Raw genomic sequence first — 144,179 nt, forward strand, 5'->3', positions numbered from 1 at the left:
GACTCAATCCACTCAAGTGACGCACCCCTCCTAGGGACGGCATGGAAGAGCACCAGTAAGCCAGTGACTCAGCCCCTGTAATAGGGTTAGAGGCAGAGAATCCCAGTGGAGAGATGGGAACCAGCCAGGCAGAGACAGCAAGGGCAGTTCGTTGCTCCAGTGCCTTTCCGTTCACCTTCACACTCCTGGGCCAGACTACACTCAATCATATGACCCACTGAAGAGATGAGTCTTCAATAAAGACTTAAAGGTTGAGACCGAGTTTGCGTCTCTCACATGGGTAGGCAGACCATTCTATAAAAATGGAGTTCATTCAGAGAAAGTCCTGCCTCCAGCTGTTTGCTTAGAAATTCTAGGGACAATTAGGAGGCCTGCGTCTTGTGACCGTAGCGTACATATGTACGGCAGGACCAAATCGGAAAGATTGGTAGGAGCAAGCCCATGTAATGCTTTATAGGTTAGCAGTAAAACCTTTAAATCAGCCCTTGCCTTAACAGGAAGCCAGTGTAGGGAGGCTAGCACTGGAGTAATATGATCAAATTATTTGGTTCTAGTCAGGATTCTAGCAGCCGTATTTAGCACTAACTGAAGTTTATTTAGTGCTTCATCTGGGTAGCCGGGAAAGTAGAGCATTGCAGTAGTCTAACCTAGAAGTAACAAAAGCATGGATACATTTTTCTGCATAATTTCTGGACAGAAAATCGCAGATTTTTGCAATGTTACGTAAATGGAAAAAAGCTGTCCTTGAAACATTCTTGATATGTTCGTCAAAAGAGAGATCAGGGTCCAGAGTAACGCCGAGGTCCTTCACAATTTTATTTGAGACGACTGTACAACCATTAAGATTAATTGTCGGATTCAATAGAAGATCTCTTTGTTTCTTGGGATCTAGAACAAGCATCTCTGTTTTGTCTGAATTTAAAAATAGAAAGTTTGCAGCCATCCACTTCCTTATGTCTGAAACACAGGCTTCCAGCGAGGGCAATTTTGGGGCTTCACCATGTTTCATTGAAATGTACAGCTGTGTGTCATCCGCATAGCAGTGAAAGTTAACATTATGTTTTCGAATGACATACCCAAGAGGTAAAATATATAGTGAAAACAATAGTGGTCATAAAACGGAACCTTGAGGAACACCGAAATTTAGAGTTGATTTGTCAGAGGACAAACCATTCACAGAGACAAACTGATATCTTTCCGACAGATAAGATCTAAACCATGCCAGAACTTGTCCGTGTAGACCAATTTGGGTTTCCAATTTCAAACAAAGCCTCCTTTACTCATGCTGCTAAACATAGACTCGTAAAATTGACTATCCTACTGATTCTTGACTTCGGCGATTTACAAAATAGCCTCCAACACTCTACTCAGCAAATTGGATGTAGTCTATCACAGTGCCATCCGTTTTGTCACTAAAGCCCCATATACTACCCACTACTGCGACCTGTATGCTCTCGTTGGCTGGCCCTCGCTACATATCCGTCGCCAAACCCACTGGCTACCAGGTCATCTATAAGTCTCTGCTAGGTAAAGCACCGCCTTATCTCAGCTCTCTGGTCACCATAGCAACACCCACCTGTAGCACTTGCTCCAGCAGGTATATTTCACTGGGCATCCCCAAAGACAACAGCTGCTTTGGCCACCTTTCCTTCCAGTTCTCTGCTTCCAGTGACTGGAACGAATTGCAAAAGTCACTGAAGCTGGGGACTCATATGTCCCTCTCTAACTTTTAGCATCAGCTGTCAAAGAGCTTACAGATCACTGTGCCTATACACAGCCCTGTAAATAGCCCACCCAACTACCTCATCCCCATATTGTTATTTTTTCAATCTTTTGCACCCCAGTATCTCTACTTGCACATCTATCACTCCAGTGTTAATGCTAAATTGTAATAATTTCACAACTATGGCCTATTTATTGCCTTACCTCCCTAATCTTTGTCTATCCCATGTGTAACTCTGTGTTGTTGTTTTTGTCGCACCAGGTCACAGTTGTAAATGACACTTGTTCCCAACTGGCCTATCTAGTTAAATAAAGGTGAACATTTTTTTTTTTAAGAAGCAGCTTGTTCAGACCGTGAATTTTAGCCAAGGACTGATCTATCCATTTGGCTAGCTGTGACAAAGAGTACATTTATTTATATTTGACATGTGAAGCCATTGAGCAGGTAAGTCTTTGACAATAGTGGAATGCATTTGGCTGATTCAGGTATTATGACAAATCTCCTTCAAAATGAGAGCAGGTTCGGCAATATATCAGAATGCCGGATAGGAGGAGTACCATGTCCCTGAGTGATTCCAGCCACCAGCAATGCAACTCTTCACTCTTTTTCTCATTTCTGTGGTAAAGATGTGGTAAAGATCTGTGGTAAAGACAAAAATCCCATTTCACCTAAACAGAGTGACTCCCACATAAATGATCTATTCACGAGAGAGAAAATAAACATGATATAAAAATAATTTCCCCATGTTTATGCGACAGTATATTCAGAAACCTACTGTAAATGATACAAGAGCATAATGAATTTAGCATCATATTCAATAAATATTCAAATAAAAAATACAATTTTAGGGTGTGTAGACTTGACCGTAAAATGCTTGTTACGAACCATTTCCCAACAATGCATAGTTAAAAAGTATTAATACAAAAAAAAAATTAACACAAGAGGAATAAAATGCACAATAATTAAGTTTGATACAGGGAGTACAAGAACCAGATCAATGTGCAGGGGTGCAAGGTATTTGAGGTAGATACAGTGCCTTCATAAAGTTTTCACACCCCTTGACTTTTTCCACATTTTGTTGAGTTACAAAGTGGGATTAAAATGGATTTAATTGTCATATTTTGTCAACCATCTACAAAAATACTCAAAGTGTCAAAGTGAACAAAAAAAATAAAAAATGTGTAAAAGTTAATGAAAAATATCTTGACTAGATAAGTATTCAACCCACTGAGTCAATACATGTTAGAATCAGCTTTGGCAGCAATTACAGCTGTGAGTGTTTCTGGGAACGTCTCTAAGAGCTTTGCACACCTAGATTGTACAATATTTGCAGATTATTATTTTTTTATTCTTCAAGCTCTGTCAAGTTGGATGTTGATCATTTTCGTTCCAATTCAAGTCAAAACTGTAACTAGGCCCACACAGGAACATTCATTGTTGTCTTGGTAAACAACTCCAGTGTATATTTGACCTTGTATTTGAAGGTTATTGTCCTGCTGAGAGGTGAATTTGTCTCCCAGTGTCTATTGGAAAGCAGACTGAACCTTTTCCTCTAGGATTTTGCCTGTGCTTAGCTCTTTTCTGTTTCTTTTCATTCTAAAAGAACGATCTAGTCCTTGCCGATGACAAGCATACCCATAACATGATGCAGCCACCACCATGCTTGAAAATATGAAGAATGGTACTCAGTGATGGGTTCTGTTGGATTGGCCCCAAACATAATTGTATTCAGGACATAATGCTCTGTTCTAATTTAGTGCCATATTGCAAACAGGATGTATGTTTTGGAATATTTGTATTCTATACAGGCTTCCTTCTATCCATTCTGTCATTTAGGTTAGTATTGTGGAGTAACTACAATGTTGTTGTTCCATCCTCAGTTTTCTCCTATCACAGCCATTAAACTCTGTTTTAATGTCACCACTGGCCTCATGGTGAATCCCTAAGCTGTTTTCTTCCTCTCTGGCAACTATCTTTGTAGTGACTGGGTGTATTGATACACCATTCAAAGTATAATTAATAACTTTACCATGCTCAAATAAATATTCAATGTCTGATTTTTATTTTTTGACAATCTACTGAACCAATATGTGCCCTTCTTTATGAGGTATTGGTAAACCTCCTTAGTCTTTGTGGTTGAATCTGTGTTTGAAATTCACTGCTCGACTGAGGGACCTTACAGGTATGTGTGGGGTGCAGAGATTATATAGTCATTCAGAAATCATGTTAAATAGTATTATTGCACATAGAGTGAGTCCATGTCACTTATGTGACTTTTTAAAGACATTTTTACTCCTCAACTTATTTAGGCTTGCCATAACAAATGGATTGAATACTTATTGACGCAAGACATTTCAGCTTTTATTTAATTATTGATTCGTAAGAATGTCTAAAAACATGATTCCACTTTGACATTATGGGGTATTGTGTGTAGCAGAGTGATATAACGGCTCTTGTGGGTTGAAGAAGGAGACCAAGGTGCAGTGTTGTAGGCGTTCATTATTTATAATAAACTGAACACCGCAACAAAACAACAAAGTAGAAAAAACGAAAGCACACAGTTCTGTCAGGCAACAAAACAGCTAAACAGAAAATAACTCCCGAACAAAACCCAAATGGAAAATCACAACTTATATATGATCCCCAATCAGAGACAATGATAGACAGCTGCCTCTGATTGGGAACCACACGAGGCAAAAACAACAAAGAAATAGAAAACAAAGATTCTCCAACCTGAGTCACACCCTGACCTAACCTAACATAGAGAATAAATAAGGATATCTAAGGTCAGGGCGTGACAAGTGAACAGTCTTTGGCCCTGTTCCTGGAGTGCCGCAGGTACCGCAAGATTTTGTTCCAACTAGGCATCACACCTGACCAACTGACTTAATTGATCAGTTCAGTGATTGCCTAAATTCAACAAACCTACGGCACTCCAGGACCAGGGTTGCCTTCCCCTGGTCTATGGCTTGTGGGACTCGAGTCTTTTGCACTTTTACGGGCTTTCCTCTGACACTGCCTGATATAGAGGTCCTGGATGGCAGGGAACTCTGCCCTCGTGATGTACTGGGCTGTCCGCACCAATCTCTGTTGCGATTTGTGTACGAGGGCGGTACATTTTTGATACCAATCCGTGATGCATCCCATCAAGATGCTCTCAATGGTGCAGCTGTAGAAATGTTTGAGGATCCGAGGGCAAGTGCCCTCTTCATGACTGTGCGGATGTGTGTGGACCATGTTAAGTCCTTAGTGATGTGGACGCCAAGGAACTTGAAACTCTCTACCCACTCTGCTACAACCCAGTCGATGTGGATGGGGGCGTGCTCTCACCTCTTTCTCCTGTTATCCACGATCAGCTCCATGGTTTTACTGATGTGAGGGAGAGGGTGTTGTCCTGGGGCCACACTAAGTCTCTGACCTTCATGTTCTGTATGCTGCCTAATTGCCATTGGTGATCAGGCCTACCACTGTCGTGTTGCCAGCAAACTTTATGATGGTGTTGGAGTTGTATGTGGCCTCACAGTTGTGGGTGAACAGGGAGTACAGGAGGGGACTAAGCACACACCCTGAGGGGCCTCCGTGTTGAGGGTAAGTGTGGCAGCGGTGTTGTTGCCTACCCTCACCACCCGAGGCAGGCCCGTCAGAAGTCCAGGTTCAAGGTAGGTGTTCAGTCCCAGGTTCCCTAGCTTGGTGATGAACTTAGATGGGACTATGGTGTTGAACACTGAGCTGTAGTTTATGAACAGCATTCTCACATAATTATTTCCCCTCTTGTCCAAGTGGGAGAGGGCAATTTGAAGAGCAATTGAGATTGTGTCATATGTAGATCTGTTGGGGTGGTATGTGAATTGGAGTGGGTCCAGGGTGCCTGGGATGATGGTGTTGATGTGTGTCATGACCAGCCTTTCAAAGCACTTCATAATTACAGATGTGAGTACTACAGGGCGATGGTCATTTAGGCAGGTTACCTTGGAGTTCTTGGGAACATGGACAATGGTGGTCAGTTTGAAACACGTTCGAATTACAGACTGGGACAAGGAGAGATTGAAAATGTCTGTGGAGTCACTTGCCAGCTGGTCTGCACATGCTTTGAGAACACGCCCTGGTATTCCGTCTGGCCTTGCGAGTGTTAACCTCTTTAAAAGTTTTACTCACATCGGCCACTGAGAGTGAGACCACACAGTCATCCGGAACAACAGGGCTTTCACACAAGACTGTGTTGTAGTCTTCGAAGCGGGCATAAAATGTATTTTGTGGTTTGGGAGTTCTGCATCACTGAGCATCTCACAGCTAGGTTTTCCTTTGTAACCTGCTGTCGTCTGCAAGCCCTTCCACATACAATGAGCATTGGAGTCGGTGTAATGGGATTCCACCTTCCACCTTCCTCCTACAGTATATTGCACATTTGATGTCTCATCAGAAGTAGGCTTTCTTGTATGCATCTGTGTCCGTGTCCCATTTCTTGTAAGCGGTAGCTCTAGCCTTCAGCCCAGTTTGAATATTGCCTGTAATCCATGGTTTTTGTATCATCTATGCACTTGTTGATGAAGCCCTTGACTGATGTGGTAAACTCTTCAAAGCTATCGGATGAATTCCAGAACATATCCCAGGCTGCACTAGCAAGACAGTCTTGTAGCCTCGAGTCTGCTTCATCGGACCACTTCCGCGTTGTTTGCGTCACTGGTACTTCCTGTTTGAGCTTTTGTTTCTAAACAGGAAGCAGGAGAATAGAGTCATGGTCAGCTTTGCCAAAAGAAGGACAAAGTGTTACGGTTTTCTTGTGTCGAAGGAGAGGAGGACCAAAATGCAGCGTGGTTTTCTTCATACATCTTTAATAAAGATAATGACAATACAATACAAAACAATAAACGTACCGTGAAAAACCGAAACAGCCTTATCTGGTGCAAACAAACACAGAGACAGGAACAATCACCCACTAAACACTCAAAGAATATGGCTGCCTAATTATGGTTCCCAATCAGAGACAACGATAAACACCTGCCTCTGATTGAGAACCACTCCAGGCAACCATAGGCTTTTCTAGACAACCCCACTAACCACAATCCCAATACCTACAAAAACCCCAAGACAAAACACACCACATAAATAACCCATGTCACACCCTGGCCTGACCAAAATAATAAAGAAAACACAAAATACTAAGACCAGGGCGTGACACAAAGGAGGACCTTGTATGTGTTTCTGTGGGTAGAATAAAAGTGGTCTAGAGTTGTAACACCCATAGTAGTGCATGAGACTTGTTGGTAGAAGTGTCATAGAATGGTTTTAAGTCTCTGTGGGTTAAAGTCTCCGCCCACCAGAAACGCTGCATCTTGTTTGTTTATGGCTCCATACAGTTCATTGAGTGCCAAAGTGGTGTTGGCTTGCGGAGGGATGTAGACAGCCGTGGAGGGGAGTGCCAGTGGATTTTCTCTTCGTGTCAGTCTCACCAAGATACCTGCTCGTCTGCCATGTATACGACTGCAGTGTTTTGGTAGCCCATGAAACAAAGGAATGGGGTCCTGTATGAACAAGGGAACAGCTGAACTGTCGATCTGATGTCCAAAAGTGCTTGGCAGTCATATATAATAATAGTATGAACTTTCTGTATGGAAAAAGAAAGAGAAACATGCAATCTTCCCAAATATTAAGATCTACAATAATGTATTTAAAACATATTTTACTAGGCAAGCCAGTTTAGAAAAAATTATTATTTACAATGTCGGCCTAGGAACAGTGGGTTAACTGCCTTGTTCAGGAGCAGAACGATAGATTTTTACCTTGTCAGCTTGTGGATTCGATCTAGCCACGTTTTGGTTACTGGCCCAACGCTCGAACCAGTAGGCTACCTGCCGCCCCACCATTTATAAATAAGAGTTCACAAAAAAAGAATCAGTTCCAGCAATTCAGCCCCGGAACAATCTCCTGTTTAAAAATGATAAATTGCTCTTGACAGGATAATTTACTAATTTATATTTTTAATCAAATCTTAAGTCCCCCTTGAGTTCATTTCAGGAAGTTTTTTACTCCATTATTCTGCCTCTAACCATTTTCAATAACAAGCCAATCAGCCTCTGGTTATCTGTTCTGGATTCCCTTCATTCCTAACACGCTCCAGCTCAGACTTAGCTGTTCTGCCTGAAATGAACACAGTTTGAGTGAGTGTGTGTCTGTGTGTACATGTGTGTGTGCGTGTGTGTGTGTGTGTGTATGTGTGTGTATGTGTGTGGTTTAAACTGATAAACTGCAAATATATCACATCTGAGACATATTCATAATGTCTAATTGTCCGTTTTATCACTCTAAATGCTGCCAGCTATTTAGATTTTTTAATTCACTTTTCAGCAAACACTTGCAAATTGCAAATGAGCTGTCAGGTTGTGTTAATTCCATTTTCATAGAGATAGGCCTGTGGTCCAGCCATCTATACAGGGGTAGTCTCTCAGACAAAAGGACTTTACTTCCTATTGATTTTAAACCTTCTCATATAGCCTTATGTTTGGGACTATATACAGTGTATCTATGTAAATAATGGCCAATAGTCAGACTAGTAGTGTGTGGACTACTTACCTCAAGGGATATGCATATAAGAGCATACACATTTTGAATTTCTTATGCCTTTAACTTTGGAAACACTTTGATTTGACTTTGGTTGGATGAACTTATACTTACATTTTTTACATATGAGGTTTAAAATTCTTAATGTCAAAATGCTGCCATTTCCCCATCAAATACATTTAGACTGAAAGACTCGGTCAAATGCAATATTAAAATGCCACAATCCCCATCTGTTCAAAGGCACTTTGAGGTAGACATTTGCCTTTCAGAAAATCACCATCTCCACGTCATTCATCTTCTTTCATTGGAGGCGCTGAGGTTTTCTCCTGTTTGCTGGATCATTGGGCTGGTTTTCCGGGCGATTTAACTAAGGCGACACATCAGCAGCGTGATGCACATAAAGCAGGCATTCATTCCTTGGTGATCACATTTAATTCAGTTTTTAAATAGCAAATATTACTGATCTTATCACAGACAGATGAGGGAGTCGCTCTCTGCTACCTCTCAGCTGTGTTACATTATATGGTGGTACAACATCAATATGTAAATTCTCCCTGGTAACCTGTTTGAAGAAGGGGGACTGAATAACTGGGATAGGGAGATCATTTTTATTAGACTGTGCTGGATAGAGGACACATTCAAATGTCAGGAACTAACATTGATACCATACATTTCAGTTGGAACAGTTTGTGGGGGCTACAATATCCTCAGTCCTGCCAATCATTTGATCATTGATTACATTAGAATTGGCTGTCAATGCAAGCTTGGTAAACTTTTCAAACTTTAAAATCAAACATTGGCTTGTTTTCTTGAAGGGATGGTAGTTATGAAATCATAGTATCATGGTAGACATTATAATCTATTTTCATAAAAATAGTTCACCACTCTAAATTGTATTCAGCAAGCTTTCATAATCTGAGAACATTGTGTAGAGATTGTCTGAGAAAGCTTCCTGGTATATCTACAACCTACTCTGAGTACCCAGACTGAAAGTAAAATCATATTTTTGGACGAATAATTCAATTCTACAAAGATATAATTGGTAAATGGCCACAATTATAAATGGTCTTCACCCAGGCTTCCCTAAACCAAGAACATTGTGTAGATATTGTTTTGGAGTCTGTGAAAGCTTGTGTGGTATATACAGTGCCTTTAGAAAGAATTCACACACCTTGACTTTTTAAACATTTTGTTAATGTTACAGCCTGAATTTGAAATGGACGAGATTGAGATTTTGTGCCAATGACCTACACGCAAATACCACACAATCTCAATGTTACACTTGTTTTTATATTTTTACATTTTTACTAATCAATTAAAAAAATTGAAGCTGATATGTCTTGAGTCAATAAGTATTCAATCCCTTTTTTAATGCAAGCCTAAATACATTCAGGAATAAAAAAAATCTTAAAATGTCACATAGTAAGTTGAATGGACTCACTCTGTGTGCAGTAATAGTGGTTAACATTATTAGCCCATCTCTGTACCCCACATGTACAATTATCTGTAAGGTCCCTCAGTCGAGTAGTGAATTTCAAGCACAGATTCAACCACAAAGACCAACTAGGTTTTCAATGCCTCCAAAACAAGGGCACCTAAAAAAAGAAGACATTGAATATCCCTTTGAGCATGGTGAAGTTCAGTGCTTGACTTGGATTGAAATAGGTGCCGTTAATCATTTTGTGTGCCACTACTGTTCATATTTAGGTGCAGGAGCTACACAATACTTTTGCGCTAACATTCTATAAGAGAAACAGGAGCTCAAGCAGTTGAACATTTGAGGTGATGTGCTAAGCTCCGGTGAGCTCCTACCCAAGTCAAGCACTGGTGAAGTTATTAATTGTGCTTTGCATTGTGTATCAATACACTCAGTCACTACAAAGATACAGTTGCCAGAGAGAAAGGAAACCGCTCAGGAATTTCACCATGAGGCCAATGGTGATTTTAAAACAGTTACAGAGTTGAATGGCTTTGATAGGAGAAAACAGAGGATGGATCCACAACATTGTAGTCACTCCACAATACTATCCCAAATGACAGAGTGAAAAGAAGGAAGTCTGTATATTACAAAAAAATATTCCCTGTTTGCAATAAGGCACTAAAGTAATACTGCAAAAAGTGGCTAAGAAATTTGCTATTTGTCCTGAATACAAATAATTATGCTTAGTGCAAATGCAGTACAACACATCACTGAATACCACTCTTCATAATGTCAAGCATTGTGGTGGCTGCATCATGTTATGGATATGCTTGTCATTGGCTAGGACTTGAGAGGTTTTTTTTTTGGGGGGGGGGGGGTTAAAAGAAACGGAATAGAGCTAAGTTACAGTTTTTATTTAAATTGGCTTGGAAATCTATGGCAAAACCTGAACATGGCTGTGCAGAAATGACTGGAAGTCTATGGGTATCTACTAGCATGCTAAGATACCCTTAGACTTCCATTGGCTAGCGAAACTACCTCTAACTTCATACTGGACACAGAGCCATAAGAATTTTATGCACAAGTTCATCTAACTCTAGGGAAGTAGAAGAGGGCGCAACAAAACCTATTCCCCCTCAGGAGACTGAAAAGATTTGGCATAGGTCCTCAGATCCTCAGAAGGTTCTACAGCTGCACCATCCAGAGCATCTTGACTGGTTGAATCACTGCCTGGTATGGGAAATGCTCGGCCTCCGACTGCAAGGCACCACAGAGGGTAGTGCGTATGGCCCATTACATCACTGGGACCAAGCTTCCTGCCATCCAGGACCTCTTTACCAGGCAGTGTAAGAGGAAGGCCCTAAAAAATGTCAAAGACTCCAGCCATCCAGTGCCAAGTCTAGGTCCAAGAGGCTTCTAAACAGCTTCTACCCCCAAGTCATAACACTCCAGAACATCTAATCAAATGGCTATCCAGACTATTTGCATTGGCCCCCCCAACCCTCTTTTACACCGTTGCTACTCTCTGTTGTTATCATCTATGCATAGTCACTTTAATAACTCTATCTACATGTACATATTACCATATTACTAACCGGTGCCGCACACTGACTCTGTACCGGTACCCCCTGTGTTTAGTCTTGCTATTTTTGTTTTACTGCTGCTCTTCAATTACTTGTTACTTTTATTTCTTATTCTTACTCATATTTTTATTTAAATGTAACTGCGTTGTTGGTTAGGGGCTCGTAAGATAGCATTTTGCTGGTGCATTCGGCACATGTGACTAATACAATTTTATTTTGATTACATAAAGAACTCAATTTCAAACATCTCAAAGTATCCATTTAAGGGAGTATTTAATGTTTTAAGATGGTGTAAAGAAAGATCAGGAAATTATTATCTATATTTTTTTTACCTTTCTGTGTCTCACCTTTCCATAGAGGGTCACATTAGTGTGTATCCCAAACTGTTCACATGCTACAGACAGAATTTGGCAGATCGGAAGGAACCAACTTCTGAGCAAAATGTAGAGGACCAGGGTGTTCATGAGAGTCTCATCTTTCCATCGAGTGGTCATATTAGTTTGTAGGTCAAACCGTTCAGACGTTACAGACGTTTTTGTGAGAATACCGATTTTAGGGATGTCTCTGAGTCTGACAAACACCGCTGTAGCTCGGCCACCTTCCACTGCACTCAAGTCTCTTTTTTGCCTTCTAGGGCACCTGAGAAGAGCTGACTCCTCCCAGGCAGATGGTTAAGCAACTCCGCCCATTCATCCCCATCAGCCAATCAAATAAAAAAAAGCAAGCGTGCCATCGTGCGTTTGAGCAAGATTAACTATTTTCCACAGTAGTGACCTTCACAACTAGCTAACGTTAGCACATTGCAAAAAAAATACAAATAAATAAATGACAAGAGCATTTTCATATTATACTGGCTAACCCTCTACAACACTGAAACGGCAAGACTGTTTACAAACTTTACAGGCAGACATGTAGACTAGCTTAACTGCTTTGCAGGTTAGTTGTCTTTTCAAAGGAGCTAACTAGCTAGCTACATATTGGCTAGCTATATAGCTAGCTAATATTTTTCATCTAGCTAACTACATAATACTGCAAGTAGAGCTACTACTTTTACTAACTGCTTAGCTAGCTATTTTATCTGGAGCTATGGCCTAATATAGCAAGCTACATCTTAGATGGCTGATAGATCCCGTACCAGTCAAAAGTTTGGACACACCTACTCATTCAAGGGTTTTTCCTTGTTTTACTATTTTCTACATTGTAGAATAATAGTGAAGATGTGAAGACATATGGAATCATGTAGTAATCAAAAAACTGTTAAACAAATCAAAATACATTTTCTATTTGAGATTCTTCAAAGTACCCCTTTGCCTCAATGACTTTGCACACTCTTGGCATTCTTTCAACCAGTTTCACCTGGAATGCTTTTTCAACAGTCTTGAAGGAGTTCCCACATATGCTGAGCACTTGTTTCCACTAGTCTAATGTCCATTGCTCATGTTTCTTGGCCCAAGCAAGTCTCTTCATATTATTAGTATCCTTTAATAATGGTTTCTTTGCAGCAATTCGACCACGAAGGCCTGATTCAGGGTGGCAGGGTAGCCTAGTGGTTAGAGTGTTGGACTAGTAACTAAAAGGTTGAAAGTTCAAGTCCCTGAGCTGACAAGGTACAGATCTGTTGTTCTGCTTCTGAACAGGCAGTTAACACACTGTTCCTAGGCTGTCATTGAAAATAAGAATTTGTTCTTAACTCACTTGCCTAGTTAAATAAAGGTAAACATTTTTTATTAATGCAGTCTCCTCTGAACAGTTGATGTTGAAATGTGTCTGTTACTTGAACTCTGTGAAGCATTTATTTGGGCTGCAATATCTGAGGCTGGTAACTAATGAACTTATCCTCTGCAGCAGAGATGCTGTTACTCTGGGTCTTCCTTCCCTGTGGCGGTCCTCATGAGAGCCAATTTCATCATAGCACTTGATGGTTATTGCGACAGCACTTGAAGAAATGTTCAAAGTTCTTGACATTTTCCGGATTGACTGACCTTCATGTCTTAATCCTTTGACGCATATGATCACGTATTTGTGATCATTGTTGAGTGGTCCCTGCAGCGTACCGTCTCAAATATGTGATTGGAACAGTAGCAACAGAACGTATGACGCAACAAACACGTCTAAACAGCATTGTTGTCTGAACAGCATCCAAATATTTTTTTTGTACTGACAGAAAATAAAGGTCTTAAACTTTATTCCTCAATTTGACCTTTTATTGTAAAAGATAAATGCAATCTTCATCATCCAAGCATTACACGGAACACATTCAAAGCCAAACTCATTCCATAAACCAGTCTAAATAACAGGTTGGCTGACAAAAAAACAAAACATAAATTAATGTCTAACAGCTAGACTAGTTTACAATGTACCACATCTCTGGTGGGCACAAGAGACTAATATAATTTTGTGTATAAAATAAATGTGTGTCAGCTAAGCTAACAGCAGCTAAATTCTTTATGATGGCAGCCATGTTTGTTTATGTTTGACTTTGCGAAAACTCCCTAATCCCAGAATGCCATTCACTTTAAGATGCAAATAAACAAAGTAAAAATTGTCTGTGCTCATTGCCTGAAAAATATTAACTTAGTTTAGCCACTTTCAGCATATTACAATTCATCCATGTACTTGTTACATTGTATACAAGAACCGGAGCACATGACTTGACAAGTCGTTTGCCATTTTTTTACAAATCACAAAGCAAATAACACACCCAATACAAGTCTACTGTCTAGCCTTTTTATTATTTTTTTTCACCTTTATTTAACCAGGTAGGCAAGTTGAGAACAAGTTCTCATTTACAATTGCGACCTGGCCAAGATAAAACAAAGCAGTTCGACACGTACAACAACACAGAGTTACACATGGAGTAAAACAAACATACAGTAGAAAAATAAGTCTATGTACAATGTGAGCAAATGAGGTGAGATAAGGCGGGTAAAGGCAAAAAAAGTCCATGGTGGTGGAGTAAATACAATATATCAAGTAAAATACTGGAATGGTAGATTTGCAGTGGAAGAATGTGCAAAGTAGAAATATAAATAATGGGGTGCAAAGGAGCAAAATAAATAAATACAGTAGGAGAAGAGGTAGTTGTTTGGGCTAAATTATAGATGGGCTATGTTCAGATGCAGTAATCTGGGAACTTTGCTATGACAGCTGGTGCTTAAAGCTAGTGAGGGAGATAAGTGTTTCCAGTTTCAGAGATTTTTGTAGTGCGTTCCAGTCGTTGGCAACAGAGAACTGGAAGGAGAGGCGGCCGAAGGAGGAATTGTTTTTGGGGGTGACCAGAGAGATATACCTGCTGGAGCACGTGCTGCAGGTGGGTGCTGCTATGGTGACCAGCAAGCTGAAATAAGGGGGGACTTTACCTAGCAGGGTCTTGTAAATTACCCGGAGCCAGTTAGTTTGGCGACGAGTATGAAGCGAGGGCCAGCCAACGAGAGCATACAGGTCGCAGTGGTGGGTAGTATATGGGGCTTTGGTGACAAAACGGATGGTACTGTAACAGACTGCATCCAATTTATTGAGTAGGGTATTGGAGGCTATTTTGTAGATGACATCACCGAAGTCGAAGATCGGTAGGATGGTCAGTTTTACAAGGATATGTTCGGCAGCATGAGTGAAGGATGCTTTGTTGCGAAATAGGAAGCCAATTCTAGATTTAACTTTGGATTGGAGATGTTTGATGTGAGTCTGGAAGGAGAGTTTACAGTCTAACCAGACACCTAGGTATTTGTAGTCAGTCATTCTAAGTCAGAACCGTCCAGAGTAGTGATGCTGGACGAGCGGGCAGATGCAGGCAGCGATCGGTTGAAAAGCATGCATTTCATTTTACTTGTATTTAAGAGCAGTTGGAGGCCACGGAATGAGAGCTGTATGGCATTGAAGCTCTTTTGGAGGGTTGTTTAACACAGTGTCCAAAGAAGGGCCAGAAGTATACAGAATGGTGTCATCCGCGTAGAGGTGGATCAGAGACTCATAATTTTACCTATAATTCTTTTCAGAGTTCACAGTTGTCTTGAAAGCACCAGCTTTGGTGTGAAAGCAACATCTTTGGTGTGACAGACACTTACGTGACAACCAGAATGCATTGTATGATGTCAACAAACATGGTGCCACACAAAGCCACAAATAGCTTAACATTAGCTCATCATAATCAGTACAACATTCCAAAAAGTATTTTACACATATCACATCAAATCAAATCAAATCAAATCATATTTATTTATATAGCCCTTCGTACATCAGCTGATATCTCAAAGTGCTGAACAGAAACCCAGCCTAAAACCCCAAACAGCAAGCAATGCAGGTGTAGAAGCACGGTGGCTAGGAAAAACTCCCTAGAAAGGCTTAAACCTAGGAAGAAACCTAGAGAGGAACCAGGCTATGTGGGGTGGCCAGTCCTCTTCTGGATGTGCCGGGTGGAGATTATAACAGAACATGGCCAAGATGTTCAAATGTTCATAAATGACCAGCATGGTCGTATAATAATAAGGCAGAACAGTTGAAACTGGAGCAGCAGCACGGTCAGATGGACTGGGGACAGCAAGGAGTCATCATGTCAGGTAGTCCTGGGAAATGGTCCTAGGGCTCAGGTCAGTTGAAACTGGAGCAGCAGCACGGCCAGGTGGACTGGGGACAGCAAGGAGTCATCATGTCAGGTAATCCTGGGGCATGGTCCTAGGGCTCAGGTCCTCCGAGAGAGAGAAAGAAAGAGAGAAGGAGAGAATTAGAGAACGCACACTTAGATTCACACAGGACACCGAATAGGACAGGAGAAGTACTCCAGATATAACAAACTGACCCTAGCCCCCGACACATAAACTACTGCAGCATAAATACTGGAGGCTGAGACAGGAGGGGTCAGGAGACACCGAGATCACATGTGCTATTACAATCTATGCAAGAATTGGAATGCATGATTTGTCACCAGAACTTGAAAACATGTGAATAAAACGGTAGATACATTATGATCCATACAAACATATGGTGTGCTACAGCAGAAATGACACCAAGATATACAGAAAATAAGCATCTTACTTTGATAGGAACGCACACATGTCCAAAGTCCAATTTGTAAGGAAAACAACCATGAAGGCATGAAGGGAGCCAACCCGAAAATGTGCTGGGGGAAAATGTTTGAGCAAGGCCTGTTCTGACTAGAGATGCACAATGTCTTCATACTTGATCTGGGGAAACACTGGGGAAGTGCTTGGGCTCTAGTTGAAGAGAGAGGTTGTCCGCTCATAAAAGCCTCAAACATAAGTTGTCTGCAACAGTGAAATGGGCTACTTATTATGTGAATTAACGAGGAGGCGGAACACGCCTCAATTCAAACTGTTGTTTATAAAACCTGTTAGAAAATTATTTGAAATTGACAAGTTGAAACATAACCGTGTCTTGATTTGAGGGCAGTGCAGGTAACTGTCCTGTTGCGTAACAATTGGGCTCCTGAGTGGCGCAGCGGTCAAAGGCACTGCATCTCAGTGCTAGAGGTGTTACTACAGACCCTGGTTCAATCCCGGGCTGTATCACAGCTGGCCGTGGTCCCATAGGGTGGCACACAATTGGCCCAACATCGTCTGGGTTACGGAAGGGTTTGGCCGGGTAGGCCGTCATTGTAAAATAAGAACTGACTTGCCTAGTTAAATAAAGGTTACATTTGAAAAAATACAATCACATTGTGGAACAGTGAAAGCATGAAAAAACTCATGCAGGGGTGACGGTTAGAGATATTTGGAACTCACACGTGAAAAGGGTAAAGTAATGATGGACTGTATTTTCTCTTTGCTTATTTGAGCTGTTCTTGTCATAGAATCAAAACTTTTGACTGATACTGTATACAAATATATTTTCTTCTTACTAACACTCACAGGCTGGTAAGGATAACTAGCTAGTTGCCTCGCAGGCTGGTAAGGATAACTAGCTAGTTGCCTCACAGGCTGGTAAGGATAACTAGCTAGTTGCCTCGCAGGCTGGTAAGGATAACTAGCTAGTTGCCTCGCAGGCTGGTAAGGATAACTAGCTAGTTGCCTCACAGGCTGGTAAGGATAACTAGCTAGTTGCCTCGCAGGCTGGTAAGGATAACTAGCTAGTTGCCTCACAGGCTGGTAAGGATAACTAGCTAGTTGCCTCACAGGCTGGTAAGGCTAACTAGCTAGTTGCCTCACAGGCTGGTAAGGATAACTAGCTAGTTGCCTCACAGGCTGGTAAGGATAACTAGCTAGTTGCCTCACAGGCTGGTAAGGATAACTAGCTAGTTGCCTCACAGGCTGGTAAGGATAACTAGCTAGTTGCCTCACAGGCTGGTAAGGATAACTAGCTAGTTGCCTCACAGCCTGGTAAGGATAACTAGCTAGTTGCCTCACAGGCTGGTAAGGATAACTAGCTAGTTGCCTCGTAGGCTGGTGTATAATAATAGGTTCCTCACATTCTGTTTTATAAAGGCTCCTCGCAAGCTAGTAAGGATAAATAGCTTCCCCGCAGGCTGGTGTATAATAAAAGTTTCCTTGCAGGCTGGTGTATAATAAAAGGCTCCTCGCAGGCTGGTGTATAATAAAAGGCTCCTCGCAGGCTGGTGTATAATAAAAGGCTCCTTGCAGGCTGGTAAGGAGAAATAGCAGTCTCGCAGGCTGGTGTATAATAAAAGGCTCCTCGCAAGCTGGTAAGGATAAATAGCTGCCTCATAGATGGGGAAGACCGACATTGGCGAATCCGGTGAATTGAGACACAGCCCTTACAAAAAAAAGATAGATTTTTTATTTTTATTATGCTAATACATTTTCTGCAGGGGTGCGGACATCGACTCTATGGGGGTTAACAAGGTCCCAAGGACCAGCGGAAGCAAAATAGGCATGAAGGTGGGGTCTAATTGTAGATTTGGAGACTTGTTGACCTGAAGATGCAACCAAGTTCTATAACTTGGGCACTTGGATTTTTCTTTGCCTCTCAAACCATCTTCCTCACTGTGTGTATGGATACACTTGCGTCCAATACCAGGAAAGTTTATCACTGTTGCAGTGGTTTTAAACTTCTTAATTGTTGCCATGATGTTGGTAAGTGGTATATTAAATTTAGTTGACTTTTTCTAATTACACCCATTGACTGATTTAAGGTACAGGTTTAACTGAATGAACAACAAAGACGGAATGCAATTTGACATTTTATTAAATACACTGCTCAAAAAAATAAAGGGAACACTAAAATAACACATCCTAGATCTGAATGAATGAAATATTCTTATTAAATACTTTTTTCTTTACATAGTTGAATGTGCTGACAACCAAATCACACAGAAATGATCAATGGAAATCAAATGTATCAACCCATGGAGGTCTGGATTTGGAGTCACACTCAAAATTAAAGTGGAAAACCACACTACAGGCTGATCCAACTTTGATGTAATGTCCTTAAAACAAGTCAAAATGAGGCTCAGTAGTGTGTGTGGCCTCCACATGCCTGTATGACCTCCCTACAACGCCTGTGCATGCTCCTGATGAGGTGGCGGATGGTCTCCTGAGGGATCTCCTCCCAGACCTGGACTAAAGCATCCACCAACTCCTGGACAGTCTGTGGTGCATGGAGTGAGACATGATGTCCCAGATGTGCTCAATTGGATTCAGGTCTGGGGAACGGGCGGGCCATTCCATAGCATCAATGTCTTCCTCTTGCAGGAACTGCTGACACACTCCAGCCACATGAGGTCTAGCATTGTCTTGCATTAGGAGGAACCCAGGGCCAACTGCACCAGCATATGGTCTCACAAGTGGTCTGAGGATCTCATCTCGGTACCTAATGGCAGTCAGGCTACCTTTGGCGAGCACATGGAGGGCTGTGCGGCCCCCCAAAGAAATGCCAATCCACACCATGACTGACCCAGCGCCAAACCGGTCATGCTGGAGGATGTTGCAGGCAGCAGAACGTTATCCACAGCGTCTCCAGACTGTCACGTCTGTCCCATGTGCTCAGTGTGTACCTGCTTTCATCTGTGAAGAGCACAGGGCGCCAGTGGTGAATTTGCCAATCTTGGTGTTCTCTGACAAATACCAAACGTCCTGCACGGTGTTGGGCTGTAAGCACAACCCCCACCTGTGGACGTTGGGCCCTCATACCACCCTCATGGAGTCTGTTTCTGACCGTTTGAGCAGACACATGCACGTTTGTGGCCTGCTGGAGGTCATTTTGCAGGGCTCTGGCAATTCTCCTCCTGCTCCTCCTTGCACAAAGGAGGAGGTAGCGGTCCTGCTGCTGGGTTGTTGCCCTCCTACGGCCTCCTCCACGTCTCCTGGTGTACTGGCCTGTCTCCTGGTAGCGCCTCCATGCTCTGGACACTACGCTGACAGACACAGCAAACCTTCTTGCCACAGCTCCCCATCCTGGATGAGCTGCACTACCTAAGCCACTTGTGTGGGTTATAGACTCCGCCTCATGCTACCACTAGAGTGAAAGCACCGCCAGCATTCAAAGGTGACCAAAACATCAGCCAGGAAGCATAGGAACTGAGAAGTGGTCTGTGGTCACCACCTGCAGAACCACTCCTTTATTTGGGGTGTCTTGCTAATTGCCTATAATTTCCACCTGTTGTCTATTCCATTTGCACAACAGCATGTGAAATTTATTGTCAATCAGTGTTGCTTCCTAAGTGGACAGTTTGATTTCACAGAAGTGTGATTGACTTGGAGTTACATTGTGTTGTTTAAGTGTTCACTTGATTTTTTTGAGCAGTGTAGTTTGGGGAATGGGCTCATCTCAGAGGGAAGATCCTCAGAGCCAGATGATGTCATGGCAGGTAGCCCTATGCGGGACTGCTGGCATCAAAGCCACCCGCTGGGTGAAAGGAGTTCCAATGACAGGCCTTAAGGTTATTATAGTTGCTGGTGGTGTGGAGGTGGATGGTTGTCGGAAACTGTTGCTGAAAAACAGCAAGTAAGAGAACGAAGGTAAATGGACATAAATACTTCCCAAGATTTACGTCCATTGGTTGAGAGAGAGGAACATGATCATTGCGAAAGTGAGCCCAAAGGTTAAACAGCAAGTTTGAGGAATGTGCAATAGTGTTCCGTGCTTATAGGCTATAAGGTGAATATGTGAATGACATTCTACACATGGCTAATAGGAAAGAGGAGAAGAAACAAGATGCTATGCTGATGATGATACGTTTGTCATTCCAACTATGCCAGTAGATTAGGAAACAAAAGTGAATTATGTTACGCTTAATGAATGAAGTTAAATGAGCATTCAGACCAGCCTTCCTGATTGAACCTTTGTAAACTACATTTTTCTCTTTTTTGTCTTTGCCTTTTCCCATGGTGACAGATGACAAAGTGATTTTACATGTGTGTTACGTCATTTTCATACCCCAGTGAAAGAGGATGCCATGGAAGGACACAATACAGTTCCTTAAAATGAGAGGTTTCAGGTTTCATTTTGTTTGATTTTGTTTGTAAGAATAGTTAGGGGTGGCAAACATTTTGAACCTTATCTTTTTGAGAAAAAAAGTATATCTAGTTAAACAAAATCTCTTTCTCTGAGCAATTTTAGTAGTACAGAATAATATAATTTCCCAATTTTTGGGAGCAAACAATATAGCTCAATATTTGGATTATTTCTTTTATGCAGTCTTTTTTGCTCATCTTTCTCAAGGGTGCCAATAATATTGGACTTGACTGTATGTACGGGCCGCCCCCAGGTGGTGAAGGTAGGAAACAACATCTCCACTTCACTGACCCACAACACTGGGGCCCCACAAGGGTGTGTGCTCAGCCCTCTCCTGTACTCCCTGTTCACCCACGACTATGTGGCCATGCATTCCTCCAACTCAATCATCAAGTTTGCAGACAACACAACCGTAGTGGGCTTGTTCACCAACAATGACGAGACAGCCTACAGGGAGGGGGTGAGGGCACTCGGAGTGTGGTGTCGTGGACTTCAGGAAACAGCAGAGGGAGCATCCCCCTATCCACATCGTAGGGACAGCAGTGGAGAATGTGGAAAGTTTTAAGTTCCTCTGCGTACACATCACTGACAAACTGAAATGGTCCACCCACACAGACAGTGTGGCGAAGAAGGCACAACAGCAGCTCTTCAACATCAGGAGGCTGAAGAAATTTGGCTTGTCACCCAAAACCCTGACAACTTTTACAGATGCACAATCGAGAGCATCCTGTTGGGCTGTATCACAGCCTGGTACGGCAATTTCACTACCCTCAACTGCAAGGCTACACAACGCATCACCGGGTGCAAACTACCTGCCCCCCATGACACCTACACCACCCAATGTCACAGGAAGGCCAAAAAGATCATCAAGGACAACAACCACCCGAGCCACTGCCTGTTCACACCGCTAACATCCACAAGGCGTGGTCAGTACAGGTGCATCAAAGCTGGGACCGGGAGATTGAGAAACAGCTTCTATCTCAAGGCCATCAGACTGCTAAACAGCAATCCCTAACTCAGAGAGGCTGCTGCCTACATTGAGACCCAATCACTGGACACTTGAATAAATCGATCACTAGTCACTTTCAACAATGCCACTTTAAATAATGCCACTTTAATAATGTTTACATATCTTACATTACTCATATCACATGTATATACTGTATTTTATTGTATTTTATACCGTCTACTGCACCTTACCTATGCCGCTCGGCCATCGCTCATCCATAAACTTATATGCACATATTCTTATTCACCCCTTTAGATTTGTGTGTATTAGGTAGTTATTGTAGAATTGTTAGATTACTTGTTACAGTAGATTTGTGTGTATTAGTTAGTTGTTGGAAATTGTTAGATTACCTGTTAGATGTTACTGCACTGTTGGAACTAGAAGCACAAGCATTTCACTGCACTCGCATTAACATCTGCTAACCATGTGTATGTGACCAATAAAATGTGTGTCTTTCAGAGGGGTTGGAATAAAACACAAGTAAAATTACAGTTAGACATTTTGTCAAATTGACAAATAAAGTGATCTTAATCGTAATCTTAATTCCACCCTCAATATCATTTTAAATGACATGTTGATTTTAAATTATATGTCCATGTTGATTCAAAGTCTGGTAAGACCTCAACACACAGCCACACAAGGATGTTTGGAGCTTATAAACATGTCATGCTGTCTTTTCAATGAAGAATTTTATGCAGTGTCTCTTGGAATTACACCCCTACAGGAAAGGCCTATCGTCTGTGTAACCTGTAATTAGAATTTTCTCCTCGATCACCAAGAGTGAGCTTGAGATTTTACATAAAACATACTGTAGAAATATATTTGACCTCCTCTCAATTATGCTGTATGGCTAACTCTAATTATAAAGCAAGCAGATATACAAACCTGAAGATAACAATCCAGTCATTGATATCCTTAATGCTCAATATATACCTGCCTTATTAAAGGCCCAGTGCAGCCAAAAACTAGATTTTTCTTGTGTTTTATATATATATTTCCAAACTATGATGTTGGAATAATACTGTGAAATTGTGAAAATTATGGTAATGCCCTTTTAATGTAAGAGCTGTTTGAAAAGACCACCTAAAATTAAGCCTGTTTTGGAAGGATGGAGTTTGACCTGCCTGGTGACATCACCAGTTGGTAAATTACTCACTGGGCAAACACTGGTTCAATCAATGTTGTTTCCACGTCATTTTAACTCAAAACTTATTTGTGATCACAATGACTCAACATGGAAAACTGATTGGGTTTGAAAAAAGTTAGCAATATGAGGGAATTTAGTATTTTTGTTCACCCAACTTTGATCACAACTCAGGATATGACCCAGATGCAGACACAGGAGGCGGATAGTACAGTTCTCAGATAATTTATTATAAACACGGTGCAGGCAAAGGGTAGGTTGAGGACAGGCAGAGGTTTGTGATCAGGTCAGAGTCAGGCAGGTACAGGACGGCAGGCAGGCTTGGGGTCAGGGCAGGCAGAATGGTCAGAACCGGGAAAAACAAGGAAACAGAACTTGAGAAACAGGAAGGCTGGAAAGCACGCTGGTAAGACCTGACAAGACAAGAAGAACTGGAAACAGAGAAACAGAGAACACAGGTATAAATAGACAGGGTCATAATGGGGCAGGTGGGCGACACCTGGAGGTGGGTGGAGACAAGCACAAAGACGGGTGAAACAGATCAGGGTGTGACAACTTTTAACATAAATCCAATGGCATGGTGAAATATTTAGTTGATTTCCCATTGAATTCATGTTAGTTGACAATTTAACCAAATGTAAATCTAAACTAGATGGTGAACTGACGTCTGTGTCCAGTAGGTAGTTAATATACCAATTAAAAAGAGAGTTCACAACCTCTCTGAAAATAACAGCTCATTCTTAGATTTTCCTTCCCCAATCAGACCACTCTGAGACAAAATTCTTGCTTGAGAAATCACACTAACCAGTTTTCCATCCAACCTTTTCATGTGAGTAAAGTATAAAAGGATTTTTAAAATGTCCCTACCGGCCTGATGGAAACAGCTAATTTCTCTGTAAACTTGAAAATTTCGACAAAATAAAATATGCTAGACAAGCTGGGATCTTTTTGTGTTGGTAAAATTAATTATGCGAGATATGCTGATGGAAATGCCTTTTACCCACAAATATTTATATAATAACCATTATATTGAAGTAAACTTGGAGTCACGCGATGATATGTTGTGTGGTCCTCCCACTACGACTTGGGAAAGAATGTGGTTTATTAGACTGTAATGATGAATTTCACAAGTTGATGAAAGTGCGGTGATTGATGCTCCTTTCCAATAAATATCGAGAGTCTTATTCTGGAGACATGATGATCGATGCTTGGCTGCCATTTGACAAATGAAAATAATCTTGCTCATTTGTCCATAATAATCTCATCATGTAGGTCAGCGGTCCCCAACCACCAGGCCTTGGACCGGTACCGACACATTCGCTACCGGGCCACACGGAAAGGATAAAAAATATATATATATATTTTTTTTTTATCTGTCAAATAAAATAATAATTATATCATTTTCTCACCACTCTAATTTCTCTGTCACACCCAGAACAGATTCAGATTTTGAACTTCAGTCAAGCTCGTGCCGCGAGTTCATCACGGTCTGCGTGAGCTGTGTTGCCTGGCAACTTTGTACTAGCTAGCTACGTTGGCTGACATGAATAAAAAACAAAAAACGTCACTGGAGAGCTTCTTCGGAAGGGGTAAGGGAGATAAAAGGCCCAACGACGATGTCGATAATGCAAAGACAGCAGAGCCCGAGACTGCAAAAAACATCCTCATTCAATGGAAAATACGATGTTCTTCCTAAAATATGGCTTTATTGAGACAGGTTACTCTCATGTTCCAAGCCCCTGGTGCATTGTATGTGGAGATAGGCTATCTAACAAGGCTGTCCAGGGGGAGATCACTTGCCAGAGTGTTTGAGTGACGAGAGCCGCTACAGAGATTTCTTTCAGAAAAAAAGTCACCACTGGCAGCACATTTCAATGATGGGAATGGTTCGCATAACCCGCTTACCTGTGCGACACATTCAACCTACTCAACAAACTCAATCTGTCACTTCAGGGGAGAATGACAACTGTCTTTAATTAAGTTGGCAGATAAAGTGGCTGCATTCAAAGCCAAACAGGAACTGTGGAGACGGCAAGTGGACAGGAGCGTATTTGACATGTTCCAAACATTAGCGGGGATGTTGGGAGAGACTGAGACTGGGCCGTATTTCTCCCAGCTGCAGCGCAATCACCTAGCTTCGCTGTCAATGGAGTTCTAGCTTTACTTTCCATCCGCCAAAGACCCACGAAGTGCGAAGGAATGGACCCATTTGGGAATGTCCCAGGTGAAGCGTCCATGTCCGTGCAGGAAGAAGATCAACTCCTTGAGGATACAAATGACGGTGGCCTTAAAAGTATGTTTGAGATAACTTCATCTCTGCTGACCTTCTGGATTAAAATCAAGGCTGAATATCCTGACATAGCCACAAATGCACTGAAAACATTGCTTCCATTTCCAACATCCTATCTCTGCGAAGTAGGGTTTTCCGCAATGACGGCCACAAAAACGAAATTACGGAGTAGACTGGACATAAGGAACATGGCACTGTCTTCCATCACCCCTAGATGGGACCGTCTTGTTGCTGGGAAACAAGCTCAGGGCTCCTCTGATTCAGCGACATGATGAGTTGCAATGTACATCAGCCCCCCCCCCCCCCAATCAAGGCTAAATATCCTGCACTGATGCACCCCCCCCCCCCCCCCCCCCCCCCCCCCCCCCCTGTTGTCTAGACCGCATGTGCCAAGACCAGCTTGGGCATGTTAAAAATATTTAAAAAATACAAAACTGTCAGTAGAGTTGAAAATGCGATGGAAACCCATTTAACTTGTGTTCTTTATTCAGTACATGGGAATTGAACCGCTAAATATATTTTGGTGCACTCCATTATCATGCACAGCCTTTTATCCGCAACAGGTCAATTGGATGGAAACACATCTCTGGTGGTAAAATGCGTAAATTGTTTATATGCATATTTTTTTATATTCACATGACAATCTGTCGCCAATTGGATGGAAACCTAGCTAGTAGAGTACTTAATTGTTACCCAGAAATAAAAATGACTGTATTGGACCTTTAATGAAAATACACTTGTCATTGACTTCTCCCAGTTTTCTCATAACATATTCTACTCAGTGATGATAAGCACTTCCGGATTTCCCATTTGGGCATTTGCCTGGGATTAAATGATTCAGATGAAAGTGAGGATGAAATGAATAGGCTTTTCACTGGGAAGAAAAGCTGTGAGAGAGCAATAAAGCAGGGTGGGACTTATAAAGTCAATGAAACAAGAAACATTATCTTTAGAAACGAGCTCCATAATCCGTGCAATTAAAATGAAATGGCTGACAATGACAGTTAGCTTTTTCCGTTGTGCTACTGCAGCACTTCTCTTGGAAGAATCCTCCAGCAACTGTTTCCTTTGATATCGGAGTGGCTGCTGTGTTGCATGGTCCAGAAAAACACTGCAATGTAATCTAGTATGGTAAGTGGGACAGAGTGTAGACAATTACAATCACATTGGAGATCGTGCTCTGCTTGCACTGTGGCACAAAAACCTAGTGCTAGATGGAAAATATGCATGAAATCATGCCCAACATATGAATCTTGGGATTGTGTGAGGTTTGTGTGAGGTTGTCACGTGTGAAATATTTTCGCTACCTGAGGAGAACAGTAGGCAAGATGGCCTCTGGGTTCAGGTCTCACAGATCACCTAGATCTCAGACACCTCACTGATTGCTGCATTCTCAGGTTCTCCTCTCCATCACATTACTCTTCTGTGAACATCCTCATATGCAGCTACTGTGGAGAATTTAATTTGGGAAACAGAAAGGATGCCCATAGTTTCACTCATATGGATGATAGATGAGGCTGAGATCTCAGATGCAAAAAACTCTCATATTTAAGTTATTCTGATGACGACTCCCTTGAAAGATTGTTCTCTCACACAATCAAAAGACCCAAGCAAGCAGAAAACATAATTTGATGTCTCTGGATGAGGGTACCATTTTAGAAGTTTACATAGTCGAAATAAGTATTTCTATGATTTTCTGGCATATGTGCTATATTTTTTAGGATTATAATTTGTTAGTGTGAAAGGGTAATTATACAAACAGCTCACATTATTGTATTCTTTCTTGATTACACACATTTTTTATGTAATTAACCTAAACCTCAGCTTAATCCATCAAGCAGATACACTGCTGTCTGTCTTTTACATCCTGCTAAACTGATTAGACTCTCTTTGTTTTTTTTCAGTGAGCTAATAAATGTATTTTGATCATAAAGTTATATGGTTTACTAGGTAGCAATTGAAAATAAAGCATTGTTTTCTTTTTGTCTGATGTATTGCGGGGATCTTGAAGCAATATTGGCATTTCCATATAAAAAGCCAAATAAGTGCTAACATGTGAAGTTCATAAGAGCACCTTTGGTGTCAGAAGAGTCTACATGTTTTGAATTAAGGCATTCAGTATATACACTTTTTCAAGCATTTTCACTCCTGAAAAGTAGGAATTAGCGAAGGCTTTGATATCTGGTCAAACAGATGGAAAAGGGGTGTTAGAAAACATCTAGCAAAGTCTTAAAAGGTATTAGAAATAAATCAAACTGATGTTTAAGTTAAGACCCCTGCTGACTAATATCAACATTTATATTTAGTTTTGCAGAAACAATTTGCCTTCTGTAAGTTTAAGAAATATTTCCTAGTGTCTTGTCATTCTGTTACCAAAAACCTGAATATCTTTAAGATATTTTATCATTTCCCTCCCTCATGAGGAGGGGAGATAATGAAAGTTTACAGAAGTAACAAGTAAAGGTAGACTTACTGATAACAATTTCATATATGATTCATTAAGTGATTAAAATGTGTCATTCTGTTACCAAATCGGTAACAGAATTATCCAAAAATCTCTAACAGAATGAATGCAATGGAATTGTCTAGTATGTGAATTCATGGGTGTCACAAACCACAGTTGGGTCACCTGCTACTCTTTCTCCCTTCCACTGGCATACTGTGATGTTCAGCTATAACTGTTTTCTTTCTCCTTCTGTCATGTGGTAGTCATAGCAAGATTGTGAAAACAGTCAACCAAGGACAACCCCTCCCTCTCTTTCTCCCTGTCTCTCGTCTCACTCTCTCCAGTTAATGTCACCTATCCCAGCTCTTACTGACCCATGAGGCCCCTCTCTTTCCATCTTCTGTAACCAACCCTCTCAACCACTGAGCACCGACTGACACTAGACATCCATGGACATTGAAACGTACTTGACATTTGATCAGTCCAAATCTGATCTGTTTTAAAAGTTTTGACATCACAGTACAGTAGAGTACAGTACAACAAAGAAAAGTAGAGTAGAGTAAGTACAATACAGTACAGTTGCACACAGTAGAGTACCGTATAATTTACTATACTGTACTCCCCTCAACTGTACTGTACTATACTCTACTATGCTGTACTGTACCGTGCTGTGCTGTAGTGTACTGAACCCTACTATACTGTACTCTGCTGTGCTGTGCTGACTGTGCTGTGCTCAGTGCTTAGTTTGTCAATAGGGAGGTGCCAGAACAAAAAGTGAGCATGAGAGGGGGTGACCTACCGTAGGGAGCTCTGAGGTACCTGAAAAAAAAATCACCTTCATAATAAAGCATTGCATGCTTATCATCGCATTTACGTATTAGCATCGAGCAGTAGAGTAAAGGGCACTTACAAAAATTGCTTACATAGGGAAACATTCTTAGTAGCCTAGTGTTCGGAAAAAATTGGGTCTTCAATAAACGCATTTCATGCATTTCTGTGTAATTTTACATGACTGGAGACTTCGCAGAATCGTTTTAATACAGCACAAATGATCAAAATGACAGGCTACTTTGACACTGAGAATCTGAGATCAATAAAGAATACTTGAAACCATCAATAGCCTAGGCCTACGTGTGTGGAGAGACACATACTGTAGGCTACAATATAAGGTGGAAATTATAGTTCTAAAAATGCTTTCCAGTTTCACTGACTCACTTAATGATGCGCAGCTCAATCGCCGGTGACGGCTGATGTGTTCCTGCCAAAAAGCCTATCTCTCTCTTGTTGTACTTTGTAAAACAATATTTGGAAGTTGATCAAATATTTTGGTAGCCTTCAGCAGACAGATTAGAGTCTTCTCTTTTCAGCAGGAGCCATTTACTTTCCAACTAGTGTTTTCCCGGGATTGTATTTGAAATATTGTGAAATGCCTGTTTTTTCTGCATGCTGTTCACTGACAGATTTGCAGAGTGTTCTCGACTATAGGCTTTGCTACATACGACCTGGCTACATACAATCCACAGCTAGGCAATAAAAAAAATAAAAAAGCTATTCATCCTCTGTGGCAAAATTATCGGCCTTCTCATGGTGTAGTAGGCTATTCTGAATGATTTCATTTCTTTCTGAACAGACAGAAGAAATTCTATAGCTTTGGCAAATTGATTTAAATTCATCAGGGGTATTGCAGCTCCTCCAGAACCCTTCGCGTGTCTATGATTCTATAAGGAAATAAAAGATTAAGTGCAACTCTGGAGAGCTCAGAGTTACAGGATCATGTCTATCAGAGCAGAGAGAGGGAGCGATCAGTATGGGTCACAATGCACATAAAACCTAGAGGCCAAACAGGGAAATAGTTCCAACTGTTTGTCCACCATTGATTTTCCCCATAGGGGACTTTAGAAACCCTTAAAATAAGGTCTGTGTTTCAAGTAGGCTTACCCTGGCATGTCCTTTTGGTAACTGTGTACATCAACATATTTGCCTGTATTTACCCCCCCCCCCCCAAAATGTGGCTAATGTGGCTATCATAAAGAACTACAAATGTCATGATGATCTGGATGAGACTGCCAAACCGACTGCCAAAGGTAAGAATCTCTGGATTGACTATCTAATGTTAGCTAAATGTAATTATGAATAAATTGGCTACATTTATTTAAATGGACAATTTTGTGAACTGTTTTGTGCAAGTTTTAAATTGACAAAATACTGTACCTGTTAGCAAAGGTGTCAGCTAGAGTTGACATGCACGAGCTTGCAGTGATTTGTCATTTTGCATGATTTCTACTTTGATGCTTAGCATTTTTGAACCTGAGAGTAAATGGAGCTGAATATATTGAAAAAAGTAACCTTGTCTGAGAGAGATTTACATGGTTATCAAAACGTCATGCCAGGGTAAACCTAAACGAAACACAGCCCTTGTTTTAAGTGTTTCTAAAATCCCCTATTGAAAAAATGTATGATGGATAAACGATTGGAACTAGGTTTTATGGGTATTATGATACCTCCACAGTGGGGCTGTATTCTAGTTCTGTGAGAGATACAGGCGTGCTTCTCACACAGCCAAGGCTACATGTTGGTCTCAAGTCAGTGATTAAATTAAGCACTGACTGACTCTACTGTGCTGTATTTTGATATCCAAAGTTGTGAAAAATAGACGTCTATAATTGGTACAGATTTGGTCCAGTCCGGATCAACAAAATTCAGTCTTGTTTGGGGGCAGAACTCATTATACTTTTAGAAAAAAGGGTTCCAAATGGGTTCTTTGGCTGTTCCCATAGGAGAACCCTTTTTGGTTCCAGGTAAAATCCTTTTTGGTTCGAAAGTATAATCCTTTTGGGTTCCATGTAGAACCCTCTTTGGAAAGTGTTGTATGTGGAACCCAAAATAGTTTTACCTGGAACCAAAAAAAGGTCTATACAGAAGATTCTCCTGTGGAGACACCCGAAGAACCCTTTAAGGTTGTAGATAGCACCTTTTTTGCAAAACCACCTCTCATTCAGCATCAACAAAACAAAGGAGATGATCGTGGACTTCAGGAAACAGCAGAGGGAGCACGCCCCGATCCACATCGGGACAGCAGTGGAGAAGGTGGAAAGTTTGAAGTTCCTCGGTGTACACATCACGGACAAACTGAAATGGTCCACGCACACAGACTGTGTGGTGAAGAAGGCACAACAGCACCTCTTCAACTTCAGGAGGCTGAAAAAATGTGGCTTGTCACCTAAAACCCTCACAAACCTTTACAGATGCACAATTGAGAGCATCCTGTTGGGGTGTATCACCGCCTGGGATGGCAACTGCACTGCCCACAACCCCAAGGCTCTCCAGGGGTGTGGTGTGGTCTACACAATGCATCACCGACAGCACTCAATGTCACAGGAAGGTCAAAAAGATCATTAAGGACAACAACCACCCGAGCCAGTGCTGTTCACCCCGTTACCATCCATACATGTGGATCAAACCTGGGAACCGAGAGACTGAAAAACAACTTTTATCTCAAGGCCATCAGACTGTTAAACAGCCAACACTAACACAGAAAGGCTGCTGCCTACATACAGACTTGAAATCATTGGCCACTTTAATAAGTGGATCACAAGTCACTTTAATAATGCCACTTTAATAATGTTTACATGTCTTGCATTACTCATCTCACATGGTATTTTACACAATCTATTGCATCTTGCCTATGCCACTCTTTCATTGCTCATACATATATTTATACATATTCTTATTCCATTCCTTTACTTAGATTTGTGTGTATCAGGTAGTTCTTGTGGAATTGTTAGATTACATGTTAGATATTGCTGCATTGTCGGAACTACAAGAACAAGCATTTCGCTACACTCGCAATAACATCTGCTAACCATGTGTATGTGACCAATACAATTTTATTTCATTTGATTTAAATTGAACAACAGCCAGTGTGTAAAATAATACCCATTACCAAACATGCAAAAGAGGATATTACATGTTCTACCTTTACGTACCTATTCAGAATGATATATTTCTGTATAGTACATAATGATACAAACAAATATACAGTATGGCACATGGAAATCAAGAGAGGGTGGTCTACGGAGATAAAGTATGTGGGATGGGCTGAGAGTAGCTAAGGGGTGGGATTAAAAGCTCATGATCTGTCGTGGCTGGGGCCAAGAGAACATTGTATCATGTATGCCGCATATGTCTGAAGGCCATTTTGTGTGGTGTGTATATAGAATTGTGCTATGTACAGTATGTGAAATGTACGTAGCAAAATATCTGTAAAAACAAGAGGTTGTAGGAACATAAATAATACATGTTTTATTGTTTTATATACGTGTTGAAATTATACATATATACTCTGTATACTATATATATATATATATATATATATAGCATACAGTATATATATAATTTACATCTGCACTGGGTTTGTGTAACATTTTCTGTGGAAATTGTTTAAAGAATTTTTACTTTGCAATCAATTGTTTTTGTTTGGCATACTTTTAAAGAGTCTCACTGTCATTCTTTTACAGTGGAATTGCCTATATCCGTGCTCCTCTTTTGTATTACCTAGAGAAGGATGGCAGATTTGTCATCCAATCATGGCTACATTAGCCTTTTCAAATTAGCTCTAGTCTTCTTCCTCTGTTGAAGTACAGCACGAATGTTACAATGGGAGGGAGCTTCAATAACATTTACATTAGCCAAACATTTGTAAAGCACGTTCAATCTCAAGAACGAATGGAGTAGAATATATATATCACAAAAGATAGGGTACAACCATTTTACACACTAAGACGCAACACAGTGAAACACAATCACAGATGCAATTGTCAGAGCCATGTTTGCCTACTTATATGTGGTTGTTGCATTGAGTAGTGTATAGTTTGTCTGTCTAAGTATATTCATTCCATTTGGGTCATGGGTCACTGGTCACATGTACACTATATAGGCCCACTACCATTCAGAAGCATCTTCAACCTTTATTACATTGTACTCTGTTGGAGGAAAACGATTCCATCTGATGTCCATGAACTAATCCAATCTCCTCGAGAGGTAAATTCTTACTTTAGGAGTGGCTAACCTGGTCATTAGTTACTGAGAGCCAGCACAGGGGGATTGCAAACGTTCATAAATGCATGCCAAACATACGTTTCTGCTTTTCAGACATTGATCATTGTTTGGGTGTTTTGCCCATTTATTAGAAGAATAAATGGGAAACTGACGATCTCGTACAACACTGTGTACAACTCCCTTTACAGAACAGCGCAAACTGGCCCTAACCAGAATAGAAAGAGAAGTGGGAGGCCCCGATGCACAAATGAGCAAGAGAAAAAGTACATTAGTCTAGTTTGAGAAATAGACACCTCACATGTCCTCAACTGACAGCTTCATTAAATAGTACCCGCAAAACACCAGTCTCAGCGTCAACAGTGAAGAGGCGACTCCGGGATGCTGGCCTTCTAGGCAGAATTCCTCTATCCAGTGTCTGTGTTCTTTTGCCCATCTTAATCTATTATTTTTATTGACCAGTCTGAGATATGGATTTTTCTTTGCAACTCTGCCTACAAGGCCAGCATCCCGGAGTCCTGATGAAGATCATCAAAGGTTAATGATTAATTGAATCGCTATTTCCGACTTTTGTGAGCTCTCTCCTTGGCTGGAAAATGACTGTATGTTTTTTTGTGGCTAGGCGCTGTCCTAACATAATCGCATGTCGTGCTGTCGCCGTAAAGCCTTTTTGAAATCGGACACTGTGGTTGGATTGACAAGAAGGTTTTCTTTAAAATTGTGTGTAATACTTGTATGTTTGAGGAATTTAAATTATGAGATTTCTGTTGTTTGAATTTGGCGCCCTGCAATTTCACTGGCTGTTGTCGAGAAAGGAGACATACGTCGCACTGATGACAGTCCCCTCCCTGACAGAGCTAAGCTCTTGCTTCTGGACTGGGTCGAGGTCCTCATTGCTCAGGACCACCACTGGTACCATTGGCGTCCTGGGTCCCTTCCATTACATGGCCAAGGCTGTCCTCTCGTGCCACTTCTTCAACAGGTGCACGTGGTAAATCTGTTGGGGTTTCCGTCTCCCTGGCTGCCATACTCGGTAATTGACAAGTCCCAGCTTCTTGATCACCTCGTATGGTCGTGCATTGTTGCCAGGAACTTACTTTCGGCCATGGGGATTAAGACCAACTCCCTGTCCCCCACCTGGAATTCTCTGGGCTGCGCTCCTCGATTGTAGACCTGGGCTTGGGCACGTCAGGCATTCTCCATATGTTCCCTCATGACTGGCCATATGGCTGTCATCCGCTCCCTCATCGTCTCCACGTGCTCTACCACGTTGCGTAAGGGGGTCAGTTGGGCTTCCCACACCTCCTTGACGAGGTCCAGTAGGCCTTGTGACCTCCTCTCGCAGAGGAGGTTGAAAGGGGACAACCCAGTGGAGGACTGAGGTACTTCTCGAATTGAAAACATTAGGTGGGGAAATAGCTGGTCCCAGTTATTCCCGTCCTGCTCGATGACGTTTCGCAGCATTTGTTTGAGTGTTTTATTGAACCGCTCGATGAGCCCATCCGTCTGTGGGTGGAAGACAGAGTTCCAGATCTGCTTGATCTGCAGGAGAGCACACAAATCTTTCATTAGGCGGGACATAAACTCAGTATCTTGGTCTGTCAGGATCTCGTTCGGGATGCCCACCCGGCTAAAGAGGTATCGCCAGTCACTAACCCCCGGAAGTAGCTGTCCATCCACCGCTATCACTTGGGCGCGGGGGCTTTCAAGTTAGGATCCCCCCACTGGGCCGTCCCAAATTGTCCCTTCAGTTGGCCCCCAGGGTCTGTCTCGACTGGCCACTCGAAATCGAGGAGGGGGAGGCTGGGCTCTTCCTCTCGTGGTTCCCCAGGGTGGTCGGGTTCCGGCACCCCCTCTGACTCCGACTCCGGACCCGTAGATACAGGTTGTTCAACCGTTTGCTTCCGGGCTGCACAGGCGATGGGTCATCCTTGCTCTTGTCTTCTGCCGGCTCTTACCTTCTTCCTCAGCTCGTGCCCCCACAAGGCCGTGAACAGCGGACAATCTTGTCCCATTAGGAGAGGTACCGGCAACTCTGGTACTGCACCCACCATCATCTGGCAGTTCCCTTGTGGTGTCACAATGTTGACCCATACTGTTGGATACCGATTTGTGTCCCTGTGAACACAGGAAATGGACACATCTCCCTACCATGTTCGGTATCCTGGTTCAGCAGGCTCATGGTTAAGAGGGTAACCATACTTCCAGAGTCTAATAGAGCTTCCGTGTCATGTCCATCAACCTTCACCGGAACCATTGGTGCAGTTGATTCGTGGTGTGCCCAACAGGAGGAGACGTTGTTCACTGCATGACCCACCTCGCATCCCGGCTTGCTGATAGCATCTACTCCTCTCGAGCCGGGCAATTCCAGGCAATGTGCCCCCAGGCGCCACACTCAAAACACCTTCTTTGGTCTCCATCTACCTGGGATCGTCGGTAACGGGTCGGGCCTACCCCAGCCATCTCTCACGGTTTTGCGGTCCGTTGGCCCTGCCGACTGTCGGTTCGGGGTACACAGCAGTGGGGCTATCCTTCCGACTCCTCGAACGGGTTGCCGACTCGGCCCGGCTCCTACTCAGCAGGGCCTGAGTGTTCTGATTTGTCTCCACTGCTTCCAGGAGGCCCTCCAAGGTCTGGGGCATGCCATGACTCGCTGCCCTGTTCATGTTGTGGAGTAGTGCCCGTAGGAAGCGATCCAGGACCACTTTGTCTAAGATGGATAGGGTTGATACATCGGTTAGGAGCCATCCCCTGGTGATGTGCAATAGGTCGCTCATCTGGGCTCGGGGGGATGCGTCAGCTATGAACCTCCAGTTGCGGAATAGTTGAGCCCGATGGGGCAGGCTGTACCTGTAGCGGCTGAGTATCTCCCATTTGAGTCCGTTGTAGTTAGCTGCCTGTTCATCATTCAAGTCCCAATATGCCTTTTGGGCATTCCCAGAGAGGAACGGGGCCAGCAGACTGGCCCACTTCTGCCTTGGCCATCATTCCCATAGTGCTGTCCAGGCAAACGTACAGAGGTAGGTTTCGGTGTCGTCATCTTCTGTTAGCTTGATTAAAAACTTGTTTGGATGTGCTTCAGTAGTCGCTCCTCCTTGTAGCTTCCTGATTTCCTCAATGAGGAGGACATTTTGTAGCCGCTGTTGCTCCAGCGTTCGTTCCTGAACCACCTGTTGGGCTTGTTGGCCCGGATGAACTGAGCTATCAACTCGTCCATGTTGATGCTACGTAAACGTCAACCCTGATCTGACCACGTTATCAGAACGCCCGCATTCTCCACCGCTTGTGGCAGACCAGGAGGTTAGGTCAAAACGTTTACACAGATCAGACACGGACAGAGTAGGATTAGCTCAGTTTCAAAGGTGTTTATTAAAATAATAGTCCAAAAGAAAATAATCTCTGGGATACCGTCTTCTGGGCTCTGGGTCTTGCTGTATCCTGTGGGGATCAAAAACTGAACTCCCTCCTGTTACCTCTGGTACCGTCCCCAACTATACAGGAGTCCTTTCCTCCCCCAGTCTCTCTCCTGTGTGCTGCCTTTCTGGCAGCTTTATGGGACTTGTACAGCTGGTGAGCAATCAGCCCTTGATTACTCACCAATCCCCAATCAGCCCCAATTAGTCCTGGCCAGAGAGCCCGTTGAGACCTTGCAAGTCCAGCAGATGGAGCCATCGCCTCGTGCTGTATACTCAGTCTGTCACCAGGCCTCGACGAGTCTCCCCCTGGTGGCTGACCTGCTGTACGCCACTATATATATATATATATATATATATATTAATATATATATATTAATATATATATATATTAATATATATATATTTGATTTTATGCATGTTTTTTTCTTCACATTTTCAAACAGTCCATTTTCCGACAGGGCTATACATTTGATTTTTTTTCTCGCCTGAGTAGCCTCGTTTCACTGCCAAAAATAAAATTAAACATCTAGTGTACAGCGAAATAACAACACAATGTCAAATACATGTAGTCTCGTCAAATAATTAACATCCAATCACATTAACCGTTACTCTCTTGCGGGAATTCCACTAACGGTCCGTATGTAGCCAAATGTAGCTGCTGCTCATATTGGTATCTGTGCTGATGCCGCAAAAACCATGACAGGGAGACATAGTGGATTGTTAAAGCGCGTGCAAGCACTCCTGATGCTATTTGGGTACACTGCAGCATCCACCGAGAGGCTCTTGCTGCCAAGGAAATGCCTGACAGCTTGAAAGATGTTTTGGACACTGCCGTGAAAGTGGTTCACTTTCATAATCAAGGTCCCCGAACTCTTGTGTATTTTCTGCACTATGCAATGATATGGGCAGCGACCATGTAATGCTTTTACAACAAATGTGTGCTGGTTATCAAGGGGCAAAGTATTGACACGTTTTTTTAAAATTGAGAGACAAGTTTTCTTTACTGACCATAATTTGCACTTGTCTCAGCACTTGCATGATGACGAGTTTCTCTCATGACTGGCCTATCTGGGGGATGTTTTTTCTCACCTGAATGATCTGAATCTAGGATTACAGGGACTCTCCGCAACTATATTCAATGTGGGGGACAGAATTGAGGCTATAATTAAGAAGTTGGAGCTCTTCTCTGTCTGCATTAATAACAAGGACAACACACAAGTCTTTAAATCATTGTATGATTTTTTTTGTGTGCAAATGAACTCAAGCTTACGGACAATGTCAGAGGTGATATAGCGAAGCACCTGAGTGAGTTGGGTGCGCAATTCAGCAGGTACTTTCCCCAAAAGGATGACACAATCAACTGTATTCGTTATCCCATTCATGCCCCGCCTCCAGTCCACTTACGGATATTTGAACAAGAGAGCCTCATTGAAATCGCAACAAGCGTTTCTGTGAAAATTTTATTTAATCAGAAGCCACTGCCAGATTTCTGGATTGTGGTGCATTCAGAGTATCCTGCCTTGGCAAATTGTGATGTTAAGACACTGACGCCCTTTGCAACCACGTACCTATGTGAGAGTGGATTCTCTGCCCTTACTAGCATGAAAACTAAATACAGGCACAGAAAAGGATTTAAGACTGAGACTCTCTCCAATACAACCCAACATTGCAGAGTTATGTGCATCCTTTCAAGCACACCCTTTCAAGCACACCCTTCTCATTAACCTGTGGTGAGTTATTCACAATTTTCAATTAACTAATAAGGTTTTATATTTAAGTTAAATAAAGAGCAACATTATTGATTATTATTATATTGTTATTTGTGCCCTGGTTCTATAAGAGCTATGTCACTTCTATGTCACTTCCACGAGCTAGGTTGGGACAAAAACTCACACTCATTCTTATGTTAAATAAATGTATTGTGTGGCAGGCTTTCAATGATGACAAAAAAACAACATTAACATACAGCCTATCTGCTGCCGGGAGGAGAGAGAATTATCCATATAACTTAACTTCCTCCTAAATTCCTTAATGTAATTTCCTCATCTTATTTTACCATACACAGATATATTTTAAACGGATTGCATCAAAAACAATATTTTTCTCACCTCATAGCCTCTTACATACATGTTAATGTTGGCATACTCTTATCGAAATGAACATTCACTCATTTTGACTCGAGCCTCCTCCTGCTTGTAGCTGTCCAGCTACTTTGTTGCTGAAACGGTCTAGAGCGCAGCAAGAGGAGCAGCAAAACTAGTTACACTACTTTACAAAATCACACACACACACGCGCACATACTTCAAGAAAAATACTAGAACTGCCATGGCTTGAAACCAACTCATGAAATACTAGAGATATACGTTAAGAGAGGAGAGAAAGAGGAGGAGAGAGCACGAGAGAGAGATTCTACGGGCTGAGCATCTGTGAAGGACTGCTGATGGGGGAGTGGTTTACTTTTCCACTGGGCTTCAAACACACTGCATGATTCCGTCCGCGCTAGGGACATTTGAAGGCATCGCTTTCATGAGATTTACTCTCTTCCTACAACATAAGGATATATCACAGTAGGGAGAATGGAATTGCGAAAGCTGTCTCGGTTATACATCTTCATTGTCTGTCTTTTGAGTGCCTCCAGCTCTGCGTCCGCCGCCAGTCACTGTGAGTATCAGAAGTTGCTTACCAGTACCACTGGTTTTGGAAATGAAACCGCGCGCGTTTTGTGACATGCTTTTTGCTGTAGTCTTATGACTCATATGGGTGAAAACATAGATGTATGCTGAAAAGCCCGAAGAAGCAAAAGCCTAGATAATAACGTTATAGCTATGTTTCTTTTTACAAGTAAATGTATACGTGTAGGGCCGTGTGTTGCAACTATAACGTGAAACATTGGATTCCTTGTCTTTCTAGTGTAGTTTAAGATTACACCGTTTTGATTTGGCTATTGAAATATCAGTAAATTGTATTCTATAACCTATAATTGCAGCATAATTAGCAGTAACATAATTTGGTGGAAATTATATTCACCCCAGCATCGTTGGCATTTGTTGCTATCTCTGATATGTCGTATTAAATTATCATTCAATTGTCTTTGATTTGTTGTGCCAGCATCTGTTTAGTCCAGTTGTTTGGATGTTGTTGTCGCTAGTGGTCGTCCTTCCTCACCTGAGTTTTTAGGTGGAGGATAAGTGGTGTATTGTGCAAAATCGGTAACGATTTGTTATAACTCCATATCAAACATGTTAAACAACTATATCATTGATTCGTGCATGATTCATTAAGTTATTGAAGGAAATTAACTTAAAATACTAATTGTTATCCAAAACATAGAGTTGATGGGTGGCTTTGAGACCTGGTACCTGTGAGATAGGCTTAAAAGCAGTTTATTCTAGTGATGTAACCCAGTGAACTGAGCTAAACTGACAGCTAGATTATTCATTTATGACCTTCTTGTGGTCACTCAAATGTATCCAGTGATCAGAATTGACATGCTGCTCAGAGATGAAATGGCTAGATTCTCCTAGAGGACAAGCAAATGGCCGTTCTCATATTTACCTTTGAGAAACAAAAGGAGAAGCCCAATATCCATCATGGGTGGTTTGTGTAGCCCCTGTGTCAGGTGACAGAGATAATGGCAGCCACATCCTCCCAGAGGAGCATGTCCTCATGCTCCTAGGTCTGGTGTCCTATGAAGGCTACCGGATCCGTTGCTTGCAAATATTCATAATTGATACTGAACATCTACTAAATAACCTATTTCATCCAATGATTTCCAGCATATGCTGCTGGGCCCGTGGGCCTGTAATCTTACTGCTATTCAAATGGTTCACAGTGAAGTTCAGCAGGTGGTTGGACTTGCTTTATCATTTGCCTTATCTTATTTTTATAAAGGCCAAAGTGTGGTGCTTGAAAGGGAAAGTTTCCAGCTGGGAGTGAAATTATGATTTTGAAAGTTGCCTTTGGATGAAAACAGCAGGGGCTTTCATTGCCAGAGCTGTCTCTTGACATCACTCACTTCACCATGCCTCTGTGGGTGGAATATTGCTCCAGGTTTACAGTAATACTATCACAGCTACTATAGCCCACAATATTATGCACATACTTATATTGCTAACAGTATAAACAGTCACACGGACAACACCATACTATCTTTTATTTGCTTGGATTTTCCGTTCGGTTTCTGATTGTATTATCTTTTTGAGCAGACCTTTCAGAGTAAATTACATATATCCCATAGCAGAGGCACTTACTGAAGTACATTTGGTAAAGTACTGTACCATCCCACATTGCAGCAAAGATGACAGCATCATATTGATGCATGCATGTGTAAAAGCAGTCCTGAGTCCTCACCATATTCTACTAGCTGATTAATGCAAAGCAGGCACTCACTCAGTCTCTAGAATGGAAGGAACTCCTACTGTTGTAGAGATTCATAAAAGGGTGATGTATTTATCGAGAGATAAATGAGGCAGAACACCGCAGTAGGGAGCTCCCACTTCCTCCAATGTGTAGACTGAAGTCTCCAGTATTTGCATAAAAAAATCTAATAAATTATAAACCTTTATTTAACTAGGCAAGTCAGTATGGAGAAAGAGCTCAGCTAGCTAGAGCCTGGGAGATCCAAACCGGCAGAGGCAATGAGTGTTCAAAAGTACATCACATGAATGGGTCAATGTACAGTGCATACTGTACATAATAACATGGCAAGGCCATGGCACACAGTAGAAGTAAAATGAGATGTTAGTCACTACACATAATTATCCAATTAAATGTTTTCCCTTCTCGATAATGGTTCTGGATTTCCTTAACATATCTGACTTTGCGTAATGGTCCAATTATGGTAATTTATTAGACAGTATAGTGCTGTCATTACTGTTGCTGGTAGTGGATCAGAGATGGACAGCACACGTGCAGTTACATATGGAAATATAGACCAATATTATCTACCCAGTGGTATGGTGGATGGCATACCGCAAAACAGATTGACATTCAACAAAATATCCAAATGAAAGGGCACCCACTGATAAAGACAGCAGCATCTTATGAGCTACTCTGTTGATAGGGTTATTGAATGTGTGACTTGGGGCTAGTACAGTCCTAAAGGCAAAGGTGCTCTCATCCATGTTCTGCTTTGTTCATTGTGTGGATCTACACACACAGCCAAGAATCACATAGACAATATGACGTCTATGAATCAGGTTGATTATAATACATTTTATTTTCAGGACGCCTTATTCATAGAGATTCCTACATGTTTCCCAGAAGTTAGAGTTCAATTACTACATGGTTAATTAAGTGAAACATGTTTCTCTGTCTTTTGTTCTATTTAGTGTGGATGGCTGGATGTGGATGGATGGGGCTGTTTTGCAATTCCTTTCATGTGTGACTTTGAGGAGCATGTTGTTAATTTGAAATGCCAAGAAAAAAGACTGTGGTTCTTTCAAGGTGTTGACAATCATCACATTAGAATGCAGTTCTTGGCAACCTCCGGCTTGTGCTATAGACGGGGGTTACGTTTGGTACAGGAGTCAACAGTTAACTCACCCTTGAATGTAGCCTAATATATTTAGAGATAGTATGGTCGAGGAGTATGCCTTGTTAAGCTAATGAATGAAGAAAGGGGTATGGCAGTATTAAACCAATGATATACTTACTGTATGTTGGAATATCTCCCTAGTTGTTGCTATGGTACACCCCATTATGTAAAAGTATCTTTGTACGGTGTTGTTTTTTGCTCCCCTACCATACACTTGTGCTTGTTCATGTTATCGCCCCACGGCCACACATAATATACTGTATGTGCTGAATACCGTAGGGAGAATGAAGTCTATTTTATCACTGTATTTAACCTTTATTTTGACAAGGAGTCAGTGCTGAGACCGAGGTCTCTTTTCCAGATGAGCCCTGTATAGCACCACAATACACTTCAAAATGCACATTCATATACACAATAAAATACATATGTTACTATACACAACAATATACCAAGAAACAGAAGCATTTCTCAATAAAAAGGTCCCCTAACAACTGTCGTAATTACGCTAGAGGCACCAATTCCTCCAAATTGAAAGTGTATTGTAGATCATTCCACACGTAAGGTCCAAGGCAATTATAGGCTATTTTACCTAACTCACCAAGGAGTCTCCAGAGTTAACCAACCTTGTGAACGGGTTTGATAACGTGTCATTTTAAGTCTTAACAGTGATGTTAAGTAAGTTGGAAGTTTGAGGAGCAGGGCTTTGTAAACAAAAAAGACCGTAATGATATGATCTACGTGACTTCAAAGAAATTCAGTCAACCTTTTGGTAAAGAATACAGAAATGACTAATAAAACTGTCTCCTGTGATAAAACGAAGGGCACTATAAAAAACGTCATCCAAGGTTTTAAGAGTAGAGGCAGCTGCACTTTGATAAATAGTATCACCATAATAAAGAACAGGTGGGTTGACTGCCCAACCTGCTTCCTGTTGACTGGAGAGAGACAATATCTATTTAAATAAAAAATTCAATTCTTAATTAACAAGCTCAGTCATGTTTTTTTTTTAAACAATAAATCATTGTCAGTCAAAATACCAAGGTATTTGCATCTTGAATCCATCTCCAAAGTTTTTCTGCAGCCTGTGTGTTCACCTAAAATCATGTGACCAGGATGTGCAACAATTGTATTATCTTTGGGTTGTTTATGATACATATATTTGGTCTGGACAGAGGAGAGCTAACTGGTATTGTGCAATGCTAAAATCAAACCCCCCAAAAAACGAACAATATATGATATAAGGCTATTTAGAGCAATAATATATTGCCCCCCCCCCCCCCCCCCCTGGGAGAGGAAAAATCTATTTGATGAATGTGGCGCCGGTGGAGGCCTTTGCATTTCCAATCGTATCGCTCTCACACTGATGGTACACCATTCCCGATCTATAGAGTGCAATGAATATGCTACAAATAGCTGTATAGTCCGTAAGTTCCATCTTCTATTTATTTCTGGTGTTACTGGCAAAGGATTGCTAAGGATTACAAGTGACCACTTACTATTGACCGTGCCGATAAGAGAATACTGGTGCTATGCAGGGCTTTGACTGCGTGATAAGAATAACCAGGTAATGTTTCCGTACTTTCCATCTCCAAAGTAGACTGAGCAGACAGGAAGCACGGTTTAAACTTGGGAATACCGCCAGACATTTTCTGTCAGTAGCTACTACTCTGTAACTCCTCATTTCTGTGAGAAGGAATCTCATACACACAGTTTTCAATTGATGATCCAGGGCTTGATGATACAGGTGGATCCTGCAAACGTTTTGAGCAGGACTCATGATTGAGCCAGACAGGTAGCTATTGCAGCATAGCTTCTGTAACAATATGACCAAATTAGTACATCTGGGTTTGGGAATTGATGTTCTGAAAGTGAACAGACAAAAATGTATCTAATCTGAAACCTGCTGTCTTTATTTTGACCATCTTTGGACAGCTTTTAAATTTATTTCTCCAGAAAGTATTGTATGAGTTATTTCCCAGTTCTAGTGAAGGTGAGCCTTCAACACTTAATCTGCATGTATTTAAATGTAAGCGGGCTTGGTGACATTTCCACAGGCAGGCGAGAGGATGGCCGTATCAGGACCACCATCTGGGGCTGCTTGGATATGGAAGCCAAGCTGTCATTTTTGTCCAATGGGAGTCTCTCTTTTCCAATCTAGTATTCACCAGGGGCTAATCAGCCAGTAACCTATGGTTTCTTTGCATAGTGACACATAGTGTTGGCTAATGGTGAGTTCAGTGTGGGGTAGTGTATCACACAGAGGTGACACAACCAGAAAGACTAATCAGAAAGGGATATGTATCAAAAGAGCAGCTGCACCGCCATCTATGCCAACTTGATAATGAAATGAAAAATGAACAGAGTTGTTGACAATGTTTCACAGTGTGTTACTTCTCCTTTGTGCCTTGATTGAGAATTCTCACCAGCAGTGTAAAATCTCTTGAATTTATGAAGTGAGTGATAGTCACGTGATCGCTCGGTCTGTAAGTAAACCTAAACATATCAGCCTTCAGATCAGTTATCAACACTTTCTCTCTAAACTATGTTTTGCTGCTCACTCTATCAGACACATTATTGGAAATTAAGTGCTACAGTACAGTGCTGTGTTTCTCAATCACACGTATCGACCGGCACTTCCTCAAATTCAGCCTGCGTCTGTAGCTAATTGTCAAACGATACCTCAGCCATACTCAATGTTTCTGCCTGAACAGAGATGAGATGGGACCAGTCTATAAATACATGTGAGGTATCGTATTCTGCTTTATCGATACTACCCGGAGGTATACATCCATTCTTTACTGGATCATGTCATTGTTCCTCTGGATCCTTTTGGAGTGATGCATCGTGGGTAGACAGGGCGGTAGACGCTGCCTGCTGTGCCTAGCACACAGGAAGCTCATTTGAGCATCTTTGTCTTCTTCAAGTCTCTCCATATAGTTCCATAGAGATAATAATGGATTTAGGATTTAAGGATCTTATTTGGATAGCCATTAGCTGTTGCAAAAGCAGTTTTTTCTCCCGTTTAGTCTCAGAATTGAAACAGCTCCACAACTTCTGCTCTGACCATGCTGCTAGTCATCGGCAGGTGCGCTGGGGCCTGAAACGGAGCTAAAAATATTCCAGCCGCATACGCTACAAAAGGCAGTTTGTTGGCGTAATTGAGCTTGATTTCTTTGTGGAGCGCTGTTTGTTTAGCACAAAGACTAGGAGGGGATGCTGGCTAATGAGCAGTGTGAGGGATGGAAGTAAACTCAGGGGCCTTTGTGTTGTAAAAAGTTGTTGCACATTTTGAAGAGAGCAAGTTAGGTGAAGTAGATTGGGTTTGAAAGTCACGTTTGAGATCTAGCAAAAAGCTTGAATAAATATAGTGTGAAAAGCAGAATCAAGGGCAGTATTTTGTGGATTTGAATGAGCTAAATCTGGCCATCAAATTTGACTGGATAATGTGGTTGTTTTTCCAAAACTGACAATAAAACTCACAAATTACATTTGGTTTTGTACTCTAATGTGCAGTCATATTGATGTTTTCAACCTGAAAATAGCCTAACTTCCTTCCACTTGAATAGTCTTCCCACTAAATTAAGTATGGGTCATTGTGTTACATGACAAAAATATGTTCTTTATGGGCCTTGAGGAAGTGTATAGGCCAAGGAGAGGAAAGAGAGCTCACAGTGTGCATCTAAATGTGTTCACAGCCATCTATCTTCCCATGCATCACTGGATGATGACACACCTTGGGGAACAGAGGGAAGTGGAAGGGAGTGCAGCCTCTTTTCTTTTTTTAAATCCCAAACACAATCACTGATAACCCCAGCTATGTTCTACTAGCCTGGAGGTGTCAAGATGTCTCTCACTGGTGTGGATACTAAAATCACAGTGTCGTTATACCCTATCAGGATCTACTGTACAAGCTATGAGTTTATAGAAAGGGCTGGCTCCTGGTTCAGCTTTCTTTTCCAACTTTGTTTGTGTTTGTTTCTGTTCATCTCGGTGTGTGTATGTGAGTGTGTGTGTGTGTGCGTGTGTGTGTGTCTGCTTATGGGAGTGAGTGTTTAAGATTTAAGCCCAAGCACTTTGCATAGCGAGTGTGCCGTGGCACGATCACATTCATAGCTAGGATAGATTTTCAATTATCCCAAGGCAAGGAGGCACTGAGCAGAGCAGTACAGCTTTGCAGGCAAATCATCCTCTACCCATAATTCTTCCTGATTGACAGCCCAGCTATTGGCTCGGTGCCAAATAACTAGAGGCTATAAACAAAAACACTGTTCATAAAACACAAATTTTATAAGTGAGCTACCGTAATTGTCTTTGTATTCAGGGGCCTCTTAGAGTTATGTCCTTGCCGATTGCTTTACGTTATATGCTGCTGTGACACAAACATATTATTGGTGTACCCTTTCCACTGTACAAAGGTCTCATAGGTGTGTTAAGATTTGGTGTAACCATCAGATGAAATGGAGCAGGTACTTTTACAGAAGTGAAAGACTAACCTGACATTGATGAAGATGTTTGTGAGAAGGCCGTCAGGATCAAAGGTGCTTGCTTTGTTTCAAAGTGGTTGCATGATCCCCAGAGTCTGATGGGTTGTGTGAGAGATGGAGAGATGGATAGATAGAAATAGAAAGAGATAGACAGAGTCATGCTTAGAGTGCTTAAGTAGTGGGCAGGGATGATTAAAACATTTTACTACACTGGGCTAAATCCGAGATGTAATGTATTACATGTTGAGGTTGCATCCCAATATTACACTTTATATACATCACAAAATAATGAAATTCTAACATAACCATCTGACCAAGTTTTTTTGAAATTATGTTTATTATTTATGAAAATTAGGAAAAATAGGAATTACATCCCACCCATGAGGCCATTACAGGCAATTTGGTCATTTGACTGCAGGAAATGGCTACAATGTAATGTAAGGATTTTCACTAGAAACAGAAAACATATTTGCCACACAATGTTTAATAACATTAGGATAAAAACGTATGATTCCTTGTGAAATGATGGGATTTTTCTCAAAAGTTGGGCATCTGTGGCTATATTGCTGCATGTATATATAAGCTGTTTTTTAAAATTATATCTATATCCTTTAAAACAAAAACAGCTTGATCCACTTGAGTCAATCTGTAAATCAACATTTAGAGACATCTGCTGGCAAGTGATATAAGTGCAGTCAATTCAGGTCAGCTGAAATGTGGTGGGCTGTCTGTCCTCAAAGATACTTCCAAAGTGTCGCAAACAGGCTCCTGCTGTCATTTTCAACATGAAGTTGTTGTCTACCAGATGAATGTTCATTAGTTACTGCAGATGTTTCCCGGATAAATTCAACATGGAGTGGATGGAATCCAAAACAAAATGATGTAAAGAGAGAAATCGATGAATGAGTCACTGATGGAGAGAGTACAGTGATCATTGTAATCAAGCTGTTGCCAGTTATTTTTATGTCCTGGGATCCTCTTTAGCAGCCACACAGTGATGCACCAGAAGCCACACTGCTCAGTGGAAACAACAAAGGAGAGTTGTAGTGCAGTAGCTAGCTAAGTGAATGAGCTCCACCCCATTCACTGCTCTTATTGGGGCCTGGCAGGCAGGGCTGGATCAGTGGAAGATGAGGCCGACAAGTTCAGATCACTGACCTCTTAATCTCCTTCTGCCTGGTGGAAGTGATCTAATCTGATGGATTAGGAGGAACACTACTGACACTCGCACGTGCACACACATGCACACACACACACACACACACACACACACACACACACACACACACACGCACGCACACACACAAACACATAGGGCTGCCTAGCGTACTGTGGATTCTACTGTCCTCTTTTTAGGGGTCACTGCTTGAGTTAATGGACTGCTGGGGAGAGATGGGGAGAGATTTGTGGAGTGGTTAAGTGAGGCAGCCCCGCTATTTTAGCAGTACTTGCATTTAGACCCCATACCGTGCTGCGCTTGCAGGCACAAACATAATTTTCCATAAAATTGCGAACAATAAGTGATCATATATTTCACCTGGTTTCACCTGGTCAGTCTGTCATCCTAATGTTTTGTACACTCAGTGTATACTGTGTATATATATATATATATATATATATATATATATACATATATATACACATATATACATATACATATATATATATATATACAGTGGGGGAAACAAGTATTTGATACACTGCCGATTTTGCAGGTTTTCCGACTTACAAAGCATGTAGAGGTCTGTAATTTTTATCATAGGTACATTTCAACTGTGAAAGACGGAATCTAAACAAAAATCCAGAAAATCACATGTATGATTTTTAAGTAATTCATTAGCATTTTATTGCATGACATAAGTATTTGATCACCTACCAACCAGTAAGAATTCTGGCTCTCACAGACCTGTTAGTTTTTCTTTAAGAAGCCCTCCTGTTCTCCACTCATTACCTGTATTAACTGCACCTGTTTGAACTCGTTACCTGTATAAAAGACACCTGTCCACACACTCAATCAAACAGACTCCAACCTCTCCACAATGGCCAAGACCAGAGAGCTGTGTAAGGACATCAGGGATAAAATTGTAGACCTGCACAAGGCTGGGATTGGCTACAGGACAATAGGCAAGCAGCTTGGTGAGAAGGCAACTTCTGTTGGCGCAATTATTAGAAAATGGGAGAAGTTTAAGATGACGGTCAATCAACCCCGGTCAGGTGCTCCATGCAAGGTCTCACCTTGTGGGGCATCAATGATCATGAGGAAGGTGAGGGATCAGCCCAAAACTACACGGCAGGACCTGGTCAATGACCTGAAGAGTGCTGGGACCACAGTCTCAAAGAAAACCATTAGTAACACACTACGCCATCATGGATTAAAATCGTGCAGTGCACGCAAGGTCCCCCTGCTCAAGCCAGCGCATGTCCAGGCCCATCTGAAGTTTGCCAATGACCATCTGGAGGATCCAGAGGAGGAATGGGAGAAGGTCATGTGGTCTGATGAGACAAAAATAGAGCTTTTTGATCTAAACTCCACTCGCCGTGTTAGGAGGAAGAAGAAGGATGAGTACAACCCCAAGAATACCATCCCAACCGTGAAGCATGGAGGTGGATACATCATTCTTTGGGGATGCTTTTCTGCAAAGGGGACAGGATGACTGCACCGTATTGACGGGAGGATGGATGGGACCATGTATTGGCCAACAACCTCCTTCCCTCAGTAAGAGCATTGAAGATGGGTAGTGGCTGGGTTTCCAGCATGACAACGACCCGAAACACACAGCCAGGGCAACTAAGGAGTGGCTCCGTAAGAAGCATCTCAAGGTCCTGGAGTGGCCTAGCCAGTCTCCAGACCTGAACCCAATAGAAAATCTTTGGAGGGAGCTGTAAGTCCGTATTGCCCAGCGACACCCCCGAAACCTGAAGGATCTGGAGAAGGTCTGTATGGAGGATTGGGACAAAATCCCTGCTGCAGTGTGTGCAAACCTGGTCAAGAACTACAGGAAACGTATGATCTCTGTAATTGCAAACAAAAGTTTCTGTACCAAATATTAAGTTCTGCTTTTCTGATGTATCAAATACTTATGTCATGCAATAAAATGCAAATTAATTACTTAAAATTCATACAATTAGATTTTCTGGATTTTTGTTTTAGATTCCGTCTCTCACAGTTGAAGTGGACCTATGATAAAAATTACAGACCTCTACATGTTTTGTAAGTAGGAAAACCTGCAAAATCGGCAGTGTATCAAATACTTGTTCTCCCCACAGTGTATATATATATATATATACACAATGCATAAAAAAATAAGGGAACACTTAAACAACACAATGTAACTCCAAGTCAATCACACTTCTGTGAAATCAAACTGTCCACTTAGGAAGCAACACTGATTGACAATACATTTCACATGCTGTTGTGCAAATGGAATAGACAACAGGTGGAAATTATAGGCAATTAGCAAGACATCCCCAATAAAGGAGTGGTTCTGCAGGTGGTGACCACAGACCACTTCTCAGTTCCTATGCTTCCTGGCTGATGTTTTGGTCACTTTTGAATGCTGGTGGTGCTTCCACTCTAGTGGTAGCATGATACGGAGTCTACAACCCACACAAGTGGCTCAAGTAGTGCAGCCCATCCAGGATGGCACATCAATGCGAGCTGTGGCAAGAAGGTTTGCTGTGTCTGTCAGCGTAGTGTCCAGAGCATGGAGACAGGCCAGTACATCAGGAGACGTGGAGGAGGCCGTAGGAGGGCAACAACCCAGCAGCAGGACCGCTAGCTCCGACTTTGTGCAAGGAGGAGCAGGAGGAGCACTGCCACAGCCCTGCAAAATGACCTCCAGCAGGCCACAAATGTGTATGTGTCTGCTCAAACGGTCAGAAACAGACTCCATGAGGGTGGTATGAGGGCCCTACGTCCCCTAGGTGGGGACGTCCCCTAGGTGGGGGTTGTGCTTACAGCCCAACACCGTGCAGGACGTTTGGCATTTGCCAGAGAACACCAAGATTGGCAAATTCGCCACTGGTGCCCTGTGCTCCTCACAGATGAAAGCAGGTTCACACTGAGCACATGTGACAGACGTGACAGAGTCTGGAGATGCCGTGGAGAACGATCTGCTGCCTGCAACATCCTCCATCATGACCGGTTTTGGCGGTGGGTCAGTCATGGTGTGGGGTGGCATTTCTTTGGGGGGCCGCACAGCCCTCCATGTGCTCGCCAGAGGTAGCCTGACTGCTATTAGGTACCGAGATGAGATCCTCAGACCCCTTGTGAGACCATATGCTGGTGTGGTTGGCCCTGGGTTCCTCCTAATGAAAGACAATGCTAGACCTCATGTGGCTGGAGTGTGTCAGCAGTTCCTGCAAGAGGAAGGCATTGATGCTATGGACTGGCCTGCCCGTTCCCCAGACCTGAATCCAATTGAGCACATCTGGGACATCATGTCTTGCTCCATCCACCAACGCCACATTGCACCACAGACTGTCCAGGAGTTGGCGGATGCTTTAGTCCAGGTCTGGGAGGAGATCCCTCAGGAGACCATCCGCCACCTCATCAGGAGCATGCCCAGGCGTTGTAGGGAGGTCATACGGGCACGTGGAGGCCACACACACTACTGAGCCTAATTTTGAGGACATTACATCAAAGTTGGATCAGCCTGTAGTGTGGTTTTCCACTTTAATTTTGAGTGTGACTCCAAATCCAGACCTCCATGGGTTGATACATTTGATTTCCATTGATCATTTTTGTGTGATTTTGTTGTCGGCACATTCAACTATGTAAAGAAAAAAGTATTTAATAAGAATAATTCATTCATTCAGATCTAGGATGTGTTATTTTAGTGTTCCCTTTATTTTTTTGAGTAGTTTATGTTTTTATTATTAATATTATTTTATTATGTATGTTTGACACCCCTGCTCTAGTAGATAATGATGGTGCTAAAGCTCTATATATTGTACCCAACCATGAACTTCATACAGCATACTCTCTTTTTTACTCTTACAGATATTTGTAATGGCCCGTTGGTATCCATGCTGCCCCCAGCTTCTTTAGAGAGCTCCTCACAGTCCTCTGTCAGTAACGCTCCACACTTTGCCAAGATCAACAGAAGAGATGGTGAGTTACAATGGAAAGTTATATTTTTTTATTTAAAGTTTCTGAACAATACCTAGAGACAATCAATAATACTTTATCTAAGGTAAAAGGAAGGTGTTTTAGTTTGCTAAACAGGTCTTATGGACCGTAATATTAGGATATCATGAAAAATAAATAAAAATCTTATCCAGTATTAGTTTGAAATAGCATTATGCTTATTATTGCATTAAGATTCACCTCATGAGCCTCTTAAATATATATCCCTGATACAGTACTCATTGTACACGTCAGCACCATTTAGCCAATTTAAAATGTTGCTCTTAGACATAACAACAAGGGTCACAGATCAATAAATTGATATATAAATGAGTCTACTGTCTGAAACTAGATAATGATTCTCAATGACTTGGGATTTTAGGGTGAACAGCTAGCCTAACCCAACTGACCCCATGTCATGTTTTACCTCTGTAACAGTATGTGAGTCTGTAACAACCAAAATTATCCCGGGGGGGGGGGGCTCTGTAAATGATGCTTCCTCTGTGACTGAGACTCTGGTTTAATATTCAGAGCTCATCTGCTCCCATGGTGTTGTGTCCCAGCCCACAGCAGCTGAGTAATGAACATGAACTGACCTGTTTCTTCTGCCTGATATCTGGGCGGCTTGTGGGGTCTGAATCTACTAATTGTACACTGCACCGCCATATCACACTTTCACATGAATGTTTGGATGTAGATACTGAGGTTATTATTCACCAGTGTATTTATCAAATTAGTCCAAGGATCATCCACCAAAAATGTTTTGTTCCGTGACCCAGGAAACAAAACGGCAAAATTTCAACAACATTATATAGATAATGTTATGAATATGAGCACATTGTGGTTCAAAACTTGTAAAAGTTGCATATCCATTTGTTATTGTTAGCAAAAGTTATGATTTTTTGGGGGTAATCTTGGGTAATTTGCTGCTATGTTTCACCTTCTTTCCTTTTGTTGCACACTGGTGCACAGAACACAGATCTATTTGTGCGTTCGGTGTTTGCCCTTGCATAAGCTCAAACAACAGGTTATCGTCTTTGTCTTTGACTTATCCAGATGAACCCCGAAATTAGGAAATAGGTTTTAAACATGTACCTGTACGGTGGTTTTCGTAGTTAATATAAGACATTTTAACAGTAGAATTTAGCCGACAAGGGACCTCATTTCTTTTGCCTGCTAGCCAAACTAAAGACAGCACAATGTTTGTTAGATAACACAGCTCTCAAAACATTCAAGGTACTGACAGCTACATCGGCGATGTTCTGGCATCTGAGACAAATTTATTTAGCACCTTTCAACAGCTTCTTATCTCGTATTATTTCCTCTGGTCCGGTACATACAGTATGTTGCTATCTGCAAGTATGGACAACAGAACGTGTGTAACAATTGTAACCAAGGTGTGACACCGCAACCTCATAGTGTTGCTAGGGAAAATTACCCCAAATGTGCTATGATTTCAAAATCGTACCTTTGATTTATAATATTTCATTAATGTGCAACTTTTCAAACTGTTTAACCACACAGTGTTCATATACTTAAAATTATCTACGTAAGGATGTTGAAACTTTGCAGTGTTGTTTCCCGGGTCACAGAATGCCTTTTCTGAAGCCTTTTTTGGTGGGTGGCCCTTCGACTATTTCAAGTACACTGATGCATTTCAAATAAAATCAAATGTTATTTGTCACATGCTTCATAAACAACAGGTGTACACTAACAGTGAAACCACCACCTAGGACAATGGATCTAATTCCAGAAGGCTACCAGAAACAACAGTGCCACAGAAGGGGCAGATGGAGCAGCCTCCTGGTCAGGCTCCGTAGACGTCTCTCACCACTTCCGAGTATACTACTAGCCAATATCCAGTCTCTTGACAAAATTCGAGCAAGGGTTGCCTTCCAGAGAGACATCAGAGATTGTAACATTCTCTGTTTCACGGAAACATGGCTCTCTCGGGATATGTTGTCGGAATCGGTTCAGCATCCGGGCTTCTCCATGAATCGCGCCGACAGAGATAAACACCGCTCTGGGAAGAGGAAGTGCAGAGGTGTGTGCTTTATGATTAATGACTCATGGTGTAATCATAACAACATACAGGAACTCAAGTCCTTCTGCTCACCCGACCTAGAATACCTTACAATCAAACGCCTGCCATTTTACCTACCAAGATAATTCTTGTCAGTTATATTCACAGCTGTGTACATTCCCCCTCAAGAGAACACCAAGACGGCCCTCAAGGAACTTCACTGGACGTAAACTGGAAACTATATATCCAGAGGCTACATTTGTTTGCAGCTGGGGATTTTAACCTCTCTGGGATATGTGGGACGGTAGCGTCCCACCTGGCCAACATCCAGTGAAAATGCAGCGCCAAATTCAAATAAATTACTATAACATTTTTACTTTGATGAAATCACAAATTCATTATACCAAATTAAAGCTACACTTGTTGTGAATCCAGCCAACGTGTCAGATTTCAAAAATGCTTTACGGTGAAAGCAAACAATGCTATTATTTGAGGAAAGCACCCCAGTAAACAAAGAGAGAAGAGCATATTTCAACCATGCAGGCGTGACACAAAACACAGAAATATAAATATAATTCATGCCTTACCTTTGACGAGCTTCTTCTGTTGGCAATCCAGTATGTCCCATAAACATCACAAATGGTCCTTTTGTTTGATTAATTCTGTCGATATATATCCAAAATGTCCATTTATTTGGTGCGCTTGATCCAGAAAAACACCGGTTCCAACTTGCGCAACGTGACTACAAAAGATCTCAAAAGTTACCTGTAAGCATTGTCCAAACATTTCCAACTACGTTTGTAATACAACTTTAGGTATTTTTTTACGTAAATAATCAATCAAATTGAAGACGGAATGATCTGTGTTCAATACCGGAGGAAAACAAAGTGGAGCGTGCTTTCAGGTCACGCGCCTCTAACAAAGAGTACACTTCCCATGAGCCTCATTCTGAACAGTGTTATTCTTCATTTCTCAAAGGAAAAACCTCAACCAATTTCTAATGACAGTTGACATCCAGTGGAAGTGGTAGGAACTGAAAGAAGGTCCCTTATAAATCTGAATTCCCAATGAGTGACCTCCCAAACAAATCTGAATGGTTTGTCCTCTGGGTTTCGCCTGCCAAACAAGTTCTGTTATACTCACAGACATGATTCAAAGAGTTTTAGAAACTTCAGAGTGTTTTCTATCCAAATCTACTAACGATATGCATATTGGTCAGCAAATCCGACCATGACGCCATCTTGTTCGAACCGTCTTATAGGCAGGAACTCAAACAGGATGTACCAGTGACGAGAACCAGTCAATGCTGGTCTGACCAATCGGAAGCCACACAACAAGATTGTTTTGATCACGTGGACAGGAATATACGCTGAATCGGTAGGTGCATTTATAAAGAAGTGCATTGGAGATGTTGTACCCACTGTGACTATTAAAACCTACCCTATCCAGAAACCGTGGATGGATGGCGGCATTTGCGCAAAAGTGAACGCACAATCCCCTGCATTTAACAATGGAAAGAGGTCTCGAAATATGGCTGAATATAAACAGTGTGGTTATTCCCTCCACAAGGCAATCAAACAAGCGAATTGTCGGCACAGGCACAAGGTGGAGTCGCAAATCAATCGTGGACTTCAGGAAACAGAAGAGGGAGCACCCCCTATCCACATCGAAGGGACAGCATTGGAGAGGGTGGGAAATTTTAAGTTCCTGGGCGTACACATCACAGACAAACTGAAATGGTCAAACCACACAGACAGTGTGGAGAAGAAGGCGCAACATCACCTCTTCAACCTCAGGAGGCTGAAGAAATTTGGCATATCCCCCAAAACCCTGGCAAACATTTACAGATCCACAACTGTAAGGCTAACTGCAAGGGTGGTGCGGTCTGCACAACACATCACCGGGGGCAAACTACCTGCCCTTCAAGACATCTACAGCACTCGATGTCACAGGAAGGCCAAAAGATCATCAAGGACCAAAACCACCTGAGCCACTGCTTGTTAACACCGCTATCATCCACAAGGCGAGGTCAGTATAGGTGCATCAAAGCTGGGACCGAGAGATTGAAAAACAGCTTCTATCTCAAGGCCATCAGACTGCTAAACAGCAATCACTAACTCAGAGAGGCTGCAGCCTACATTGAGACCCAATCACTGGACACTTTAATAAATCGATCACTAGTCACTTTAAACAATTGCACTTTAAATAATGCCACTTTAATAATGTTTACATGTCTTACATTACTCATATCACATGTATATACTGTATTTTATACCATCTACTGCACCTTGCCTATGCCGCTCGGCCATCGCTCATCCATATACTTATATGTACATATTCTCATTCACCCCTTTAGATGTGTGTATTAGGTAGTTGTTGGGGAATTGTTAGATTACTTGTTAGATATTACTGCACTGTCGGAACTAGAAGCACAAACATTTCGCTACACTCGGATTAACATCTGCTAACCATGTGTATGTGACCAACACAATTTGATTTGATAATAAACCGTAGCAGCAGCGTGTCAAAAGAGCTAAAAACAAAAAAGGGTAAATGCCTATAGTCCGGGTAGCTATTAGTTAACTATTTAACTAACTATTTAGCAGCCTTATGGCTTGGGGGTAAAAGCTGTTCAGGGTCTTGTTGGTTCCATTCTTGGTGCGTCGGTACCACTTGCCGTGCGGTGTCAATGAGCACAGTCTATGACTAGGGTGGCTGGAGTGTTATTTAAACAAAATAGTGTTTTCACACTCCATTTCATACAGCATGATAGAAGGGGATTATTAGACAGCATGATAGAGGGGGTTAGTTAATATTACAGAGGAATCTAGCTTTTACAGGATACTCCCCATGCAGACAGAAATGCAAGAATTCAGCATCAGTTCCATGCAGGCAAGGCCCACAGGTTAAGGGTTACTGGACAAAACACCGACCACAATTCTATCCAAACTGTGCAGCGACAGAATGCTAAAAAAGGATATTTTCTCTCTCTGGTCTCCCAAGGAGCTGGAGGCTGGTCTCCCCAGGTGACAGACAGCCAGCCATGGCTGCAGCTGGACCTCAGGGACAGGATGGAGGTGACGGCTGTCGCCACACAGGGGCGCTACGGCAGCTCAGACTGGGTCAGCGGGTACCTGCTGCTGTTCAGTGACACAGGCCAAGCCTGGAAGCAGTACCGACAGGAGGACGGGGTGGGGGTGAGTTGTATCATACTGCAGATTTACTGTGCTATTCACTGAGGTATTGCCTTGGCTTTAGCTCAATGGGCTAATACGGGTTTCAACCCAGTCAGTCACATTGATTTGAAAATAATAATCTAAGTTTTGACTTTTCTTTTCACTTGGCTCACTAGGATGAGTGAGTAGCTGTGTATTGAGCTGTAACTCAGAGTAGGTCAGAGCTCCAAGGGTACACCTCATAAAATAAGACATTACGTCCCTCTCTTGTACTTGAGTTAGTGTCCTCCACCTCTGGTGTGTGAGAGAGAGTAGATAGCTAAACATCTCTGTCTTTGTTTTGCTCTCCCCAGAGGTACCATGCTTTGTGGGAAAACGATTAGGAGAATTCAGACTCTGTAACTCAATTTTTATCTCATTGTTTCACATCCTTGTGAAGGAAACATTTAGTTAAGTCTGACAATAGTCTGGGATGAACTGTGTGGATGTAGACTAGACACGTCTGGCTCACTCCACATATATCCTACTCCTCCTCTACTATGATTTTATAGCTAGTACTTGGCTAGCATGTGTGCATAATTGAGTTAACATCTAAAAAAAAATGCCTGTTTGTACCTCATGATGTTGGTGTGCACATACATTCTTTATAAGCCATTGTGCTCGCCCCAGTTATGTCAAATTGCGTGACGGAAATCTTAAATTGGAAGCACTGAAAAAGAATGAGGAGAGAAAATGGAGACAACTCAACATTCCTAACATATTTTTCTGAACAAGTTTCTCTCTCATGGTGGATAATGAATAGTAGTTGGGGTTACAAGTACAAACAGCATGTCCAGTACGCTACAGCAGCCTGTCTTCTATTATTTATTATCTTCTTCGACTTAAAAAAAATCATTGTTTTACACTCCAGTATGGGAATGTGGCATGGTATAGAGATGCTGGTGTAGTGGATAAACCCTGGGAGATGTGCTTTGAAATTGTTTTCAATGATTGCTAGGGACTTAACAATAATTGGGATCTACAGTGCATTCAGAAAGTATTTAGGCCCCTTGACTTTTTCCACATTTTGTTACGTTACAGCCTTATTCTAAAATGGATTAAATAAAACGAATTCCTCATCAGTCTACACACCATACCCCATAATGACATAGCGATAACAGGTTTTTACACATTTCTACAATTGTATTAAACATTTCTAACAGAAATACTTTATTTACATATGTTTTCCGACCCTTTGCTATTAAACTCGAAATTGAGCTCAGGTGCATCCTGTTTCCATTAACCATCCCTGAGATGTTTCTACTACTTGATTGGGGTTCACCTGTGGTAAATTCAACTGATTGGACATGATTTGGAAAGGCTCACACCTGTATACTGTATATAAGGTCCCACAGTTAACAATGTATGTCAGAGCAAAAACTAAGCCATGAGGTTGAAGGAATTGTCCATAGAGCTCCGGAACAGGATTGCGTTGAGGCACAGATCTGGGGAAGGGTACCAAAAAAGGTTTGCAGAATTGAAGTGGCCTCCATCAATCTTAAATGGAAGAAGTTTGGAACCACAAAGACTTCCTAGAGCTGGCCGTCCGGCCAAACTGAGCAATCAGGGGAGAAGGGCCTCTGTGGAGATTGGATTGCCCAGACGGAAGCCACTCCTCATTAAAAGGCACATGACAGCCTGCTTGGAGTTTGCCAAAAGGCACCTAAAGGACTCTCAGACCATGAGAAACAAGATTATCTGGTCTGCTGAAACCAAGATTGAACTATTTGGCCAGAATGTCAAGCGTCATATCTGGATGAAACCTGTCCCTATCCCTACGGTGGAGTATAGTGGTGGCAGCATCATGCTGTGGGGATGATTTTCAGCTACAGGGACTGGGAGACTAGTTAGGATCGAGGGAAATATGAACAGAGAAAGTACAGAGAGATCCTTGATGAAAACCTGCTCTACAGAGTTTAGAACCTCAGACTGGGGCAGAAGTTCTCCTTCCAACAGGACAATGACCCTACGCACACAACCAAGACAAAGACATCTTTAACTGGCCCAGCCAGAGCCCGGACTTGAACCCGATCTGATATCTCTGGATAGACCTGAAAATAGCTGTGCAGCTATGCTCCCCATCCAACCTGACAGAGCTTGAGAGGATCTGCGGAGAAGAATGGGAGAAACTCGCCAAATACAGGTGTGTCATACCCAAGAAGACCCTAGGTTGTAATCGCTGCCAAATGTACTTGAACAAAGTATAGAGTAAAGGGTCTGAATACTTATGTAAATGTTATGTGTCCGTTTTATTTATTTTAGAATAGTCCAATGGCTTTGCTGTAGTCAGACCAAGAGTATTTGTTTTCCAGAATATAATTATATTTATTTGGACAGCATTTTACACCAGGGATTTCTTTGAGTTACCAAGTCAGATTGAGGAAACATTGTTATGTAAATATTGAAATTGCTGGTATAGTTGAATGTGAGGTCATCCTTATGAACTGTCTATATATCCAATAATTATTTCATGAGCTTATATGATACACAGGAAAGTGACCCCGTTACTTTATATATCCTGTCGTAGATACCTGACACGTCTTCACTATTAACTCAAAGAAAATGTAATGTATGCTTTTTGATTGGAAATGTACTTAATAAATAAGCTGTACCAGACAGTTGTAAATGCATCTCACTCCATCTTTGATTTCCAAGCAAATAAACCCTCTCTGTGGCTCTGGTTCAACCTCTGTCAATACCTTTCACTAACCACAAGCTTCTAACTGTAAATCACATAGTGTTCTCAGCAGCTTGTTTTCTCAGCAGTCTCCTATTACGAAGACACTATGGCAGCCCACAGTTTAGTGGCTGGCTACACTCTAGTCTATGTAATTAATATGGGTTTTTATTAAGAATTAAAGCAAGGAATGAGCGTGTGGTGTTAATTTGATTCGTTCTTCAGTGAGTTAAAGTAAGCGGATGTAGAGCCCATAGAATTAGAATGAGAGATGAGAATAAGCAGCCTATGGCTTTAAGCTATCACCCCCCCCCCCCCCTCCCTCTACGCTTGGTATAAATGCCATGCAGTGCTTTGAAATCAGTCAAGTAGTTTAGATGATACAGTTGTGGCCAAATGTATTGGTACCCCTACACTTTTCTAAAATAATTCCCTATTTCTTAAAAAAATAAGTTCAAATTGAAGAAAAAAAGTGTTTGGTCCCCACACCTAGTTATTATATTTTTAACATTGCAGAACCAATTGCACAACCAACTTAAGTTTACCATTTTAATTGAAAAAATAAAGACAAATTCAATGGACAAAAATATTGTTCTGGAGTGGCCAGAGAAGAGTGTAGATATGAATCACATCCATAACCAATGTCGAGAGCTGAAAGCAGCAGTTGGTGGAGGGTACCCCTCAAACATTGAAGAATTAGAGCTGTTTGCTACTGAAAAGTGGCAGTAGAAATGTGCAGCAAGCTCATTGGTGGCTCCAAGAAGCATTTGTTGGAAGTTATCTTGGCCAAAGGCTGTGCTAATTCCTAAGTGCCAATAATTGTGTCCATGCCATTTGTCTTTATTTTCTCAATAAAAAAAGTTTACAAAAATAAAATGGGTTCTCCAATGTTGACAATCCAATAACAACATGTGGAGAATAAACAAATGTTTTATTTATTTAAAGAAAAATTGGGAATGAATTAAGGAAGGTGCAAGAGTGCCAAGCGTGTGACTCTTGGATGCATTTGCTCAACTTGTTTTGGTTTTGTTTCTGATTATTTTGTGCCCTATAGAAATTAATGGTACAGAATGTATTGTGTCATTTTGGAGTCAACGTTATTGTAAATAACAATCGAATATGTTTTTAAACACTTCTAAGTTAATGTGGATGCTACCATGGTTATGGATAATCCGGAATTAATCTTGAATAATGATGAGTGACAAAATTACAGAGCCATAAATATCATACCCACCCATTAAATGCTAAACTCCTCTGTTATTGTAGGTTAGGATGTCTTCGGGGTGTGATATTTGTGCGTCTGGAACTTTCTCACTCATCATTATTTACGATTCATTCAGGACTATCTGTAATCATGGTAGCATAGACATTAATGTAGAAGTGTTTAGAAACATATTCTTGTTTACAATAAAAGGGACAAAATGACATAAGACATTATTGACCATTCATTTCCATTGGGCACAAAATAATCTGAAACACAACCAAAACAAACAGCGAATGCATCCAACAAGTTTGTGGAGTCAAAAGCTTGATGTAATCATTGTGCGCTAGGAATATGGGACAAAATACTAAACATTGGACTACTTTAATAAACATACATATAAGTGAATTTGTCCCAATACTTTTGGTTCCCTAAAATGGGGGGACTATCTACAAAAGGTACTGTAATTTCTAAATGGTTCACATGATATTGATTAAAACACCCTCAAATTAAAGCTGACAGTGCACTTTAACCGCATAGTCATTGTATCATTTCAACGTGCTGGAGTACAGAGCCAAAACAACAACAAAAGAATCTCTGTCCCAATAAAATCACTATCACAAAGCTTCCTGCCATCCAGAACCTCTATACCAGGCGGTGACAGAGGAAGGCCCTAAAAATGGTCAAAGACTCCAGCCACCCTACTCATAGTGTTTTCTCTGCTACCGCACGGCAAGCGGTACCAGAGCGCCAAGTCTAGGTCCAATGGGCTTCTAAACAACTTCCACCCTCAAGCTATAAGACTCCTGAACACCTAATCAAATGGCTACCCAGACTATTTGCATTGCCCCCCACCCCTCTTTTACACGGCTGCTACTCTCTGTTGATATCATCTATGCATAGTCACTTTAATAACTCTACCTACATGTACATACTACCTCAACTAACCGGTGCCCCCGCACATTGACTCTGTACCTGCACCCCCCTGTATATATTGTTATTTTTTCCTGCTGCTCTTAAATAACTTGTTACTTTTATCTCTCACTCTTGTCCGTATTTTTTTAAACTGCATTGTTGGTTGGGGGCTTCTAAGTAAGCACTTCACTGTAATGTATACACCTGTTGTATTCGGCGCATGTGACTAATACAATTTGATTTGATTTTACTTTTGGAGCTCACTGTATTAGGCCGCAACTGTATTTCAAGTCACATTACCGAAGTTGAGACTCATCAATCCTCAGTTAATTAATTTAAAAAACAAAGAACATCCCAGTTGTTTTTTTGTCAATCAATCAATGACACACAGAATACTACATCTAACTAACCTGTTAAATAGTCATAACATTTCTTCTGTCAATGTGAGAAGATAGCAGGTGTCATTTGGTTTTGATCCATGCCTGAAGAAACAGAAACAGTGGGATCAATTGGATGAGTGGCAGCTAGTTAGTGAGACTCCCCTAATGAAGGCACTCCAAAGGTGGGCGACCAATTTGAACCTGCACGCCACACGGAGATATGAATTGACGTCAGTCTGGCATTTTAACAAGGGAAGTTCAAAGGTAATGGCCTGCTGACGGCGGTGCAGGCTGAGAAGGCTAATGAGAGAACACCAGCTGCCTGCGTCTGCCAGGTTGCAGCAACTCTGCACCTGTAAGGTTAGCCATTATTATGTGCTGTGTATGAAAAGAGTGGTTTTATAGCACTTAAGATACACACATGGGCAAAGGCACGTTCTCTAACACACCCACTCTCCCTCTCCTGCTTTCTCTCACTTTCAATGACACACTTACACTTACACACACACACACACACAGAGAGACACACACACCGAGACCCGCAGCCACAAGACACAGCCAGAGCTGCAGTCCTTTTATCTCTGCTCTGTGCCAGACCAGGTCACAATGGCAACATGATTATCTATTCTTGGAATTCTCCTCAGTCTTTGTCTCCTAGGAGTCACATAGCAAGGCCAGCACTGCAACGACACAACAGGGAGTATAAAGCCATGTTGGGAACAACAGGGAGTATAGGCCATGTTGGGAACAACAGGATGGCACTCATGAAACAGTTGTTAATCATCCAATTAGACAAAGCCAGAGAGAAAGAAAGGAATGACTCATGTTTGTGGGTGACCAGCTAGCTATTAAGTTATGAAATGTTGTATTATTTTGTGCATATAGTCTAACAATGTTGTTCTTTTTTTGTACCATTTTTGTTGGAACTTTGTTTACTTTGGTATTTGTGTTTCCGTCAGTTCGTTTGAGAAGATTGATGCTCTCTGGTCCAAATACACATCATAAAGAAATTTCAAATTTCAGTTCCAATGTTTAGGTATTTTCATGTAAAACCCTCTGTGCTTATTAAGGAAGTTGTATTTTCCGTCAATTAGCAAAATCCTCTACCCCCGGAGAAAAAACTGTAGACTACAGTAATGACAGAATATAAACATATTCAGATAGCTCCTCTTCAATCCGTCAGGAAGAGGGTGTTAAGGGTGTTTAATCAAGGATTGATATGCCTGTTAGCTGTGTATGCAGAAGTGTTTGTGGTGTTTAGGTTTGTGTCGAACATTAGGTTGGTGTTGATGAACAAAAGCGAAGTAAACTTTTGGGAAACTCTTTAAGATTAAGTTGCTCTTGTGCTATATCTCCTTTATAACTACTTTGGTAAACGGAATGCAAATAATATAGATCTGATTAGGCTCGTTTTGTACTTGGTGAAAGTTGATCGCATTCCAGTTTTAGAACCGGTGCTGCCTCCCGTGCGTGAGCCAGGTGCCCCGTTCAAAGCCCAAGGCGAAGTCAATATTTACATTTGAGTCATTTAGCAGGCACTCTTATATAGAACGACTTACATGAGCAATTAGGGTTAAGTGCCTTGCTCATGGGCACTGACAGATTTTTCACCTAGTTGGCTCAGGGATTCAAACCAGTGACCTTTCGGTTACTGGCCCAATGCTCTTAGCCTAGATGTTGCCTAGTAAGTTCACGTTAACAAGCAAGATAACTTAGCTGGTTAATTTTTGCTCATGTGAGGAAGTTAGGCTATCAAGCATTTTAGTTAGGTAGCCTAAGACAACAAAAAAACTAAAAGTGTGTACAGAGTCGTAGACCATTTTGCCAAAATGAAAGAGAGGAGGATGGCATTGGTGTCCAACCAGTCTACAAGTAGGGTGAGTCAACATGTTCTTTCTACTTGCACACACACACACACACACACACACACACACACACACACACACACACACACACACACACACACACACACAGAAATCAGTGCCATGGACAGCCACATGTTATTTAGCAACATTGATTGGGCTAAATCGTTTTGGTGTCTTTACATTTGTTTTCACTGTATTAGACAGAGTGTATATAGCCTAGTTGATTTAATGATGTTGAAATGTTTAAGTTGAAATGGTGCTGGAATAGCGGAGGCAGTGCTCCTGTTTTCTTTGTGCTGACTTGCGTTAACTCTCCATTGGTCCAAATCAGTAGTTGTTTAGTAAACTGTCAGAAACATTAACGTGCTTGAACAGGCTTTACACCATGGATTGGCAAATCCAGTCCTTGGGGGCCTGATTGGTGTCACACTTTTACCCCAGCCCCAGCTGTCTCCAATAATCAACTAATCATGATCTTCAGTTTAGAATGCAATTAGTTGAATCAGCTGTGTTTGCTAGGGATGGGGAGAAAAGTGTGACACCACTGGAGTTGCCCATCCCTGCTCTACACTATTTAACTGTTTGTTACATGAAATATTTGCTTTGTGGATTTCACATGGACAGATGTTGCTCTCCGGCTTTGGGATGTAACAAATGTATATGTGATTGAATTTATTCCACCACTGTGTGACGGTTGTCGTTTTGTTGTGTCTGCCTTAGTGTATATCATGATGGTGTATGAACAAATAGGTTATAGAACAAACAATGCAATTATCACAACATAGGTTGCAATATGGATATTTTCCTGACTTGGCTTGGCTTTCCCAGGGATTTTACCCACACACTGCTACTGGTGGTATGGATATTGACAAATAGCTTTTTCTCAGTAATGAATATGTATGCCACATTTTGGTGAAGCAAACGCTTATCAAATTGTATTTGGTAAATAAGTTACTTTACCTTGTGGAGGTTATGCATTGCAATAGCCTGCATGGTCTGAGTGGATGAGTAAACCCCAGTGAGTTTGCAAATGCTTATCTTGCACAGACATGAGTTACATTTGTAATTGCTTAGCTTGCACCTCTTCTAAAATACAGTCACCAGGCTCCACTTAAATGGACTCACAATAAAAACGCATGGGTATAAATCAAAATAATAAAATAGTTACCTTGTAAGACTGGCTCTTCTTCATTATCTACAGAGACCAATCTCTGTAGAGTCTATCCCTCAGAGAGGTAACACCATACTCCATGTGTGTGTAATTTGTGCTTCTTCTACTACCTCCCCCATCTGCTATTGTGTTTTCAGCTGCAGGGAGAAGTGAATTAATGGCATTTCTTGACTCTGTTGAGCCTGGAGCTCCGGTGTCAACAATCCATCTTTCCTTTACTCTGTGATACACATCATTATCGATTTAGCTCGTCACCTGCCTCGAATTCGTTATGACGGCTGCTTGTGATCAGTCATCTGAGTTTCCTCGCTCTCTCTCTCTCTGTTCACCCCCCTAAGCCTCCATGGTGCAGATTATTAATGCAGTGGAGGGTAGGGGGACAGGGGGATGGAAATTACGAAGAATAATGACATCTCGCAGTTTCAGTGAGAGATATTCATTGTTATCTGCCTGGGAGCAGACAATATGATACCAATTGTTTTTTCCCATCTACTTCCCATCCACAGAAGTGTGTGTTACTGCAGTGGTGAACATCCTCCCAGGATCCTCCCAGGATCCCCAACCCAGGCAACACATTTGATATGTTTTATCTAAAAGTAGGGTCAGGTGAAGAGAAACATATGGCACAAGTTTTGTTTTGTTGCAGAATACTAATACAGTATCTTTAACAGTTCTTGGAAACTAACCCTCTTTAATGTTATGATCCAAAACATTAAGTCCTAGATGACACAAAACCCTTTTTAATTATTTAATTCCTCTGGAAGATACAAGGTCAGTTCAGAGAGCCATGCTTGGTTAACAGTGACTCCCTTAATAACGGAGCTGTAATTTCTGGTTTTGTTTGATGAATACAGTTCCCTCAAGGATACCCCGCCCCTGTATATTAACACTTGGCATTGCATCTAACTCTTCTGCCTTTTCTCCCTTCCTCTCTCTCTGCTGTGTGTCTCCAGAGGTTTGTGGGGAACGTGAATGCTGACAGTGTCATTCACCACAAGTTGTCCCACCCTATCAGAAGCCGCTTCCTGCGCTTCGTCCCGCTGGACTGGAACCCCAGTGGCTGGGTGGGACTCAGAGTGGAGGTGTACGGCTGTGCCTACAGTGAGTGACCAGACCACCCCTACCTCTAACATACAGACCATACACATTAGGGTGTGCCTGCAACAAAGGGACCACCAGCCCTTACACACAGACCATACACATTCAGCTAATATCATAATGCCACAGTGAGTGACCAGAACACCCCTTACATCCAGAACACCCTACTTTTGTGTATACCCTTTGATGAAAGCAGGACATTTGAGGACAACTGCAGAAATAGAGATAGCGAGTATTTTGATATTGATGCTCTTCTCTCATTTATCACAAATGTTCCCACCAGCTAACAGAGACAAACAGTGACTGCCAGGCACATGTAAAGTGTCGGCCCCATGTTTCATGAGCTGAAATAAAAGATCCCAGGCATTTTTCATACGCACAAAAAGTGTATTTCTCTAAAATGTTGTGCACAATTTGTTTATATCCCTGTTGGTGAGCATTTCTCCTTTGCCAATATAATCCATCCACCTGACAGGTATGGCATATCAAGAAGCTGATTGAACAGAATGATCATTACACAGGTGCACCTTGTGCTCGGGACAATAAAAGGACACACTAAAATGTGCAGTTTTGTAACACAACACAATGCCTTCGATGTCTCAAGTTTTGAGGGAACGTGCAATTGGCATGCTGACTGTAGGAATGTCCACCAGAATTGTTTCCAGAGAATTTAATGTTAATTTCTCTAACAACATCGTCCAACCGGCCTCACAACTGCAGACCACACATAACCATGCTAACCCAGGACCTCCACATCCTGCTTCTTCAACTGTGGGATGGTCTGAGTGGTGTGGGGGTGCTGAGTAGTATTTCTGTCTGTAATAATGCCCTTTTGTGGGGAAAAAGTCTGATTGGCTGGGCCTGGCTCCCCAGTGGGTGGGCCTAGCTGCCAAGTGGGTGAGAAAATGCCTCTCCATGGCCCCACCCATGGCTGCACACCTGCCCAGTCATGTGAAATCCATAGCTATCCAAGCTATTTCAATTGACTGATTTCCTTATGTGAGCTGTAACTCAGTAAAATCTTTGAAATTGTTGCATGTTGCATTTATATTTTTGTTCTGTATAAATAAAAGGGACACTGGGACGCCTCTCACACACATTCTGAAGCAGCATTAACTGGATCAGCCAGTGAATTACTGCTCTGTGAAAGACAGTTGTATTTAACCCTGAGTGAGCACTTTCATAATGCCGAACTGTTCCACAGCATGATCCCTGTATTAATGTTGGATGAATGTGTGCTCTGCTGTGTGACATGCACCTCAATGTATCTCAATGAGGAGAGACCATACACATCTCAATTCAAACTATGAAACAGGTTGATCAATTCACGATACAGTGAGCAGAGATAGAAAGAGAATAGAAGAGAGAGAGATGAGAAGAGAGAGACTTGCTATGCAATGTCATTACAATACTGGCGTTACAGATTCATGTATCTATGCATGAGTCCTCTAGGTCTTCCAATGACTAAATTACATTGGAAAATCTGAAAATGCCCCCATGACAAATTCATAACTTGCATTCTTGAGGACTTACAGGAATCAATTTTGTAGTATGACCGAAAGGGGTGAGCACTAGAGCATGTGCAGTAATTATTAAAATAACAGGTGTATGTCAGAGATTGTTCCTATCCAGTTACACATGGAAATGGCTTCCAGCATAATACATTTCAATGCCATCACTGATATAGCCACATTACCATAACAGGTATGAAGCTCACAGTGACAGGGGACAAGTATCCCAAATGACAACCCATTTCACTGTCTGTTGATTGCCTTCAGAGTCAGACGTGGCAGACTTTGATGGCAGAAGCTCCCTGCTCTACCGGTTTAACCAGAAGTCCATGAGCACGGTGAAGGATGTGATCTCGCTGCGCTTCAAGAGCCACCAGGCTGAGGGGGTGCTGCTCCACGGAGAGGGTCAGAGGGGCGATTACATCACTCTGGAGCTGCACCGGGGCAGGCTGGCCCTCTATCTCAACCTGGGTGAGTTTGTCACACCGGGGCAGGCTGGCCCTCTTCCTTAACATGAGTGAGTTTGTCACATCGGGGCAGGCTGCAAGGCACGTGCACAGATAAGGCTCTAGTGGTGCTGGACCACCTGCCTGTTTGCTCTCCTAGGACGAATGTGCCCTTTTTGATTGGTGGCATTTAAAAATATATATTTATGCATATTTTAAGTCTATTTTCTCTTTTGTATTGTACATCTAAATGTTATGAATTGTGCATCAAACAAGCAAATTTCTCATAAACTTTGACTGGAAAATAATGTGCACAGACCTGGCAGGCTGGCTCTCTACCTCAACCTGGGAGAGGTCATCAGAAAGGTCAAGGGGCAGAGGTAATGGGTAACAGGACACAAGGGACTCTGGGTACAGATGAAGGGGTCTTTTGAACCATTTAAAATGAGCCTGGGGAGCAGTCTGGGAGGGTAACTGAATGTTTGTGTTCTGCTGCCCTTCCAATTACCACTGCACCTGAGCTCCATTTACTAGCTGGACTCAGACTGTTAAGGATCCACATTGTGTAGAGCTGAGTCTGGGGAAGACCATTCTCAAGTAGTTTGTTTTCAGAATGTCTATAAGAGCTCCCTCTTCCTCGATAAACCGTCCTGTTTTATGATCAATATCTATATCAATATTATAGTAACCATATGATCTGTTCTCTGTTTCTTTGTCTTAAGATGACACCCGGCTGCGGTTCAGCAGTGGTCGTGTTGCGGTCACTCTGGGCAGTCTTCTGGATGACCAGCACTGGCACTCTGTCCTCATCGAGCGCTTCAACAAGCAGGTCAACCTCACCATGGACACCCACACACAGCACTTCAGGACCAAGGGGGAAGGAGACTCGCTGGAGGTGGACTATGAGGTGTGTTTATGCTAACATATACTGTAGAATAGTCAGATACTTATTCAGACCAAGTAAATAGTTCAACCAAGTTATCTTACTCTAAGAGGATGTTGTCATTTCACCCTTTTTCCTCATCAAAGCTCAGCTTCGGAGGCATCCCACTGCCAGGTAAACCTGGTACCTTCCTGAGGAAGAACTTCCATGGCTGCATCGAGAACCTCTACTACAACGGGATCAACATCATCGACCTAGCCAAGCGACGCAAACCTCAGATCTACAGTGTGGTAAGACAACTATTCTCATCTACCGTACCATAGATTATTAGTACATCCTTAAAATAGTATGGGGACAAAGTAGTTAGTCAACCAATGCCTATTACAGGTCACAGACAGTCTGTTTTAATTGCACTGTTGCTGTGAGATTTCACATTTTGCTACAATGTGATTATGTTTAATCACATTTGTATTTGAGTTAGTCACATGGCCTTCTCCATGGTCCCTCAAACTGTATGAGATCCAGGGCAGAGACACTGTCCGTAGAGAAAAAAAATGTAGTTCTATCTGATCCTCACTACTGTGTCATTAAGTCAAAATTCATGAATAGATTCAGCCGTAGGCACACCCTATAATTTGGACACCCTCCCCCCAATCAAATCAGACAGAAGCCAAAGCATTACATTGCATCACAGACACCCTATTCCCCTCGGAAATCTGATTGCTATGTTAAAAGGCCTTTACTTACAAGTGAGAGAGTGACTGCGATGATGGAATCCGTAATGGAATTTCAATGTGGAATACTATCTGGTAAGGGATCACAATGAGAGTCAAAGTGCTGCCGATTGCTCTTCTCTGCCTCTGAGGCACTGGGATTGATGGGCCGCTGACCTCAATTGACATGGCTGCTCTTTTGGTCCATGTACCTCACAAGGCCTCTGGATCACTTGGAATTAAGGTGTGTTCTTTCTCTGCCCACCTGACGGCTAACCTAGATTGGAGGGGAGAAACTCCGAATTTTATAGTTTGATATTATAAGACACTTCTGCCTGTAGTCCTTTTGTACTGTACCTTTTGAATTCCAGATAGTCATTCAGCTTTATATGGCGTTATCAAGGAAATGTGTGATTCTTGCAGGCGAGTTAGTTTTCTAAATATCATTTTCAGTAAATCTCTTTATCAGCTCACTGTATTTCATTCTGCTCAGATGAATGGTACAGTAAAAGTACAGTAAATCCAACATGTTGATGGTATGAGTGAATAATTCCATTATCTGTGTTTTCCATGTGTGTCACCAGGGCAACGTGACCTTCTCGTGCTCGGAGCCCCAGCTGGTATCCACCACTTTCCTGAGCTCCAGCAGCAGCTTCCTGTCGCTCCCGGCTACGCAGTCTGCTTCAGAGGGCTTCGCGGTGCGTTTCCAGTTCAGAACATGGAACCCAGATGGGCTACTGCTCTCCACCCAGCTGGCCTTGGAGCCCCAGCGACTGGAGCTGCAGATAAGCAACAGCCGGCTGCGCTTGACCCATCACACGTCAGCCCAGCAGAAAGAAGAGGTCTCCACCGGTGAGGGCCAGACCAACAGCCTCTAGCCTAGCTGTCCCACACTATGGGCTGGAATCAGTGTACACCCAGGGAGACAGAAAATATAAAACAGTCTTTATTCCAGTGAAGTAGACCGACAGTGAAAAGCTAATCCATCATCCAGGGGGAGACTGTCTGTGTTTGGTTTTGCACATCATTACATCAACATCATTCATATGACCTTTTGCCCCCAAGAAACTCAAAGCACATTTAATCTTCTTGGAATGGCTTGAGGAAAAATGTCATCCTTGTATTTTGGACGTGAGCGCTATAGGATTGCAGTCAGAGAGAAATAACATGTATAATTACGTTGGATTGCAGAGCCCAGACTTTCAGCAGATGGCAGGCACAGAGGGAATTATAGACACACAGAAAGACCATTACAGCTTGGAAGCCCTTCACTATAAAGGACAATCAAAATGGATATACCACAATCTGCTATGTCTGTTTGAAGCTTGAACCTACGGTCAAATGAATGTTTCATCCAATAATAACCATTACGTTCTGTCCTCTGGCAACGATTTAGCTTCAATCTGACCAGCCACACTTGTCGTTCATTTTCATTTCCATGTGATCTTCCATTCTTGTTTAGAAATGTAGGACAGTTATTAAGACACACCATGTGACCATACTGTAGCTTACACAGCGATTGATAGGCTATGATTTATAATGTAATATGTAGCCTAGTACCTACAGTATGTTGGAGATCCCAATCCCAGTAATCCCTGAATGAACATGTAGTTGATGTTTGATGAGCCTGTAAAAGTCTCACACAGAAAACACACCCTGCTGTCTCCACAGGTCACAGAGTGAACGATGGACTGTGGCACTCTGTGAGTCTCAGCTCTCAAGGTCTTCAAGTCACCACGACCCTGGACAATGAGCCGTCCTCAACCATCGAGCTGGGGGACCACATGGAGGCAGGAAACAGCCTCTACTTCGGAGGTAAGAACACACACAATGAGTCTTGTTGTCTGCATCACTATCTCATTGTCACGACTTCCACCGAAGGTAGTTCCTCTCCCTGTTCGGGCTGCGGTCGGCGTCGCCTGCCTACTAGCCATCACCGATCCCTTTTTCCTTTTCTGTTTGTTTTGTCTTTGGTTCTTTCACACCTGGTTTCAGTTGCCTTAATTTCTGTGTGTATAATTTACCCTGTTGCCTGCCTAGGTTTCTGCAGGATTATTTTATTGTGAGATTGCTCGGTTAGGTTGTGCCCATTTTTGTTTCACGCATTCATACTGAGTGTGTATAAATTGAGGAGCTTTGTTTGTTCCTCCTTTCGTGATGAACGGGTTTCTCTGTTGTCGAGGGCGGCTGATTATTGTATTGTGCCTTACCTGTATTTGGTGGACTTGCCCATTATAATTACGCATCTCGGACATCTCTGCTCTCCTGCACCTGACTCCTTCACCTACCTCCAAACGCAAAATTGTCACAGAATCCTGCATCAGCTTCGATGGAGCCAGCAGGACCTGACGCGCTCCCAACATCTATGGAGGAGCACGTTCAACACCACACGGCAGTGTTACACCGGCTGGGGACCACGATGGATCAGGTGATGGCGACGATGGAAATATGAGAGAGAGGTGGCCTTCCTACACCTCCACCAGCCACACTCCAACCAGTACCACAACCCTCTCCTTCGTTGATTGGTCCCAGTGTTATTCGACTCCCGAGGAAGTATGATGGGACGGCGGTTCATCCCGCTCCTTCGGGAGGTGAGAGCGTGAAGGCCCTCGTCTCCTGCCTCTCAGGCAAAGCCCTGGAGTGGGCCAACGCCGTATTGAACGATCCAGACTCGGCGAGGGAGCACTACCCAGACGGGTGAACGTCTGTTCCATCTAAGGCAGGACAGGACTTCGCCATAGAGTTCCGGACCTTGGCTGCTAGCGCGGGATGGAACGACAGGGCCCTGATCGATCACTATATGTGCAGTTTGCGCGAGGACGTCCGTAGGGAGCAAGCCTGTAGAGACACCACCCTCTCCTTGGACCAGCTGATAGACATGTCCATTCGGTTGGACAACTTGCTGGAGACGAGCGGACATCCGGATCGGGCCCTGTCAGTTTTATCCCCCAGCCCCTCCACTCCAACACCCATGGAGCTAGGAGGTGCTGCAGCGAGGGCAACCGGAGGAGGAGCCCTTTCCTGTACAAGCTGTGGTCGTAGAGGGCACACTGCTGACCGGTGCTAGAGGGGTCCTTCTGGGAGTCGAGACGCCAGGCCGAGCACTGCTCGGACACCTCAGGTGAGTCGGCACCAGGCTCACCCAGAGCCTCCTGTTGGTCACATGTATGTGTTCATTTATTTTCCTGAATTTTCCCCTCATTCCCGGCATAAGGCGCTAGTAGATTCAGGCGCAGCAGGCAATTTTATTGACCACGGTTTTGTGCATCGTTTAGGGATCCCCCTTGTTCAGATTGATAAACCCTTCCCAGTGCACACCTTAGATAGCCGACCATTAGGGTCAGGGATAGTCAGGGAGGCCACGGCTCCACTGGGCATGGTTACGCAGGAGGGTCATGAGGAGAGAATTAGTCTCTTCCTCATTGATTCTCCTGCATTTCCGGTGGTGCTGGGGATCCCCTGGTTGGCCCGTCACAACCCCAAGATTTTGTGGCAACAGACGGCTCTAAAGGGGTGGTCAGAGGAGTGCTCAGGCAGGTGTGTAGGGGTTTCCATCGGTGCAACGACCAAATCTCCACCGTGCGCAATCCCTCAGATTATGCCGATTTGGCTATCACCTTCTGTAAAAAGAAGGCTACCCAATTACCACCTCATCAACGAGAGGTTTGTGAGATAAATCTCCTGGTAGACGCTGTACTTCCCAGGAGTCACATGTATCCCCTGTCACACGAGGAAACGGTGACTATGGAGACAAATGTCTCTGAATCTCTGGGGCAGGGGTACATTCGGCCCTCCACATCACCTGCCTCCTCAAGTTTATTTTTTGTGAAGAAGGAGGGAGGTCTGTGTCCATGCATTGACTATAGAGGTCTAAATTCCATCACGGTGGGGTACAGTTACCCGCTACCTCTCATTGCCACGCCGATTTAGTCATTTCACGGGGCATGCTTTTTCACAAAACTGGATCTCAGGAGCGTGTATAACTTGGTGCGTATCCGGGAAGGAGATGAGTGGAAGATAGCGTTTAGTACCACATCCGGCCATTATGAGTACCTCGTCATGCCGTACGGGTTGAAGAATGCTCCAGCAGTCTTCCAATCTTTTGTAGACGAGATTCTCAGGGACCTGCACGGGCAGGATGTGGTGGTTTATATCGATGACATTCTGGTCTATTCCGCTACACGCGCCGCGCATGTGTCTCTGGTGCGCAAGGTACTTGGGCGACTGATGGCGCATGACCTGTACGTCAAGGCTGAGAAATGCTTGTTCTTCAAACAGGCCATCTCCTTCCTAGGGTATCGCATTTCCACATCATGGTTGATGATGGAGTGTGACCGCATTGCAGCCGTGCGTAATTGGCCCCTCCAACCAGGGTAAAGGAGGTGCATTGGTTTTTAGGGTTTGCCAACTACTACCGGAGGTTTATCCGGGGTTTTGGGCAGGTGGCTGCTCCCATTACGTCACTGCTGAAGGGGGGGCCGGTGCATCTGGGGTGGTCGGCTGAGGCGGACAGAGCTTTTGGTCGCATGAAGGCTCTGTTTACTTCGGCTCCCGTGCTGGCGCATCCGGATCCCTCTTTGGCATTCATTGTGGAGGTGGACGTATCCGAGGCTGGGATTGGAGCCGTGCTCTCACAGCGTTCGGGTACGCCATCGAAGCTCTGCCCTTGTGCTTTCTTTTCGAGGAAGCTCAGCCCGGCAGAGCAAAACTATGACGTGGGGGATTGGGAGTTGTTGGCTGTCGTCAGAGCTCTGAAGGTGTGGAGACATTGGCTTGAGGGGGCTCAACACCCTTTTCTCATCTGGACTGACCACTGTAATCTGGAGTACTTCCGGGCGGCGAGGAGACTGAACCCTCATCAGGCAAAGTGGACTATGTTTTTCTCCCAATTTCGGTTTACTATCTCATATAGACCAGATTCCCAGAACACTAAGGCAGACGCACTGTCCCGACTATATCATATGGAGGAGCGGTCCATCGATCCTACTCCCCGATGGGAGGTGGACGCAACAATCGAGTGAGCATCACGTGTAGAGCCTACACCACCACAATGTCCAGCTGAATGGGTGTACGTTCCGCTGGAGGTTCATGACGGGCTGATCTGGTGGGCTCACACATCCTCCTCTGGTCATCCGGGCATCGGTAGGACGGGACGATGTCTTAGTGGGAAGTACTGGTGGTCCACTATGGCCAAGGACGTGAGGGTTTATGTGTCCTCCTGCTCGGTGTGCGCTCAGTGCAAGGCTCCTAGGCACCTGCCCAGAGGGAAGTTATAACCCCTTCCCGTTACACAGCGGCCTTGGTCACACCTGTCGGTTGACTTCCAGACCGATCTGCCTCCGTCACAGGGCAACACCACGATCCTGGTCATTGTGGATAGGTTTTCTAAGTCCTGTCGTCTCCTCCCTTTGCCCGGTCTCCCTACGAATCTACAGACTGCGGAGGCCCTGTTTACTCACATCTTCCGGCACTACGGGGTACCTGAGGACATTGTTTCTGATCGGAGTACCCAGTTCACGTCTAGGGTGTGGAAGGCGTTCATGGAACGTTTGGGGGTCTCGGTCAGCCTTACCTCGGGTTTTCACCCCGAGAGTAATGGGCATGTGGAGAGAGTGAACCAGGATGTGCATAGGTTTCTGCAGTTGTATTGCCGCCGGAGACCGCAGCGAGGACCGGGTCTGGATCTCGACCCGAAAACTGACCCTCCGCATGCCCTGCCGGAAGCTGCGTCCGCGGTTTGTGGGGCCGTTTAAAGTCCTGAGGAGAATAAACGAGGTGTGTTATAGGTTACAGCTTCCCCCTTACTACCATATTAACCCCTCGTTTTATGTGTCTCTCCTCAGGCCGGTGGTGGCTGGTCCGCTTCAAGAAGCTGAGGTGCGGGAGGTCCCTTCGCCCCCCCCCTGGACTTCGAGGGGGCGCCTGCGTATGCAGTTCGGGCGTCGGGTGAGGGGCCTTCAGTACCTCGTGGATTGGGAGGGGTACGGTCTGGAGGAGAGATACCGGGTGCCGGTGGAGGACGTATTAGACCCATCTATGCTGAGGGAGTTTCACCGCCTCCACCCAGATCGCCCTGCGCCTCGTCCTCCGGGTCGTCCTCGAGGCCGGCATCGGTGCGCTGCGGGAGCCACGTGTCAGGGGAGGGGGTACTGTCATGACTTCCACCGAAGGTAGTTCCTCTCCCTGTTCGGGCGGCGGTCGGCGTCGCTGGCCTACTAGTCATCACCGATCCCTTTTTCCTTTTCTGTTTGTTTTGTCTTTGGTTCTTTCACACCTGGCTTCAGTTGCCTTAATTTCTGTGTGTATAATTTACCCTGTTGCCTGCCTAGGTTTGTGCGGGGTTATTTTATTGTGAGGTTGCTCGGTTAGGTTGTGCCCATTTTTGTTTCACGCATTCATACTGTGTGTATAAATTGAGGAGCTTTGTTTGTTCCTCCTTTCGTGATGGGTTTCTCTGTTGTCAGTGGCGTCTGATATTTGTATTGTGCCTTACCTGTATTTGGAAGACTTGCCCATTTAAAATGACTTATCTCGGACATCTCTGCTCTCCTGCGCCGGACTCCTTCACCTACCTCCAAACGCAATATTGTCACACTCATGAAACCAGGACTTGATGGTCAGGTCTTGTTGCAGCATCTGAAGACATTATCTGAAGATGTATACAGGACATGTTGAATGATGAAAATGCAACTATTTAGCAACATTTCTTCAATCTGTGTCACAGGTTGTCCATCTCTGAACATCTTAGGCTGTAAGAACCCCACGTTGGCGTTCCAGGGGTGCATGCGTCTCATCTCCATCAACAGCCAGCCCATGGACCTGAACCGGGTGCAACAAGGACGGCTGGGAAACTACAGGGAGCTGCAGTTTGACACATGTGGCATCCATGACAGGTAAGCCTTTAGGTGGGGCTCCAATCCCAAAATGTGTTTGGATGACGAACTAAACAGATTTAAACGGTTCTGTCTTTATTTGTTGATGAGGTTATTCTGTCCAACACAGCCCATGCTTTAGTATCGCTGACAAGTCAGCTAATAGAGATAGGCTTACAGACTGGATCTGCCAATTAGATCATGCAATGGATTCTGGTACTGTTGCACTATCATATTGGCTCAGGGCCCCACTAACAAGTTGCTACCTGTGTGGCGTGTGGCGTCCTCTCTGTCCCTCATTACCCCGCTCTGATTGTGGGACCGATGGGTGGGATTAGTACACGCTAAATATATCTCATGGCAAAGTTGAGGAAACCTGAAACACATACAGGGAGGAGACAAACAAAAGACTTGGTGAGTTGGTGCTTCTTCTTGTATTCACCCTGAGGGGAATCCTACTACTCTGATGTCAGATCGCAGCTACACCTGATTCTTCGGTTTAGAATGCTAACCGGCAGATGTAAAGGCTGTTGGAGTGTGTGGAACACAACAGATGAATAAGTCCTACAGGGCTGTTACTAAAAGACATGAAATATGGGAAATGTGTAAAAAGACGGAATGTGATGGTTCGCATGAAAACAAAACAGGTGACAGCTGTCTGTGTGCCCTATATTGGCTGCCTCTCGATGAGCCTTCCACAAAGAGATGTACGCCGAGAGAATGTTTTGTATATTTCACTACCATACAATATTACCCCTTATCCCTCATTTTATAGGCGAGGTTTATGCTCAGTATTGTTCACCGTTCTATAAATCTCTTCATTGGACTGTAATTCATTGTCCATCGCAGAGCCATGTCTTTGTGTAACGACCAGAACTATGCTTCATTAAAGGATTGGAAGATTAACCTTTACGAGTGTTAATCTACTTTTCTTTGTGTCCAATCAAACTCCATGACTACATTTTTTGCAAGTGTGCACTTCTGTGCCACGGATTCTGTAATTTCATGACCTGTGAGGGCAGCCGTGAACACATCAATAGAAATAGCTCTACGGTAATTAAACCATGGCCTGCAACCTTATCCACGCCACAGTCACTCTGCTCCATGGCAATTAATGGGAGAGAGATGAAAATGTATGAAATTATAGATGCACGCTTGAAACCCGGGCAATTATGTGAAACTGAAGGAGGCTTGAGGAAGGTACTATTAATCAGGAAAGCGTGGTTAGGAGAGGGATTTCCATGAAGCGCTGGGTGTTCAAAACCTGTAAATACGTGCTCTGGGTTTGACTTGATGCTGCTGCTTCTTCTTTTTTTAAACACACAACAACACAGTACTGGCAAGTGTTTGTTTACCATTTGCCTCAACAATTTGAGTTGGAATGGTACTCAATTCATTTGGGATTTACTGAGCGGCCTTGTAAATCGTAAATAAACAACGGCAAAGGAAATGCACAAACTGTGTTTGCCTCGCCTCTTGAGTACTCGGGTGCCAGACCGTGCCTTGATAATGGCAACGAAATGAAAAGGGGAGTCTGCTTAACAGATAATGAAAGGCTGAGGATAGTAGGCTTTGACACGAAGACAAACCTTGTTTTTTCCCTTTTTACCCTACAAAAAGGCTTGGCAAATCTGACAATCTGACAGAACGAATTATTTTACCAACAAATCTCATTTTATCCTTCTTTGATATTTCCACAATCATGTTGTGAGATTGTTTCTGTTTATCACTGCACAAAAGTCTTTAATTTAAAAAACAAAGAACTAGTATATATCATCAATGTTTCTTCTACCTTATCAATGTTCATCTTTTCAAATGTATTTATGTTTGCTTTTGTCACTATGAATACCCTGACATTTGCTAATGCATAGTAAAGATATGTATATACATAGTAATGTAATGTACAGGGCCTTCAGAAAGTATTAATACCCCTTGACTTATTCCACATTTTGTTGTGTTACAGTCTGAATTCAAAATGGATTAAATCATATGTTTTTCTCTCTCACCCATCTACACACAATACCCCTTAATGACAAAGTGAAAACATGTTTTTAGATTTTTTTGCAAATGTATTAAAAATGAAATCCAGAAATGTATAATTGACATAAGTATTCACACCCCTGAGTCAATATCTTTGACGCCGATTACAGCTTTGAGTCATCTTAGGTATGTCCGTATTAGCTTTGCACATCTGGATTTTGAGATTTTCTCCCATTCTTCCTTGCGGATTCTGTCAAACTCTGTTAACCTTTTACTGCTGTGGGCTAAATCAGGGTCTCACAGAGTGTTTATAGTACACAGTACACCTGGTGGAACAAGTGCCCAATTGTCATACTTAATATAAAAAAAGACTCCCAGTAAAATACTACTTGACTAAAAGTCTAAAATTATTTGGTTTTAAATGTACTCAAGTATGTATCAAAAGTAAATGTAATTGCCAAACTATATTAAGCTATATCAAAAGTAAAAGTATAAATCATTTAAAATTTCTTATATTAAATAAGGATTTTTAAGCCTTGAGACAATTGAGACGGATTGTGTATGTGTGCCATTCAGAGAGTGAATGGGGAAGTAAAAAGATTTAAATGCATTGGAACGGGGTATAGAAGTAGGTGCCAAGAACTGCAACGCTGCTGGATTTTTCGCACTCAACCGTTTCCCGTGTGTATCAATGATGGTCCATCACCCAAAGGACATCCAGCCAACTTGACACAACTGTGGGAAGCATTGGAGTCAACACGGGCCAGCATCTCTGTGGAACGCTTCCGACACCTTGTAGAGTCCATGCCCTGACGAATTGAGGCTGTTCAGAGGGCAAAAAGGGTTAGGGTTAGTGCAACTCAATATTAGAAAGTTGTTCTTAATGTTTTTTACACTCAGTGTACATCACAGAAGACTGAAATATAACAAAACCGTTTGACATAAACACCGGATTTTGAGCTGTTTCATATTCTTGTTCTGAAGCCGTTCCAGCATTGCTTTGGCTGTATGCGTGTGGTCATTGTCATTTGCACTCTGAAGCATGTTCTCATCAATGATTTGCCTGTATTCATTGTTCCCTCTATCCTTGCCAGTTTCCCAGTCCCTGCTGCTGAAAACATCCCCATAGACAAATACCATGCTTCACAGTAGAGATGGTGTTAGACAGGTGATGAGCTGTGCCTGGTTTTCTCAAGACATATCACTTTGTATTCAGACCAAAGAGTAAAACATTTTATTTTTTAACTGTTTATTAAGTTTTACACACACACACACACACACACACACACACACACACACACACACACACACACACACACACACACACACAACACAAAGCAATATAAATAATATACTCAACTAGAAAAAAATACAAAGAAAAATACAAATAAAAAAATGGCTTTAAAGATCCCAGACTTTAGACAAGTTAAACATACCAGGCAGAAGGCTACAAAGGTTAAAGGGCAATCTATAGTACAGGGACAGAGCAAACACCTCACCATTGTTCCTGTAAACAGTCAACGGATAAGGGTGGAGAAATGCAACCACTCACAGACAGTCATGGCCACAGACCGACCATCCACTGGACCAAAAATAAAGTTTACAATGCTTTAAAATAAAAAAAATAGAATGATTATTCATGTAGGCGTGAACAAAATGTAAAAAATAACTGGGAAAAACAAGCTCACACTTCAGTCTCTGCCCGGGCAAGATGAACAAGGCATCCGTGGGTAAGAGTAAAATGTTTGTCTCATCAGACCACATAATCTTTTGACTTACGATCTCTGAATGTTTGTGTTTTTCTTTTGCGTTTTTTGTTATTTTTCATATTATGTTTATCTCTGAGAAGCTACAGGAAATGGCTGAACATGGCCATGTTAATATATTTAGCCACAGAAATAAGGTTAATGAAATCAATACCTCTCTAACATCAAATAACATAATAAATTAGCCAATATTAGCCATTTCTGAGACTCACTTAGATCATTCCTACGATGATACAGCAGTAGCAATACATCTATAGAAGAGACAATAATGCTTATGGGGGAGGTGTTGCTATACATATACAGTTGAAGTCGGAAGTTTACACACACTTAGGTTGGAGTCACTCATTTTTCAACCACTCCACAAATTTCTTGTTAACAATCTATAGTATTGGCAAGTTGGTTAGGACATCTACTTCGAGCATGACACAAGAAATGTTCCCAACAATTATTTACAGACAGATTATTTCACTTATAATTCACTGCATCACAATTCCAGTGGGTTAGACGTTTACATACACAAAGTTGACTGTGCCTTAAACAGCTTGGACAATTCCAGAAAATTATGTCATGGCTTTAGAAGCTTCTGTTAGGATAATTGACATAATTTGAGTCAATTGGAGGTGTACATGTGGATGTATTTGAAGGCCTACCTTCAAACTCAGTGCCTCTTTGCTTGACATCATGGGAAAATCAAAAGAAATCAGCTAAGTTCTCAGAAACAATTGTAGATCTCCACAAGTCTGGTTCATCCTTGGGAGCAATTTCCAAACGCCTGAAGGTACCACGTTCATCTGTACAAACAATTAGTACGCAAGTATAAACACCATGGGACCACGCAGTCTCCTAAAGATTAACGTACTTTGGTGTGAAAAGTGCAAATCAATCCCAGAACAACAGCAAAGGACCTTGTGAAGATGCTGGAGGAAGCATGTACAAAAGTATCTATATCCACAGTAAAAACAAGTCCTATATCGACATAACCTAAAAGGCCGCTCAGCAAGGAAGAAGATTGTGGGAGCTGTACTGTTAGATTTCAGTTAAGTCGATATTATTGACCATAACCTGCTGTTGAGAACTTATTTTTTTATGGCTTTTTAACCTCTGCCATTGTGGATTCAGAACTTCAGTATCTATCTAATAGAACTCAGAGGGTTGTAGGGTGTGATGTACCACAGGGCAGCTATCTAGGCCCTCTACTCTTTTATATTTTTACCAATAACCTGCCACTGGCATTTAACAAAGCCTGTGTGACCATGTATGCTGATGATTCAACCATATACATGTCAGCAACCGCAGCTAATGAAGTCACTGAAATCCTTAACGAGGAGGTACAGTCAGTTTTGGAATTGTTGGCCAATAAACTGGTCCAGAACATCTCTAAAACTAAGAGCATTGTATTTGGTACAATACATTCCCTAAGCTCTAGACCTCAGATGAATCTGGTAATGAATGGTGTGGCTGTTGAACAAGTTGAGGAGGCTAAATTATATTACCTTAGATTCTAAACTGTCATGGTCAAAACATATTGATTAAATTGTTGTAAAGATGGGGAGAGGTCTGACAATAATGAAGAGATTCTCTGCTTTTTTGACACCACACTCCAAAAGAAAGTCCTGCAGGCTCTAGTTTTGTCTTATTTTGATTATTGTCCAGTCATGTGGTCAGGTGCTGCAAAGAAAAACCTAATTAAGCTGCTGCTGGCCCAGAACAGGATGGCACGTCTTTCTCTTCATTGTAACCAGAGGGCTAATAAAACATTACATTACAAATTGTTTGCATAGTCAACTTACGCACAGCTCTGACACAGTAACTTGCCCCATCAGACATGCCACCAGGTGTGTTTTCACAGTCCCCAAATCCAGAACAAATTCAAGAAAGCGTGCAGAATTATATAGAGCCATTATTGCATGGAACTCCCTTCCATATCATATTGCTAAAATGAACAGCAAACCGGTTTCAAAAAACAGATAAAGCAACACCTCACGGCACAACGCCTCTCACCTATTTGACCTAGATAGTTTGAGTGTATGTAATAATATATAGGCTGTGTGCCATTTTTATTTATTTATGTAGTTCTTTCATTGCGTTGTTCTTGTCTGTTAATGTTCTGTAATACAGTATGTCATGTTTAATGTTTTGTGTGGATCCCAGGAAGAGTAGCTGCTGCTTTTGCAACAGCTAATGGGACTCCTAATAAAATACATAAAAAATCTTTCACGTGCCTTTTTGCAATCTCCAGGCATGCTGTCATGTGCTTTTTTCTCAGGAGTGGCTTCCGCCTGGCCACTTTCCTATAATGCCCAGATTGGTGAAATGCTGTAGAGACAGCTGTTCTTCTATCAGGTTCTCCCATCTCAGCCAAGAAACTCTGTAGTTCTGTCAGAGTGGTCATTGGGTTCTTGGGCATCTCCCTGACCAATGTCCTACTTACCCGGTTGCTCAGTTTGGTCAGATGGCCAGCTTTAGGCAGAGTCTGGGTAGTTCCATATTTTTTTTAATTTCCCAATGATGAAGACAACTGTGCTCTTGAAAAGTTTTAACACTCTAGAAATACTTTTATACCCGTACCCAGATATATACCTCATCACAATTATATCTTGGAGATCTGCGGGCAGTTCCTTGAACTTTATGGTATAGTTTCTACTCTGACATGCACTGTCAACTGTGGAACCATATATAGACAGGTGTGTTTCTTTTTAAATCATATCCAAACAATTGAATTGGGCCACAGGTAGACTCCAATCAAGTTGTAGCGACGTTTTAAGGATGATCAAAGGAAATTAGATGCACCTGCGCTCAATTTGGAGTGTAAGGGCAAAGGGGTGTGAATATTTATGTAAATGAGATATTTCTGTATTTTACTTTGAAATGGGGTATCGTGAGTAATATAGTCAAGCAAAAAATATATTTGATACATTTTGAATTCAGGCTGTAACACAACAAATTGTTAAATAAGTCAAGGGGTATGAATACTTTCTGAATGCACTGTACATACCTGATCAAATGTATGTGCACACCTGCTCGTCGGACATCTCATTTCAAAGTCATGGGCATTAATATGGAGCTATTCCCCCCTTTGCTACTATAACCTCCTCCACTGATATGGGAAGGCTTTCCACTAGATGTTGGAACATTGCTGCAGGGACTTGCTTCCATTCAGCCACAAGAGCATTAGTGAAGTCGGCACTGATGGTGGGTGATTAGGCCTGGTTCGCAGACAGCGTTCCAATTCATCCCAAAGGTGTTCGATGGAGTTGAGGTCAGGGCTCTATGCAGGCCAGTCAAGTTCTTCCACACCGATCTTGACAAACCCTTTCTGTATAAACCTCGCTTAGTGCATTGTGCCATTGTAATGCTAAAGCAGGAAAAGGCCTTCCCCATACTGTTTCAACAAAGTTTGAAGCACAGAATGTCGTTGTATGTGGAAGTATTAAGATGTGCCTTCACTGGAACTAAGGGGCCTAGCCTTTACCATGAAAAACAGCCCCACATCATTATTCCTCCTCCACCATACTTTACAGTTGGCGCTATGCATTGGGGCAGGTAGCGCTTTCCTGGCATCCGCCAAACCCAGATTCATCCATCAGACTGCCGGATGGACACGTTTCCACTGTCCAATGGCAGCGAGCTTTACACAACTCCAGACGACGCTTGGCATTGCGCATGGTGATTTTAGGCTTGTGTGCAGTTGCTAGGCCATGGAAACCCATTTCAAGAAGCTCCTGACAAGCAGTTATTGTGCTGAAGTTGCTTCCATAGGTAGTTTGGAACTCGATAGTGAGTGTTGCAACCGAGGACAGACAATTTTTCCCATTTTGTGAGCTTGTGTGGCCTACCACTTCACAACTGAGCCGTTGTTTTTCCTAGACGTTTCCACTTCAAAATAACAGCACTTACAGTTGACCGGGGCAACTCTAGCAGTGCCGAAATTTGATGAACTGACTTGTTGGGATGGTGGCATCCTATGACTGTTCCACGTTGAAAGTCACTGAGCTCTTCAATAAGGCCATTCTACTGCCAATGTTTGTCTATTGAGATTGATTGTCTGTGTGCTCAATTTTATACACCTGTCAGCAACGGGTGTGGCTGAAATAGCCGAATCCACTCATTTGAATGGGTGTCAACATACTTTTGTAGAATATAGTGTATGTTGCTGCTGTCTCTCCAGATGTCTGCCCAACTTCTGTGAACATGGAGGGCAGTGTTCCCAGTCCTGGAACACCTTCTACTGTGACTGCTCTGGAACAGGATACACTGGAGCCACATGCCACAACTGTGAGTTATCTAGACTTCCAACTTATATATACCTACAGTATACTATACACTTCCCACACTTTTCTCAAACTTGTTCTCAATGATACTGCACAATCCAACCCAAGCCAGAATATATAATGTATTTAAATGCAGCACACAATCTCACAATCACATAGAACAGTTATCCCTGTGGTTCCATCAATGTAAAGTGCAATCCAACAGGGTTGGTAACAACATCAATGGTTCAATACCAGAGTGACCTTATAGTAATCAATCCCCTGGTATTCTGCCTGGCATAGCTACCTGGGAATCTGGTAAACCCTGTTCGCTATATGTCAAGAGCCTCAGTTTAAAATATGGAAGTTTCACCTCTCATCTGTCGTCTCCAGACATGCACAGACACCCCTTTGATATTCACCACTGAGCGCGCTCAGAATCCTTGTGCGAGAACCCTCTGCTCCTGAATACTGATTTCTTGTTTACTTGCCAGTGGATGCAGTTGTCCTTGCATGTTGGAGTGTACCTTGACATGAATATGCACCACATGAATGAAAATGTGGCCACTTACTTTGAACATCGTCTTTATATGCATAATGGTGTCTAGCTTGCTACCTTTTCTACAGTAAGTTATGCATATGTGTCCAATTTAAAATATGTAATATGGGGAAAAGTAGGGGAGGCTACAACATTAGTATTAAAAGGTCAAATTGTATGAAGTATGTCACTTATTTATATTAATATACCATATATTATATTAATATTTTGTGAAGGTGCGTGTCTTTGTGTTTTAGAGCTTGATCACTCAGTGCTATTGCTAAATGTTTACCAGCCACTGTGCAATAATGTACATGCTACCCATTAAATTAGTTAACTTCCTCACTGAGATTTCTGTCAGCCATTTTAGAGCATTATGTACAGTATATCTGTGTTTGTCTGTAGCCATCTATGAGGCATCATGTGAGGCCTACAGGCTGACTGGCGGCTCCTCAGGCTTCTTCTCTGTTGATCCAGACGGCAGTGGACCTCTGGGGCCGACACAGGTCTACTGCAACATGACAGGTAAACTGCCACTGGGGGCACACCGCCCAGTCATCACCTCTCTGCACTCCCCTGAAACGTGCAAGACCTCTGAGGTCATGGCAGAGGAGAGGCAGAGTAAACAAGATCTGATTCAGTCACTTACAGACACATTGCATTGGCCCACAGCACAACTGATGACTGACAGCCAAGCTATCAAGTGGAAAATCATTAGGGTTACTTGATATGGAATCAGCCCCTGGTTACAGTGATAGCTCCAAATAGAGATTTGTCAAAATGTCTGCTGTAAATAATACATTATTTGTGCAATAGTGTGCAAAATGACACAATCTCAAAAGTGAACACACATTAAAAAAATACCAGAGCTCTGATTCAAGTCTGTGTCATGTCTTCACCTTCAGGGCTCAGACTTTTCACAGACAAGAGTAAAGGCATGAGAGCTCGATGCCTGGATGCTGGCACACAAGACAATATCCATCACCTTGCTGTCATGAGCTTACAGCTCTGACCTTTCCGGAGGTTAATGCAACATTTAAGTCATTACGGAGGTGGCTGGCTGCTGCTGACTGTTGATAGTCTGGCTCAGGATCACAATATATTTTCCTTTTTTTATGCCACAAATCCTAATCATTTTACATGGAGCTGCCTCAGGTTGACCTCAATTAAAGAATCCATTAGAGATGTAAATAACTCTCAGCTTGACAAACTGGGATGTGAATAATCACAAAGTGGAATAGGATTTCCTCTCAGGCAAGGTAAACACCGAATTCCCCATAATACATCAAATGGGGGGATGGAAATGAATTGGAGTCCTCACCTCAATTAATCTCACAAGCTATTAACCCTTGGTTAGAGAGCCTACAGGAAATCTGTGGATTACTGCAGTAGCGTGTCCATAAAATGTTGAATGGGGTGACCAAGGTGGAGCACAGATCCAGTTTAGGGGGGACATAACATTTTGAGCCTTAATCATTGCAAGGTGGATTTTTTTCAATATAATTATGATGTTTCAACACATTAAATGCGTCAGCTTTGATTGATACATTTCCCTTTTCAAATAAATCATAAATCAATTACAAAAATGTTTGCATTGAAGGTCGGGATTTTATATAAGGGTGTTAGCATACAGCAGAACATTCACTTAAAAGTGCCATCCAGAGTGCGAATTACAGTGCATTCGGAGAGTATTCAGGCCCGTACAGCATGTTACACGTCAAAATGTCTTAAGGTTTGACATGTGTTTTGTTCCATGTTGTTTGTAGAATACAAGGTGTGGACAGTGGTGACCCACAACAGCACAGATCCAGTCAGGGTCCAGGGTTCTACTCTCCAAAAGCCCTACGTTATGAAGTTCAATTACAGCGCCTCACCTGAACAACTGATGGCCCTTGTGGCAGGGTCAGAGCAGTGTCGACAGGAAGTGATGTATGGCTGCAGGAAGTCCCGCCTCTTCAACACTAGAGGTGAGTTGGGATAGCACCCTGTTCATTCTATGACGTCAAACTTAGACATGGTCCCAGACAAACCTTTTTCGTAATATAAATGGTTAGTATTCTGAGAATGAACCTGACTCTGACCTGAGCGTGTGAATATACAGTACATCTTCAACCATTTCTCCCGTTATCTTGCAATAACTTCAAAGGCTACCGCCGAGCATGTCTCTGAGCATTCATCTTCAATTGCTTTGGGAGCAAACGGTCTCCCAGACATCCCACATTTGCTTCTAAATCATGAAACATTCATGAAGTGCTGAATTCCCTGATTCCCCGGCTGTCATGTGCGTGCAAACAAACAAGTTCATTATCACAGTGGATCCAAATGAGAAAATAAAAAAGTTATTGTATGGGCTATATATGAACGGTGTCAGATGGAACATCAATAGGTTGTTTCTGCTGGCTGTCGTGCTTGAACACAGATATTCTCTATAGAAGATGAATGATGTTCAGCCCCTCTGTCATACACACCATGTCTCTCAGCTGTTCAATGAATAGCAATTCACTAATTGTTTATTATTAGACCAAGTTGGCCCATGGATTATGTAAATGTACATGATTAAAAAGTGGCTTTTTGTGAACTCAGACACAACAACGTCATGCATACGTAACCTACACTCATTCATGGAATATGGTTCCCTTTAGTTTAATATGTTTGATTATTGTTATTAATTTGTTTAATTGTCATTTTCATTTGTTTAATTATGTGGCTGTAGTGTTCGGCATAGACAACAGCTGCAGCTTGTAATATGACAAGAAAATAGCAATTACCATCCACGATGACAATGTCATTTTAACTCGTCTTCTCTTTTCATATTACCGTTTCATTATCTGTCCACGTGCAGTTTGAATACTAAGGATTCACATTTGCACATTCTTTGTCATGACCACAAGAACAAAACAATAAACAACAACTAATTTGTCTAGTATTGATATGCTTTCAAATGCTTGCCCAACACTGGGACCTATTCTGACTAAATAAGCAAGCAACACTTGTGCCATAAGAGACACTGTTACTGTCAATATTGTACTGCAGTTTATTTCAAGACCTCTTGCAGATTAAGTTCAATGAGAGGGCGTATATAATGTATGCAGGTTTAGCATGCAACATCACGAATCCGCAATGCACAATGCAGATGTGTTGATAGTAGCCTATAGCTGTGCTGAGAGCTGAGGGGCTGCTCTCTACAGGCCTGCAGTGTCTCTAATTCAGAGTCATATTGTCTGATGGATGGCTGTAGCAGGGCCACTTACAGATGCTCCAGGAAATGAGCCCTGCCTGTCTGACTGGCATCACTGAGGGTTCATTGACACAATGCCATGGGATGCCAACAGATGCCAATGGCTCTAATCACAGTCACTGTGCAGATAGCCATACTGCAGAGATAACCCCTGGATTATTAGCTGGTCTCTAATAGGATTTGTCCGAGACTCACTGACCAGCAGGGTATTGGAATATTTGAATACGGATGAGATTGTGTATTCCAAGGATTTCATTGCTAAAATGTTGGCAATTTGTCTAAGCATCTGTCTAGTCTATCTGATCCAGTAGTTATGCTTTTGAACTAACTGTATAACTAGCTACTGTAAAGCTTTTTCTCTTAGTTGCATATTTCCTATATTTATTTGTATTTTTCATTTACTGCATTGCTATAATTGCTTATTTTTGTATGAATTATGTTGTGCTCTGCTGTAGATGGTACCCCATTGTCCTGGTGGGTGGACCAGGGTGGAGAGAGACGGACTTACTGGGGAGGCTTCCTGCCGGGGGTTCAGCAGTGCTCCTGCAGCCTGGAGGAAAACTGCATGGACATGAACTACTTCTGCAACTGTGATGCCGACACAGACTCATGGTAACAATGCAAATATGTCTCGTGTATCTCTGGGCTGTTCATTAATGAATATGCTCGACAGGCCTTTGGGTTTGTCTAGTGACCATTATTATCAAAAAATATATATATTTATATAGAACTTTGAATACAGGGATATTTCTATCACAATTCAACAGCTGAAATGCAAAAATGACTATATGAAGGTGTAAATTACTATCAAAAACATATTAGGCTTCAACTGCAGATCTTATCATGATATTCTTTATTACATACTTTATCTTTAACTTGAATTACGTTGTCTACATTTATTCTCATCCAGTGTGTCCCTGTGCAATTTTGCATTTGGGGAACCTCATTTGCATATCTCCTGAGGCACCCGTCCACACCTTGATAGATCACCCCATCTTTATAGTGTTTACTCTAAAGTTCCAGGCAATGCTGACTGAGGAATGGATTAGTTTATCTGTTGTGAAATGAAGAGGCTTCTCTCTCTCTCTGTATTGCAGGGCTAATGACACAGGAGTCCTCTCCTACAAAGAGCACTTACCAGTGAGTGAGATCGTGATTGGAGACACCAACAGAACAGGCTCTGAGGCACTCTACAGAATCGGCCCACTGCGTTGTTATGGTGACAGTAGGTGAACTCTCCTGTTTTGTAAGGGCATCCTTTTGGGCATCCTTTTCCAGGCCAAATGCTGATTAAATATTGAGTATGTTCAAACGCTCCACTCAGTCCCAAGATATTCATCCTCATCCTCTGTATCCTTATTATGTGAGTCAGGACTTTCCTCTAAGAAGAAATGACTGTTTCCTGTTTTCTAGAGTCTGTGTGGAATGCGGCGTCCTTCTACCAGGAGTCATCCTACCTGCACTTCCCAACCCTCCAGGCAGAGCTCAGTGCTGACATCTCCTTCTACTTCAAGACCAGCATCCCATCAGGAGTCTTTCTGGAGAACCTGGGCCTCAAGCACTTCATCAGGCTAGAGCTCAGCTGTGAGTCTGTAGGCCCCACACACACACACACACACACCAAAATCCATTTGGAGGAGACCAGCAGTGTGAAATCATCAATATTATATTTTCTGATGAAAGCACTTCCCAGCTACAGTAGCGTACATTTGACATGCAGTTGAAACATGTCACTCCTGATCTGGCCTGCACTGCATAATGTAATCCTAATGACACACACAGTGCTCTAATATCAAGCTGTCAAATTAACCTATAATAGCACTTGCTGCGGTAACCATAAAATCAAAATATCCTCATAGAAATAACTGCTGAAAAAAATAATGGTCAAACTGCATTGTGAATGTACTAAAATTAATAAAGAGGAGGACAACTTAGTTGTTGGGCTCAAAATGCATCTGAAAAAAGCTTATCTTTAGGTCTTTTGTAAGAGTCCATTCTCTCACAGGACATTTGCAGCACTGAAAAAACTGCAGCGTCTGAAATGTGAGGCGCATTTACAAATATTGACAAGCTGTCAACACTGCCCTACATAAAACCATACAGGTCATCAAAGCCTTCTAAGTCTCAATGCATCACATTGCATGCCATCGACATAAAACGAAATTGTGTATCATATAAAAGAGGAGTCTCAGATTCAATGCTAACCTGACTGACTGTTAGCTTGTGTCCCAATTTGTTTTCTCAGCTCCCTCTGTGGTGACGTTCTCCTTTGATGTGGGAAACGGGCCAGTGGTCTTGGCCGTTAAGTCCCACGTGCCCCTGAATGACAGGCAGTGGCACTATCTGAGAGCGGAGCGCAGTGTGAAGGAGGCTTCTCTGCACGTGGACCAGCTGCCCCTGCGCTTCCTGGAAGCCCCGTCTGACAGACACCTCCGCCTCCGGCTCAACAGCCAGCTGTTTGTGGGTAGGGATAGTGTGAACAGCCCTTCTGTGGATTAATATGTACATAGAGCAGTTATAAATCAAATCAAATCAATTGTATTGGTCACATACACATGGTTAGCAGATGTTACTGTGAGTGTAGCGAAATGCTTGTGCATCTAGTTCCGACCATGCAGTAATATCGAACAAGTAATCTAACAATTTCACAACAACTACCTTATACACACAAGAGTAAAGGAAGGAATAAGAATATGTACATATACAGTGCCTTGCGAAAGTATTTGGCCCCCTTGAACTTTGCGACCGTTTGCCACATTTCAGGCTTCAAACATAAAGATATAAAACTGTATTTTTTTGTGAAGAATCAACAACAAGTGGGACACAATCATGAAGTGGAAAGACATTTATTGGATATTTCAAACTTTTTTAACAAATCAAAAACTGAAAAATTGGGCGTGCAAAATTATTCAGCCCCTTTACTTTCAGTGCAGCAAACTCTCTCCAGAAGTTCAGTTTGGATCTCTGAATGATCCAATGTTGACCTAAATGACTAATGATGATAAATACAATCCACCTGTGTGTAATCAAGTCTCCGTATAAATGCACCTGCACTGTGATAGTCTCAGAGGTCCGTTAAAAGCGCAGAGAGCATCATGAAGAACAAGGAACACACCAGGCAGGTCCGAGATACTGTTGTGAAGAAGTTTAAAGCCGGATTTGGATACAAAAAGATTTCCCAAGCTTTAAACATCCCAAGGAGCACTGTGCAAGTGATAATATTGAAATGGAAGGAGTATCAGACCACTGCAAATCTACCAAGACCTGGCCGTCCCTCTAATCGTTCAGCTCATACAAGGAGAAGACTGATCAGAGATGCAGCCAAGAGGCCCATGATCACTCTGGATGAACTGCAGAGATCTACAGCTGAGGTGGGAGACTCTGTCCATAGGACAACAATCAGTCGTATATTGCACAAATCTGGCCTTTATGGAAGAGTGGCAAGAAGAAAGCCATTTCTTAAAGATATCCATAAAAAGTGTTGTTTAAAGTTTGCCACAAGCCACCTGGGAGACACACCAAACATGTGGAAGAAGGTGCTCTGGTCAGATTAAACCAAAATTGAACTTTTTGGCAACAAAGCAAAACGTTATGTTTGGCGTAAAAGCAACACAGCTCATCACCCTGAACACACCATCCCCACTGTCAAACATGGTGGTGGCAGCATCATGGTTTGGGCCTGCTTTTCTTCAGCAGGGTCAAGGAAGATGGTTAAAATTGATGGGAAGATGGATGGAGCCAAATACAGGACCATTCTGGAAGAAAACCTGATGGAGTCTGCAAAAGACCTGAGACTGGGACGGAGATTTGTCTTCCAACAAGACAATGATCCAAAACATAAAGCAAAATCTACAATGGAATGGTTCAAAAATAAACATATCCAGGTGTTAGAATGGCCAAGTCAAAGTCCAGACCTGAATCCAATCGAGAATCTGTGGAAAGAACTGAAAACTGCTGTTCACAAATGCTCTCCATCCAACCTCACTGAGCTCGAGCTGTTTTGCAAGGAGGAATGGGAAAAATGTTTCAGTCTCTCGATGTACAAAACTGATAGAGACATACCCCAAGCGACTTACAGCTGTAATCGCAGCAAAAGGTGGCGCTACAAAGTATTAACTTAAGGGGGCTGAATAATTTTGCACGCCCAATTTTTCAGTTTTTGATTTGTTAAAAAAGTTTGAAATATCCAATAAATGTCGTTCCACTTCATGATTGTGTCCCACTTGTTGTTGATTCTTCACAAAAAAATACAGTTTTATATCTTTATGTTTGAAGCCTGAAATGTGGCAAAAGGTCGCAAAGTTCAAGGGGGCCGAATACTTTCTCAAGGCACTGTACATTTATGGATGAGCGATGGCCTGAACGGCATAGGCAAGATGCAGTAGATGGTATAGAATACAGTATATACATATGAGATGAGTAATGTAGGGTATGTAAACATTATATAAAGTGGCATTGTTTAAAGTGACTAGTGATACATTTATTACATCCAATTTTTTATTATTAAAGTGGCTAGAGATTTGAGTCAGTATGTTGGCAGCAGCCACTCAATGTTAGTGATGGCTGTTTAACAGTCTGATGGCCTTGAGATAGAAGCTGTTTTTCAGTCTCTCGGTCCCAACTTTGATGCACCTGTACTGATCTCACCTTCTGGATGATAGCGGCGTGAACAGGCAGTGGCTCAGGTGGTTGTTGTCCTTGATGATCTTTTTGGCCTTCCTGTGACATCGGGTGGTGTAGGTGTCTTGGAGGGCAGGTAGTTTTTCCCCGGTGATGCATTGGGCAGACCTCACTACCCTCTGGAGAGCCTTGCCGTTGTGGGCTGAGCAGTTGCTATACCAGGCGGTGATACAGCCCAACAGGATGCTCTCGATTGTGCATCTGTAAAGGTTTGTGAGTGTTTTTGGTGACAAGCCCAATTTCTTCAGCCTCCTGAGGTTGAAGAGGCGCTGTTGCGCCTTCTTCACCACGCTGTCTGTGTGGGTGGACCATTTCAGTTTGTCCGTGATGTGTATGCCGAGGAACTTAAAACTTTCCACCTTCTCCACTACTGTCCCATTGATGTGGATGGGGGGTGCTCCCTCTGCTGTTTCTTGAAGTCCACGATCATCTCCTTTGTTTTGTTGATGTTGAGTGTGAGGTTGTTTTCCTGACACCACACTCCGAGGGCCCTCACCTCCTCCCTGTAGGCCGTCTCGTTGTTGTTGGTAATCAAGCCTACCACTGTAGTTTCATCTCAAACTGCAAACTGAGTTGGAGGCGTGCATGGCCATGCGGTCATGGGTGAAAAGGGAGTACAGGGGAGGGCTGAGAACGCACCCTTGTAGGGCCCCAGTGTTGAGGATCAGCGGGGTGGAGATGTTGTTTCCTACCCTCACCACCTGGGGGCGGCCCGTCAGAAAGTCTAGGACCCAGTTAAACAGGGCGAGGTTGAGACCCAGGGTCTCGAGCTTTATGACGAGTTTGGAGGGTACTATGGTGTTAAATGCTGAGCTGTAGTCGATGAACAGCATTCTTACATAGGTATTCCTCTTGTCCAGATGGGTTAGGGCAGTGTGCAGTGTGATTGCGATTGCATCGTCTGTGGACCTATTGGGGCGGTAAGCAAATTGTAGTGGGTCTAGGGTGTCAGGTAAGGTGGAGGTGATATGATTCTTGACTAGTCTCTCAAAGCACTTCATGATGACGGAAGTGAGTGCTACGGGGCGATAGTCGTTTAACTCAGTTACCTTAGCTTTCTTAGGAACAGAAACGATGGTGGCCCTCTTGAAGCATGTGGGAACAGCAGACTGTGATAGAGATTGATTGAATATGTCCGTAAACACACCAGCCAGCTGGTTGTACATATTAGAACACAGAAATGCCATATTAATTCATTATAACCTGTTGTCCCTCCTCCAGGGGGAACAGCGGCCAGGCAGAGTGGCTTCCTGGGATGCATCAGAACTCTGACTATAAACAGTGTGACCTTTAACCTGGAGGAGCGGGCTAAGATGACCCCGGGGGTAAGCGTTGGCTGCCCCGGCCACTGCAGCAGCTCCAGCAGTCTCTGCCACAACAGAGGGAGGTGTATCGAGAAGAACAGTGGCTACGTCTGTGACTGCTCCCAGTCTGCTTACGGAGGACCCTCCTGCAAGGAAGGTGTGAATCTTATAGTAACTTCATCATAGAGATTAAGCCTTGGGGTTAATTTAGCTGTAACGTACTTTCATCTAATCATTCTGATGCTGTTTTGACACCGAATCTATGATTCTAACATGCAACATGTAACTTCAAGTATACACACAAAACATGCACTGTTTGTAAAGTATAATTTTTAACACGTGGGTGTAAAAGTTCCCTAGTGAAGTGCAATCGGCTGCAATCAGGGGAAGTTGATTAGCATAGAGCTGTAAAATGTCACAACAGCCATCTGTTGCAAAATATTGCGTTACATTAACAGAAATCTAACATCGCTCAGAGTAGGGTGTCCACCTATTGTTATAAAATACATTTTACCAAGACAAATAGGATTCTTCATGTTATGAATCGTAAGCTAATACTTCCAATAATAAGCACCGAGCTCTGTTGACAGAGTAGTGCCACTTCTCCCAGCGACTTTTGAAGATTTTACATGTTGTGGTGGTCTTCTGCGAAGCAACATTAACATGACAGGAGAGATATGCTTGTTTTTCCGAGAAATATATATATTTTTTTAACTGGAATTTCGCATTAATATGAAAAGTGTGCACTAAAATAGGAAATGTCATGTCTCAAATTCGATATCTGTCTCTATATTGTTTTATGTCCTCCGGTTTCGAGAAGAAAGATGACGAGTTCAATGGTGAGCCTGTAAGTTTGCCTTAATTCTCTCACAGCATCCAGTCTAGCTGACTCAATGGTATTTTCCAGATGTTTTACAACATTGTTTTCTCTGGGCTCCTCTGATTTAGTCTTTCTAATCTTGGCCGTCGTACAATGGTAAAAACTCCAAAAACGCTTTAACGGGTTATGATAGAAACATAAGGTTTGGACCATTGGTTTCTGTAGAGGAGTATCCATACAATTAAACTATTGTAATTATACTGTATTATTTTACCCATTGGTCAAAAGATGCGTTTTTGATTGGACAGAGGTGAAAACATAACATTTTTTTGTGTTTTCTAGTGAAATATTCAACTACAGCAAAGATCTTAGGCTGCTTCAGTCCTGATGATGTTCACTTGCTCTTGAAGTTTTGGAGTAGAGGTGCTGAGATCAGTGGCATTCAGAGTGCAGATTGGAAAATAGATCAAAGAGGGAGAGGATGAGATGACTGCTCTGCTGTCTCTGGTCTGACTGAGAGGATCCGGCTCTCACATTCACACTAATCTATGCCTCCATTATCATGGAGCAGACCCGCCTGAAATATTCCACTGGTCTGAATTACAGTAGTCCCACTTTGATTCATTCCCACTTCCATGGAGTGGGGGGGGGGAACTTATTTCATATTAACCGAATGGTAGATATTATAAATGCTGCTGGCCCTGGGGCTGAGGCTATCCTCAAGTAAAAGGTGACCACATTGTGCTGGACTATCACCATGATATAATGCAGTACCTAACCCATCTTCTCTCTCTGTGTCCATGCAGAGGTGTCTGTTTCATTTGACAGAGAGTCGTCGGTGACCTACACCTTCCAGGAGCCTTTCTCTGTGATGCAGAACAGGAGCTCCAAGACCTCCAGTGACTACAGAGAGAGCAGCAGGGCCAGAGAGAACATAGCTTTCAGCTTCATGACCACACAAAGCCCTGCCATGCTGCTCACTGTCAACACCTTCAGCCAGCAGTACATAGCAGTCATCCTGGCACGCAACGGTATGGACCCCTCTACTCATTTTTCACTACAATAAATAAGTTAGGATTATCAAGGTAGGATTCTTACCACTGAATTGACAGTTTAACCCAGTTTGTGTTGTGATCAACAGGGAGTCTCCAGATCTGGTACAGTATCCATGTGGACAGGAAGCCAGATGTGTTCAGCCCCAGCCCCAGCAGCCTGGCAGATAGACGCCTCCACCGTATCAGAATCCACCGTCAGGGGAAAGATGTCTACCTACAGGTGAAAGAAGGGGATGTATTAACATATGGGATGTTAATATTTGCATGAGTCAAAGGGAAATGTAGATGCAGGGGAGTGAAGAGAGTGAGGAGCAGGGGAGTGAAGAGAGTGGGGAGCAGGGGAGTGAAGAGAGTGAGGAGCAGGGGAGTGAACAGAGTGAGGAGCAGGGGAGTGAACAGAGTGAGGAGCAGGGGAGTAGAGAGGATGTGTACAAGTTGTATTCAAACAGTTGGGGCTATATAAAAAGATGACGTGAGCAGAGAGAGGAACTACACTGTACTTGGTCACCATGAGCAAATACCTTGTTGGGAAAAATGTTTTTACGGTAGCTAACACTAGCCAATGTGTTGGATTAACCAAGTATACTGTATGTGGTTGAATGTGTTCTTCACACCTCCTTGTCCTTTTTCCCTCTCCCACTCCACTAGATTGACAAGGACATGAACCTAAAGTACAGCCTGTCATCAGACGCAGAGTTAATCTCCATCAAATCGCTGACTTTGGGGAAAGTCACAGGTGAGCCCACCATAGAAATGAGGACCTGTTGGTCAATGTGGTTTGAAATGACAACATGACTGGGGGCTACTGTCAATGTTTTTTTGTTCTACATGGAGGAAATTAACAGCCTAGGACATGATGGCAGGGATTAGAAGAATCCGTCTGCAATAAAAGCAAAGCTTGTAAGCTGGAAGAGATAGAAGAGACATGTCAGTGATATCACATGTGATATAGGCATTCTACAAATGAGATTTGGTCAAATATCTTAATCACTTCTCACATCTGCTGTAGAACTGACAAACAGATGGGGAGGGGTGTGAGCCACTCTCATCACCACCCCACCAAGACATTGTATCTGTCTAATAATCAGACTCACATGTTGCACGCACAGCAAATCTTGGGAGTATTGCACTCAAGCTTATCACTTTGAGCATTAGTCAGAAGTTAAATGGAACTCTTATGTAAATCAAGCCTAATTTGTCTAACAAAGATTCTCAATAGCTTGGGGAACTAGCAAATCTATGCTAATTGACAACACAATTTGCATTTCAAAACAAATGTATTCATCTTATCATTAAGGTACCACAGAGCCCCACGGATGAATACATTTTATATAGAGATTTTAGGAGCAACATTCTTTTTTGGACATTGGTCATTGGCAATGTATAAGATATTTAGAGCCGGTCAACAAAAAACTATTCAACATAGGCCTGTAAGCCTTAATCATTCTAATGGTAATTGCTGTATTTCCAACTTTTTCATCAAACTCAAGAAAAATCACGAGAGTAGAGTTAAACAGACAAAATCAAATCTCCTTTATGTATGCCAAATCAGGGCTTTTACTCTATAGGACATAACATTCCCTCTAAGGTATGCTGTTTCTCACTCTCAGCCACATTGTATTCATAAGACTTCAGCACAGCACAACAGCATCCACTTGTTCTCTAAAGGACCAAAGGAAAGACATTTACCTTCTTGGCTGGGTTATGTCTCCCAGGGATCTATTAAGTCAAAATGAATGCTGCAGCGCCACAAACAAAAATCAATGATAGACCATTGTGGCGATGATCATTGTACAACTTTTTTGGGCCAACTACTTCCTCTACAATAAATGTGTCCCCCATGAGAAGTATGCTGGTAATTATAGATTAGAATATTATTTTAAAGGGAAGATGCTGTTGAATGTTCACCCAGTCTGATTAGCTCCATTATTTAACTATAGAAAGTACTGTATAGGAAGAAGACAATAGTATATCTTTAATGGAATGACAGGCACACTCCCATCTCTGTTGTATCTTAAATTCCCATCTACTCTTGTCCTTAACACAAATCAAAACCGTAAATTGCATCTCAGCTCTCCTATTGCTGATGAGTGATATTCAAGTGCTATAAGCAGCCATGATGCTAGCTGCATATGTGGCAGTCGTTATTGATTACTTTCCTGCAAATGACGAGGAATCTTTAAATAAACGTATGGTGGAGCTCTAATTGCATTTGCATACATTTCCTATGCAATTACAGACTCTCCCGTTGAACACGACAAGCAGGGACAATTTTCATACAGTCTCAAGAGAGCCTGCTCAATGGGTCATATCTCACATTGACAAAGAGAGATTGTTATAAGGGATACTATACAACATGCCCATTAGTCAAATGTTTGCATGCATGACTGTACGTCACTTTTGATAGAAGTGTCTGTTAAATGGCATATATTATATTACTATTATTCAAAGTTGGATGCTGTTGTAATGGTGACAGTCGTGGATGTTTGAATGTTTTATGAACATCCAGATGAATCGACAAATAAGTGAGTACCTTACTTATTGTTTACAGGAGTGGATGCTGTGGATGAGGAAGTGATGCGGGCAGGATCTAAGGGCTTCATTGGCTGTCTGTCATCAGTCCAGTTTAATCACATGGCTCCACTGAAGGCAGTGCTACTAAATCGTGGCAGCTCATTGGTCACTGTCCGGGGTCACTTGGTGGAGTCTAACTGTGGGACGTTGGCTGACTTGACAATATTGCACTCTCAATCAGGTATTGTGTGATGTATTCAAAATGTAATGTATTTCTGCCATTTTGGAAGACGTGGGGTACAAAGATTAGCTGTATTAACTATGGAAAATGTCATTTAAAGTAGCTGTCCAGTGTTTCCAGATTTTTATGAAATATGAGCTATAATTAATTACAATATGAGTGAAATGGTTTTTCCTTCCAAATGTTTTCTTCACAAAAATTGTAATTAAGTACAGTATGTTAAAAAGCTGCTTTTCTGTGTTTGAATGGTGTGGGCCTACCCCAATAACAGAATGGTGTGGTGCCTACCCCAATAACAGAATGGTGTGGGCCTACCCCAATAACAGAATGGTGTGGGCCTACCCCAATAACAGAATGGTGTGGGCCTACCCCAATAACAGAATGGTGTGAGCCTACCCCAATAACAGAATGGTGTGGGTGTTAGTGATGCGCGGGTTCACTAGTAACCCACAGTCCCCTTGATTATATCCGCGGGGCAGGCGGGTTTAGGGTCATGAATTATTGTGTGGATGAAAGGCGGGTGGGTGGGGGGGGCTGAATGAAGAGAAAGCAATACCTTCAAAAAATCCATAAATGTATAATTATTGTGCAATTTATATCTATAGGCTACATTGAGGGTTTTCTTTCATTATTTTAGGCTATCTGGCATTAGTGCGTAAGCCTAAGCTTCAGAGCCTGACTGTATGTGTGCCAAATAGCCTATACGCCAATCGCCAAATACATTTAGGAACAGGCAGAAAAAGTTTACTTTGATCCACGGAAGCAAAAAGCTGTGAAATGGAGAGTTGGAAATAAAGAGAAGGGAGGGCCTGAAAGCTCATGTTTGGGAAAGAGTTGGTGAAGTGGTACAGAAGGATGATAGCAGTGTTATGTGTGATATTATTGCTATGTTATGTGTGATGATTGTGAGGCCCTATGCAAATTTGACAGTCACAAGACAGGGACCTCAAATAGGCCTATTGTAGCCTACTGTTCAGATGGGTTAAATGGAAACTGAAATCTAGACACTGACTGTAGGTCTGTAACCTCTCACATAGCCTTAATATTTTGACAATGGAACAGAAGTGGAGAAATATGATTTCTTTCTTTCAGCATCTTCAGAGAATGTGAATGTGCAGTTAGATACAATCTGTAGAGGTATTGTCTTTATCAGTATCATAAAAGCTGATAGTATTACTTTCTAGTTCCTTACAACCGGTCAAACCGATGTCATTGGGACATTTTGCACAGAAAATCGTTGCCGTGGAATTATTTTTTATTTTTTTGCATTTTCTCCCGGTGCCTAAACATCTCCACCAAAGAAGCTGAGATGACAGAGAAAACGGTACTAATGTCAATTAGATAGACGTATTAATTCTATCGATTTATTACATTATTCTCGTGAGCAAGGGTTAATTTTTCTTCTAGGGCAACATATAATGACAGGATAGAAGCTGCATGTATATTATTATTATTATATATATTTTATTTAACTAGGCAAGTCAGTTAAGAACAAATCTTATTTATTCTGAAGGCCTACCCTGGCCAAACCCGGACGACGCTGGGCCAATTGTGCACCGCCCAATCACAGCCGGATGTGAAACAGCCTGGATTCGAACAAGGGACTGTAGTGATGCCTCTTGCACTGAGATGCAGTGCCTTAGACTGATGTGCCGCTCGGGAGCTTATAGACAAGTTGACTAACAAATATCTTACCAAAATGTTGGAAATTATAAGGAGAAACATATCTAAATCAGGCTGATTGGGCAGCTCAGGCACTGAGCCAACGTTTTGTCATGATAAATGTGGAAATAGCAAGCATATTTTTATCAGTCTAAGATAAGTTTGAGGTGGGATTTTTTTCAATAATTGTGTGAGTATAGGAAGAGTCAACATTATTTGTGTATAAGTTATCAGCCTTCAAAAGTGCGATTTTCACCGGACACAGTTACTTTAACATTTCAATCTTGTCAACACAAGGATAGAGTTTTCAGTCTGTCAGATTCTTACATTGTCACAATGATGGTACCCAAGTGAATGTTGCTTTTTCTTTTATGTTTGTTTTTCATCTATATCCTTCGGTCACCCAGTTCTCATATAAATGACAGATCAATGATCTAATCCATTCCTCGCTGCTCTCTCTTCCCTCCTCCGGTAGATCATTCAGAGACAGTCAGCAGAGGCAAGGGGCCATTAAGGAAGGCTTCAAAAAACAACTCAGTGGTAATTGGAGGTGAGTTTTCCAATTCAGAGTTGTTAAAGTGCTCAATTGCCAAAGTCAGTGTGATGTGAAATGAGCCCCAGCGATCTCTGCCTCTCTCATCAGACGTTTTCTCTGAATAATGTGTGTCTGTCAAGATAGGATAACATGCCACAGTTTAAGGCATTTCCAGCACTGGAGAGCCTTCCAAAGTAATTACCCAGAAGCGATGTTATTTGAACTGTAAAGTAAAAGGTCTTGTAAATTGACTTTCAGTCAGATATGATTGTATGCCATGGAGTTAATGGATTGACTGATCTAAATATATATATATATATATATATATATATATATATAAGCCCAATATATATATATGTATATATATATATATATTCCTGAGTAAATTCCTAGTGAGAGACATTTTTGTCAAGGGATTTTAAGTTCAAACAATTATCTGTGCCACTGAAGTTAAAAGATATGGAAGGTCATTTTGCTTAGCCTAAATAGCCAAATTGCCATCAAATCAAATGTTATTTGTCACATGCTTCGTAATCAACAGGTGTAGAACAACAGTGAAATGCTTACGGGCCCTTCCCAACAATGCAGAGAGAGAGAAATGACTTAATAGATATAATATAGACATAGAAAAACATTTATCCTAATAGAGGATCCACTAAAGATGACTGCTATTTCTCCCCCACAGGAGTAGTGTCCGCGGTGGTCTTCATCACTCTGTGTGTGGTGGCGGTGATGGCCCGTTTCCTGTACCAACACCGGGAAGCCCAGAGAGATGCCAGCATCAAGGAGAAGGAGCACCGACACAACCTTGAAACAGCCTACCGGAGAGAAACTGCGTACCAGGCAGAATCAGCCTACCGAACAGAGCTCCACCTCCACCACAGCTCCACCCTCAGGGACAACAGGGAGTACTACATCTGAACACCAGTGTTCCAGTACCCTTGGTCATCAGGGAAGGCCTGTTCTCTGTTAGTGGATTTGGAAGTGGAGATGTTGCTGCAGAATCATGGACAACATTCCGGACAAACAAAAGAACCCAGAGCCCAAGCCCAATACCCTTTCACAGGGATTCTGCCAGGGCCAATGTCTGATTGTTACAAAACATGTAGGTAGTGGACAGCGAGTTTAGCCAATTTTTAGGGCTGTAAGTGTATTATGTGGTTGGTGGAACTGTTAAACAATATGGAGTGAATATGCAGGTGTGATTGTGAACCATTTCTCAACCAGCAGAAGTAAGAACTGAGATAAAGAAGGAAGGGAAACCTAAGAGAATGTCACCTGCCACACCTACTGAATGTGTACAAATTTCCGAAGACATCATTATTCTTGTAACCCCCAATATTCTTCAAGATTTCCCACAGAGTTCTGTGGAGCGTCCTAAATTACATGTGAAAGATACGAACGTACTGTAGGTCTGTAAGTGACGCCAACTGTGAACTTTCCAGTGTGGCAAGGGGCCTATACTGCCTTCTGTAAGAGTGCCTCTTCATATTGTTTTAACCTATTTTTTTTAACAACCCTTTACAACTTGGTTTCAACTCCTTAGTGTTAACTTGTGTTTTGAATGTTGTATAAGGGAATCAATCACACATCTGAACATGACCCACCTGTACTGTAAAAACATCCTCTGTTCGAACCTATAACAAATGAAAGGTGTATTTTGTTGTAATTATACAATACTGTAATTTATGTTTAAATGATGCATTATGCTCAAAGGGGAGTATTTTGCTATCAGATGGATTGATAACTACAGTATATGTTCCACTTCAAAAGTTGTGCTGGCCCAGATCATTTAGAGACATCCCTGTGACTGGAATTTACCTACAAGTTTGCCATTCAAATCAATGCATGGTTGTGCGAAGATTCAACTCACGAAGTTGTCTCAAGACAAGAAATGATCAGATGTCTCTATAGTAAAACTTTACTAACCACTAACAATGAGATTTTACTCATTGTTTTATTACAACATTTGTCTACCTTTTCTTCTTTATGATTTGTATAGTTGCAGTTGTACAGGTATATTGTATAGATGTATATTTATTAATAAACGGAAGACATTCTTAATGATATATTGTAATGTACCTTATTCCCTTCTTACGTCCCTTGGAATAGTTCAGTTGACTGTCATGTCAATTAAAATTATGATGGATTTGCAAGTCAATCCAATCTTCAGAAATGTAGTAACCTACATTAAAATATGTTGATTGAAATATAATATGAAATGCATGATTATAGGATCATGTAATATTCCCCAAATCCTCATCTAACCTCTTGTGATCTTCCAGGCAAATAGATACAAACACTCCCCACTTTACATGCTCAATGGAGGGTTGATACAGTCAGTTTGAAATAAAACAACTAGGGCATGAGCCACTTAAAAAATATATCTCTGACAGTGTATATGTAAAATAAGTTCAATCAAATCAAAATGTATCAAGACAAAGGTTAATGTAAGGCGTGCGTATTGGCGGTAGAGAAGTCAGGCGCAAGAGAGCAAAGACTGTTACAACAGCGCAGTTAATGATAAAAATCACAGTTAACAAAAACAATATATACAATGGGACAAAAATCCCCGACATAACATTCACAAGCACTTACAATAAACAATACTGGACAAGGACATGTGGGGAACAGAGGGTTAAATACACAACATGTAATTGATGGAATTGAACCCAGGTGTGTGGTGTGTGGAAAATGAAAGGTGGATCGCCGATGGCTAGAAGAATGGTGACGTCGACCGCCGAACGTCGCCCAAACAAGGAGAAGGACCGACTTCGGAGGAAGTATATATATATCCGCCACACTGAACCTCAACACGGGGGCCCCTCAGGGGTGGGTGCTTACTCAACTCCTGTACTCTCGGTTCACCCACGACTGCGTGACCGTGCATGACTCCAACACCATCATTACGTTTGCTGACAACACAACGATGGTAGGCCTGATCACTGAATACGATGAAAAAGCATACTGGGAGTAGGATAATTACCTGGCAGTGTGGTGCCAGGACATCAACCTCTCCCTCAATGTCAGCTGATTGTGAACTACAGGAAACAGAGGGCCAAGCATGGGCCGATCCACATCCTGTAGTGGAGTGGGTCGATAACTTCAAGTTCTATGGTGTCAACATCACTAAGGAATTAACATGGTTCAAACACAGCAACACTGTTGAAGGCATGACAATGTCTCTTTCCCCTCAGCAGGTTGAAAATATTTTTTACAACTATTTTTTATTTTTATTCTTTACACAGGAGCATCCAGGGTCAATGCCCTGATCAAGGGCATGTTGACCGATCTACTACCAGGCCAAAAAACGTGAACCCGAACCCTCCAAGATCTCCCCACAGTTCCCCAATAGCTGTCCTTCAACCATGCGAGACCCCTCCCACAGCCCCCCCAGGAAGAAAAATTAAAAATACAATTTATTCCATTCCCCACCCCCAAGAACCCCCCAATGCTATACTACCAAGAGAATGAACTAAAGAGAAAAAAGTAAAAGACAGAGGAAAACCGAAAACAACAATGCAAAAAAATTAATTTAAAACAAATGACATCAAGGACAGCTAAAATCATAACAGCAATGCCAACTGTATATGTTTGTGTGCATGTCTGGCACGATTACACCATGCTTTCCTATTTATGCTATTTTTATTCCTCCGCCAGTTTTGATCCTTTATATTGGGCAGACAGACCAGTTCCCTACCTCCTCCCGCTGCCACCTGCCTCCTCCATTTTTGGGGTAACGCTGTAATCAATTGGTTGTACTCTTGGATTGAACAGACCTTTCCGTACAATTCTGATAACTACATGAAGGACATAACTCTACCATTCCAATGTACAATATCATTTAAGACAAAAATACCCCTTTCAAATATCTTTCCAATAAATCCAGGCATTTTCTCAACCAACGTATTTTATTTCAGCCATAATATTAGTTGCAATATTTGTTCTATCTTTTCAGGGGAATGAAATTGAAATTGTAGCCAGCTCTTCAATGCTTGTTTGAAAAAGAGAGATACTATTTTCAATGAATCAAAAATGAGACATGGCAATCTGCACACATGCAAAAAGGCACATTTTAAACAATGGATGAGCTTTTCTTAGTGTATCTACTTGAGAACCATTTAGGGTTCAAATAAAACTTTTGAATGAGTGAAGCTTTTAGAGAGAGGATAAGTGCTTTTATATTTAAAATCTCAACCCAACCAATTCATATTCATTATATAGATAGGGAAGTTTTACAAGTTTTCGATTGAAATTCATTGTGGAGAGCTTATTATATATTTTGTGATATGAATACAGAGTATGTCTACGTCACCATCAGCCCATGTTATAGGTAAACTGCTGGGTAATGTAAAAGTTGTATTTTTTAAGGATCCAAAATGTAATATTGTACACTTATCATAATTGGATTGTATTACAGAGAGTACAGAAAAGTTATCTAGATCTTCAATGAGACATTGCAGGGATCTAGCGTGCGGACTTAATATAAAACTTGAGTCATCGGCATACATGGACACCTTTGTTTTTAAGCCTTGGATTTCTAATCCTCTAATGTTGTTATTGGATCTGATTTTAATAGCTAGCATTTCGAGGGCCATAACGAATATATATGGTGACAGCGGACACCCTTGTTTAACTCCTTTTGACAAGAAGTAGCCGTTATTTACTATTTTACACTTAGGGTTGCTAAACATTATTTTTACCCATTTTATAAGAGAATTACCGAAATTGAAAAAATCTAGGCATTTATAAATTAAATCTGTCTTAAATCTGGCTTCTAATATGTTTTATTATGTTACTATTATTTCTAGTAGTTGTCATATATTATCTCCAATGTATCGTCCATGTAAAAAACCTGTCTGAACAGGATGAACATGTCACGATTGTCGTAGTGAGGAGACCAAAGTGCAGCGTGATGTGAATACATATTTTTAATGAAAGACGGAAAACACGAAGTACACTAAACAAACAAACAAACAAACAAAATATCAAGATGAACGTGACCGCTATCAAAACTGAGTGCAAACATGCAACATCACATAGACAACCCACGAAATACCCAAAGAAGATGGCTGCCTAAATATGGTTCCCAAACAGAGACAATGATAAACAGCTGCCTCTAATTGAGAACCAATCTAGGCAACCATAGACATACATAAACACCTAGATGGTAAACAACCCCATAAACCTACAAAACCCCTAGACAGTACAAAAACACATACATCACCCATGTCACACCCTGACCTAACCAAAACAATAAAGGAAAACAAAGAATACTCAGGTCAGGACGTGACAGAACAATACCTGGTAAAACCCTTTTAATTCTGAGTGCTATGCATTTTGCTAGTATTTTTGCATCACAACATTGAAGTGTAAGGGGCCTCCAGTTTTTTAGATAGACTGGGTCTTTATATTTGCCATCTGGGTCTTGTTTTAAAAATAGAGAAATCAGACATTCCTGCTGAGTACCTGACAGACTACCATTTCTATATCAATCAATCAATCAAATTTATTTATAAAGCCCTTCTTACATCAGCTGATGTCACAAAGTGCTGTACAGAAACCCAGCCTAAAACCCCAAACAGCAAGCAATGTAGGTGTAGAAGCACGGTGGCTTGGAAAAACTCCCTAGAAAGGCCAGAAGCTTGGAAGAAACGTAGAGAGGAACCAGGCTATGAGGGGTGGCCAATCCTCTTCTGGCTGTGCCGGGTGGAGATTATAACAGAACATGGCCAAGATGTTCAAATGTTCATAGATGACCAGCAGGGTCAAATAATAAAAATCACAGTGGTTGTTGAGTGTGCAACGGGTCAGCACCTCAGGAGTAAATGTCAGTTGGCTTTTCATAGCCAATCTTTCAGAGTATCTCTACTGCTCCTGCTGTTTCTAGAGAGTTGAAAACAGAAGGTCTGGGACAGGTAGCACAGGTGAACAGTTCAGGGTTCCATAGCGGCAGGCAGAACAGTTGAAACTGGAGAAGCAGCACGGCCAGGTGGACTGGGGACAGCAAGGAGTCATCAGGCCAGGTAGTCCTGAGGCATGGTCCTAGGGCTCAGGTCCTCCGAGAGAGAGAGAGAAAGAAAGAAAGAAAGAAAGAAAGAAAGAAAGAAAGAAAGAAAGAAAGAAAGAAAGAAAGAAAGAGAGAATGAGAGAAAGAAAGAAAAAGAGAAAAAGAGAGAAAAAGAGATAATTAGAGAGAGCATACTTAAATTCACACAGGAAACTGGATAAGACAGGAGAAATACTCCAGACTATAAGCTCCAGACTTATGAGCTACTGCAGCATAAATACTGGAGGCTGAGACAGGAGGGGTCGGGAGACACTGTGGCCCCATCCGATGATACCCCCGGACAGGGCCAAGCAGGCAGGATATAACCCCACCCACTTTGCCAAAGCACAGCCCCCACACCACTAGAGGGATATCTTCAACCACCAACTTACCATCCTGAGACAAGGCTGAGTATAGCCCACAAAGATCTCCACCACGGCACAACCCAAGGGGGGGCGCCAACCCGGACAGGAAGATCACATCCCCCTCCTAGGGATAGCATGGAAGAGCACCAGTAAGCCTGTGACTCAGCCCCTGTAATAGGGTTATAGTGGGGCAAAAAAGTATTTAGTCAGCCACCAATTGTGCAAGTTCTCCCACTTAAAAAGATGAGAGAGGCCTGTAATTTTCATCATAGGTACACTTCAACTATGACAGACAAAATGAGAAAAAAAATCCAGAAAATCACATTGTAGGATTTTTTATGAATTTATTTGCAAATTATGGTGGAAAATAAGTATTTGGTCAATAACAAAAGTTCATCTCAATACTTTGTTATATACCCTTTGTTGGCAATGACAGAGGTCAAACGTTTTCTGTAAGTCTTCACAAGCTTTTCACACACTGTTGCTGGTATTTTGGCCCATTCCTCCGTGCAGATCTCCTCTAGAGCAGTGATGTTTTGGGGCTGTTGCTGGGCAACACGGACTTTCAACTTCCTCCAAAGATTTTATATGGGGTTGAGATCTGGAGACTGGCTAGGCCACTCCAGGATCTTGAAATGCTTCTTACGAAGCCACTCCTTCATTGCCCGGGCAGTGTGTTTGGGATCATTGTCATGCTGAAAGACCCAGCCACGTTTCATCTTCAATGCCCTTGCTGATGGAAGGAGGTTTTCACTCAAAATCTCACGATACATGGGCCCATTCATTCTTTCCTTTACACGGATCAGTCGTCCTGGTCCCTTTGCAGAAAAACAGCCCAAAAGCATGATGTTTCCACCCCCATGCTTCACAGTAGGTATGGTGTTCTTTGGATGCAACTCAGCAATCTTTGTCCTCCAAACACGACAAGTTGAGTTTTTACCAAAAAGTTATATTTTGGTTTCATCTGACCATATGACATTCTCCCAATCTTCTTCTGGATCATCCAAATGCTCTCTATCAAACTTCAGAAGGGCCTGGACATGTACTGGCTTAAGCAGGGGGACACGTCTGGCACTGCAGGATTTGAGTCCCTGGCGACGTAGTGTGTTACTGATGGTAGGCTTTGTTACTTTGGTCCCAGCTCTCTGCAGGTCATTCACTAGGTCCCCCCGTTTGGTTCTGGGATTTTTGCTCACCGTTCTTGTGATCATTTTGTGAGATCTTGCGTGGAGCCCCAGATCGAGGGAGATTATCAGTGATCTTGTGTGTCTTCCATTTCCTAATAATTTTTCCCACAGTTGATTTCTTCAAACCAAGCTGCTTACCTATTGCAGATTCAGTCTTCCCAGGCTGGTACAGGTCTACAATTCTGTTTCTGGTGTCCTTTGACAGCTCTTTGGTCTTGGCCGTAGTGGAGTTTGGAGTGTGACTGTTTGAGGTTGTGGACAGGTGTCTTTTATACTGATAACAAGTTCAAACAGGTGCCATTAATACAGGTAACGAATGGAGGACAGATGAGCCTCTTAAAAAATAAGTTACAGGTCTGTGAGAGCCAGAAATCTTGCTTGTTTGTAGGTGACCAAATACTTATTTTCCACCATAATTTGAAAATAAATTCATAATAAATTCTACAATGTGATTTTCCGGATTTTTTATTCTAATTTTGTCTGTCATAGTTGAAGTGTACCTATGATGAAAATTACAGGCCTCTCTCATCTTTTTAAGTGGGAGAACTTGCACAATTGGTGGTTGACTAAATACTTTTTTGCCCCACTGTAGAGGCAGAGTATCCCAGTGGAGAGAGGGGAAACAGAGGGGAAATAAGTTAAAACAATCTAACAAAGGAGCTTTTAGTATATCAAAAAATACTTGATATACCTCTACCGGTATGCCATTAAGCCCTGGGGGTTTTCCAGACTGAAAGGATTTAATAGCCTCACTGATCTAGCCTTCGCACTGATCTTTCTGTACATTTGTTAATTTTCCATTTTTTATATTATTTGGAAATAATTCCTTACCATAATCTTCATTCAGTGGGAAAGGATGAGATGGAAAAGAGAACATCTGCCTAAAATAATTAGAACATCTGCCTAAAATAATTAGCTTTTAAAATATCATTCGGAGAATCATAGATAGAATCACCGTCTTCAGTAACGAGTTTCTGCAAATTCAGTTCGTTAGCGTTCCTGTATTGGATATTCAGTAAGTATTTTGTGCATTTTTCTCCCTATTCCATCCAGTTTGCTATATTTTTGTAATAGATTACATTAGATCGTTCTTGAATAAGTTCCTCAAGATCTTTTTGTTTTTCCTCTAACTTATTTTGTATCTCTGTAGTATCACTTTTATTGCTATCTACCTGTACTATTAGTTCATGGATTTCCCTTGTTAGTCCCTTTAGCCAGAAACTGCTTTGTTATTATTGATGAATATTGAATTGAATGACCCCTGAAGGTACGTTTTAAAGGTATCCCGAACAATAAGGGGATTTGCTGAACCTATATTATACTGGAAAAATTCAGTTATGAATTATTTTGTATTAGTTAAAAATAAGTTGTCCTCCAGTAAACTTTGATTAAATTTACAATATCCCCGTCCACGTGGAAAATCTATGTGAATGCCAAATAGATGATGATCCGATCGCATTCTGTCTCCTATTAAAACTTTTTAAACTTTTGATGCAAGAGAGAAAGAGACAAGAAAGTAGTCAAGACGACTAGCTTGATTAAGTCTCCTCCGTGTACGTATATCTCACTAGGTCGGGGTTTTTTAGTCTCCAAATATCCACTAATGTGTCTATAATATTTCCTTAAGGGCATGGTGATGATAGTTTGTAGAGTGATTACCTTCAAGGTTGAGGTAGTTAACACTGTGTTATAGTCTCCTACCATAATGATTAGATCATTTGTTGCCTGTAAGTTCAATAAATTGGTATAAATGTTTTCAAAGAAGTGTGGATCATCCTGATTTGGACCATATAGATTAATAAGCTCTTTTTCGTCCACTTTCATATTCAGAAGGATCCACCTTCCTTGCGAATCATTCCCGCCTATTTGACAATTCAGATCGAAATTTGTGTTAATTAATATCATCACATCCTTTGAGTTCCTTTGTCCATGACAGAAAATTATTTCACCGCCCCATTCCTTTTTCCATGCAACTTCATCCAAGGATGTAGAGTGAGTTTCCTGTAAACAGTATATGTTAAATTCCTTTTCTTTTAGCCATGTAAAGGCTGATCTTCTTCTTTTTTTTATTTGCTAAACCGTTACAATTATAACTGGCTGTGCTTATTTCACCCCTTACCATAACTAGATACTATTCTCAGTCTAAATTGACCATAATTTGTGCTTGGAAAGTTACTGCCATCAGAGGTATTATGAAGGTCAAAGCTTTCAAATATTTCAAGTCTGATATTTAGAATTCAAGAAATAGGTTCTAGCAATATTTGTTTTATTCCCTTGCCTGTTTGCCTGTGAACCAATGCCACAGATGTTAGAAAATTGAGAGAAGATATTATGTGTGTAGCAAATTGGTTGATGTGGTTGATGTGTATGATATTGGATGTGACATAGTGAGAGTGTGCACGATGTCTGCATAAGAGTAAGACTATAATGTGTGATGTCCAAATAAATAATAACTCTGCCAATTTTCATGGTTGAGTGTCTATGTGTGTAACATGTAGTGCGTATAGCCTTAATATTCATGATGATAATTGTAATCCATATCATATCACCATGATAGTTGCATAATAATTACCTTTAACATAATTGATAAACACATCCCAGCATTTCCATAGCAATTGATGTTTCACATAATCATGAAAGAGACCTTGCATTATTCTAGAGATGGCTTCACTACAGTACAAATGTATTCCGTACAATATGTTATTATTCCCCAATGCCCCTATTCTGATATCTTCCCCTTGCTTGTTGTAAACATATATAAACGTGTAGACAAATACATAAAAAAGATAGACAAACAATAATCACATTAATGCAAACGCTGTGTCAGATTTCAAATACACTTTACGGAAAAAGCAAACCATGCAATAATCTGAGTATGGCGCTCAGACAACAAATCAAGCCAAACAGAAATAGCATTATACATATTCATTTACCTTTGATGATCTTCATCAGAATGCACTCCCAGGAATCCCAGTTCCACAACAAATGTTTGATTTGTTCGATAAAGTTCATCTTTATGTCCAAATACCTACCTTATGTTAGTGCGTTCAGCCCAGTGATCCAAATTCATGATCACTAGCAGACGAAAAGTCAAAAAGTTCCGTTACAGTCCGTAGAAACATGTCAAAGAAGTATAGAAACAATCTTTAGGATGTGTTTAACATAAATCTTCAATAATGTTCCAACCAGAGAATTCCTTTGTCTTCAGAAATGCAATGGAACTCAAGCTAACTATCACGTGAACGCGCGTCACGTGGACGTGCATTCCCCTCTCCTTCACAGTAGAAGCATCAAACAAGGTTCTAAAGACTGTTGACATCTAGTGGAAGCCTTAGGAATTGCAATTTGACCACATAGACACTGTGTATTCGATAGGCCAAGAGTTGCAAAACTACAAACCTCAGATTTCCCACTTTCTGGTTGGATATTTCTCAGGTTTTCGCCTGCCATATGAGTTCTGTTATACTCACAGACATCATTCAAACAGTTTTAGAAACTTCAGAGTGTTCTCATGATCACTAGCAGACGAAAAGTCAAAAAGTTCCGTTACAGTCCGTAGAAACATGTCAAAGAAGTATAGAAACAATCTTTAGGATGTGTTTAACATAAATCTTCAATAATGTTCCAACCAGAGAATTCCTTTGTCTTCAGAAATGCAATGGAACTCAAGCTAACTATCACGTGAACGCGCGTCACGTGGACGTGCATTCCCCTCTCCTTCACAGTAGAAGCATCAAACAAGGTTCTAAAGACTGTTGACATCTAGTGGAAGCCTTAGGAATTGCAATTTGACCACATAGACACTGTGTATTCGATAGGCCAAGAGTTGCAAAACTACAAACCTCAGATTTCCCACTTTCTGGTTGGATATTTCTCAGGTTTTCGCCTGCCATATGAGTTCTGTTATACTCACAGACATCATTCAAACAGTTTTAGAAACTTCAGAGTGTTCTCTATCCAAATCTACTAATAATATGCATATATTAGCAACTGGGACTGAGTCCAGTAGCAGGCAGTTTACTCTGGGCACGCTTTTCATCCAAACGTGAAAATGATGCCCCCTATCCCAAACAGGTTAAATTATAAAACAGTTCTCGACAATAGAGAGAGAGGGAGAGAAGAGAAGATAAGAGAAAAGAGGGAACGAGAGAGTGAGAGAAGAGAGCGAGATCAGGTGTGTGTGTGGATGTATATGTCCGTATGTGTAAGAAAGCATGTAATTGAGTACGTGTGTGTTCATATCCACTTCATAATGTTCAAATATTTTTACAGTTCCCATACCTTCTTTTTATTCATAACCTGAAAATAATTTAGTACAGCCACGGTGTTATGGAGCTGTCTCGGAATAGCTATCCATCTATAAAGAGTTTGTCCACAATGATAAAGGCACGCTTACCCTTCTCCCTTTGTTGTCTTTGTACCGGATACAGTCTGTTACGACGTTCATTTATCTCCCTTGGAAATTGTTCATTGAGACCGAATTCGGTCCCTTTAAGCTCCCTTCCCCTGCTTTTGGTCAGCTCCTTTTGTTGGTAGTGTTCAAATTTTGCAATGATCAGTCGGGGACCCTTGGTCTTGTGGCTCCGAGCTCCAAGTCTGTGTACTCGGTGGAAAGTCACTTTGTTTACAGTCTCTATGGGAAGTTTCAATGCGGATTGCATGAATTCTCTGATCGCGCCATCTGGATTATTGGATGCTTCTTCAGGAATCCCAGAAAAAAATAGATTTTCCTGCATGCTATGACTTTGTATGTCTGGTAGCGACTCCTTCACCCTATTTTCCCTGAGTAGGCAATCCATGTTGGAATCGTGGATTTTTACCTTGGCTGTGAGTGCCTTGTTTTCTCTTTGGAGCGTGAGAATTTCACTCTGTCTGAACTCCAAACTCCCCCTCAGCCCTGCTACCTCCTCAAACAACTTTTCCAGTGTTGCATGGATTCCACCCAGAGCACTAGCCTCTACCTCAATGGTAAGTAAATCGTCCATGTCTGTAGAATCATCTGTTTTTCTTTTTTTTGTCAGGCTAAAGTTATTTTGTGAGGTGGTCGGACCTTTCCATGATGGAGTATGTTGTTCCTCCATAGCGTAAAGCTGTTGGTACTCGTCGATTTCCCTCAGGATCTCCTTAGTATCCAGAATGGCTCTTTACTGCAACCAGTTGTTTTATGAAAGATAATGAGTCTTTCCCACGACGACGACGGGTGTCTGTAGTACAGCCAGCTAGCACTCATGGAGTCCATGCAAAAAAAAGGAACACAAACTTGCCGTCCCAGCCGTAAAGGCTAACCACGTCGTGGAATCCTTAGCAACAAAGTTTAGTTCGGAATCAAATCAATTTAATGAAAATGTTTTAATATAAACAAACTGAGTGTAGACAGTACAGTGTTCTGTTGCGCGCTCTGATGACGTATCTGATGGTTGAAAAGATTTGGTATGGGCCCTCAGATTCTCAAACAGTTCTACAGCTGCACCATTGAGAGCATCTTGACTGGTTGCATCACCGCCTGGTATGGCAACTGCTCGGCCTCCGACTGCACTACCCTCTGTAGCAAGACGCTACAGAGGGTAGTGCATATGGCCCAGTACATCACTGGGGCCAAGCTGCCTGCCATACAGGACCTCTATAGCAAGGGGTTTCAGACGAAGGTGCTAAACATTTTCTGAGACTCCAGCCACCCAAGTCAGACTGTTCTCTCTGCTACCACATGGCAAGCGATACCGATGCAAGTCTGGAACCAACATGACCCTGAACAGCTTCTACCCCCAAGCCATAAGACTAGTAGATTCTTAACCCCGCCCCAAAAAACGAACGATTTGCATTGACCCCCCTTTTGCTGTTATTCTGGCTGCAGAGGTTGACATGACTGTGTTAGTCTTAGTTGGCTAGCTAGCAAGCAAGGAATAAGAATGTTGCCAAACAGCATGGCAACCGAATAAAAAGAATGAACAATCCAATGCCTGTTACATCCAATACCTGTTTGCCTGAGGCTGATGCAGCGCAGGTGCTTGTTCGCATGTGCACATGCATATACACACAAACGCATTCAAACGCACACATATGCATTTTTGTTTTTGGTTGTTGGTGCATTGGGGGAAGGTAGCCTGTGGGGGGGGGCAGCTCTCGGGGAACTGTTGGGGGATCTTGGATGGTTGGTGACCTGGCAGTTGGGACCTTGGGCCGGTGGACAATAGGTCACTGGTTCAGGTCCCCGTTTTGACTTGATGGGAAATCTGTCAATGTGCCCTTGGGCGGGGTGCTAGACACTGGCTACTCCTGTCGGTCACTCTGGGTGGGAATCTGTTAGATGACTGAATGTAATGTAAATGTTCTGCGGCTTCACTGCAGGTAGATTGAATGTTTTCATATTCTATAATAGACAAACTATAATAAAATAAATAAAGCATGTAGTTTCTATGGCTAAATGTGTGCTTTAGTATTGTTTTGTTTGGCAACGGTGGTATAAGCAGTATAAACCTCTCCGTTATGTACTTTACCTTGGATAAATTCAACCGCACTCATCTTCATGCTCATCCATTATTTCCAAGGTAATGTACAGAACATCAGTGTATATCCCTTACATAAATGATGGATTATGCTGAGATGGGAGCATTTTGCTGTAAATAGAAAGATGAGTGAAGTGTATAACCCACTTCAAAAGTAAAAAAAAAACTGCAGACAAAATGTGAAAACCTGGTAGGGTCAATTCCCAGTGGGGAGGATTTGCAAGTCAATCCAAAACTTTCCCAAATGTAGTAATTTACAATGAAATATTGATTGTAAAATCAATGGCAATTGCAAGATCATAGGATCATCTGCTTCAAATTCCCCAAATCCTCATCTAACCTTGTGATCTTCCAGGCAAATAGATACAAACACTCCCCACTTTACATGCTCAATGGAGGGTTGATACAGTGAGTTTGACAAAGAACAACAAGGCCATGAGCTGCCTACAAAAAGATGTCTGTTGACACTGCAGATGTAAAATAAGTTAAATCAAATCCAATCTTATCTAGACGAGGGTTGGGCTGTTGAGATGATAAACTGACAGATCTGTCATTCATTCACTGATTGAGTTGTTGAAGAGACATCTCAAGAAAACAGCTGTTCTGAAGTGCTGAACATGGTCTTTACCTTTGTCTGCTATGTCTCCAGACTGGGCAGGCGGCGAAACTTCAGTCTCTGAACATCCTCCTGATTTCTATGGTGTTTTTTGTTTGTTTTTATCCACCAAATCACAATAATGCTCTTTGTTTGTGAGGTTATCATCCCTTCAATGACTGAACTGGATGAGATCCTTCATCAGATCTATAACTTCACCAGTGTGGTGAATCTATCTTCAGTGACCGTCTACTACATCAACATCGGCCCAACAAAGGACAGTCTGGCTGAAGAGACACATCAAGAATGTGTTATACATTGGTCTCATTTTGGACAAGAATTGTGCTTCTTGGCAGTCAGCTGGCTACACTCATCATCAATTCATCATCCTACTTCAACATCACTGCAGAATTAGGCACCAATGTTTTCTTAATCCTCTACTTTAGGACTATGAATCTGTCTTGGAGCAGCACCTGCGAAGACACATGAAGAAGATGGAGGAGAGCAGTGGCCCTTTCTCCCAGCCACAGCTACAGAGCCAGATGAGGGTGACTGTTACAGGTTTAGTCCAGGCTGTTCTGTATTTGCCCTGCTGTTTATGGACAATGAGTGTGATGTTTCTTGTCAGTCTGGCAATATATGAGGACTTCGATCCCCATGGTTTTATCCAGGTCACAGTTTCCTCTCTGTTTGGCTCATGCAGCTCTTTGTGTCTGTGGCTCTCCCAAACTGTCTTCAGACAGAAGGTGGTGTCTTTAAGGGAGTTTTTAATCAATGTAATGAGAGAGTTTCTAATGTAATGGCTGGTTGAGGCTGGTTGAAGCTGGTTGAGGAGTGTGTAAAAAGTTGTCGTCAAGGCAAAGGGTGGCTAATTTGAAGAATCTCAAATATAAAATAGATGTTGATTTGTTTAACACTTTATTGGTTACTACGTGATTCCATATGTGATATTTCATAGTTGATGTCTTCACCATTATTCTACAATGTAGAAAATAGTTTTTTTTTTAATAAAGAAAACCCTTTGAATGAGTAGGTGTGTCCAAACCTTTGACTGGTACTGTACATGTGAGTGTGTGGGTAGAGTCCAGTGTGTGTGCATAGAGTCAGTGCAAGAGAGTTAGTTCAAAAAGGATCAATGCAGGTAGTCCAGGTAGCCATTTGATTAGATTTTCAGCAGCCAGCAGTCTTATTGGCATGGGGGTAGAAGCTGTCCAGTGTCCTGTTGGTTCCAGACTTTGTGAACTGGTATCACTTGCTGTGTGGTAGCAGAGAGAACAGTCTATGGCTTGGGTGGCTGGTGTCCTTGACAATTTTTGGGGCCTTCTTCTGACACTGCCTGGAATAGAGGTCCTAGATGGCAGGGAGCTCAGCCCCAGTGATGTACTGGGCCGTACTCACCCTCTGTAGCTCCTTGATGTTGGGTGCATTGTCATTGCCATACCAAGCACTGATGGAGCCAATCAAGATGCTGTCAATGGTGCAGCTGTAGAACCTTTTGAGGATCCGAGGGCCCATGCCAAATCTTTTCAGACTTCCAAGGGGGAAGTGCCCTCTTCGCAACTCTGTGGGTGTACAGTGGCTTGCGAAAGTATTCACCCCCCTTGGCATTTTTTCTGTTTTGTTGCTTTACAAATTGGAATTCAAATGGATTTTTGGGGGGTTTTTATGATTAAATTTACCCAAAATGCCTACCACTTTGAAGATGAAACATGTTTTTTTATTGTGAAACAAACCATAAATAAGAATGAAATCTTGAGCGTGCATAACTATTCACCCCGGCGCATGTGACAAATATAATTTGATTTGATCGGACATTTGATTACATTTCTGTATGAGGACAATCTTTGTTATGTATAACTTCTCTGTCTTAATAACAATATGATATTGATTGCAATGGTAAGATTTGTTATCTTGTGGAGGCCACAAAACACATAACATGACTGTCTAAATAACAATATGTTATGGATTGCATTGGAAATATTTGTTATATGGTGTAGGCATAAATCACACTAAGACAATCATTTTAGAAGTACACTAGATGCTTTCAGTTGACACATTCCCTGTACATTCCCTGTATGCAGTATATATACATACTGTATACGGTGCCTTCAGAAAATATTCATACCCCTTGAATTACTCCATATTTTGGTGTGTTATAGATTGAATTCAAGAATGCATTACATTTAGGTTTTAATCAGCCATCTACACACAATACTCCATAATGACAAAGTAAAAACATGTTTTTAGAAATTGCAGCAAATTTATTGAAAATGAAATACAGAAATATCTCATTTACATAAGCATTTACACCCCGGAGTCAATACTTTCTAGAAGCACCATTGGCAGAGATTACAGTTGTGAGTATTTCTGGGTAAGTCTCTGAGAGCTTTCCACAACTGGATTGTGCAACATTTCCTCATTATTCTTTTCAAAATTCTCTTCAAGCAATGTCAAATTGGTTGTTGATTATTGCTAAACTAGCATTTGCATGTCAGTCAAAACGGTAACACAGCCACAATGTCTTCTTGGTAAACATCTCTGGTGTAGATTTGGCCTTGTGTTTATTGTCCCGCTGAAAGGTGAATTCATCTCCCAGTGTCTGGTGGAAAGCAGACTGAACCAGGTTTTCCTCTAGGATTTTGCCTGTGCTTAGCTCCATTCCATTTATTTTTTATCCTGAAACTCCCCAGTCCTTAACAATTACAAGCATACTCAGAACATGGTGCAGCCACGACTATGCTTGAAAATTATAGAGAGTGGTAATTCAGTAATGTGTTGTATTGGATTTGCCCCAAATATAACACTTTCTATTCAGGAGAAGAAATGAATTGCTGTGCCACATTTTTTGCAGTATTAATTCAGTGCCTTGTTGAAAACAGGATGCATGTTTTGCCATATATTTTTTTCTTTATAGGTTTCTTTTTTCCCTCTGTCAATTATGTTAGTATTGTGGAGTAACTAAAATGTTGTTGATCCAATTTCAATGTTCTCCTATCACATCCATTAAACTCTGTAACTGTTTTAAAGTCACCATTGGCCTCTTATGGTAAAATCCCTGAGTGGTTTGTATTTGTATTTGTATTTATTATGGATCCCCATAGCAGCAGCCACTATTCCTGGGGTCCAGCAAAATTAAGGCAATTTATACAATTTTAAAACATTACAGTACATTCACAGATTTCACCACACACTATGTGCCCTCAGGCCCCTACTCCACCACTACCACATATCTATATTACGAAATCCATGTGTATGTATAGTGCGTGTGTATATGTGTGTGTGTGTGTGTGTGTGTGAGGGGGGGTGTATGCATGTGTCTGTGCCAATGTTTGTGTTGCTTCATAGTCCAGAAGGTGTTTTTTCTGTTTTTTAAATCTAATTTTACTGTTTGCGTCAGTTACTTGATGTGGAATAGAGTTCCATGTAGTCATGGCTCCATGTAGTACTGTGTGCCTCCCATAGCCTGGGCTTGTGGACTGTGAAGAGACCTCTTGTGGCATGCCTTGTGGGGTATGCGTGGGTGTTCTAGCTGTGTGCCAGTAGTTTAGACAGACAGCATTCAACATGTCAATACCTCTCATAAATAAAAGTAGTGATAAAGTCAATCTTTCCTCCACTTTCAGCCAGGAGAGATTGACATGCATATTATTAATATTAGCTCTCTGTGTACATCCAAGGGTCAGCCGTGCTGCCCTGTTCTAATCCAATTGCAACAAAAAAGTCATTTTTTGTGGCACCTGACCACATGACTGAACAAGGTGCGACAAAACTAGGGCCTGTATGACCTGCCTTGTTGATAGTGTTGTTAAGAATGCAGAACTTCGCTATATATGTTTTGACCATGACAGTTTACAGTCTAGTGTTACTCCAAGCAGTTTAGTCATCTCAACTTGCTCAATTTCCACATTATTTATTACAAGATTTATGGTTTAGTGAGTGTTTTGTTCCAAATACAGTGCTTTTAGTTTTAATCAAATCAAATCAAATCAAATTTATTTATATAGCCCTTCGTACATCAGCTGATATCTCAAAGTGCTGTACAGAAACCCAGCCTAAAACCCCAAACAGCAAGCAATGCAGGTGTAGAAGCACGGTGGCTAGGAAAAACTCCCTAGAAAGGCCAAAACCTAGGAAGAAACCTAGAGAGGAACCAGGCTATGTGGGGTGGCCAGTCCTCTTCTGGCTGTGCCGGGTGGAGATTATAACAGAACATGGCCAAGATGTTCAAATGTTCATAAATGACTAGCATGGTCGTATAATAATAAGGCAGAACAGTTGAAACTGGAGCAGCAGCACGGTCAGATGGACTGGGGACAGCAAGGAGTCATCATGTCAGGTAGTCCTGGGGCATGGTCCTAGGGCTCAGGTCCTCCGAGATAGAGAAAGAAAGAGATAATTAGAGAGAGCATATGTGGGGTAGCCAGTGCTCTTCTGGCTGTGCCGGGTGGAGATTATAACAGAACATGGCCAAGATGTTCAAATGTTCATAAATGACCAGCATGGTCGAATAATAATAAGGCAGAACAGTTGAAACTGGAGCAGCAGCACGGCCAGGTGGACTGGGGACAGCAAGGAGTCATCATGTCAGGTAGTCCTGGGGCATGGTCCTAGGGCTCAGGTCCTCCGAGATAGAGAAAGAAAGAGAGAAGGAGAGAATTAGAGAACGCACACTTAGATTCACACAGGACACCGAATAGGACAGGAGAAGATATTTAGGGCTAACTTATTCCTTGCCATCGACTCTGAAACTAATTGCTGCTCTTTGTTGAGTGTTGTAGCTGACGAGTAGTGTTGTCATCCACATACATAGAAACTCTGGCTTTACTCAAAGTCAGTGGCATGTCATTAGTAAAAAATGAAAAAAGCAACGGGCCTAAACAGCTACCCTGAGGAATTCCTGATTCTAACTGGAATATATTTGATAGGCTTCCATTAACAAACACCCTCTGTGTTCTGTTAGACAAGTAACTCTTTATCCACATTAGCAGGGGGTGTAAAGCCATAACACATACGTTTTTCCAGCAGCAGACTATGATCAATAATGTCAAAACCTGCACTGAAGTCTAACACGGAACCCAAACCGGCTGCGCTATCGTGCACCATCGCCATCGTGCGCTATCGTGCATAAATGTATTTTGTCCCCCTACACCAAGCGCGAGGTTAAAATATCAAAACAAACTCTGAACCAATTACATTAATTTGGGGACAGGTCGAAAGCATTAAACAAGTATGGCAATTTAGCTAGTTAGCTTGCACTTGCTAGCTAATTTGTCCTATTTTGCTAGCTTGCTGTTGCTAGCTAATTTGTCCTGGAATATAAACATTGAGTTGTTATTTTACCTGAAATGCACAAGGTCTTCTACTCTGACAATTAATCCACACATAAAACGGCCAACCGAATAATTTCTAGTCATCTCTCCTCCTTCCAGGCTTTTTCATCTTTGAACTTATATGGTGATTGGCATCTACACTTTTACCATGGCAACCAGCAAAACCTTTCATCTTTCAATCACGGGTACCTGCTTCTATAAACCAATATGGAGATGGGAGAGGCAAGACTTTCAGCACGATCTGCATCAGAAATAGAAAGGACTTCTATTTTAGCCCTTGGCAACGCAGACGCTCGTTGGCGCGCGCGAGCATTGTGGGTGCAATAATTGAATAACATGGATTTCTACATTTATTTTGCAACACGCACGCATGCGACGTTTCCGGTCTGGTCAGCATGTAACATGACAGTCCCCACAATAATTTCATCATCATCATCATTTATATTGTTCTCTCAGCCAATCATCAGTAATTTGTGTAAGTGCTGTGCTTGTTGAGTGTCCTTCCCTATAAGCATGTGGAAATTATCTTGTCAATTTCTTTACTGTAAAATAGCATTGTATCTGGTCAAACACAGTTTTTTCCCAGAAGTTTACTAAGGTTTGGTAAAAGGCTGATTGGTCAACTATTTGAGCCAGTAAAGGGGGCTTTACTATTTTTGGGTAGCGGAATGACTTTAGCTTCCCTCCAGGCCTGAGGTCATACGCTCTCTAGTATGTTTAAATTGAAGATGTGGATAATAGGAGTGGCAATATCGTCTGCTATTATCCTCAGTAATTTTCCATCTAGATTACTGGTGGCTTGCATTGTTGATAGATTTTTTACTTTTTCACCTCTTCCACACTGACTTCATGGAATTCAAAAGTACAATTCTTGTCTTTCGTAATTTGGTCCGATATACTTGGATGTGTAGTGTCAGCATTTGATGCTGGCATGTCATCCCTACGTTTGCTTATCTTGCCAATGAAAAAGTCATTAAAGTAGTTTGCAATATCAGTGGGCTTTGTGATGAATGAGCCATCTGATTCAATAAATGAAGGAGCCGAGTTGGCTTTTTTCCCACAATTTCTTTTAAGTTGCCCCAAATCTTTTTACTATCATTCTTTATATAATTTATCTTTGTTTAATAGTGGAGTTTATTTTTATTTTTATTTAGTTTCGTCATATGATTTCTTAATTTGCAGTATGTTTGCCAATCAGTTGGGCTGCCAGACTTTTTGCCTCATCCCTCTCAACCATACAATGTTTTAATTCCCAATCATGGATTGATGAGGGGATTTAACAGTTTTTACAGTAATGTTCTTAATGGGTGTGTGCTTATTAGTAACTGGAATAAGTAGTTTCATAAATGCGTCATGTGCAGCGTCTGGTTGCTCCTCATTACACACTACAGACCAGCAAATATTCTTTACATCATCAACATATCAATCACTTCAAAACATCTTGTATGACCTCTTATACACTATATTAGGCCCAGCCTTTGGAACTTTGGTGTTCATAGATATGGCTATTTTATTGTGATCACTACATCCTATGGATTTGGATACTGCTTTAAAGCAAATATCTGTAGCATTAGTAAAAATGTGGCTTTCTTAGGCTACATACGTTAATATGGGATATTTTTAGTACTTTTCTGGGTTGCTTGATTGTTTTTAATGCTTTACTGGGAAGCTTATCAGAGGTAGACTGACTCTTGTTATTTACATTGGAGCTGATAGTGCAGGGTGAGCTGCATAAAGTGGTCTTCCTACTATTGCACACTGCCTCAGTGATAACAGTGTAACTCTGGTTTATAGGCTCATGATAACTGCTTACAAGAGCTGTAGTAGTATAAACAGATGTATTCTGTGAAATTAGGGGTAAATAACTTAAATGACTGACATTGTGTTTGCCAATGCCCCTAAAATCATGTACATTTGATACAGCATTATGACGACTCATTGTTACTATGGTAGGGATTAACTGAGCTGGTCTTGGATCATTTACCAGTCATTGTTTCAACGCAACGGTCCAGGAGCCAAGATGATTTGGATGGATCATTCCTGTAGATTATCTTCTGTTTCCAGAATGTGTTAAAGTTATCAATTAAAGTAAATCCAGCAGAGCTACAGTAGGTCTTTTAAAAATCATGTTAAGTCACTATTACTGCACACAGATTGAGTCCATGCCATTTATTATGTGACTTGTTAAGCATATTTTTACTTGTGAACTTATTTAGGCTTGCCATAACAATGGGGTTGAATACTTATTGACTGAAGACATTTTAACTTTGTATTTTTTTTTTATTTTGTAAAAAAATTGAAAAACAAAATTCCACTTTGGCATTATGGGTTATTGTGTGTAGTAGTGTGTGTTATTGTGTGTAGTAGTAGCTAGTGACAAAACACTCGTGTTGATACATTTGAAATTCAGGCTGTAACACAACAAAATGTGGACAAAGCCAGAGGGTGTGAATATTCTCAGAAGGCACTGTATGTATATTGAACTTTGTTTCACACACACACACACACACACACACACACACACACACACACACACACACACACACACACACACACACACACAGTAAACTTGTATCCATGAAACCAGAGGGATGAAATGGAGTGATTAAAATTACTTTCTTTGCTTATTTATTAGATTCAGCAATTACTTAATGACTTCAGGGCCATCCATTGTAACTTTGGGGGACACTGCTCATCTCGTTATTTTACTGCCTTATGAACACTTAGAGGCAAAGTTTTTCCAAAACATCCCGACTAATGAGCTATGGTTCAAATAGCTCCCTGCGAGGCCAGTTTAAAAAAAATCTGCTTGGAGTTTCTTAGTGTAAGTATATTTCACATAAGGTTGATGTAATCGAATTTCAGGGACTGAAAATGTACTTAATTCTTTAGGGGGGGGGGGGGGTGCTAAACTGAAATTCAGAATTGTTTTAAAATGGTCTTACTACAGCTCATTTAGCTATTTGATGTGGAATTTTAGGACCCCTTTAGGTATAAAAAAAGCCTTTGCTACTAAAGTCCGTAGATATGCATTGAATAAAACATTTATCAATGGCAAAAAGAACAGGCCAAAAATAAATAATAAAAAACAAGATTTTGAAGTGTTGCTGTTGGAACACAGCACCTTCAAAATCTGGGGCACTTCCTGTTTGAAATGTCATCTTGGTTTCGCCTGTAGCATCAGTTCTGTTGCACTCACAGACAATATCTTTGCAGTTTTGGAAACGTCAGAGTGTTTTCTTTCCAAAGCTGTCAATTATATGCATAGTCGAGCATCTTTTCGTGACAAAATATCTTGTTTAAAACTGGAACGTTTTTTTATCCAAAAATTAAAAGAGCGCCCCCTATATCCAAGAAGTTAAGAATGTGAAATGTCAGAATAATAGCAGAAATTATTATTTATTTCAGCTTTAAATTCTTTCATCACATTCCCAGTGGGTCAGAAGTTTACATACACTCGGTTAATATTTGGTAGCATTGCCTCTAAATTGCTTAACTTGGGTCAAATGTTTCGGGTAGCCTTCCACAAGCTTCCCACAATAAGTTGGGTGAATTTTGGCCCATTCCTCCTGACAGAGCTGGTGTAACTGAGTCAGGTTTGTAGGCCTCCTTGCTCACACACATTTTTTCAGGTCTGCCCACACATTTTCTATAGGATTGAGGTCAGGGCTTTGTGATGGCCACTCTAATTAAGCCATTTTTCCACCACTTTGGAAGTATGCTTGGGGTCGTTGTCCATTTAGAAGATCCATTTGCGACCAAGCTTTAACTTCCTGGCTGATGTCTTGAGATGTTGCTTCAATATATCCACATAATTTCACTCCCTCGTGATGCCATCTATTTTGTGAAGTACACCAGTCCCTCCTGCAGCAAAGAACCCCCACAATATGATGCTGCCACCCCCGTGCGTCACGGTTGGGATGGTGTTTTTCGGCTTGCAAGCATGCCCTTTTTCCTCCAAACATAACGATGGTGGTTATGGCCAAACAGTTATATTTTTGTTTTCATCAGACCAGAGGACATTTCTCCAAAAAGTATGATCTTTGTCCCCATGTGCAGTTGCAAACCGTAGTCTGGCTTTTTATGGCTTTTTTGTGGCACTGGTTTCTTCCTTGCCGAGCGGCCTTTTAAGGTTATGTCGATACACGACTAGTTTTCCTGTGGATATAGATACTTTTGTACCTGTTTCCTCCAGCATCTTCACAAGGTCCTTTGTTGTTCTGGGATTGATTTGCACTTTTCGCACCAAAGTATGTTCATCTCTAGGAGACAGAATGCGTCTTCTTCCTGAGCGGTATGATGGCTGCGTGGTCCCATGGTGTTTATACTTGTGTAACATTGTTTGTACAGATGAACGTGGTACCTTCAGGCGTTTGGAAATTGCTCCCAAGGATGAACCAGAGTTGTGGAAGTCTACAATTTGGAGGTCAAGCAAAGTGGCACTGATTTTGAAGGTAGGCCTTGAAATACATCTAGAGGTACACCTCCAATTGACTCAAATTATGTCAATTAGCCTATCAGAAGCTTCTAAAGCCATGACATTATTTTCTGGATTTTTCCAAGCTGTTTAAAGGCACAGTTAACTCAGTGTTTATAAACTTCTGACCCACTGGAATTGTGATACAGTGATTTATAAGTGAAATAATCTGTCTGTAAACAATTGTTGGAAAAATTACTTGTTTCCTGTACAAAGTAGATTTCCTAACCGACTTGCCAAAACTGTGGTTTGTTAACAAGACATTTGTGGAGTGGTTGAAAAACAAGTTTTAATGACTCCAACCTAAGTGTATGTAAACTTCCGACTTCAACTGTATTTAGCGGTGTACATGGGTGACAAACATATAATTAAATATCGCACGCATGCACACCGGACCCCCCTTTCCCCCCTCCCTCCTACCCCAAAAGCACACACAGTGTATCAACACATTTACTCCATCAACTCCATTGCCATAATGGTAGTAATTACAGCTATAGTTGGATCAGGTTTGCACAATTTACCTCTGATTGATTCCAGTGTGTGTGTGTGTGTGCGTGTGTGTGTGTGTGTGTGTGTGTGTGTGTGTGTGTGTGTGTGTGTGTGTGTGTGTGTGTGTGTGTGTGTGTGTGTGCGTGTGCATGTGCGTGTGCGTGTGCGTGTGTGTGTGTGTGTGTGTGTGTGTGTGTGTGTGTGTGTGTGTGTGTGTGTGTGTGTGTGTGTGTGTGTGTGTGTGTGCGCGTGTGTGTGTGCGTGTGATTGTGTGTGTGTGTGTGTGTGTGTGTGTGTGTGTGTGTGTGTGTGTGTGTGTGTGTGTGTGTGTGTGTGTGTGTGTGTGTGTGTGTGTGTGTATGTGTGTGTCTGTGTGTGTGTGTAGTCCTCTGAGAAAGTCAATCAGAGGTCTGTCTGGGCCTGCTGGCCTTGGGAATATAGCACTCTTTTTATAATAAACAAGCGTCAGTCTAATTTATAAGGAGACTGCATCAACGCTACAGCTGGTTAAAAATGCTACAGCCAAAAACGTGGATGTTTGTTATATGCATGGAAGTCAAGTTAATCCAATGCATTAGTGTTCATCTGTTGGTTGTATTGGTATAAGGACACCAACAGCATCTTACTAGAGTAAGACCTACAGTGCATTCATAAAGTATTCAGAGCCCTTGACTTTTTTCAGAGTTTGTTACGTTACAGCCTAATTGAAAATGGATGAAATAAAACAATTATTCTCAAATTAATTTAAGTGTTTTTTGCCTCAATCAATCTGCACGCAATACTCCAGAATTACAAAGCAAAAACAGATTTTTAGATAAATGTGCACCAAAACAATTACAAAAATTGAAATATTACATTTACATACTGTAAGGATTGAGACCCTTTGGCAACGATTACAGCCTCGAGTCTTCTTGGCTGTGACGCTAAAAGCTTGGCACACCTGTATTTGGGGAGTTTCTCCCATTCTTTACCACAGATCCTCTCTGTCAGGTTGGACTGGAAACGTTGCTGCACAGCTTTTTCTCTCCAGAGATGTTTGACCAGGTTTAAGTTCGGGCTCTGGCTAGGCCACTTAAGGACATTCGGAGACTTGTCCCGAAGCCACTTCTGCGTTGTCTTGGCTGTGTGCTAAGGGTTGTTGTCCTGTTGAAAGGTGAACCTTCACCCTAGTATGAGGTCCTGAGCGCTCTGCAGCAGGTTTTCATCAAGTATTTCTCTCATTCATCTTTCTCCCAGTCCCTGAAATCGATCACCACAGCATGATGCTGCCACCGCTATGCTTCACCATAGGGATGGTGTCAGGTTTCCTCCAAATGTGATGCTTGGCAGTTTGTTCTGGTCGGCCAGCTCTAGGAAGAGTCTTGGTGGTTCCAAACAACTTCCATTTAAGAATGATGGAAGCCACTGTCTTCTTGGGGATCTTCAATGCTACATAAATATTTTCGTACCCTTCTGCAGATCTGTGCCTCGACACAATCCTGTCTCGGAGCTCTACGCACAATTCCTTCGAAAAGGTGTGTGCCTTTTCAAATCATCTCCAATCAATTGAATTTACCACAGGTGGACTCGAATCATGTTGTAGAAACATCTCAAGGATGATCAATGGAAACAGTATTCACCTGAGCTCATTTTCAAGTCCCATAGCAAAGGGTCTGCATACTTATGTAAATAAGGTATTTCTGTTTTTTTTGTAATATATTTTCAAAAAATTCTAAAACCCTGTTTTTGCTCTGTAATTATGCGGTATTGTGTGTAGATTGATGAGGGGGAAAATCATGTAATCAATTTTAGAAATGTGGAAAGAGGGAAGGTGTCTGAATACTTTCCGAATGCACTGTACTTTGGTTTCCGCTATACAAAACATGCTACAACAGGCTATGACAACTAACAAACCGTCAGACAGAAAGGGCCTGTTGTCTATTGAAAGGTTATGTGAATGTTCATGTAGGTTAAGTCAATCCATAGTCAGAACTGCATCGTAATGATATTGAATAATACAAATTAGTGCCTGCAGCTGAGTATCAAGTGGAAATTAAAAGGGGAACTATGCGAATAGATGTACTCATTCTAGTGCACTCAGTAAATAGACCTATCTGATGTTTTATGCATATACTGCAGGTAGGCTACAATCTGTAATACACAGGGTAGGCTACAATCTGTAATGCACAGGGTAAGCTACAATCCATAATGCACAGGGTAGGCTACAATCTGTAATACACAGGGTAGGCTACAATCTGTAATGCACAGGGTAGGCTACAATCTGTAATGCACAGGGTAGGCTACAATCTGTAATGCACAGGGTAAGCTACAATCTGTAATGCACAGGGTAGGCTACAATATGTAATACACAGGGTAGGCTACAATCTGTAATGCAGAGGGTAGGCTACAATCTGTAATGCACAAGGTAGGCTACAATCTGTAATGCACAGGGTGGCTACAATCTGTAATTCACAGGGTAGGCTACATTCTGTAATGCACAGGGTAGGCTACAATCTGTAAAACACAGGGTATGCTACAATCTGTTAATCACAGGGTAGGCTACAATCTGTAAATCACAGGGTAGGCTGCAATCTGTAATACACAGGGTAGGCTACAATCTGTAAAACACAGGGTAGGCTGCAATCTTTAAAACACAGGGTAGGCTACAATCTGTAATGCACAGGGTAGGCTGCAATCTGTAATGCACAGGGTAATCTACAATCTGCAAATCACAGGGTAGGCTACAATCTGTAATGCACAGGGTAGGCTACAATCTGTAATGCACAGCGTAGGCTAAAGGGCTTCTAGAAGGCAAGGGGTATCAGTTGTTTTTCTCTTTTTCATTGGGGTCTGGTCCTAATTGTTTTTGCACTTCGGTGTTTTAAAATCGCATCTGATTAAAGCTGGGAGCCATTAAAGCAGGGAAGATTGCAGGGATATTCATCAAGTTGAAGTTCAGCATCATTGCATTGTTTATCATTTTCAACAGGTTCATTTGATTTGAAATAAAAAGGCTTTTACTAAGGATGGAAAGAGGCCGAGCGATATTGAAGATGTAAAGTAATTATACCTTGGGTCATAATTTCATATCCTGTCATTGTCAGAAATATATATAAATGTACTTATAGAGGCCAAGAAGGAGAAGCGGATGGTTCATGTTTATATGTGTGTGATTGTGTGCCTGCTGATAGCCAGGGTGTGTGTGTGAGAGAGATAGCTGGCAGCTAAATGTGTTACCCTTTGCCACAACCAGAGAGATGGGACAGACTTTTCGTTTGTTAGTGTTTTTGTTTTATTTCGTTGTGTTTGTTTTGGTTTTGTGTCCACACCTCATGTATACACTCTAAAAACACATGAAATAATACATTAAAAAACATGTAATACACACACACACACATACACATATACACTCCTGACATCTGCATGCACACCTACATTGTATGTCATAATACATATTCAATGTGGTTACGCTTATACCTGCAGCCGTATACAGTACACTGCATGATCTCATTGTACCGACATATCTCATTAAATATTTTTGAAAAAGGCTGTTATCCTTGAAAGGGGAGTGTGCTGGAGTACTGAAAACAGTGCTGACAATCGTTTTGAACAAAATCTTTTTTGTATAGTTTTTAATTTCTTGTTAAACAAAATATCTTACTCTGAGCAATTTTATTAGTATAAAATTACAACAATATAGCTCAGTATATGTATTATTTTATACAGTTTTACTTGTTGTTGCTTATGATGATCAAGGGCTAATAATGTTGGATCACAGTGTATCTTCTTTTTGTTTATATTTTGTTTCATTTTACATTTGTTTTAGATTATCAAATTATTATTACTATATTTATTTCTATAAAAAAAATATCTCTTGAAATATTTATATGTACAGTGGTGTCTGAAATGATTGACACCCTTGATAAAGATGAACAATAAAGACTACATAAAATAAATCATTAAAATCTACACTACATGGGCAAAAGTATGTGGACACCTGCTTGTCGAACATCTCATTCAAAAACCATGGGCATTAATATGGAGTTGATCCCCCTTTGCTGCGATAACAGCCTCCACTCTTCTGGGAAGGATTTCCAATAGATGTTGGAACATTGTTGCGGGGACTTGCTTCCATTCACCCACAAGAGCATTAGTGAGGACGGGCAAAGATGTTGGGCGATTAGGCCTGGCTCGCAGTCGACATTCCAATTCATCCCAAAAGTGTTCGATGGGGTTGAGGTTAGGCCAGTCAAGTTCTTCCAGACCGATCTCAACAAACCATTTCTGCATGGACCTCACTTGGGGGCATTGTCATGCTAAAACAGGAAAGGGCCTTCCCCAAACTGTTGCCACAAAGTTGGAAGGATAAACAATAAAAAACAGCCCTAGACCATTATTCCTCCTCCACCAAACTTTACAGTTTGCACTATGCATTGGGGCAGGTAGCAACACCCAGATTCGGCCAACGGACTGCCAGATGGTGAAGTGTGATTACTCCAGAGAACGCGTTTCCAGTGAGTCCAATGGCATCGAGCTTCAAACCACTCCATTCGCCGCTTGGCATTGCGCAATGTGATCTTAGGCTTGTGTGCGGCTGCTCGGCCACGGAAACCCATTTCACAAAGCTCCCAACAAACAGTTATTCTGCTGACGTTGCTTCCAGAGGCAGTTTGGAACTCGCTAGTGAGTGATGCAACCGAGGACAGATCTTTACGTGCTACGCGCTTCAGGACTCGGCGGTCACGTTCTTTAAACTTGTGTGGCCTACCACTTTGCAGCTGAGCCGTTGTTACTCCTAGATGTTTCCACTTCACCATAACAGCACTTACAGTCGACCGGGGTAGCTCTAGCAGGACAGAAATTTGATGAGCTGACTTGTTGGGAAGGTGGCATCCTATGACGGTACTAATTTGAAAGTCACTGAGCACTTCAGTATGGGCCATTCTACTTCCAATGTTTCTCTATGGAGATTGCATGGCTGTGTACTAAATTTTATACACCTGTCAGTAACTGGTGTGGCTGAAATAGCCAAATCCATTCATTTGGACGGGTGTCCACATACTTCTGGCTATGTACTGTATATTGTACAGTCCAAAACATTGGGAAATAGTATTATTTTATATTAATGCAATTGCTCAGAGAAACAGATTTACTAAGTAATAAAAAAATCCTCTAAAAAAGGTAGGGGTCAAAATGATTGACATAACTCACCTTGCGTAAATAACAACACTGAGGCTTTTCTAAAATATTGGGAGCAACACATTGGGAGGTATCAGAATACAGAATCCTTACAGATCCTTCATATCCTTCATCTGCACTTGTGGACGGCCTCTTCAATTTAAACTACAGGGTTCCAAGTCTGGAGACTGAGATTTTTTTATTATGTTCTAATAAACAATTTCTTTGAGGATTTTTGATGTGTGCTTCAAGCTATTGTCTTGCTGGAAGATCAAGTTTTGGCCAAGAGGCATCCAGGTTGTTGGCTAAAATATCATTGTACACTGTAAATTTCATGATGCCTTTGACCTTTACAAGGGCCTCATTAGTCCAGCAGATTTAAACAAAATATACTCAAGATCGTGCATTTTATGATACAATTATCAAACTTGGTACACTAATATTACATACATTAAGGAGCATTTTAAAGATTGGAGGCAGTCTGGGAAGGCTGTCAGTCAACCAGGGAAGCCATTTGAATTCAATTTCCTGTTAGAAGAAAAGCGGGTAAAAATCAAACAATATCAAAATGATTTTGTAACGTTATCTACCCAATAAATAAACCCCACAGATAATATAGACAATCATACTAATCATAAAGTACTAATAAGATGTTCATGGGGTCATATTGAGATCATTTTGACCATAGTCCAGAGGCTACGCAAACGTTTTTGGGAATTTGTGATAGAGCCAAGAAATTTCACACACAACTAGGGCATTATAAATATGTTTTCTTTGGCTATAGTGCCATTGCAGATTTTGTCCGTTACCCCACCGAAGGCCATTTCCAATATGGCCATCAACCAGCTGCATGATTGAACATGATTTACATGGCTACATCTCCATAAATAATTGGTACATACAGTCCAATGATGGCTTAAAATCTTCAAGGGGGTCTGGAAAACACAATAAAATGTGCCAAATATCCCATATAAATGTAAATTATTGTTTTTTGTGAATGTTTTCAATGCTAGTTCCAATAGTGTACATGTAAACACTCTAAAAAGTTACATAACATGATGTTCTGTTTTGTGTCAATTTTAAGAAATGTGAGAGGAAACCTTCCCTGTACACGTCACTTTAAGTGAAATCCCATAGGAATGAATTATGTCCAGCAGAGAGACAGGTAACCCATTTTAACCAAATGCTTTTATGATGAGACCTTTCAGCCTTCAAACAAAGTAAGTAAAAGTCTAAATAAATAAATTACATTGCAGATTTAACCTATTATATTCTAATAGACCAGTTTTCCAAATTGACCGCCAACCAGCTGCATTGGTTCTAATTGGACATGATTCACATGATCATATCTCAATAAATAATTGCTACAGCCCAAAGATGGCTTAAAATGTCCAAGTTGGTGTGGTAAACACAATCAAATGACCCAGGTATGCCATATACAGTGCCTTCGTAAAGTATTCAGACGCCTTGACTTTTTACACATTTTGGTTATGTTACAGACTAATTCGAAAATGGATGAAATGAAACATTTTCCTCAGCAATCTACACACAATACCCCACAATGACAAAGCAAAAACAGGTTTCTTAGAAATATTTTCAAATTGATCAAATAAAAAAAACAGAAATTCCATATTTACATAAGAATTCAGACCCTTTGTTTTGAGACTCAAAATCGATTTCCATTGATCATTCTTGAGATGTTTCTTCAACTTGATTGGAGTCCACCTGTGGTAAATTCAACTGATTGGACATGATTTGTAAAGGTACAAACCTGTTTATTTAAGGTCCAAAGGTTGACAGTGCATGTCAGAGCAAAACCAAGCAATGAGATCGAAGGAATTGTCTGTAGAGCTCCGAGACAGGATTGTGTCGAGCCACAGATCTGGGGAAGGGTACAAAAATATTTCTGCAGCATTGAAGGTCCCCAAGAACACAGTGGCCTCCATCATTCTTAAATAGAAGAAGTTTGGAACCATCAAGACTCTCCCTAGACCTAGCCACCCGGCCAAATTGAGAAATCGGGGGAGAAGGGCCTTGGTCAGTGAGGTGACCAAGAACCCGATGATCACCCTGACAGCGCTCCAGAGTTCCTCTGTGGAGATAGGAGAACCTTCTATCTGGACAATCATCTCTGAGAACCTTCTATCTGGACAATCATATCTGCAGCACTCAACCAATCAAGCCTTTATGGTAGAGTAGCCAGACGGAAGCCACTCCTCGGTAAAAGGTACATGACACCTCACTTGGAGTTTACCAAAAGGCACCTAAAGACTCTCAGACCATGAGGAACAAGATTCTCTGGTCTGATGAAACCAAGATTGAACTCCTTGGCCTGAATGCCAAGCATCACATCTGGAGAAAACCTAGCACTTTGACTACAACCACTGATTTCTGTATGCTAGCTTCACTTGAAAATGACAGCTTCTAAATGTTATGCAGCAGAAACAGCCAAATATATCAGAATCAGACTTAGAGTAAACACATTGTGGGCCTGTTACATTATATAAATCATGAAAGATCTGAAAAACAGTTAGATCAGATTTGTTGAATGTGCGCCAATCCTGCATGCCACTGACCCCTTTACCGCATCTATGGACAGAAGCCAATCCATAAAAACTCTACCTTTTTAAGTGGGATGTATGGGACATGATACTAAGGCAAATATTACTTAACATGCAAGGATTGTTTTGGTACATGTTATATATCATTTTAATCCACAGATATCAATGTTTTGAAATCATTAGAAGCATGCTGAAATGTGATCCTCTCAATCGAGGGATCAAAATATCAACAAAAATCTGTGATTTGGTTGCCATTTCGGTCAAATTTTTTATAATATTTTCTAAATTGTGGAAAAAAGGAAGGGGTCTGAATACTTTCCGAATGCACTGTATATACAGTGCCTTGCGAAAGTATTCCGCCCCCTTGAACTTTGCGACCTTTTGCCACATTTCAGGCTTCAAACATAAAGATATAAAACTTTATTTTTTTGTGAAGAATCATGAAGTGGAACGACATTTATTGGATATTTCAAACTTTTTTAACAAATCAAAAACTGAAAAATTGGGTGTGCAAAATTATTCAGCCCCTTTACTTTCAGTGCAACAAACTCTCTCCAGAAGTTCAGTGAGGATCTCTGAATGATCCAATGTTGACCTAAATGACTAATGATGATAAATACAATCCACCTGTGTGTAATCAAGTCTCCGTATAAATGCACCTGCACTGTGATAGTCTCAGAGGTCCGTTAAAAGCGCAGAGAGCATCATGAAGAACAAGGAACACACCAGGCAGGTCCGAGATACTGTTGTGAAGAAGTTTAAAGCCAGATTTGGATACAAAAAGATTTCCCAAGCTTTAAACATCCCTTGGAGCACTGTGCATGAAATAATATTGAAATGGAAAGAGTATCAGACCACTGCAAATCTACCAAGACCTGGCCGTCCCTCTAAACTTTCAGCTCATACAAGGAGAAGACTGATCAGAGATGCAGCCAAGAGGCCCATGATCACTCTGGATGAACTGCAGAGATCTACAGCTGAGGTGGGAGACTCTGTCCATAGGACAACAATCAGTCATATATTGCACAAATCTGGCCTTTATGGAAGAGTGGCAAGAAGAAAGCCATTTCTTAAAGATATCCATAAAAAGTGTAGTTTAAAGTTTGCCACAAGCCACCTGGGAGACACACCAAACATGTGGAAGAAGATGCTCTGGTCAGATGAAACCAAAATTGAACTTTTTGGCAACAATGCAAAACGTTATGTTTGGCGTAAAAGCAACACAGCTCATCACCCTGAACACAACATCCCCACTGTCAAACATGGTGGTGGCAGCATCATGGTTTGGGCCTGCTTTTCTTCAGCAGGGACAGGGAAGATGGTTCAAATTGATGGGAAGATGGATGGAGCCAAATACAGGACCATTCTGGAAGAAAACCTGATGGAGTCCTGAGACTGGGACGGAGATTTGTCTTCCAACAAGACAATGATCCAAAACATAAAGCAAAATCTACAATGGAATGGTTCAAAAATAAGCATATCCAGGTGTTAGAATGGCCAAATCAAAGTCCAGACCTGAATCCAATCGAGAATCTGTGGAAAGAACTGAAAACTGCTGTTCACAAATGGTCTCCATCCAACCTCACTGAGCTCGAGCTGTTTTGCAAGGAGGAATGGGAAAAAATGTCAGTCTCTCGATGTACAAAACTGATAGAGACATACCCCAAGCGACTTACAGCTGTAATCGCAGCAAAAGGTGGCGCTACAAAGTATTAACTTAAGGGGGCTGAATAATTTTGCACGCCCAATTTTTCAGTTTTTGATTTGTTAAAAAAGTTTGAAATATCCAGTAAATGTCGTTCCACTTCATGATTGTGTCCCACTTGTTGTTGATTCTTCACAAAAAAAATACAGTTTTATATCTTTATGTTTGAAGCCTGAAATGTGGCAAAAGGTCGCAAAGTTCAAGGGGGCCGAATACTTTCGCAAGGCACTGTATATACAAAAGTAAACCCAGCAAAATAAGAAACGGCCCTTTTTCAGGACCCTGTCTTTCAAAGATAATTCGTAAAAATCCAAATAACTTCACAGATCTTCATTGTAAAAGTTTAAACACTGTTTCCCATGCTTGTTCAATGAACCATAAACAGTTAATGAACATGAACTTGTGAAACGGTCGTTAAGGCACTAACAGCTTACAGACAGTAGGCAGTTAAGGTCACAGTTATGGAAGCTTAGGACACTAAAGAGGCCTTTCTACTGACTCTGAAAAACACACAAAAAAAGATTCCCAAGGTCCCTGCTCATCTGTGTGAACATGCCTTAGACATGCTGCAAGGAGGCATGAGGACTGCAGATGTGGCCAGGGCAATAAATTGCCATAGGGAGACAAGCGCTACAGGGAGACAAGATGGATAGCAGATCGTCCTTGCAGTGGCAGACCACGTGTAACAACACCTGCACAGGATCAGTACATCCAAACATCACACCTGCGGGACAGGTACATGATGGCAACAAGAACTGCCTGAGTTACACCAGGAATGCACAATCCCTCCATCAGTGCTCAGACTGTCCGCAATATCACATTTATTCAAATTGATTGATAAAGCCCTTCTTACATCAGCTGATATCTCAAAGTGCTGTACAGAAACCCAGCCTAAAACCCCAAACAGCAAGCAATGCAGGTGAGAAGCATGGTGGCTAGGACCTAGGAAGAAACCTAGAGAGGAACCATGCTATGAGGGGTGGCCAGTCCTCTTCTGGATGTGCCAGGTGGAGAATAGGCTGAGAGAGGCTGGACTGAGGGCTTGTAGGCCTGTTGTATAGCAAATCCTCACCAGACATCACTGGCAACAACGTCGCCTATGGGCACAAACCCACCATCGCTGGACCAGACAGGACTGGAAAAAAGTGCTCTTCACTGACGAGTCGTGGGTTTGTCTCACCATGGGTGATGGTTGGATTCGCATTTCTCGTTGAAGGAATGAGCATTACACTGAGGCCTGTAATCTGGAGCGGGATCGATTTGGAGGTGGAGGGTCCGTCATGGTCTGGGGCGATGTGTCACAGCATCATCAGACTGAGCTTGTTGTCATTGAAGGCAATCTCAATGCGGTGCGTTACAGTGAAGACATCCTCCTCCCTCATGTGGTACCCTTTCTGCAGGCTCATCCTGACATGACCCTCCAGCATGACAATACCACCAGCCATACTGCTCGTTCTGTGCGTGATTTCCTGCAGGACAGGAAAGTCAGTGTTCTGCCATGGCCAGCGAAGAGCCTGGATCTCAATCCCATTGAGCACGTCTGGGACTTGTTGGATCGAAAAGTGGGGGCTAGGGCCATTCCCCCCATAAATATCCGGGAACCTGCAGGTGCCTTGGTGGAAGAGTGGGGTAACATCTCACAGCAAGAACTGGCAAATCTGGTGCAGTCCATGAGGAGGAGATGCACTGCAGTAGTTAATGCAGCTGGTGGCCACACCAGATGCTGACTGTTACTTTTGATTTTGACCCCCCCCCCCCCTTTGTTCAGGGACACATTATTCCATTTCTGTTAGTCACATGTCTGTGGAACTTGTTCAGTTTATGTCTCAGTTGTTAAATGGTGTTATGTTCATACAAGTATTTACACATGTTAAGTTTGCTGAAAATAAAACAAAATAAACGCAGTTGAGTTTATAAACTAAATGTACTGTATGATGCATTGCTCTGGTCTCCTCAAAATGACAGAAAAGGTCAGTTTGAACACTGAATTAATGTTTTATTGATTAAATAAAAGTTTGCTGAGACAATGTGAGACAAACAAATCGAGAATTAAATATATTTTTCTTATTTGATAAACTAAATTTCCAGCTATGATTAAATGCACACAGTGTATCACAATCTATTGTTCCTTTTTGCTATATTGGTCTCTCCTACACATACGTTTTTACATCTTTGTAATGTCAAATCCATCAATGTTTGACATTGTTTACTTTCTCTCATTTGTCAAAATAAGCAGGACAAACAATGTATATGTTTAGAATTGTTTTAATTAAGTACACTGATGGATATCACACCTCCTTACATATTTCTCATCAATCCATGCCATTTTTATTGACACACTAACCTCCTCAGGAAATCAGTGAAAGGTCAAATAATGTAAGATATGTAACATAGCACAATATATGCTACTGCATTCTTTTCGTTCAGTTATTTGATATCATAGAATGGCAATGGGCCAAATTGATCCATTATAGATATCACAGTGCCACTCAGCAGATTGACATTTTTCATACTACTTTCTGGCATTGTATTTATCATTATAAATTAGAATTTTAAATAAAGTTATCGTAACGTACTATGGAAATCCCACCTCACACTTTTACTTAATAAGTGAAATACATAATTTAATTAATAAGAGAATAGGTTAAATAGATATCCTAACTCACTAAGGGACTCATACTTCAAAAGTTGACGTCACACATTGCAAAAATACACTTTACTGCATAATAAGTGAAACACATACAGTATATGCAAAATATGCACACTACCATATTCTACCTCAATCACATCAGCACAAAGTCCCAAATCTCACACGTCATTCTTCCCATGTCTAATGATAGCGGCAGCATTATAATTTCACGCCTAACATGGGAAGGGCGAAAACGAGCTGGGAGAGGATGCTTGGGAGTTGAAAGAAGTGCTGTACGTTGTCAGTCATGGAGCTTAGTACTCATGTTCCATAGGAAGCAGCCTACGCTTTGTTCTCTATCTATGCGAGAGGGCTCTGTATTTCAGAGGGCCGTTCAATAGGCAAGCACTTTTTTAAACGTCCCTCTAAAGTCCTTGAGAACAAATGAGGAGTCAGCGTTAGATCGTTCCTCGTTTAAGAGCTCAGATGAGCGGAAATGAAAAATCCACCCACAGCCCCAATTATCAGAAGAAAGAGATGCTTTATCGTCATTCATCTCATGCTGCTATTGCTCCTGCAGCATAAGGAGAACTAATATAAGAGGGTGAGACACAAGGTAAAATAGATAAGGAAATAACTGGGAAATTACATTTGCCCAATGCGATCATTCATATCAGTCACAAGATAATAAGGAAAACGTCCATTCATTTTCATCCTTGTCATATCCAGATTGATCAAGAATTTAGGAATGCAAATGAACCCTGTTTAAAGATTGAACTGTGCATAATTAACATCAAATTATCAAGGAGGGATTGTTTAAGACTTGCAAGTCTGACTAAAGAGTCTTTCTTGAAACTTAAATCTAGGTCACATGCACATCTACAGTGCCTTCGGAAAGTATTCAACCCCTTGACTTTTTTCACATTTTGTTAGGTTACAGCCTTATTCTAAAATGTATTCAATTGTTTTTCCTCATCAATCTACACACCAAAAAATACAATGACAAAGCAAAAACCATTTTTGCTAATTTAATAAAAAAAAAAACTGAAATATCACATATACATAAGTATTCAGACCCTTTACTCAGTACTTTGTTGAAGCACCTTTCGTCGCAATTACAGCCTCGAGTCTTCTTGGGAATGACGCTACAAGCTTGGCACACCTGTACTTGAGGTGTTTCTCCCATTATTTTCTGCAGATCCTCTCAAGTTCTTTTAGGTTGGATGGGGAGCATTGCTTCAGGTCTCTCCAAAATTTTAGATTGGGTTCAAGTCCAGGCTCTGGCTGGGCCACTCTAGGACATTCATAGATTTGTCACGAAGCAACTCCTGCATTGTTTGGCTTGGTGCTTAGGGTCGGTGTCCTGTTGGAAGGTGAACCTTCGCCCCCAGTCTGAGGTCCTGAGCGCTCTGGAGCAGGTTTTCATCAAGGATCTGTCTGTACTTTGCTTCATTCATATTTGCCTTGATCCTGACTAGTCTCCCAGTTCCTGCCTCTGAAAAACATCTCCACAGCATGATGCTGCCACGACCATGCATCACCGTAGGGATGGTGCAAGGTTTCCTCTAGATGTGACGCTTGACATTCAGGCCAAAGAGTTCAATCTTGGTTTCATCAGACCAGAGAATCTTGTTTCTCATGGTCTGAGAGTCTTTAGGTGCCTTTTGGCAAACTCCAAGTGGGCTGTCATGTGCCTTTTGCTGAGGAGTGGTTTCCGTCTGGTCCTGCTCCCTAATTTGCTAATAATTCGTAAAACCTATTTTCGCTTTGTCATTAAGGGGTATTGTGTGTAGATTGATGTAGAAAATGTTTTATTTAATCCATTTTAGAATAAGGCTGTAACGTAACAAATTGTGGAAAAAGGGAAGGGGTCTGAATACTTTCCAAATGCACTGTATATATATACAAAGGTATGTGGACACCCCTTCAAATTGGTGAATTTGACTATTTCAACCACACCAGTTGCTGACTAGTGTATAAAATCGAGCACACAGCCATGCAATCTCCATAGACAATGGTTGACAGTAGAATGCCCTTACTGAAGAGCTCAGTGACTTTCAACGTGGCACCGTCATAGGATGCCACCTTTCCAACAAGTCATTTCGTCAAATTTCTGCCCTGCTAGAGCTCCCCTGATCAACTGTAAGTGCTGCTATTGTGAAACATCTAGGAGCAACAACGGCTCGGCCGGGAAGTGGTAGACCACACAAGCTCAATGGGGAATTGGTAGGCCACACAAGCTCACAAAACAGGACAGGCGAGTGCAGAAGCACTTATCGTATGTTAATTGCTGAGGATTTTTATTCATTTATTCCATTTTAGAATAATGCTGTAACGTAATAAACTGTGGAAAAAGTCAAGGGGTCTGAATACTTCCGAAGGCACTGTACGTCTGAAAGGATGAAATATGTTCAAGATTATTCTCAGGGCAAACACTGTTCATGTAAACAAACCTGAAACATTCTGGATCATTTCCTATAATGAGCAGCACCTTAACCTTCTTTCTTCCAACAGTAGAATTATGAAGTATCTCTAAATCCATTCCCATTCTCATCACTTGCCAAAAAGGACCAGACATCATATTGATTAGTCATCCTTTGAAATGTGCAATGGGATGAAAAATGTCCCAATGCCTCGGATTCCTGTCTGAACAGACAAAGAGAGACTACAATCATTGTATCCCGGTATGAGACTCCATCACTCTATGGAGAGCTCATTCTCTCTTCGATTCTGTGTTTTACACAAAAGAACTGCCACGATCATCATCCCTCCCCACAGACTACAGAAAGTATACCCAAACCTGCCCGGGCTCCAGTACAGTCAGAGCAGAGCGGAGCTGGGTGAATATACTCCCCTCTCCACCAAGAGGGATCTTTTCCTCCACACAGTCAGTAACTAAAGCACAGACAGAGAGAAAAGTGTTGTAATTCTGAATCAATTATGGGCCTGTTTCACTTGCAATGACACAGGGTGCTGCAATGATGCAAAATCATAGATTTTGTGAAAAGTAGACTTGGTAAATGGTAATGGTAACTAATGGTAAATAACTGGATTTCATCAAACTTTGTAAGGTAGATAATATCCGTCAGAAAGGATCACAGTGGCTATTTTATTTCTGTGTTATTTTTACTGAAAGTAAAAGCTAAAGTATCTGTGCTTATAGCTTTGAAAATCACTAAATGAATGCCAAGAAGCAGCTGTAGCCTCTGCCCACAGTTCACCTTGCAATTATCATCTTTAATAATCAACTGATTAAAGTGTTGTATGTATACCACTTTGCCCATATCTCAGGTTTTATTGATGTTGTCTGGCCTTGTCTTACAGCTACCTCACTAATTTGAATGTGTTGGTGAGGGTCGACTAATGTAATATTATTGATGTCAATTTTACTCCCAAACATTTTGTTCTATGTAGGCTACAGTATGATTCTTGACACAGTTGTTTCTCTGAGTATGAAAACAAAACCTAGCGTTTAGTTCAAGGTGCCCGGGAACAGCTATTTTACACAATACAGGTCTATTTGGAACTAAAAGCTAACTGAAACCCAACCTGCCACATAATGTGATGCATGTCATAGTACACAGGAATACTGACATAGGACCAGTAGGGCCTTATCACTCACACATCATATGAGCCTAGGATCAAAGGGCCGGTGCTGACAGATTATCAATAAGGCTATTATATGACCTGCCAAAGGAGATGACAGAGAGCACTATCCCCATGTCAGACCACAAAAACGGAAAAAAACAGGTTGTCGAGTTTACAGTCTATGCTTTTTCCATTTAAACCTTGACAGTGGCAATAGTTTGAATTACATTGAATTAAAACAATACTGTTTTCTGTTTGCATAATACAAGATGGCATCAGTTGTAAGAGTAGTTGTTTTATATTGGTATTATAACAAAATAATAATAAATAGCCTTTGTTAGTGCATTTGGCTCGTGCTTAACAATATATAGGAGTAACTATTGTTTCTGAAGAACTACCGCTGTACATGGATCAAAGGTTGTTCTGAAACAAACAGTTATTCTCTTTCTCAAAACAAATCATTTTGGAGGGGGCAGTGCTTTGCGTACTGGTGCTACTCAGAAGTACTATTTGAATAGAGCTACAGTTGAAGTCGGAGGTTTACATACACCTTAGCCAAATACATTTAACCTCAGTTTTTCACAATTCCTGACATTTAATCCTAGTAAACATACCCTGTCTTAGGTCAGTTAGGATCACCACTTTATATTAAGAATGTGAAATGTCAGAATAATAGCAGGGAGAATGATTTATTTCAGCTTTTATTTCTTTCGTCACATTCCCAGTGGTTCAGAAGTTTACATACACTCAATTAGTATTTGGTAGCGCTGTCTTTAAATTGTTTAACTTGGGTCAAACGTTTCGGGTAGCCTTCCACAAGTTTCCCACAATAAGCTGGGTGAATTTTGGCCCATTCCTCCTGACAGAACTGGTGTAACTGAGTCAGGTTTGTAGGCCTACTTGCTCGCACACACTTTTTCAGCTCTGACTACAAATTTTCTACAGGGTTGAGGTCAGGGCTTTGTTGTTGTTCTTAAGCCATTTTGCCACAACTTTGGAAGTATGCTTGGGGTCATTGTTCATTTGGAAGACCCATTTGCGACCAAGCTTTAACTTCCTGACTTATGTCTTGAGATGTTGCTTCAATATATCCACATAATTTCCTTTCTCATAATGCCATTCATTTTGTGAAGTGCACCAGTCCCTCCTGCAGCAAAGCACACCCACAACATGATGCTGCCACCCCTGTGCTTCAAGGTTAGGATGGTGTTCTTTGGCTTGCAAGCCTCCCCCTTTTTCCTCCAAACATAACGATGGTCATTATGGCCAAACAGTTATATTTTTGTCTCATCAGACCAGAGGACATTTCTCCAAAAAGTACGATCTTTGTCCCCATGTGCAGTTGCAAACCGTAGTCTGGCTTTTTTATGGCGGTTTTGGAGCAGTGGCTTGTTCCTTGCTGAGCGGACTTTCAGGTTAGGTCGATACAGGACTCGTTTTACTGTGGATATAGATACTTTGTACTTGTTTCCTACAGCATCTTCACAAGGTCCTTTGCTGTTGTTCTGGGATTGATTTGCACTTTTCGCACCAATGTACAGTCATCTCTAGGAGACAGAACGCGTCTACTAATTTTAAGGTCTTGGCTGATTTCGTTTGATTTCCCCATGATGTCAAGAAAAGAGGCACTGAGTTTGAAGGTAGGCCTTGAAATACATCCACAGGTACACCTCCAATTGACAGAAATTATGTCAATTAGCCTATCAGAAGCTTCTAAAGCCATGACATCAAGCTGTTTAAAGGCACAGTCATCTTAGTGTATGTAAAATTCTGACCCAATGGAATTGTGATACAGTGACTTATAAGTTAAATAATCTGTCTATAAACAATTGTTGGAAAAAATACTTGTGTCATGCACAAAGTAGATGTCCTAACTGACTTGCCAAAACTATAGTTTGTTAACAAGAAATTTGTGGAGTGGTTGAAAAACGAGTTTTATTGACTCCAACCTAAGTGTATGTAAACCTCCGACTTCAACTGTATGTCATTAGGGTTTTGAAGCAGACATCCTCTACCATTGACAATGGCTGCATATCTAGACAATATACAGTTGACATTCTTCCAAAAAGTAGTATATGTATTGACATAGTAATGTCTTCCATAACTTATCTGTACTAGCTTTGTCATTGTCTCATTGCTCTCTGCAAATCAAGTGCTACCACATGCTACAATGCTGCCACCTGCTGTATTTGTCTCTTATTGAGACCCACTCAGTAAACCAGTACAAAATCCTTCAGTCTGAAAAAAATGACATCAAATGAAATTTGATAGAGGGGTTACATGTCATGATTAAATAATGTGCAATTACACCTTATCCTTGTTTATCACACAGGTAGCAGTTTCCTGGGTAGAATGCATGCGCTCACTGACAGTTCCTTGTTTGATAGAACTTACATGCTCACATGGTGTTGTGCCCCAGCTCACAGCAATTGAGTAATGAACCCCTTTTCCAATCATGTTTCCTCCTCTTGATAGCTGGGCTGGGATTAGCTGAGGGGCTGCAGCTCAAAACATCTTTAATGAGCAGAGGAGCAGCAGACTCCAGACTCCACACCTCCAGGCCGGTAGTAGCATCCTACTGATCCTTGTTGGGTTTACACAGCAAGCCTGTGACTTTTGAATGAGACGGAATGGAATAAGGTCTAGTCAATAAGGAGTGGAATAATAGTTTATCCAGTGTTTCCCCTATATTAATTTATCATCAGTATATACAGTACCAGTCAACAATTTGGATACACTTACTCATTCAAGGGTTTTTCTTACTTTTTTACT

At 41.7% G+C, this 144,179-nt stretch overlaps 1 protein-coding gene across 1 annotated transcript; it reads left to right on the plus strand.

The window, feature by feature from the left end:
* The first annotated feature begins 38,537 nt into the window (after positions 1–38,537).
* LOC109902659 (contactin-associated protein-like 5) lies at positions 38,538–102,839 on the plus strand. Its single transcript, XM_020499220.2, has 24 exons — positions 38,538–38,732; positions 51,094–51,204; positions 56,246–56,439; positions 65,620–65,767; positions 67,543–67,746; positions 68,444–68,628; positions 68,751–68,894; positions 69,902–70,169; positions 70,989–71,132; positions 76,042–76,210; positions 84,104–84,210; positions 85,129–85,248; positions 86,490–86,690; positions 88,417–88,573; positions 89,059–89,186; positions 89,375–89,545; positions 90,207–90,425; positions 93,863–94,102; positions 95,572–95,796; positions 95,907–96,040; positions 96,469–96,556; positions 98,372–98,575; positions 100,713–100,787; positions 101,458–102,839. Exons 1-24 carry the CDS (start codon positions 38,648–38,650, stop codon positions 101,691–101,693), a joined length of 3,957 nt encoding a protein of 1,318 aa, XP_020354809.1. The 5' UTR covers positions 38,538–38,647; the 3' UTR covers positions 101,694–102,839.
* The last annotated feature ends 41,340 nt before the right edge of the window (positions 102,840–144,179 follow it).

The sequence above is a fragment of the Oncorhynchus kisutch genome, linkage group LG2 (assembly GCF_002021735.2).
Source record: "Oncorhynchus kisutch isolate 150728-3 linkage group LG2, Okis_V2, whole genome shotgun sequence".
Classification (NCBI taxonomy): Eukaryota; Metazoa; Chordata; class Actinopteri; order Salmoniformes; family Salmonidae; genus Oncorhynchus; species Oncorhynchus kisutch.

Coding starts and splice junctions, on each gene's coding strand:
- LOC109902659 (XM_020499220.2), top strand. CDS start 38,648: ATGGAATTGCGAAAGCTGTCTCGGTTATACATCTTCATTGTCTGTCTT. Junction 65,768..67,542: donor GGTGTACGGCTGTGCCTACA/GTGAGTGACCAG, acceptor GATTGCCTTCAG/AGTCAGACGTGGCAGACTTT. Junction 85,249..86,489: donor GGTCTACTGCAACATGACAG/GTAAACTGCCAC, acceptor TGTTGTTTGTAG/AATACAAGGTGTGGACAGTG.